At 53.0% G+C, this 141,266-nt stretch overlaps 4 protein-coding genes across 4 annotated transcripts in view; all 4 read left to right on the forward strand.

Moving 5' to 3' along the window:
* The window catches only part of CACNG2 (calcium voltage-gated channel auxiliary subunit gamma 2), a 124,538-nt gene extending 106,307 nt beyond the window's left edge, over positions 1 to 18,231 (forward strand). The window contains exons 2-4 of the mRNA XM_080705132.1: positions 3,348 to 3,431; positions 16,785 to 16,925; positions 17,431 to 18,231. Coding sequence (XP_080561258.1) covers positions 3,348 to 3,431; positions 16,785 to 16,925; positions 17,431 to 17,960 — 755 coding nt within the window. The 3' untranslated portion in view covers positions 17,961 to 18,231. The remainder of the gene's footprint in view (positions 1 to 3,347; positions 3,432 to 16,784; positions 16,926 to 17,430) is intronic.
* A 35,878-nt stretch (positions 18,232 to 54,109) lies between these two features.
* EIF3D (eukaryotic translation initiation factor 3 subunit D) lies at positions 54,110 to 69,348 on the forward strand (the record flags this gene model as incomplete). Its single annotated transcript, XM_080704798.1, has 16 exons — positions 54,110 to 54,232; positions 54,523 to 54,568; positions 55,397 to 55,533; positions 56,123 to 56,208; positions 56,744 to 56,816; positions 58,535 to 58,647; positions 59,617 to 59,749; positions 60,547 to 60,694; positions 61,861 to 61,991; positions 63,340 to 63,425; positions 63,537 to 63,666; positions 65,814 to 65,956; positions 66,109 to 66,392; positions 68,200 to 68,218; positions 68,637 to 68,873; positions 69,174 to 69,348. The coding sequence occupies 16 exons, from the start codon at positions 54,110 to 54,112 to the stop codon at positions 69,346 to 69,348; spliced, it is 2,064 nt and encodes a 687-aa protein (XP_080560924.1).
* A 109-nt stretch (positions 69,349 to 69,457) lies between these two features.
* FOXRED2 (FAD dependent oxidoreductase domain containing 2) lies at positions 69,458 to 88,119 on the forward strand (the record flags this gene model as incomplete). The annotated part of the gene is made up of 8 exons (XM_080706652.1): positions 69,458 to 69,993; positions 71,371 to 71,622; positions 72,359 to 72,628; positions 74,019 to 74,185; positions 78,049 to 78,214; positions 79,740 to 79,981; positions 82,180 to 82,350; positions 87,860 to 88,119. The coding sequence occupies exons 1-8, from the start codon at positions 69,470 to 69,472 to the stop codon at positions 88,117 to 88,119; spliced, it is 2,052 nt and encodes a 683-aa protein (XP_080562778.1). The 5' UTR covers positions 69,458 to 69,469.
* Positions 88,120 to 104,598: 16,479 nt separating this feature from the next.
* Positions 104,599 to 118,193, forward strand: TXN2 (thioredoxin 2; the record flags this gene model as incomplete). Its single annotated transcript, XM_080705297.1, has 3 exons — positions 104,599 to 104,861; positions 107,463 to 107,586; positions 118,080 to 118,193. 3 exons carry the CDS (start codon positions 104,599 to 104,601, stop codon positions 118,191 to 118,193), a joined length of 501 nt encoding a protein of 166 aa, XP_080561423.1.
* Between the last annotated feature and the right edge of the window lie 23,073 nt (positions 118,194 to 141,266).

Raw genomic sequence — 141,266 nt, forward strand, 5'->3', positions numbered from 1 at the left:
AGTTCTAATATTAAAGTTATATTTTGCTCTTCCTTTCTGTCTGTCTCCTTTCTCCCTACTTATTTCTTCTATCCTACATCATTTTGACCCCACAGCACTTCAGTAAAGTGACCATAAGCCCCGCGTGCCCTGATAAAATGTGTTTCTTGAAGAAGTCAGGAAAATTCATGAAGTTGAAGCCGGGCATGGTGGCGCACGCTTGTAATCCCAGTATTTGGGAAATTGAGACAGGAGGATCTTGGTTCGAGGACAACCTCAGCTACTTAGTGAGACCCTTTGCAACTCAGTGAAATCCTGTTTCAAAAAAAAGAATAAAAATATAGGGCTGGAGGCCGGGCGTGGTGGCGCACGCTTGTATTCCCCGCGCTTGGGAGGCAGAGACAGGAGGATCGCACAGGTTCGAAGCCAGCCGCCGCACGTGCTGGCTTAGGAGACCCTGTTTCCAAATAAAAATGTAAAAATAGGTCTGGGAGTGTAGCCCAGAGGTAGAAGGGCTTCCAGGAACCCCAGTACCACCAAAAAATAAAATAAATTAAATATATATATAGGGCTGGGATGTAGCTCAGAGGTAGAATGCCCCTGGGTTCCATCCCCAGTACTGCAAAAAAAAAAATTGTTAAGTTGATACAGGAACCAACTATGTGTGAATGGGGCAGGGGTCTTAGCATGTAAGCTAGAAATGTCTGCAACGCTTATATTCCTAAGTAGTAGCTTAGTATACCTAGTGCATATAAAGCACAGGTTGAGTATCCCTTACCTAAAATACTTGGTACAGGACGCATTTTGGAGTTCAGATTTCTTCTTCAGTCTGGGATGCCTGCATATACGTAATGCGTCATCTTGGGGATGGGACCCAAATATAAATGTAAGACCCACTTATGTGTCGTAGTCACCTTATACAAGTACCTGAAGGTAATCTTTTTAATGTGGTACTGGGGTGGAACCCAGGGGCTTTCTAGCTCCGGGCTACACTCCCAGACCTATTTTATATTTTATTTGGAAACAGGGTCTCACTAAGTTGCTGAGAGCCTCACTAAGTAGCTGAGGCTGGCTTCGAACCCGTGTGATCCTCCTTCCTCAGCCTCCCAAGCACTGGGATTACAAGAGTGCACCACCACGCCCGGCTTCCCTGACGGTAATTTTATGCAATATGCAATACTTTTAGTGCACTGCTGTTCTGACCTTGACTCTTCCCAAGGTCAGGTATGGAGTTTTCCACCTGTGGTGCTACATGGGTGCTCAAAAAGTCCTAGATTTTAGCCAGGCACGGTGGCACACACCTGTAATCATAATGACTCCGGAGACTGAGGCCAGAGGATCAAAAGCTTAAGACGAGACTCAGGGACTTGGTGTTGTCTCAAAATAAAAAACAAGAAGAGCCACAATGCAGCTCAGTGGTAGAAAGCCCCTGGGTTCCATCACCACTGCCACCCGGGACTGGGGAACCAAGGTTTTGGGTTTGGGATTTTCGGATTAGGGTGTTCAAACTATGCACAGGTCTAAACCAGGTGTGGTGCGCACGCTTGTAATCCCAGCATTTGGGAGGCTGAGACAGGAGGATCGCGGTTCGCGGACAGCCTCAGCTACTATTTAGTGAGGCCCTTGCAACTCAGTGAGACCCTGTTTCAAAATAAAGAATAAAAAAATAGGGCTGGGAGTGTAGCTCAGAGGTAGAATGCCCTGGGTTCCACCCCCAGTACCACAAAAAACAAAAATGAAACTATGCACAGGTCTATATAATAATGCCTCAAAATTCCTAAATGATCTATAATACATAATAAACCTACTCCTGCCTTATCATCTGAGCACATAGAATCCGAGCACTCTAAGAAATTAAATTGCAGCCGAGCATGGCAGTGCACACTTGTAATCCCAGCATTCGGGAGGCTGAGACAGGAGGATCGCGGTTCACGGACAGCCTCAGCTACTTAGTGAGGCCCTCTGCAACTCAGTGAGACCCTGTTTCAAAATAAAGAATAAGCCGGGCGTGGTGGCGCACGCTTGTAATCCCCGCACTTGGGAGGCTGAGACGGGAGGATCGTGCAGGTTCGAAGCCAGCCGCGTGCGCTGGCTTAAGAGACCCTGTTTCCAAATTTTAAAAATATATAAAATAGGTCTGGGAGTGTAGCCCGGAGGTAACAGGGCTTTCAGGAACCTCAGTACCACAAAAGAAAGAAAGAGAGAAAGAGAGAAAGGAAAGAAAGAAAGAAAGAAAGAAAGAAAGAAAGAAAGAAAGAGGAAAGAAAGGAAGGGAGAAAGAAAGAAAAAATAGGGCTGGTGGTGTCTCTCAGAGATAGAATGCCTATGGGTTCTATCCCCAGTACCGAGAAAAAAAAATTAAATTGCCAGCAGGCCCCAGGACTACACTAATTAGGTAATACTAGCGACTGTCTCAGAGAAGCTGGGAATGTCCATGGCTGAACAGAGTCAAAGGCCACTGCGCTCTCACCTCAGCGTCCCCGAGGATTGACCAAATACTCCAGACGCGGCCTAAGCGCCCGTGTGCAGCCTCAGTCAAGGGAACCTCGTCCACTCAAGGAAGTCGCCACCGAGCCCGCCCGGGCCCCGCCGCCCACCTGGCATGGGCTCCGTGCTGTTCCCATTCAGGGCAGTAGGACAGACATTAGCTGTGTCTCTGCTGGTGCTGGGAGACAAAGGTGAAGCCGGCCAGTGTCCCTGCCGTCCTGAGGCTGACACTCCAGTGACTGTACAGTAACACCCCTCTCACAGCCAGCGGCCCAGCCAAAATGAGCTATAGCTCACAACCACGGTGAAGGGCCCAGTCCCCCAGAGCGGCCCAGCCCGGGCTCCCGCAGAGCTGCTGAGGGCTGGGAAGGTGGTCCACACAACTGCAGATGGGGACATGTTTCTCAGACAGCCTCTTAAGGGCCGTGGGAATGTCTGTCGGCCTTTGTCTGGGGTCTGCCCGCTTTGGATTCTGCAATCTGCCACTTTCTCACATGCAAAACACAGGGCGACTCCCCGCCAGGCCGGGCCTGGAGCAGGGCTGTTGCGAATCCATCCATCAGCCTCCTTAGAGCAGTCTCCCCACAGTCCCCAGCCCAGAACCAACTCCACCACTGCCAAGCCGGGCTCATCCTCAGAAGCCGCGACCGAGACGCAGGGAGGGGAGGTGGGTTTGAAGTCCCGGCCTTAGATCCTCTCCGCAGTACTGCGGGTGTGCGTGTTTTGATCCACCAGGCAGATGTCCAAACAGACAAAGCAATGCTCTCCTTGGGGGCAAGGGAGAGGCCGGAGAGCTCCAGAAGAGAAAGAAGCCTGCAAGGGGCAGGTGGGCCCGAGTCGCGCACACCACTCTCACGTGCTCCTTCTCTCTCGTGTTACAGGGAACTTCAAAGGTCTGTGCAAACAAATCGATCACTTCCCAGAGGATGCAGACTACGAAGCTGACACGGCAGAATATTTCCTCCGTGAGTCACACGATTTTTTTAATTTCCTGCCAGGTGATGGGTCCTGCACTTTGATCCTTCAGAGAGGTAGAGATCAGGCCTATGTAGTCACAGCAAGGGCAGGAAAAAGCTGGACCTTGCTCCTTTACGGAGGGCAAACCTTCCTGCATGCTATTCCCTCTGCCTGCAACACCCTTCCCTCCCAGTCTCCTCCAGGTCTTGGCTGAAAGATCGCCTCCCCCAGGAAGTCCCCCCTGCCTTCCCCACGGGTCCCCAGAGCAAGCACTTTAGGGTGCCGTGGTGTCCTTTGTTTGAGTCCTGGGCCAGGGACAGGGTCTCCCTCCTCATTCACCATTATATTCCCAGCCCAGCAAAGCCCACCAAGTGCTGAGGTGTGCTTGGATGCCACTATCATTACGAACTGCATAGGGTGAGAAGCTATAATGCACCAATAAAAGTTAAAAAAAAAATCCCAGCCCAGTGCACGGCACATGATAAGAATTCAGTAAATATTTCTTGAACAGTTGAATGAAGAAACCCATCAGGCAGTGCCAGATTGGAACTTCTACTGGAGAAAGAAAAGAGAGAGAGAGAGAGAGAGAGAGAGAGAGAGAGAGAGAAAGAGAGAGAGAGATTTCTTTTTCTTCTCCCACAAGTCAAATCAAAGTTAAATCCCGATGTAACAGCTGTGATCTTAAATCCACCTGAGACATATTATCAAGAGAAAACATTTTGAGGCCCCAAGGGAATTTCTCAAGCATCGGCAAAAACTAACAAGCCTACCTGCTCCCTGAGAAAGGGATTTCCCGGAGAGGGGCTGAGAGTCCTTGAGGCCCGGGCCAGCGGAGCTGAAGGACCTCAGACAACCTCTTCCCCGCCCGGCCTGGCCGGGAGCATCCCCGCCTCTGCTCCCCGCCCGCGGCAGTGCGGGTAACATTACCCTTGCAAGGATCCCTTTTTATAAAAAATGTAGGAGGCATTTTATTATATGGATCGCCCCTGTCTCTTTCAATAATTACTCCTCACATCAAACCCGGCTCACAGGTCAGCCTGGGATCCAGTTTCCTTGAAAAGCCCACAGAACACGGAGCCAGCCAGGAAGCCGGCAGAGAGGGGAGGGGACAGGGTGCAATTTATAGATTGCTTTTAAGGGGGAAAGTATCATCCCACACTCGTCATTTCCTTTCATGAACCCCCTCAAGACATTGCGCTAAATGTAATTCCCGGGGGCCGCCGGCTTGTCCTCGTCTGTCCCCACGTTGCAGTCAGGACTCTGGCCCCATCTTATTAGCACAGATTCCCAGTCATAGGCAGCTATGCCCTGAGCACCTGCTGTAGGCGCAACCTTGTGCCAGGGAGACCAAGATGAACCAGGAGACAGTCCTCAGCCCCAACAAGAGTCTACCGGACAAGGAGGGCCCCCCAGAGACACAGTTTGACCTCAGAGATGCAGTCTGGCAGAGGTGAGGCCCCGACGAAGAGGTGAAATTTGACAAGCTGAGCCCCATGCCAGGAGCCATGCTCCTGGACCCTAAGCCTCTGGGTCCGGCACAGTGATGATGTGATACTCCACCAGCCAGGCCGTGAGCACCCTGGGGCAGGACCAACCACTACTGCCCCTCCCAGTAATAGCTCTCAGCCATTACTCTGCCCCTGGAATATATTGGGTGCTCAACTAATGTTTTTCGTTAAATAATGGAAACCCACAGGATTCTTCAGTGGCCATTTCTGCCAACATAATGCCTCGGTCTGCTAGTGTTGAAGAGAGAATCACTTAGGCGATTGGTTCGTGTGGTGTCCCTGGCAAAAGGTTGGCACTCACATTAGTGGCACAGAACTCCAAAGTTGGATTTGAGTTGATTTAGCCCAACAATATTTCTTGAGCATCTATACCAGCAAACTTTTTCTGCCAAGAACCAGGTACTAAATGTTTCTACCTTTTCAGGCTGTGCAGTCTCCATCTCAGTTCTGTACCAAAGTAGCCACAGACCACACCGGGGCAAATGAGTGTGGCTGCATTCTAGGGAACTATTCACGAATACAGGCAGAAGTCCACGTTGGACTGGCCCGCTGAGCTCTGATCTAGAGCATGCCAGTCCTGTGCTGCACAACAACGGGAATTGTTTTAAAGCCCAAAGACACTAGTTCCTGTCATTCCCTATGAAGCTCTAACCTGGTTGGCAAGAGAAACTGGAAGGCAGGGCTCATTCTTCTAGCAGGATCTCCTGCCCCTCCTCCTCACCAGCCCCTTTCTGATATGAAAGCCGGCTCTGGGCCTTCCCCACACCCTATACACTCTCCAGTGCGGCCCTTTTCACACTGGCCTGCCATTTTTCTGCCTCGTGCTGGTCAACCCCAAAAGACGGAGCTACTGGGGGGGGGGCAGAACGCAGCCCCATTCCTTCCTCCACCCCAAGAGCCACAAGCACCCCACAGGGAACTGAGCCCCATACAGCACTCTGCTGACTAAGGAAATGACTGGATGGGTGAATAAGTGAATAAATCCAGGTCAAACACATCAAAAAAAACAAAACAGGCATTCAGAGGAAGAGCTGCCCAGAGAGGGCGGGTGGAGCCTTTCCCAGAGGTGGGCGGGGCTTGGGTCTGGGGAGGGGCGGGACTGCGTCCTGCGGTGGGCGTGGCTTTGACCTAATGAAGTGGGTGTGTCTGGCCCCAAAGGTGGATGGAGCTCCTCCTAGAGTGGGCAGGCCTCACCAGGAGGCAGGTCGGGCCAGAGTAGGCCCTGCACTTGGGTCTGTCAAACCCACCTGCACAGCTAACCAGACACTCCGGAGGCGGTGAGGGCCAAAAGCAGCCCGTCTCTTAGAACTAGCCTCTGGAGACAGACCCATGAACCCTGTTTATGCCACACACAGTAGAAGGAAGCCTGTGGCTGAGGGAGCCAGTCCAGCCCTCTGGGGAGAGGTCTTTCCAAAAGGGTCCGGACCTTGGACTCAGGAGGTCCGTTTTTGGGGACAACTGAATAGGGCCAGGGTGCCTGGGTGAAGGTCACATTCAATGAAACAGCAATGAGTGTGTGTGCAGCCCACCTTGCCCTGCCCCTTCCCTGCTCCCGAGACCCGCTCAGAGTCCTGAGAGGGTTGGAGATGGGACAGGGACAAGAACAGCGCTGATGGAGGGGTGGCGGGCAAGGGCAGGGCAGGGACCCCGGGGGTATGACCTTCAGCACTGCAGGGTGGGTTCCCTAAAGGCCCTGGGAGTTGCCTGGCTCCCAAGGTCGGGGCACAGTCTAGGAGAAGGAAGGTAATCAATATCCAGTAAATGAATGAGAACTCTGCCCCCCCAGCCCCTGACTGTTGGAGTTCCGCAGCCCATCCTGAGTCACAGAGCCCAGGGCTCCCTGTGGCGGGGAGAGCAGCCTGGGAGGCCCTGCTCACAACTGGCCCCACCGCACCTGGCCTGGATAGAGGTGTGGCTGGTGGGGTCTCCCCCGCCTACCCAGCTTCCCCAGTAATGAACGGCGACCACCCAGGGCTGCGGGCACGTTGGAATTGCCTGTCACGGCAGCCTCTGTCTTCTCTCCTTCACCAAAGATGGAAGAACAGACAGGGAGGAAGGGAAGCCCTGGGGGACCCGGGCCTGCCCTCCTGTGGGCGAGGGGACCAGTCCACGCTGTGTCCTTCGGCACCTGCCTGCCCGCATGTCTGTCCGTGTTTGCACACCTGTATGTGTGTATGTGGATCCCAGCATGTGCGTGTGATGTGTCCAGGAGAGGAGGCTGGTATCTCTTAGCTGTTGAGTGAAGGGTAGAAGAGTCAGAGGAATTCGGTCCCTTTCCACTGTGGGCACGTATTAAGCGCCTTCCGTACACGAGAAGCCCAGCCCCGCTGCATCGTGACCATGTGTGTTGACTTCCTGTCTCTGTGACCTGAGAGAGCAACTTGCAGGCAGAAAGGTCAACTTTGGCTCTGGGCTTCAGAGGTTCGGTCCCTAATCCCCTGGCCCCTGGCTGTGGGCTTGTGCTTGAAGGGGAACATCACGGCAGGGAGCCTGTGGTGGACCGAGACTGTTCTCCTCATGATGGCGGGGAAGCTAGGAGCAGGAGGAGGCCCAGACCTTCAGAGTACAGCCGCCCACCTCTTCTGACCAGGCCCCACCTTGAAGTTCCCACTGCCTGCCAGCAGCGCCCCCCGCGGGGGACCAGGACTTTGGGGAACATTCCAGACGCTAAGCATCAGGCAGGGGAGGTTGGGTGAGGGGCCCAGGGCTGGCAGCTGTCTCTGCCACACTCCCTCCAGAGGGAGGGACTGGACACACACACACACACACACACACACACACACACACACACACACACACGTGTGCATGCATGTATGCACAGCAGAACTGCAGAATCAGGCCTCAGTGTGTGTATCACAAACTCAAGCCGCGTTTTCTCCAGTGAGAGTGAGCAGAAGGTGGGAGGGAGGGTTCAGGCACAGCCTGCCCCCCACCCCATAGGCACACCAGACAGGTGCACCTGTTTGCACCTGAAGCTGATGCCTTCCCCAGGACTCACAGACCACCTGAGACCAAAACAGGCAACCAAAGAAGTGGGTGCCCTGGGCGGGCAGCACCCAGGGCCAGGCAGCTCTGGGAGGGGCGGCCACTGGCCACGCAAGGATGACTGGGGCACACACTTACAGACGGGGCCGCGGGCAGGAGGCAGGACGACCCAGGCAGGTGAGCGAGGCACACACCGTGGGGGTTTGCGTCAGCTCGGCCACTTCCTGGCTCGCCCCGGCCTCAGTGTCCTTGCGGTGAAGGTGACAATTGCTGCGGTCTTCCCGGGGTTCTGGTGAAGATGGGGTGAGCTAGGGTCGAGCAGCGCTTCCTGCCAGTCCCGAGCAGAGCACGCAGGCACAAGCCATCCTGTTGCTTACTGTAGATCACCTGTAACACGGCCACAGCTGCAACGGATGGAGCAGGGGTAGGGCAGAGCGGGACTGGACACAAGGCCCCATGCTCCAGCAGAGTCAGTCTGGACCTGGGGCAGAAACACGTGACCCGAAGGCGGTGGGGAGCTGGGGGGCGCTGCAGATATGGTGTGTAAGAGCCCTCAGGTGGAGGGAAGGGCCAGGGCCAAGTGTCCAGGACTGCAGGCTCCCCCAGCCAGGAGGCCAGGTGGGCGGGGCTGTCCCTGCGATGGGAAGCCCCAGGGGAGGGCTCTGCACGTGGTCTGCTGGGGAATTGACCAGAGGGCCTGGGCAGCAGATAGAGACCAGCTGGGAGATGCCAGCCACAGTCCTGGCCAGGGCGGGATGGGGTGGGGATTTACTGCCTAGGAGCCGGCCAAGCACGGGGAGCAGGGTGCCCTTCTCTGAGGCTGATGCAGGGCGAGGCTGGCCCGCAGGAGGTGACTGCTGTGGCCCGTTTTATCTTGGTGTCTGTGGCGGATTCTTCTCCCCACTGGACCATGAACAGCGTGGGGACACGCTACACATAGAATGTTCCTGCAACACGAGCCCACACAGCGCCATCTCCAGGTCAGGCCCAGGGGATGTTTGCTGAGGATGAGCCGGCGCAGCCCTCCCACCTGGAAGGTTCACCTTCTTCCCAGAATGAGGCCAGCAGGGACATCAGGGCTCAAGCTGAGCCAGAGACCCCTCGGCCCTCCCCACCCCCACTCGCCTGGCCCTGCCTCTGCCAGTCCCGCCAGGGCATTTAGGGGCCTGAGCATGGTCATGGGGAGAGAACAAGTGCCCAGGTCCAAGCTTGGGACTTAAAATAGAAGGGCCTGAGCCGGACACTTGTAGTCCCAGCATTCAGGAGGCTGAGACAGGAGGATCGCCGTTCACAGACAGCCTCAGCTACTTATTGAGGTCCTTTACAACTCAGTGAGACCCTGTTTCAAAATAAAAGAATAAAAAATAGGGCTGGGGGTGTTGCTGGGAGGTAGAATGCCCCTGGGTTCCATCCCCAGTACTGCAATCAATCAATCAACCAATCAATAAAAGGGCCTGAGTCGGGTGTGGTGCCGCACGCTTGTAATTTCAGTACTTGGGAGGCTGAGACAGGAGGATCCCGCAGGTTCGAAGGCAGCCTCAACTGCTTAGTGAGGTTCTCAGCAACTCAGTGAGACCCTGTTTCCAAATAAAATACAAAATAGGTCTGAGAGTGCAGGCCAAAGGTAGAAAGCCTCCGGGTTCCATCCCCAGCACCATACATACATACATACATACATACATAAAAGAGCCTGGATTCCAGGTGTGCTGCGCTCTGTGGCCTTGGGCGAGGCGTACCACCTCTCTGAGCCTCCAGTGCCCAGTCCTTCTGTAGCTCTCCCCAGGGCAGCGGGAGGGAAGTCCCTGCAGCCTCTTCTGTCAGATGGCGCGTCATCCCAGCTCTGAATGTGGGCCTTAGAGGCACGCAGCCACCAGCCCCACGCTTCCATTTCACAGACAGAGAAAACTGAGACAGAATTGAGACAAACCAGAGAGGGCAATGGCCCACCCCAGCCCAGGGCACTCTGGGAGCCACTTGCTGCTACCTGTCTGCTGTCCCAGCCCTTCTGCCCCTTCTAGCAAAAGCTATAGTGCGGGGTGAGGGTGACAGCCCTCCTGAAGCTACAGACGTTGCCGTGGCCAGAATGACTGCCCCCATCCTCGCGAGGAGGCGCCTTGTGCCCCAGCAGCGGGTCGCTCCCCAGCCGGCCGGCCGCCCTCTCAGGCTGGCCGCTCCCACGCCATCCCTGCCCGCTGATCTAAGTGCTACTGGCTGCCACCGCACGGATGCCATGGCCCAGGGAGGAGCACATGGGCACTAACACGCGCCAACCTTGGGGGTACAGAGTTCACGGGACACGGCGGCACCATGCCCTCCCAGGCTCCGCGGGGACCAGCCCGGGACTGGAGGCTCAGCTCAGTTGCCTGTTCCTCCCACGGCAGCCCTGGGAGCCAGGCGTACTCGGGAGGGGGAAACTGAGGCACGGGAGCTAGATGGTGTGGCCGGGAAGGACACGCAGGCAGCTCTGTTGCAACTGGTCACCAGTCTCCATAGACAACAGGGACGGGGAGAGCATCCTGCCCGCTCCCAAAGCCACTGGGGTCCTGCAACACTTCCTATATGCATCTCGCCCCACAAAAGTGCACCCAGCCCGACGTCTCGTACCCAAATTCATCTTCACAACTATTTTTTTTTTTTTTTTTTTTTGCAATACTGGGGATGGACTCGGGACATTCTACCTCCAAGCGACAGCCCCAGCCCTATTTTTTTATTCTTCTTTTTTTGTTGTTGTTGTGGTACTGGGGTTCCTGAAAGCCCTTCTACCTCTGGGCTACACTCCCAGACCTATTTTAGGTTTTTTTATTTAGAAACAGGGTCTCCTAAGCCAGCGCACGCAGCTGGCTTTGAACCTGCGCGATCCTCCTGTCTCTGCCTCCCAAGCGCGGGGATTACAAGCGTGCGCCACCACACCCGGCTATTCTTTATTTTGAAACAGGGTCTCACTAAGTTGCAGAGGGCCTCACTAAGTAGGTGAGGCTGTCCACGAACCGTGATCCTCCTGTCTCAGCCTCCCGAGTGCTGGGATTACAAGCGTGCACTCCCACGCCCAGCTATGATGGGGATGGTCCATATCCCCATCATATAGATAGGAAAGGGGAGGCACAGAGGCCGCACAGCCCGTGGGAGGCCAGGAGGCCGCCCAAGCAGTCTGTTTCTGGAGCCCTCGTGCTAAACACTGCTGTGCAGGGCTGGGGATGGACCCCAGCCAGGGCCTCACACATGCTAGGCAAGCACTCGACCGCGGAGCGCATCCTCAGCCCCAAGGGCCCTGTTGACTTCTGTCTGTTCCTGTCCTCCACCAACATCTTTCTCCTCCTCCTCCTCCTCTTCCTCCTCCTTCTCCTCCTCCTTCTTTGAAGCCCTTCTCTCTCTCTCTCTCTCTCTCTCTCTCCACACACACACACACACACACACACACTTTTACTATTTTGCTATCCATCCATCCATTTTCACAGTCATCGGCTACACCATCCTGCACAGCGTGGAAGGAGAAGAGGGGGCGGGGTGCCTAAGAGCCTAGATAGAAGCCCCTCCCAACCCAGCACATCTGTGATTCTATCCCATTAGAATGGATCAAATCCCAAATGGGATAACATGCATAAAGAGCTTAGCACTGCGCCCAGAACACAGGGGCCTGCCTCCACGTGCTGGTGACAGGGCGCAGGGAAGGAAGATGCAGCCTGGCCCGCAGGCCTGGGCAAGGGAGAGGTCCTGGGGGCACAGGACCATCTTCAGAGATACACAGGGCCTCGGAGGTCTCTCACCCAACCCCACAGGATCAGAGCGGGGCACAGGCCCCAGGGAGAGGCAGAAACAGAGCCTGCCACAGCCCCAGGTCTCCGCCTTGCTGACCGCCAGCCACCTCCCCTGCCAGGCAGAGTGGAGGGCGCTGTGGGCTCTGAGGCAGCCGTCCCCCAGCTGTGCCCACCCTGAGGAGTGACCATCTGACAGCCTAGTGGCCATGGGGCTGGGACCTCAGGCACAAGATCACAACACGACCCATCAAGGGAGCCCGGCCAGAGGCCTCCCCCTCCCTTCCTGGGCACTTACGTTGCTCTTCATGGCAACTGAAGCCATGGTTCATACATGTTTACCAGTCACAGTGTTTACCAACACCCTGCACTTTCAAAAGCTCCTTGATCATTGCTACTGAATCACTGCAGCCCTGTAAGGAAAACCCAATTGAGATTTTCTCTGGGCATGCTAGCCCATGCCAAAATCCCAGTACTTGGGAGGCTGAGACAGGAGGATTGCAGACTCGAGGCTAACCTCAGCAAGACACTCGGCAAACTTAGCGAGACCCTGTTTCAAAATGAAAAATAAAATAAGTCTGGGGGTGGAGCTCAGAGTTAGAATGTCCCTGCGTTCAATTCCCATTAACAAAATATAGTATACAGATCTGTAATATCTATATATTGGTACAGAACTTGACCAGTCAGTTACCAAGCCCTGGGGCTCCCCAAGCCTCAGCCTGCACCTGCTACCTGTCCCTTGGCAAGCTCTTCTAGGCTTCATCCTCACCCAGTCTTTAGAGTAGTTTTTCTACCCAGCTTGGAAGTGTAAAACCCAAAAGTGGTCTCCAGTGGCCCCCCCTTCTGTTCCCGTGTCCATCCCTCAAGCCTTGACTCGCCTAAACACCTCTCAAACCCACCTGACTCTGTCCAGACACTAACACCCACCCCACCCCAGGGGACATCTTATCTTGCTTCGAAAAGGTTCCCAGCGGCCACCCCTAACTTTCAATTCTTGAGATGCAAATCAGGCCACAACAGCAAACTTCTTCTAATTCCTTAAAAGTTTCCCATTGCTTTAGGATAAAGGTTAGCTCTTTACCACCACCCAGAAGGCCCCTGGTGATCCCTGAGGCCACTCGCAGCCTGGCCTGCCTCCCCAAGGCCTCCTCCAGGGCCCTGTGAGCCAGCACTTCCTCTCCCTGAAGGCTGTTCAGGAGACCCCTAGACAGTCGCTCACTGAACAAACCAGATGTGGGAAGGTTGTGCGTGGTCTGAAGGGGGCAGAAACTCAGCACAATCAAAAACACTGCCTGGCCAGACGTGGTGGCGCACGCTTGTCATCCCCGCGCTTGGGAGGCGGAGACAGGAGGATCGCGCTGGTTCGGAGCCAGCCTCGCTGACTTAAGAGACCCTGTTTCCACATAAAAAAAAAAAAAGTAAAAAAATAGGTCTGGGAGTGTAGCCCATGGGAGTGTATCCCGGAGGTAGAAGGGCTTCCAGGAACACCAGTACCACACAAAAAAACCACTGCCTGTAACTGCACAGCATCCAGCAGCAGACATGGCACAGATGTTTCCCAGTTTAATCTTTACAACAGTACCTCTAAAACCTTCATATGCATGTGAAGAAATCTTGTAATGGGCATCTTTTTTTTCCCCTTGGGTTATTTTTCTCCCTTTTTTCCCCCTTCAACTAGGAGTTGAACCCAGGGGCTTTCTACCTCTGAGCTCTACCCACCTAGCCCTTTTTAATTTTATTCTGAAACAGGGTTCCACTAAATTGCTGAGGGCCTTGCTAAGTTGCTGAGGCTGGCCTCAAAACTGTGATCCTCCTGCCCTGTCTCAGCCTCCCAAGTACTGGGATTAACAGGTGTGCACCACCACCACACCTGGCTGTTATGGGCATCGTGTATGTGTGTGTGTGTGTGCGCACGCACACACGCGTGTGGTACTGAGGATGGAACCAGGGGCATTCTACATCCGAGTGACACCCACAACCCTATATTTTATTATTTCTTTTTGCGGTACTGGGGATGGACCCCAGAGGCAGTCTACTTCCGAGCAACACCCCCAGCCCTATTTTTTATTCTTTTTTATCAAAACAGGCTCTCACTGAGTTGCATAGGGCCTCCTAAGTAGCTGGGGCTGTCCATGAGCCACAATCCTCCTGTCTCAGCCTCCCATATGCTGAGATTACAAGCCTGGGCCACCCAGGCTTGTAAAAGGCAGATTCGCACTCTGAAGGCCCACCCAGGGCCCGAGGCTCTGCTCTTCCCACAAGCCCCCGGTGATGCCGATGGCACCATGCTGCTCACGGGCTGCGAGAGGCACCTAGGCTCTCCAATATCCTGAGAGCAAGAAGAGCATGATTATTACTGTTCCCATCCGACAGGATAGGAAGCCGAGGCTCAGACAAGTAAAACAAGGGCCACCCAGCAAGTGACAAGGCCGGGGTCTAAACTCAGCTGTGCCATTGCCCAACCAGAAAGACCCCGTCCAGGAGGCTCCTTCCCCTGCCCACCGCTTGCTCCTCTACCAGCTTGCTGCCCGGCCTCCCGGCCATGGTGCTGTGTGGCTCTCCTGACAACCTCTTTGCGGGCACAGGCCTCTTCCAAGAGAGGCAGGCAGGGCGGCTCTCCTGCTGAGGCGGCCTGGGCGGTGTTCCTGCATGGTGTCGCTGTTTCCTGCTTTCTAAAGCAGGTCTCTTCCCTCCACGCTGGTCTTTGCTGGCTGGCACATGGCTTTCCTCTCCCATCCGCCTCCCTCCATCTTGTCCACACACGGCTGAGCACTCATGGCACGCGCGCGCGAGCGCGCGCGCACACACACACACACACACACACACACACATATGCATGCATGCACACTCAGCCTTCCAGCTCCCTCCCTCTGCTGGCAGGAAAACTAAGCTGGGCCTCCAGGTTCCCACAGCAGGAGCTGAGCTGGAAACATCAGACCCGGTGGCCATGTGGCCCTCCGCTTTGAGGATGCAGGTGGGTCTGCCAGCGCAGGCGTACCACGACGGGGACAGCCCTGCCCCCAGAAGCCACCCCACACCCTCTTTCTGTCTTCCATGTCCACCTGGCCAGGGCATACCCCTGGGAAACCTCCTGCAGGTCACACAGCAGCTCACCTATGGGAAAACAGAGAGGGTGCGGTGCCTGCCTTGGCCACACGGAGAGCAGGTGCACAGCTGGGACCTAAATGCAGCTCTCCAGACCATTCCACGCTCTTCCCAGGCTCCTTCAATGCCACCTCTGCAGAGCACAGGGCTGGCTGCTCTGGATTAGAAGCTGGGTGGCCTTGGAAAAGCTCCTCCACCTCTCTGAACTTCGCTTCTCTTGTCTTTAAATCAGAGTAAAAATCGTATCCTGAGAGCTGCTACAGCATGGAAACATTCAGCCTCTGTTAGGGAGAAAACGGGACTTGTGCTAAGTCTGGAGACCCAACGGGACGGGTGTTCAGCAGACACCTGCTCTCCTCTCCTGGGTCTGCAGTCTGCTCCCGCCCTCCCCGTGCTCAGAGATCAGGAGCGAACGGCTGCCCGCTGAGCGTGGCTGTGCCCACCTAGGAGAGCGGGGTGCTTGGGCTGGGGATCAGGATAGGGGCAGAGCGCACTGTCTTAGAAACGACTTCCAGGCGTGGCGGCATGGGGGTAGGTTTGTTAATCCAGCACATGGGAGGCTGAAACTGGAGGATGGGGAAGGGGGTCAAGGTCAGCCTCAAAAGTTAGCAAAACCCTCAGCAACTCAGCAAGAGCCTGTTAGAAGGAAGGAAGGAAGGAAGGAAGGAAGGAAGGAAGGGGAAGGGAAGGGAAGGAGGGAGGGAGGAAGGGAGGAAGAAAGGAAGGGCAGGCAATAGCAATGGCAATGACTTACAGAGAGAGGACATCACACTAGGGAGGTCCCAGAGCAGGCATGTCCCCTCAGACCCTGAGGCTGCGAGTGAGGACACTGCACACACACACACGCATGCATGCACGCGACTGGCCCACTGTCCCCCGCCTGGTCCCGCTGCACCCTCTTCCCACACAGACGCCAGCCTCCCCCTCTGTGGTTTCTCCCTTTCCCTTAAAATATTCTTCTTGGGGTCGGAGGTTAGCGCAGTGGTGGAGTGCGTGCTTAGCATGCAAGAGCCCTGGCTTCAATCTCTAGCACTTGAGAAAGAAAGAGAAAGACAGAGAGTCAGAACTAAATATTCTTTCCTTCTCCTGCCCTGTTTTGCAGTCTTCTCGCCCTGAGGCTTGGCGGGTTTCGTGTTTACCTTCTCTTTTCTTTGGTGTCATGGTGGCGTGGGGCTGTTAACTCCGCGCTTGGGAGGCTGAGACGGAAGGGTTGGGGGCTCAAGGTTCATGTGCCGGTTTCCTCCTCTTTCTGGACCCATCACATTTAGTCACTCAGTGAACTTTTATGTGTCCTACTGTCTCCTCGAACAGAGAGACTAACGAGGGGAAAAACTACAGAAAAAGCCACAGTGCTCGTGTGCTGGGACCCGTGATTTATGGTGGGAATATACATCAAAGCAAGTATTTATTCTAATAACTGTCATTGACTGCCCCCAAGAACATTTTTTAAAATGAATTACCTGAACCAGCTCATTTAATCCTCACAACAACCTTAGGAGGCCGGTACTACTGCCACCCCTGTTTTACAGATGAGGAAACTGAGGCACGAAGAGGCCAGCCAACTCCCCAGCTCACGCGCCATCAGCCAGACTGCCATGCAAGCCTGCGGCTCCACCTGCCCGCAGTCACTGCCCCCCACGTGCCCCAAGTGCAGAGGGAAACGATGAATACCTTTGCCTAGGGAAGTCAGGGAAGGCTGTACAAAGGAAGGGACATTGAGCTGGGTTTTGATGGGTGAATAGAAGTTTGTAAAGTGAAGAAGACCAGGAAAGACATTTTAGTAAGAAAGCTCAGTGTGTCTGAAGTGAGCAGCCTGAAATGACACGCCCCAAGGAAATTGTTGTGACAAGAAAGAGGGGACCAAAGAGCCTCGGGCTGGAGGGGGCAGAGGCGGGGTACACCTGTGTGCTGGCAGTGGGGCGTCCCTGAGGCCTGTGTGCCGGGCTTTCCTCCCGCCCCGCTGCGGCTCGCTCCTCCCTCGGCCTCAGAGCCATGCCCCCTCTCTCCACAGGGGCCGTGCGGGCCTCCAGCATCTTCCCGATCCTGAGTGTGATCCTGCTCTTCATGGGCGGACTCTGCATCGCAGCCAGCGAGTTCTACAAGACTCGACACAACATTATCCTGAGCGCCGGCATCTTCTTCGTGTCTGCAGGTAAGGACACTGTGATGACTCGCTAGGCCTTGAGGGAAGGGAGGCCAAGGGATGGCTGCTGTGGCTTGCTGAGATGCCGGAAACCCCGGCATCCTCAGGGTGAGCCTGCTGGGGTCACCATCCCCAAGCTCCTGTCCAGCCAGGCAGGCTGGAGTCCAGCAGGGGAGCACCCAGGGCCTGACACAGGGGCAGGGAGGAGGTGGATCTGCCAACCGCCCTGCAGCACCAGAAGGCTGTGCCGGGCTCCTGCCTCGGCTCCTCCAGGAGCCGCTCCAGGCCCATCCCTCCCACCACTGGAAAAGAACCAGAGCCCCCGTCCCTCTGCGTGCTTGGCCTCTCCCTCTGCCCCTGGGAGCAAGCAGACAGAGGAGGAGGAGGAGGAGGAGGCTGGAGAGGGGCAACCGAAGGCCCATCCAGCCGTCCCTGCCCCGTCACTCTGCCCGGCCACCGGCATCCTCCTGGCCCGTAACCACCGCTCTCTGGCCCCACCCCCCCGCGCCCACAGGTCTTAGCAACATCATCGGCATCATCGTGTACATATCCGCCAACGCTGGGGACCCCTCCAAGAGCGATTCCAAAAAGAACAGCTACTCCTACGGCTGGTCCTTCTACTTCGGGGCCCTGTCCTTCATCATCGCCGAGATGGTCGGGGTGCTGGCGGTGCACATGTTCATCGACAGGCACAAACAGCTGCGGGCCACGGCCCGGAACACGGACTACCTCCAGACCTCCACCATCACCCGCATCCCCAGCTACCGCTACCGCTACCAGCGCCGCAGCCGCTCCAGCTCGCGTTCCACCGAGCCCTCGCACTCCAGGGACGCCTCGCCCGTGGGCGTTAAGGGCTTGACCCTGCCTTCCTCCGAGATCTCCATGTACACCCTCAGCAGGGACCCCCTGAAGGCCACCACCACGCCCACCGCCACCTACAACTCCGACAGGGATAACAGCTTCCTCCAGGTACACAACTGCATCCAGAAAGACAAGGACTCTCTCCACTCCAACACAGCCAACCGCCGGACCACCCCCGTATGAAGACCCGTGGGGAGGGCCCGAACCGGGAGCAGGAGGGCGGGAGGGCCGTCCCCGGGGAGACCTTCCCAAAAAGCAAAAAAAACACAAAAACACAAAAAACAAAAAAAGAGAAAAACATAGCAAGCCGATTAAAAATATAAAAAAAACACACACAGACACAGAGCAAAATACAAGCGGAATAAAGAAACCAAAACAACAGGCAAGGCTGGAAAATATACACAAAGAAAGATAAACTTTAAAACAAAGCAAGCGGGAATAAAACCATTAAAAATAGAAAATAAATCTAAAAGAAAATGCATGATTTCCCATGTACCATTATTTTAAACATTTAATAAAAACCAATTTAAATGAAAAAGTAAAAGGGAACCAAGATACATTAAAGCAAAAAAAAAAAGAAAAGAAAAGAAAAGGAAAGAAAGAGGAACGTCCTTAGTATTTATTAGGGTTTTATGTTACCTTTTTCTTTTCTTTTTCTTTCTTTCTTTTTTTTTTTAACTGCAGGCAGAGTTTAAAAATAAAAAGGATTCAGTTCCCTTTAACCCCCAGCGGGCCCTGCCTCCCTGGGAGCGTGGGGTGGAGACTCAGGGGCCCCAGGGCCAGGGGTCCTGTGGTCACTGCCAGGTCCCTGGAGCCCCCGGAGGAGCCCCTGGCCACCCAGCCCATGGGGCCATTGTAGGCCTCCAGGTGACCCCGTCCTTGGTCCCTCCTGTCCACCAGGTGCCTGGAGGGGGCGCGCCTGGGGCTTGCTCGGGCCCAGGTTCCTAGTCCTTAATGGTCCTTAACCCACTGTGATGATTCGCTAGGCCTTGAGGGAAGGGAGGCCAAGGGATGGCTGCCGTGGCTTGCTGAGATGCCGGAAACCCCGGCATCCTCAGGGTGAGCCTGCTGGGGTCACCATCCCCAAGCTCCTGTCCTTGGGGTCAGGAGACGCCCATCCCCCGGGATATGAAGCAGCTCTCCCTCCTCACCCCTCACCTCGGGGTCACCCAAGGACCCTGGGGCGATGGTGGACCCCAATTCAGAGGCCCTTTGACCCTTGGGGGGTCCTTGGACTCACCCCCCTCAGGGCCCAGGGGGGTCCAACAATGACATTGCAAAAAGGTTTCTTTTTACAAAAGAAAAAGGAAAAAACAAGTGGTGATTTTTTTAATAAAAAAACCACAAACTATACATAAATGTAAATATATAATAAGTGGATTTACTTGCAAGAAAACCAGATAGTATTTTTCTTTTAATTCTTTTCCAGCTTTAAACTGTGAAAACAAACAAACAAAAAAGTGGGGTGGGGTGGGGGACTTAAAATTTAGCAGGGAACTTGTAAAGACAAAACAGAAAACAATATACAAATCCATTAAAAAAAAAAAACAAAACCCTTTTGAGAGATGTGAGCTGGGCTTAAAGCCTGAGGGAGAGGAGCAAGGCCCCAGCGAGCGGCAGGGAGTCTTCTGGAAAGATCTCCTTCTACCAGGGAGGTGCTGCTAATACAGAGAGGAGACCCCGCGCCCCACCCCGTACCATGTTCACACAGGCACGCATCCACGTCCTCCAAGCCCAGGGCTCGGCCATCACAGGTACACACGCTCAGTCCAAACCCCCCACACACGAACACACACATAAACACACACAGCTGGGGGTGTGGCCAGAGAAAGCTGACTCCGCCCTCCAAAGCCAAGGACAACACAGGCCTCTATGCTCCAGCATGTCCTCCCACCACACCAAGTATACACACACACACACACACACACACACACACACGCACGCACGCACACACGTACGCACGCACCACCCCCGTGCATGGTAAAGGCACCAGTCTAGAAGCCAGACTCTGTTCTGGCCCTTGCAACGTGGCCTCTCTGGGCCTCCACGACCCCTCGTGTAAGCATGCGGACTGACCCAGATGAGCTCAGAGGCCCACCCGCACTGTGTGTATCTGTGACTTTTAAGAGCTGCCCCTGCCCAGAGGAAGATGCCAGGGATGACCAAAGCAGCTGGCATGGCGCTCCAGTGACCGTGAGAACACCCCAAACCCGCAGCCAGCCTCCCGCCTCCCTCTCTCTTCCCTCCCTCCCTCCCTCCCTCCCTCTCTCTCTCTCATACACACACACACACACACACACACACACACACACACACTTGCCTCCTCACTGTGCTCCCCAGCCCCTGCCCCACATCCAGTGTCAAAGCAAAAATCCACACCCGTGAGCCGACGTATCCCGCCCTGCAGAGAGAAAAGACAGAGGTCCCCAGAGTCCCTCTTAATCACGTGTCCCTTTTCTTTGGTGCCACCGCCCCCACCGCCCCACCGCAGAGAGCGGAGGAGGCTCCCTGAGAGAAGAGCTCAGCCACCAGGGTCCCCCACTGTCTCTGGGGTCAGCATGAGGAGGGTCCCCCCAGGTTCAGAGTGCAGGGGGGAAGCCCGGCTTTCTCCTCTTCCTTCCCCAGAGCCACCAGGGCCAGTTCAGCCTGAGCCAAGCCCAACAACTTTCCCACACTAGAACTTCTGACAGCCTACGGGCCAGGGGCTGCAGCACAGCCTTGGCTCTTGGTTGGCTGCTTTCCCTGTGGTCCGCCCTGAGGTGTCCCAATCCGGCTCTCTGGGGAGTTGAGGGATTGACCAGTGAGGCCTATGGAGCTGGCACAGTCCCTGCTGCCTTCCCGTCTTTTGTCTGGAAAAGGAAAGTTCTTTTCCAGGTCAGCTCAGAACCCCCCCATCCCCAGGCCCAGGCAGATGTTTGCCTGCCCAGCCCAGAGGAGCCAGGGGAGGCCTGGAGCCTGGGGCCCAGCAGTGGGGACTATTAAAGTTTGCTGGCCACCTAGCATCTCTCAGACTGGACAGAAATGGTGATCCATCCCTTCCCACCCCGACCTTGCCCACGCCCCACCAGATTCCAAAGCCTGGAAAGGAGGGAGAGGCCCGGGGCTAGCCGACAAGGGCACCATCTGGAGCAGCGAGCGGCCTGGCGGAGCGCTGGGCTGGGCATCACTTTCTGTCCAGGCTGCGCAGCCTGGACGAAGGCCATGGGCTGCGGGGTGGCACCAACGTGGCTGAGAAAGGGCTAGGGGGCCGGGAGGGAAGGAGCTGGGCCAGGGACCTCCGGGGCGCCGCTTCCCAGGGTGGACCACTGCTTTGCCCAGCTCCAGCCAGTTCAAGAAATCAACCTCTGTTTTATTTTCTTGGTGGGTCCCTCTTTTTTTTTTTTTTTCAGACTGTTAACAGAAAAAAAATTTTAAAAAGCAGAAAACTAAAAAAACAAAAACAAAAAATCCTGGTACATGAAATAAAGATTTTTTTATATATATATACAAAGCTTGGTCCTCACTTGGGTGGAGTTTCTGGGTGGCTTCCCCAGCTCCTGGCATCACACTTAGAGCTGGGCTCCAGTGATGGAGCCTCAGGACCGGGGAGGGAAGGGGAGATGCAGTGAGGGTGCGTGCACTCCCTAAGTCATGGGTCCCCTGTTAAGCATCCCTTTCTGCTCCTCGCATGACTGCAGTGGCGGGAAGCTCACCCCTCCAAAGGCAGCCCTCAGCGGCAGGCTGCCCTGCACAAGGTCCAGCCAGAGCTCTCCCACCCTCCAGCAATACTGAGCAGTCCCCTCCCCTCTGGTCCTCGGAGTTGGAGCAGGACACCTCCCTGAGCTTCCTCTTTTAGGATAAACCAGCCACGCTCACATCCCATTGTCACGTGGTTGTCCTTTTCCCCGGTAAAGCGTGCAGCCCGGAGCAAACACGGCCTGGCCACTTTACTCTGAGGCTCCCTGAAGATAGGGGCTCCTCAGAGGGGGCCGTGGAGTGGCAGAAGAGCCAAGAGGGTCCTGTAGGGGCCCCTGGGCTCCCTCAACTTGAAGATCTGGGAAGGGCACGGTGAGTTGATAATTGGGGGACTTGGCCCTTGGCACGGCACCTGTGGAAGGCAGCAGAAGACCTGAGCCGCCAGCATCAGGACCTAAGCAGCCCAGGCCAGCCACCTGAAAGAGGGCTGGGAACATCTCAAAGAATGCTTTGGGTGCATTTAATTTAGTTCTTTTTAACTTTAAGGATGGGAGGAAAGCAGGTGTTTCGACACCATGTCAAGACTCCAGGAGCAAACCCCAACCGCTCATCTGTTGACAAATTGTAAGATGCGTGCCCCCTCCTCGCAGCACGTCCCTCCGCGGCCCACCAACCTGCCCTCCCATCACCTTCTGAATGTATTATCCTTGACCCAGAAGGCCAGGCAGGCACAGGAAAACAGAAGGCCGAGCAAAGCTTGTTTACAAGGGAACCAGAAGGGTACTGTCACATACCAAAGGCACTGAGGTCTCTTTAGTTTAAACAGTGGGATTCGCTGGCCTGGTTACGTTTATATTTTCAAATGAAGAGCCACCTATGGGGGGCGGCTGCGTCAGCATCCGCCGCCCAGGCAGGGGCCAGGGGAGCGCCAGGCACAGGTGGCCCCGGTCCTGACCTGGACCAGATCTGCCTGGTGAACTCCATGAATTCCAGAGGCGGGGTCTCTGGGAGAGAAGCTGTTGTCTAAGACAAGGGGGAGGAAACGGCCACAGCCCTGCTGTCCTGGGACTCAAGAGAAAGGAGATGGCTTTGGATGAGACCTGACTCACACAGACCCAGAAGGAGGAACACCCTGTACCACGAGGCCCAGAAAGTCCCCCTACCACTTCTCAGTGCTCCCCGCGCCCTGCTCCATGCAGCCCCAGGCCCCCACACATCCCAACCGTCTCTCCTTCCAGGCTCACCCCTAACATTTGCAGGACCCGGGGAAGAGTACCAACAGAGGGTCCTAGATCATAAGCCCAAAGATTAGCAGCTACTAATCACACTAAGAGATTAACAGCATGTTCTCTCTGTCTGTCCAGACATCACAGCTGTGAGGAAGTGCTGGAGCAGGGCCCCCAAAGGCCCAGGGCCACCACAGGCCCCCTCCCTCTGCCTAATGGCAGCACAGCCTCTCTCGGGCTTTCAATGTAGATGTCAACACTCAGAGCCCAGCCTCAAGGCTCTGGCTGCCAGAGTGTAAGATAAGAGGCCCTGAGCTCGGAAGATCTGGACCTTTCTTGGAAGAAAGTCACAGCTGGAGGCCAGAAGGGACAAGTGAGGTGCACAGCAGATTGGCCTCGGGCAGGACCAGGGCCCCAGCCCCAGCGTCCAGCTCTGCTAGAGGTTGGAAACAGGCCCTCCTCCTCCTCCTCCTCCTCTTCCTCCTTTTCCTCCTCCCTTCTCCTCCCACAAATGCTAGGATCGTGGGCAGGCGCTGTCTCCCTGAGTAGCTAGACCTGCCTAACAAGAGGCGTCCTCTAGAACTGGCTTCCAAGTGCCGCTGAGGGCGCGGGCTCACGGCCACCGGCCGCCTCCTCCCCTGGTGCAGGGCTCCTCGCAACTGTGAACCAGCAGAGGGAACCTGCCCCACCACGCACCCGTCATCCGCCGCCACGGGCGCACACACGAACCACACGTGGCACACGGGAGCCGCCCCTATGGGCCGACTGTGGGCCTCTCTTCCCAGCTCTGGGTTTAGTGACAACACATCGGTGACATGAAGCAGCCGTGGCGTGAGTACACGCAGGAGGGGCAATGCTACGAATCGGGGCTTCTTTTTCTTTCTGAAGAGCCAATTGTTTATATGTGGTTTGCCAGCACACCACATATAAACCTTAGGGGTGGGTGTGCACACGAGCTCACTCACGCATACCTTGGAGACACAGCCACACCCCCACGCGCTGGGAGTGCACACACATCCTCATACTCCTATATGACACGTGTGTGTGTACACACACCTACTCCCCCACACACACACACTCTCACACACTTCTGGAATTAGCTCCACTCACACCAGGCACTCATGAAGTCCATCGCACTGATGACTGTGTCCCCGCACCAAGCCAGACCACGGGCTTTCCTGCAGGAATCTGAGACAGACACTCGGAAAGGAGACTTTCCAAGAAATGAGATGACACGGCAAGGGGAAGCGGGACGGCACAGGGTGGGGCTGCAGAGAGAAGGGCGCCGGGCCAGCCGGAATGCACCTGGCTCCCCACAGGCTCCCACATCCTTCGTCGACACATCCCTGGCCCGTCTGTGCACTGACCAGAACGGGCGAGCGCACCGGTGACACGGCCACGGATGCTCGAACCCTGTGTCCAGGGCGTGCAGACACGCACCTCTGTCGGAACGGGCATCGCGCCAGGCCACGCAGCCACAAGTTGTCACCGCGTGCACCCAGCCCTGAAGAATGAGCCAGCCCCTCCCTGCATCCTTCTCTCTCTCCCTCTCTCTCTCTCCCTCCCTCTCTCTCTCCCTTTCTTTTTTAGCCTCCCTCTCTCCTGCTCTGCCTTGCTCTCCCTCCTCCGCCTCCCTAGGAGCCCTGTCCCCCGAGTCTGCCTCACCCACACCCCGTGGAAAGGGTTCCAAGGGCCAAGGAGCCGGGCGACAACCCCGCACCTCCTCCGTCGCTAGTGCTCCTAGTGCAAGGAAGAGACCCCGAGGCAGCCCCCTCCCAGAAAGACCAAGAGGCTGTGGGGGCGAAGGAGAGCCTCCGTTCCATCCCCTATATCTCAGGGAGCCTGGGTGACCTGCCACCTCCCCCAGAGTCCAATCTCAGGTCCTTGTGGGGAGACAGGAGTAGGGATACACGGCTCAGACACCAGTGGCAAGCAGGCTGGAGCTGGCTGGTGGGCACGGGGAGCAGACGGGAAGGGCAGGACTTGAGCTAACCGTGTCACTCCCCGGCTCAGGAACCTTCAGTGGCTCCCCAGTGCCCTCAGAGTAGAGCCTTCAGAGCCCTCTCCACTCAGGCACCTGTTTATCTATCTTGCCACAGCAGACTGGGATTTGCTGGGAACCTACAATGTGCCCGCACTGCCAAATCATAGATTATCACGGCTCCATTAAGCGTCAACGCGGTCCCCTCTACAGAAATGGAGTCTGAGACTTGGAGAGGCAGGATTATATGTGAAGCCTCAGCGCCAGGGTTCAAATCCTGGCACCAGCCACTTAGCAACCGCACAAGCTTGGGCGAGTAGTCTAAGCATCAGCTGCCTCATCTGTAAAAGGCAGAAATAAGACAGTAACCATCGGGTCAGGCTGGGCGGTGTAAAGGAATTAGAAATGTCAGGGCTGTGCCTGGCTTGCACTCCTGGGGTCTCCTCCTGTCTAAGTGCATGAGAGAAATCGTGGAATCAAAATGTGCTGCACTTGTGTGGACCCGGCTCCAGGGTGGCGTCTCTGAGGCCCCACTGCTCACGGGTCCAGCCCCATCATCTGAAGGCACACACACAGGGCCCTCCCAGGTCCCCTAACGCAGGCACAGGGGGTGACGAGGTCAGGGGTGTTCTCCCTGGCAGGGGCCTGAAGGCCTGGGGGGCAGAGGTGGTGCCAGGTCCCAGTCCTAAGCTGCAATGCCCCACCCCTGAGGCTCTGGGCTCGCCCGCCTCCCGGTGCTGGCCCTGCCTGGGCTCTGGCCGCAGAGACTCCCACCAAGTGCACTGCAGAGCCAAGCGGCCAGCACTGCGCATCCATCCATTCAGCTCCTATGCCCAGCCGTCCACCTTGCTCAGGCCCGCTGGCAGTGAGGATGGACTCCTGTCCTGGAAGGGAAGAACAAAAAGCGGCCAAGTCAAGACTCAGATAACTCACCAGGCGTGGTGGCGCATCCCTGTAATCCCAGCTACTTGGGAGGCTGAGACAGAAAAATCGCAGGTTCGAGGCCAGCCTCGGCAACTTAGATTCTCAGCAACTTAGCGAGACCCTGTTTCTGAATAAGAAGAGCTTGAATGAGGTTCAGAGACAGAATGCCCCTGGGGTCAATCCCCAGTACTGAGAGAAGGAGGAGGAAGAAGAGGAGGAGGAGGAAGAAGAGGAAAGAGAATCGAAAGAGAAAGAGGAGAAGGAAGAGGAGGCATAAAGAAATTTAAAAATCTGGGGCTGTCGGGCATGGTGGCGCACGCTTGTAATCCCAGCATGCAGGAGGCTGAGACCAGAGGATCTCAGTTCGCAGACAGCATCAGCTACTTAGTGAGGCCCTCTGCAAATTAGTGAGACCCTGTTTCAAATAAAGAATAAAAAAATAGGGCAGGGGGTGTAGCTCAGAGGTAGAATGCTCCATCCCCAGACCCGCAAAAAAAAAATTTAAAAATTTAAAAATTAATCATTAAAAAGTCTAGCCGGGCGTGGTGGCGCACGCTTGTAATCCCCGCGCTTGGGAGGCGGAGACAGGAGGATCGCGCCGGTTCAGAGCCAGCCTCGCTGACTTAAGAGACCCTGTTTCCAAATAAAAAAATAGAAAATAGGTCTGGGAGTGTAGCCCAGAGGGAGAAGGGCTTCCAGGAACCCCAGTACCACCAAAAAAAAAAAAAAAAAAAAAGAACTGGGGCTAAAAAAAAAAATTAAAAAGTCTGAGTTTGTAGCTCAGTGGTAGAACACCCCTGGGTTCAGTCCCCAGTATTCCAAATAATAATAATAATAATAGTAATAGTAATAACATAATTACAGAGCATCATGAATGTATGAAGTGCATGCATTGGGCCAACTGTTTTCAAACCCAGCAGGGCGGCCGTCTCCCTTGATTATCTGAAGCTCGGTGCCTCTCACAGCTCCAGGCCCAGCGGGGCTGCTCTGTGCACACCACAGTGGCCAGGGCTGCGGGCCTCCAGGGCTCCACGGGGCAGGGACAGCTGAGCTGGCTCACGCGCACAGCCGGCACAGGCTGGGAGCTCACGGGCTGCTGACGGGGCGTGGTGGCCTTGCTGTGGGTCACGCTCCTCTCAGCATGCCACCCTGTCCCAAGAAGCTACTGGCATCTGCAGAGTTAGCTTCAGATGCCTCTGCAGGTCAATTCTTTTTTTTTTTTTTTTCCCCCATTACTGAGGCGGAAACCCTACCTCCGGGCTATAGCTCCAGCCCTATTTTTTTATTCTTTATTTTGTTTTTGTTTCTTTTGTGGTACTGGGGGTGGAACCCAGGGGCTTCTCTACCTCTGGGCTATACTGCCAGACCTATTTTATACTTTATTTGGAAACAGGGTCTCACTAAGTTGCAGAGGGCCTCACTAAGTAGCTGAAGCTGGTCATGAACCCACGATCCTCCTGTCTCAGCCTCCCAAGCGCTGGGATTACAAGCGTGTGCCACCACGCCCGGCTTATTCTTTATTTTGAGACAGGGTCTCACTAAGTTGCAGAGGGCCTCACTAAGTAGCTGAAGCTGGCCACGAACCCACGGTCCTCCTTTCTCAACCTCCCAAGCACTGGGATTACAAGCGTGCCCACCTCGCCCACCCGGCTCCCGCAGGTCTATTCTACCGCACTTTCATTGGTCAAAGCCAATCCAAGGCCCAGCGCAGTTCAGGGGTGGGAACTGGAGCCCAGGAGAGGCACACACCCCTGAGAGTTGAGGGCACCCTGGGAGGCAGCGCTGAACTGCAGCTGCAGATGGACACCAGGGGCCTCCCTGAGATGCCAAGGTCATGAGGTCACGTGCAATCCTAAGGGTCAGGAAGGCGAGCCAGGGAAGAGCGAGGAAGGGAAAGAGCAGAGCTTCCAGGTGAAGGTGAAATGAAGGGCCTCCTGCACAGCCCTGTCCCCAGTCCTGGGAGACCTGGGCTTGGGAGCAGTTCGAAAGACTGACCCAGCCTGGCCTGTGATCCCCGCTCTGGGGAGGTTGAGATAGGAGGACTGCACATGTGAGGCCAGCGTCAGCAGCTCAGCAAAACCCTCATCAACTGAGTGAGGCCCTGCTTCAAACGAACCGTTCAATTCCCAGAACCATAAATAAACATATAAACAAATAAATAAATAAATAAATAAATAAATAAATAAATGCAGAATGGCCCCAAATCATAAATAAATAATAAATACAGAATGGCCCAAGTGGCCATTCTGGTCAAAGGGACAGTAGCAGGGGGTGAGGTGGAAGAGGTGGACAGGGCTGAGTCCTATAAGCCAAAGGGTAGCCTAATCCCTTCGGATTATGTGCCAGGTGTATTGACCCGACATGACAGAAAAATATCACCACCGAGTTTTGTTTTTTTTTTTTTTTTTGTGGTGGTACTGGGGTTCCTGGAAGCCCTTCTACCTCCGGGCTACACTCTCATACCTATTTTTACATTTTTACTTGGAAACAGGGTCTCCTAAGCCAGCGCACGCGGCTGGCTTCGAACCTGCGCGATCCTCCTGTCTCTGCCTCCCAAGCGCGGGGATTACAAGCGTGCGCCACCACGCCCGGCATCACCACCGGGTTTTCCATGCAAAATTCAGCAAGCCAGAGCCCGGGCTTGGCGGCAGGGGCAGGTATGAAAAGGGCTCCCAGGATGCCCTCAACTCTCAGGGGTGTGCGCCTCTCCAAGGCTCCAGTTCCCACTGCGCTGGGCCTTGGATTGGCTTTGACCAATGAAATTGTGGTAGAATAGACCTGCGGGAGCTGGGTGGACGTGGTGGGCATGCTTGTAATCCCGGTGCTTGGGAGGCTGAGACAGGAGGATCGCGGGTTCGTGGCCAGCCTCAGCTACTTAGTGAGGCGCTTTGAAACTAAGGCTCGGAGCTTGAATGACATGCTTGCAATTGGCAGCCTTCCGTCTTCCACACAGTTCAGACTGTTTATTCCATCCCTTCTATGAGTGGAACAGCTCACACGTAGAAAAGGGAAAGGCTGTTAAAAGTAGGAAGCCTAAGTCATGAAAAGAGGAAGGAAGCAATATGGCATGGGTTTCCTGGCAAGCAAGGCGAAAAGGGAAACACCAAATCTTTCTTTTCATTGTCAGAGTCAACCTTCATGGGGTCTGCCGAAGAAAATATTTGTCTTGTTCTCAGGGGAGGAGAGAGAATGTACAGAAAACAATTGATAACAAGAGAAGAACAAGAGAGCTGCAGGCAGACACCGGGACGGAAGTCTTAGAGATGTTGGCATGTCAGAGCTCACAGTCTTGAGAGGCAGCAAGAAAAGTGAGGCGGGAGAGCCCGGGCGGTGGACGCAGAGGTCTGCGGGGGCTCAGCTCTGTGACACTCAGGCGACAGACAGGCTCCTCCCGCCTTCAGCTCCTCATCGGGAACGCGGGTCCATAGTCCCTGCCGGGAATTAGTAGCTGAGGCGCACAGAGGAGACGCTGAAAGCCAAAACGCCCGACGTGGCGCGTGGATGCGGCTGGCGCTCAGGGAAGAGCACTTATACTCAGAGCGAGGAGCCGCTGAGCGCCCCGGAGCCAGCCGGAAATCCAGCCACTGCACCTGTTAATCCTAGCAGCAACATCCCGACAGAGATCTTACACACACACACACACACACACACACACACACACACACACACTGAGGATTGAGCTGGGGGCATTCTACCTTGGAGCCACATTCCCAGCCCCATTTATTTATTTATTTATTTATTCATTCATTCATTCATTCATTTAAAATTCATTCATTCATATTAAAATAGAGCCTCCCTAAGCTGCCGAGGCTCTCACTAAATCACCGAAGCTGGCCTCTGACCCCTCTGCCTCAGCCTCCCAAGTACTGAGAATTCAGGTCTGCACCACCACCTCCAGCTTTATTGCTATTTTATAAATTAAGAGATTGAGGAAGTGTTCGGGAGACTGGAGGATCCCGGTTTGTGGGCAGTCTCAGCTACTTAGTGAGGCCCTTTGCAACTCAGTGAGAACTTGTTTCAAAATTAAAGAATAAAAAATCGGGCTGGGGGTGTAGCTTGGAGGTAAAATGCCCCTGGGTTCCATCCCCAGTACCGCAAAGATGGATGGGTGGGTGGGTGGATGGGTGGGTGGTAAGATGGGTGGACAGTTGGCTGCAGAGACTGGAAAATGGATAGTATTGGGTGACCGGATGGATGGATGGGGGAGTGGACGGACAGATGGACAGGAGCAGGTTTGGTGACCACACCTGTAGGTAATTCTGGTAACTGGATGCACAGGGCTGCAGAGGGATGCCAATCGGTGTGCCAGGCCGAGGGCTCAACAGGGGGGAGGCGAGGGGCACATGCGCCCCCGAGAGGGAGAGAGGGTGCACAGGGACTCGCGGATGGCGGCCAGGAAGGCAGGAGTTAACAGCAGGATGGCTCCCCGGCCAGCTGCGACCAGGGTGACACTGACAGATTACAGCGTGTCCTCCGCACTAATAACACTGCGGCGGCCTCCGCCTGCCGCTCCCGCCAGCTCCGACCCGGCAGATCAATACCAAAGGCATGCACTGAAAATCCTCCACCGGCCCCCTCCAAAGCTGGACGCGGAGCAGAAGAGACCCAGAGACCAGCTCTGCCTCCACCCTGTGCTCCGGGGGCAGGGACGGTGCCCGGTCACCTCTCGCCCCTGCCCGGCACAGGGCCAGACAAGGATGGCCCTCTCCAAAAGTTTGCTGGACCAAAGAACCAAGCTCCTGGCCAATGCACCGTCCTTACAGAAGTGCCCGTGTGGGCCTGCTCCCCCAGCCTCCCTGCACATCACCAGCAACAGGAGCATCCCGGCCTCCCCCAGGGAGCCAGCTCCCCACTGCCTGGCTTTAAAACCCTTGGCCCTGTCTTGAGTTCATCTTGCCTGTCTCTTCTGTCCTCCGCCTTCTGTTTCCCAATTCCTTCCTCCTCCCTGGACACCTCTCTTCGCCTGTCCCAAACGACTCAGTAATTCAGTCCTCACCTGAAGCCAGATGCCTCTGAAGGGGAAGAGAGGAGCCCTGCTCTAGGTGGAACACGTCGGCGATCCGTGTGTTGTCTGGTGAGATCCTCGTGAGCATCCTGCAAGGGGATTCTGTTCTCCTCGTCTCCTAGGTGAGGACCCAAGGCTCAGAGAGGCGAAGTAACATGCCCTGAGTCACACAGCCACACCGTGGCTGAGCTGAGGTTTGAACCCAGGTCTGTGGGCTCCTGTCTGCTCTTCCAGCTGTCAGGCACATAACACCAGTGTTTCTCCTTGGCCTCGGATGGGTCCAGAGACCGAATTCGTCCTCTAATGTCCCACACCAGGAGAGGCAGAGGGACGTGCTCAAGGTCACCAGAGCCAAAGAGGCCCTGTGGGCCGGGGCTCTCCATTCTCCCCCATCCTGATGCAGCAACCCAGCTGCATTTCTCAGGCCAGGAACCCAGAGCTCCCTGCAAAACCAGCCGGTTCCAGGCAGGCCCGGACCGCAGAAAAGACCACAAGAGGCCAGAGCCTCTTGTCCTCTGGGAAGCCAGAGGCAATCAATGACTCTGAGGGCCAGTTGCAGGGTCAGGATGCAACTGGAAGGGGCCATCCCTGTTAGAAAGAACAGAGAACAGCCAAGCATGATGGCGCACGCTTGTAATCCCAGCATTTGGGAGGCTGAGACAGGAGGTTCGCAGTTCAAGGACAGCCTCAGCTACTTAGTGAGGCCCTTTGCAACTCAGTGAGACCCTTTTTTCAAAAATAAGGAATAAAAAATAGGCCTGGGGCCGGCCGTGGTGGCGCACGCTTGTAATCCCCGCGCTTGGGAGGCAGAGACAGGAGGATCGCACAGGTTTGAAGTCTGCCATGCTGGCTTAAGAGACCCTGTTTCCAAATAAAAAGTATAAAATAGGTCTGAGAGTGTAGCCTGGAGACAGAAGAGCTTCCAAGAACCCCAGTACCACCAAAAAATATAGGGCTGGGGATGTAGCTCGGAGGTAGAATCCCCCTGAGTTCCATCCCCAGTACCGCGAGAAGAAGGAAGGAAGGAAGGAAGGAAGGAAGGAAGGAAGGAAGGAAGGAAGGAAGGACGAACCAGAAAGCCAACTCCTTTTTTTTATTGCAGTAATAGGGGATGGAGCCCAGGGATATTCCACCTCCAAGCTACACCCCCAGCTCTATTTTTTATTCTTTATTTTGAAACAGGGTCTCACTGAGTTGCAAAGGGCTCACTCACTAGCTAAGTCTGGCTGCGAACCGCAATCCTCCTGTCTCAGCCTCCTGAATCCTGGGATTACAAGCATGTACCACCACAACCAGCTTCGACTCCCTATCTTAAAAACTGGCTTCGAAAAGGAAAAGTGAGGCCAGGCATGGTGGCGCACGTTTGTAATCCCAGCGTTTGGAAGCTGGAGACAGGAGGATTGTGCAGGTTCAAAGCCAGCCGCGCTGGCTTAAGAAACCCTATTTCCAAATTTAAAAAAAAAAAGGTATAAAATAGGTCTGGGAGTATAGCCCAGAGGTAGAAGGGTTTCCAGAAACCCCAGTACCACAAAAAAAAAAAAAAAAGGAAAGGTGAGGCCGGGTGTTCTGTCACACGCCTATAATCCCTACTTGGGATGCTGAGACAGGAGGATCAAGGGTTTGAGAACAGCCTCAGCAAAGTAGGGAGACTCAGCAAACTAGAGAGATTCTACACACATACACACACACACTCAGAGCAGGGTATTGAGGCGCATGCCTGTCATCCCAGTACTTTGGAGGCTAAGACAGGAGGATTTGGGGTTCAAGGTCAACATCAGCAATTTAGTGAGGCCAACTGCAATAAAAAAATAAATAAAACGGAGCTGGAGGTGTCGCTCAGAGGCAGCATGCCCCTGGGTTCAACCCTCAGTATTAAAAAAAAAAAGGAGGTGAGATTGAAGCTGGATAATATATCTATCACATTTCACCAGGTATGCTATAGACCACAGGGGTGGCATAGATACTAGGCTTCCCCTCCTGCCTGGAAAGCCCTGTACACTACAGATGCAAGTTCAGGCGCAGCCCAGAACAGCTCTGGGGAAGTCCAGACCCCAGTCCACTCCAGCCCACGCATCTGGCTCCTAGCATGGCTCAGGACAGGGGTGATGGCCCTCGTGTGGACCTGCCCTGCACAGAAACCTGCAGAGGACCTGACTGGTCCAGGATCTCCCCACTGCCACTCAGGCTGGACCTGCAGGCTCCAGAGCCCAGAGCCACCCTCTAGCCCAGCCCCAGCAGCCTGGCTGGCTCAGTGTGTGGGACCCCAGGGGTCAATGTGGGGCTCAGGCAGGTACCCACCTGGACCTGTCTCCAGTGCATCTCCAGCCCCCAAATGCCTGAGTGTCCTGGCAACCTGCAGAGGCCTCTTTTCCCTGCCTCATCCCCACTCAGTCTCTCTCCAGGCCCCACTGGTCCCTGGTTCCCGTCTCCAACCCAACACCCCGGGGTTAGCCTGCACCATTATCCACATGCACAGGGACCTCCGGGCCTCCGCAGCTCCTCCAGGCCCTCCCATCTCTTGCTCACACTATAGATTATACTGTGTAACATGGTGGTAACACTGTGTGTGTGTGTGTGTGTGTGTGTGTGTTTACTGGGGATTGAACCCAATGGACATTCTACCCCTGTGCTACGTCCCCAGCCCTATTTTATTTATTATTTTGAAATAAGTTCACACTAAGCTGCTAAGAATCTCACTACGTTGTTGAGGCTGGCCTTGAACCTGTGCTCCTCCCATCCCGCTTTCTGAGTACTAAGATTACTGGCCTGCACCACCATGCCGGGCTAAGTAGGTGACGCTCTTGAATCCACCCAAAAGTCAGGGTGGAAACTCCCGAAACTCCCGCCTGTGACGAGCTCGTGCACGTCTCTTCTTATCTATTGTGCTTGTGTCTAGATAAAACACCAGCAGAAGAAAATACAAGAATCGTCATATCTGTTACCTCCAGAGAGGGGCTCAGAAGAGAGCTACCACCCCGGGAACTCAGAGCCTTGAATTTTGTACCACGTTCATGAAAATCGCTATGAAGTTAATAAACTTGCTTCAGGAAAGGTGACCACTAAAAACCAAAAAAAAAAAAAAAAAAAAAGGTGGGGTGTGTGGCCCAGAGGCAGAGAGCCTGCTAGTGTGAGAGTCCCCTAGCCCTCACCAAAACAAGGAAGCAGTGCTGGAGGCGGGGCTTGTTGCTAGGGAGCCCCTGGTGGGTGTGGCCTTGGGGTCTACAGCTTCCTCCTCCTGCAGCTAGCTCCCTTCTTGCTCTTGGCCTCAGGGATGAAGTAGCAGAGGCCCTGTGCTCTCTCCATGCCTCCCCACCCGGGAAATCCAAAGACCCCAGACTCACATGGACTGAACCCTGAAATCCAAAAACTGCACACAAATAAACCTTCCTCTAAGTTGTGTGGTCAGGTCTTTTGGGTTGTAACAGTGAGACGCTGGCCAAGACACCTCGTATGTGCGAGGCCCTGGGCTCCGTTCCCAGCACAGTCCTGACTCTGGGGGGCCAGCTTCCCGCCCTTGGCCAGCTTACTTCTGGGCTCCAGGCCTCCGTTCACTCCTCTATACATGGGGACGGTCACTACCTGCCCGGTGAGATGGATAATAGCCAACACCCAGGAGGCGCCCAGCACCTGAGCAGCCGGCAGCCAGGGCCGGGCACACGGGAACAATGGTCATCTCTTCATCCTCCTTCTCCATGGCACTCTGAGCCCTTGGACAATAAGAGCCACAAGGTCAGCTGGGCGTGGTGGTGCACACTTGTGATCCGAGCATCTGGGAGGCTGAGACAGGAGGATCGCGGTTCGCGGACAGCCTCAGCTTCTTAGTGAGGCCCTTTCCAACTCAGTGAGACCCTGCTTCAAAATAAAGAATAAAAATTAGGGCTGTGGGTGTAGCTGGGAGGTACAATTCCCCTGGGTTCCAACCCCAGCACCCCAAAAAGAAAAAACAATTTCCAGCTTTGGACCCCGAGAGCTTGCTTGGCACAGGGTCCCCTGATGTCTATGGGGTGCAGCTCATAACTCCCAGTACAGATTTCCAGGCCCCTCCCTGGCCAGCCCTGCTCTCTTCCTGCAGTGCCCCTTGCTCACCCTTTGACAGCTCAGGCCTGGGCACGCACCAGGGGCTCCCACGCTTCCCTGCCCTCCACCAGCTGGCACCTTTCCTTGCCCGCTTATCTGCAAACTCATCTCACCCCCAGACCCCCTCCTGTGGGTGGCCTTGCCCCCAGACCGTGTGGCCAGCTACCTGCTCCATCCCCCACACACACTGCCCCAGAAGCTCCAGTAGGACCAGGCTGTGTTTTGCATGCCTGTATTCCTAGTGCTTAGCAAGGTGCAGGCACTCGGAGAATGTCTACTGAATGAATGAATGAATGAATGAATGAACGAATTAGTGAATGAATCATTCCTGACCACCCGGCCACCGGCAATCTTCAGGGACCAAATTATGGTGAGTCACCGTGCCCTACAAATACCACGCACTGGGAGGAGGAGTGACTCCTCTCTCTGCGGTCTCCTCCACCAGCTGCAGCCCAGGAGCTGCGTCTCTCGGCCTGAGTGCACCCGGACAGCCTGCCAGGCCTGGCGGGGGCTGCGGTGCGGCTCCACGCTGCAGCCCAGGGAGCCCTGCCTCCCCTGCCTGCCGCAGAGGTCTGCCTGAGCCAGGGCCGGAGCGAGCGGGCCAGGAGAGGGGACAAGTAAGATACCGCCCCGGCCCGCAGGGACAGGCAGCGGTGTGGACAACCCGCCACCTATCATCCTTGTGTGCCTACCACGCGCACTCTCTGTGCAAACCCCAGCGCCTCTTTATGCCTCAGTTTCCCCCTCCAAGGGGGTGGGAAGACCAGCCCCATCTAAGACACGGGGCTTGTCTGGCAGATGGAACCAAGTAATTATGTTAATTGCTCGGTTGTCTACAAAGCCCTGTGCCAGTGTTGCTGCTGCTGTTATTTATATATCTTAGCATAACTGCAATGAATAAATAATGCCCTCCGCGGCCACAGCAACTCGCACACAGTAGGAACTTAATTGCTCTTTGATGCATTGAAATGCGGCCCTGACGCCAGGCAGGCGTTTTCATGACTTGGGGCGCAGCGCCATCCAGTGGCCAGGATGCAGAACACAGGGACCTTCTGATAAACAGTCCCCTTTGGGGGGGGGGGGTGTGGGGAAGGGGCGGCTGGGATCCTCACAGAACAGAGGCTAGGAAAAGTCAGTCCACAGAGCAAGGAGAGGCTGCGTCACCTCTAGAGGTGGTGCCGGCTCAGGAAATGAGCAGGAGCCACCAAAGCTTGTAGAAACATCCTGACCATTCCTCGGCCGAGTTCTGGGGAGACACAGCGCTCCAGAGTGGAGGGCACCGCCCGCCGCGGGCCTCGCCTGAGAAGACTTGGACGAGTGCCTCCCTCTTGCTGTGTGACCTTGAGCGGGCTGTGGCCCTCTCTGGGCTCCTACCATCTCACCCCGGCAATGAGGTCGCTAGCCCTGCGCTGGCCACCTCAGAGTCGCAAAGATCAAGGGGACTTTTAAAAGACAGCGCAACCCGTTTGTAAGTGGCAGAGTGTGGTGCAAACATGACGGCGGATGGTGATTATGACGATTTCCAAGAACAGAGGCTGAAACGCATCCGCACTGCACGAAACCCTTTTGTATGTAACTGCACCCAGTGCTCACCAAACCCTACAAATAGGTACTTTGAAGAAGCCCATTTCGTAGATGGGAAGAGTGAGGTTTAGAGAAATTTGGACTTTTGCCCAAATCACACTCTACTGATTAGGAGGAAAGCCAGGATTTGAACTCGGGACAGTGGGACGCTCACAGTGGGGTAGTCAACCAGAGTACTATATTGATTCAATAATTTCATCCCACAGGAAGAATAAATTTTTTTTAAATGTCTAGCCACTGCCAGGTGCAGCGGCACACACCCGCAATTCCAACTACCTGGGAGGCGAAGGCAGGAAGATTGCAAATTTGAGGCCAGCCTGGACAAATCAATGAGACCAAAAAATAAATAAATAAATAAATAAATATGAATAAATAATAAAATAATAAATAAATAATAAATAAAATAAATAATAAATAATAAAATAATAAATAATAATGATAAATAATAATATAAATAAATAAATAAAAATAAATAAATAAGTAAATGAAAAGGGCTGGAATTGAGCCGGGCCTGGTGGCACACACAGCATTCGGGAGGCAGAGACCCGAGGATCACAGTTCACAGACAGCCTCAGCTACTAAGCAAGGCCCCTCCCAACTCAGTGAGACTCTGTTTCAAAAAATAAAGGACTAGCCAGGCATGGCAGCACATGCTTGTAATCCCAGCATGTGGGAGGCTGAGACAGGAGGATCGTGGTTCAAAGATAGTGAGGTCCTTTGCAACTCAGTGAGACCCTGTTTCAAAATAAAAAGAATAAAAAATAGGGCTGGGAGTGTAGATCAGAGGTAGAATGACCCTGGGTTCCATCTCTGGTACTGCAAAAAATAAATAAATAAGACTAAATATATAAAAGATAAAAGACTAAAAAATAGGTCTGGGAGTATAGCTCAGAGGCAGAATGTCCCCTGGGTTCCATTCCTAGTATAAAAATTAAAAAAAAAAAAAAAAAAAAGTTGTAGAGCACTCCTGAGTTTAATTCTCAGGACCAGCCCAGGCATGGTGGCGCACACTTGTAATCCCCGTGCTTGGGAGGCGGAGACAGGAGGATTGCACAGGTTCGAAGCCAGCCTCGCTGGCTTAAGAGACCCTGTTTCCAAATAAAATATAAAATAGGTCTGAGAGTATAGGCTGGAGGTAGAAGGGTTTCCAGGAACCCCAGTAGCACCATAATAATTCTCAGGACCAAAAATTAAAATAATTAGAAAAACAACAGTTCTCACTACAGAATGGATATTTAAAAGAAACGCCTCACACGGTGGTGGTGCCCTATAGAAAATGAAAGAATTACGCCATTTCTGTCCTTTTGCCAATGAAATCCCCCTTCCTCCCCTCACGTCTCATCACTGCCTTTGACTTGGAGCCTCCTGGACGTGGGGAGCCCTGGGGCCCTGCACTCGGGGTCCCGCTCACAGCCAAGGTCAGAGAATCCCACCTGTCCCCCTCCAGGCTCCAAGCACGTGCGCTCCTGAGGGACTGGCGCCGGCAGATGCGGGTTCAGGTCCCCGTCAAGGTTTCTGTCAAACAGATGTTACCAAAGTCTGCTGGAGAAGGCAGCTGTTTTCCGACACCTCGGCGCCCCTCACGTGTCCAGCGTCCTCTCAAGCTGCCCGTTTTCTTAACATTCAGCCCTCCAAACTTTGAGTTTGGTGTTAGTCTTACTTTACAGTGAGGACTCAGGCTCAAGGAGTTGAAGTGACTTATCGTGGGTCACACTGCAAAGAAACAGCAGAGATGGGACTTGAGTCCAAGACCCCCAAAGTCCAAAGCCCTCTCATCGCTAAGGATCTGGAGGCAGGGAGGCCCAGGACCGCTCGGGTGCCCCCGGCACTACTTCAGCCATCCGCAGGCTGAGTGACCTCGACGGGCCACTGAGCCCTGGTTGCTTAGTGGCAGCGATCCTGCCAGCTCCGACTTCGTGTCCTTTTTTCCCCCGTCCTTGAGCCGTAAAGAGGAGGGTGTTCCGCAGCAGCTGCAGGTCTAATGGAGGAGCAGCTGTGGCTGGGCTCCCTTGGGAAGCTTTCCCGACTGCCCGGGGCTGAGTTATCACCCTCACTGTGCTCTCCCAACACCCACAGCGTGGCATCAAGACTTCTGTGCCATCCCCAGGGGCCAGGCGGCTAACATGCATGAATATGAAATGAAGAAGGTTGGGTGTGGTGAGCAGGGTGTAGTGGAGACTGTGGCAGAACAGAGAGCCCCAGCCAGGGGGAGAGTACTCAGCTCTGGCTGTTTATCATGCGGGATGGAAGGTCAGCCCAGTGTGGCTAGATCTTAAGAGAAATCCCCAAACTGGATTTTTATGCTCACTCCAAATGGATCTCATTAGCCAGGCGTAGTGGAGCACACTTGTAATCCCAGCATTCGGGAAGCTGAGACAGGAGGATCGTGGTTCACAGACAGCCTCCGCTACTGTCTGAGTGACAGTGAGACCCTGTTTCAAAAGAAAAAAGAAAAAATAGGACTGGGGGTGTAGCTCAGAGTTAGAATGCTCCTGGGTTCCATCCCAGGTACTGAAAAAAAAAAAAAATCTCACTAATACCTCACAGCTGTAACAGCCCCGGATTAGCCAGGTCTAGTTTCCCTGCTAGCCCCTCGGCTGCTCAAGAGCCTGCCTGGGTCTCTGTGAACTAGTGAGCGTGTTGATCCACCGACACTGGGCGAGGGCCTGCCACTGGCCAGGCATGTGGCGCAAGCTGTGAGTCCATCCATTTTATAGAGGAGGAAGCCAGGGTCCCAGGACTTGCCCAAGGTCACAGAGCCAGTGGTACCCCGGGAGTCAAACTCAGGCAGTCTGGCCCCACGGCCCTCTGCCTGCACTGGGCTAATGCAATACTGTCCCATGTGCGTCCTGGAAATGTCACCTTGCAGTCACCTGGTCCTGTAACAAGGCTCTCCAGCCCCCTCCCAGGACGGTAGGAGAACAGAGTAGAGAGCGGTGCTGTGCTACAGAAACAGAGCCGAGGCTCAGAGGGGGCCACTACCGGCCCACAACCGCGCGGGGAGATCAAACCAAAGTCAGCGCTTCTCTGGCCCCAATCTCCAAATCCCAGCTTCCAGCAGAAAAAAGCGGGGGGCCGGGAGGAGCCAGGGAGGCCTGGCTATTGCTCATCCCGCTGAAACAGGCACACACCACTCTGTAAACTAGCTAAATGGTTCTGAAGGAAATGGGAATCTATTTTGTCTCCTGTCGCCAGGGCTGCAAGTCCTGATATATCTCGGGCGCGGCGGCGAAGCGGATGGCTCAGCACTTGGAGAGCTGCCTGCGTGGCAGGAAGTGGGGTGGATCGTTCAACAGGTACCTCTATTCTGAGAGCCGGTCCTGTGATGGGTGAGTGTACAGCCAGCTGAAAGAAAAAATAGCTTCGAACGCCAAGCACTGGAACGTGCAGCCAGCCTCCCTTTCTTGGGGGGGGGGGGATTAGAGCACTCTTGGGGGCTTTGATACCTCCATCTTTTCTTTTCCTGGGTGCGGGGGATTGAACCCTGGGGCATTCTACCTCTGAGATACTCCCCAAGATCGATTTTTTTTTTTTTGTGGTACTGGGATTTCTGGAAGCCCTTCTACCTCCGGGCTACACTCCCAGACCTATTTTATATTATTTTTTATTTGGAAACAGGGTATCTTAAGCCAGCACGGCTGGCTTCGAACCTGCATGATCCTCCTGTCTCCGCCTCCCGAGTGCGGGGATTACAAGCGTGCGCCACCACGCCCGGCAGGGTCTTTGGATTTTAAGTGGGTCTACCGTATGTTAGGCAATATGCCAGCAAACGCCGGGGCAGCGCCCATACCCCCTTAAATCTGTCTGCACCAAAATGTATAAATATTCACACTAAGTGAGATAAGATAAAGATGTTAGCTAACCTCAGAGCCAGGTCACATCAGGTTTGCCACAGAGTACTTGTCGCAGCCTCATGAGAAAGCTCCTGGTTCTGAGGCTGCAACGTCAGCAGTGTGGCTGGAAGCCCCGCACCCACCTGCCTCTCCTGTCGCACCCAACCAGCCGGCTGACCTGGGGTAAGACGTCCTTCCTCTCGGAATCTGTTTTCTCATCTACAAAATGGGATGATGGTTCCTACGGTGATTCTCAAAAGCACACAGGAGGTGCAGGTCACCATGCTGGAAGCATGGCCAGCCACCAGCTGCTCCAGCTCTAGCCACATCGAGTCACCGCAGCACCAGAGACCCAAGGCCAGAACTACCCAGCAGCCTTTGCCCAATGTCCAACACACAGAAGCCAAAGACACAGTGTTGTTGTTGTTGTAGCTGCTAAATGTTGGAGTGACTTGTCACACAGCAACAGATACCCAAGCAGAGGGCCATTTTATTGCCGAGGGTGACCACACCTGCCGGTTTACATGGGACGTCCCGGCTGGCCCCTTTTTCTGGAGTAATTGTTGATAATGACCCCTTCTCTCTCCCAGAGTGACCCAACTGTGATGGGAAATTATACGGTCACCACCTACATTTGGCCGTGTTCTCAGAGGCCGTTTAGGTCCTGGCAAGTCTCCCTTCACGGGCTCAGAGGGTAGGGATGCACAAGGTGCCTCGCATGCAGAGAGAGCTCAAGGAATCCACGCTCCTCCTCCTGCCCGCCGCCTCCTCCTTAGTTTGTTCTGTCTCGCGGCTCAGCAATAGTTTTGCCAAGAGACGTCTTCAGTGGCAGGTTCGGCCCCAGAATGCCTTGCCCCAGTGAGCATGCAACCTCAATAAGAGCAGGACACCTGTTGTGCAGATGTGGCCCCACAAAAGCCCCATGCTACCCTTTAACCCATTTGCAGTCGCTGAGCCCCTCCCAGGGGAAGATTCTGGAGCTGCCGCTAATGCTCAGGCAGGGAAAGGTGTGAGTCCACTAGGAAGGGAGGCGGAGATAGAAGGGAAGGACAGCCGCAGTCACCCAGGGAAGGGGCGAGCTGACCACACAGCACGGCTCTCTAGCTCCAGCTCGGCTGCTTGCTCAGCCGGCCAACTACCCAGCTGCGCCAGCCTCCTCCTCCCCGCATTAACCAGGGGCTGATCCCCGTCCAGGGAACGCTCAGGAAGAACCCAAAATGATTACTGATGTAAGGCACCTAACACTGCCCCCGGTTTACAGTCGGCACTCAATACATGCTATTTCTCTTTTTAAGGTACTGCAGATTCCTATTAAAAATGCACTTATCTGGGCCAATGTCTTATGAGGACAGGACAGGACAGTATAGCATAAAAAGCAAACCAGAAAACAGTGACAAGGACGCCTCTCTCTTGGATGCACACACAGGGGAGTAGATGAGGCCCGCATACACTCACGGGTCTCCTTCTGCAGCTGAGAAAACACTTCAGCAGTCACTCCTTTAGATCGGGAGCTCTGTGAAGTCAAGAATCTCGCTTTATCCATTGTTGTTTGTTTGGGCTCTGGCGACTGAACCCAGAGGCATTCTACCTCCAAGTAAAACCTCCAGCCCTATTTTCTTTTCTTTTCTTTGAGATAGGGTCTCGCTACGTTGCTGGGCATCTTGCTAGGTTACTGAGGCTAGTCTCAAACCTGCAATCCTCCTGTCTCTGCCTCCTAAGTACTAGAATTACAGCTGTGCACCATCACACCCAGCTGCTTTATCCATTCCTATATACACGGGGTCTCTGTGATGCCAACTGAATTGACCATCACGTACCAACTTCTACCCTTTCACTCATTAACTTAGTCAACACATATTGAGCACTTGGTCTATGTCAACTGGACACACAGGCCCATCCCTACCCCATGGGGCGCTCTGTGTGATGAGAGAGACACTGTGATAGTCAGCTTTCCATCACCGTGACAAACGCCTGGGACAGACAACTTATGGGGAAGAAAGGTTTATTGTGGCTCATGGGTTTGGAGGTTTCGGTCCCTGGTCGCTTGGTTCTGTTGCTTTGGGCCTGTGGCGACACCGTCCATCATGGCGGGAGTGCACAGAGGCGGAGGCTGCTCACCTTAAGGTGCCCAGGAAGTGAAAGAACAGAGGCAGGAAGGAGCTGGGGTCCAGTGGCCCTGACAAGAGCACATCCTTCTCTGGGCACCACCACTCTACAGCACCCTGGGTTGGGGAGCGAGCCTTCGATGCTGGGCCTCTGGGGAGCGCTCCAGATCCAAACAACAGCAGACATGCCAGAATCACCAAGTGAACAAGTAATGCTTTCATTATCAATGCAGCGCAGCCAGGCAGGTGCAGGGGGGGAAGGGAGGTGCCCCCAGGAAGTGACCTTTGACTAAGAGCTGAAAACCAGGCAAAGACAAAGGTGCCTTCACAGGAGAGACCAGTGTGTGTCACCGGCCCTGGGGGAAGGAAAGGCAAATCCAGGTCCTGAGAAGAAGGCAGGTAAGCCAGCACCCAGCAGACACCAGCCAGCTCCCAGGAGTAGCTCAAGTTCCCGTGCAGAGTAGCTCTGTCGGATGGAGCTGTGGGCAGGGGCAGGGGCAGAGAAACTGCTGCTGAGGGTAAGGAGAGGCCTGGGGACTACCGCTCTGCGCCCCAGAGCCCCAGAGGAAGGGAGAAGGGCAAGTCCACCGGGTCCCTGTGGGAGGGTCTGACAGAGCAGAAGGCACAGGGAAAACGACGACTGAGTGGGCCTCCAGTGGCAAGGACCAGACAAAGGACCTGGGACTGCTCACCAAAGGAAGCACCCAGGAGCGCGGCAGCCCCAGCGGGAGGGAGCTGCCAGCACCAGGCACGGCTAAGGAGAGCCACAGCAACCGGGCAGTGAAGGGTGGACCAGATGGACCCTGGGAGGATCCCTCCATCCCAGCAGAAGGCCACATCTTCCCTCTGCCAGGGCGCTGCCCTGAGCCCGCCATCATGCCCATCGCCCAGGTCTCAGCCCGACTGACACCTCCTCACAGCGGCCTCCTGCATTGCCACCCCAAGAGCCGCACCGATGGTCCTCTGAAGCCCGCGTGGCCTCTTGTGTCTTTGGGCCTTTTCTCCCCCCACCCCCGAGAGGCCTGTGGAGAGCCAGGCACCTGCTAGGGTGCGGTGACACCACTGCAATCCAGCTGCAAGGGAGGCTGAGGCCAGAGGACCACAAGTTTAAGGGCAGCCCGGACAACTTAATGAGACTCTACATCATATATATATATATATATATATATATATATATATATATATAATTTTTTTTTTGGTGGTACTGGGGGTGGAACCCAGGGGCTTTCTACCTCCAGGCTATACTCCCAGACCTTTTTTTATATTTTATTTAGAAACAGGGTCTCACTAAGTTGCTGAGAACCTAAGTAGCTGAGGCTGGCTTCGAACCCGTGCGATCCTCCTGTCTGAGTCTCCCAAGTATTGGGATTACAAGCGTGCGCCACTGCGCCTGGCTTCTACATCATATTTTTAAAAAGGGCTGGGAATGTGGCTCGATGGTAGAACGCCCCTGGGTTCAATCCCCAATATGGAAAAAAAAAATATGTGTGTTAAACGAGCAAATAAATTAAGTCTCACCTCTGTCTCTCACTAGCTGTGGGAACTTGAGTTAGTTAACGTGCCTCTCTGAGACCATTTGGCCACCTATAAAATTGGTTTTAAAAATAATAGTCATAGCCGGGCATGGTGGCGCACGGTTGTAATCCCAGTTTTGGGAGGCTGAGACAGGAGAATCGCGGTTCGCAGACAGCCTCAGCTACTTAGTGAGGCCCTCTGCAACTTAGTGAGACCCTGTTTCAAAATAAAAATAAAAAATAGGGCTGGGGGTGTCGCTTGGAGATAGAGTGCCCCTGGGTTCCATCCCCGGTACCAAAAAAAAAAAAATGATAGTCATGAAACGCAAATAAATAGCAGGACTCTGTCACATGAAGTGCTGTGCTAGTGTTAGCCATTATGGGCAGTAATGAAACGTGATTTAATTGCCAGGAGACCGTGCCTCTCCACACTAGAAAGACGCTGTGAACGATCCTCCAGAGAAGGGGCGCGGGCCCCCGGCAGCTCTACGCCTTTCCAGCCAGGGCGTCAAGTTACTTCCCATCTTTAAGAGCAGGACCAGTGGGCATTTCTTGGGCAGACTCTGAGCCAGCATAACCTCCCACCAATAAGCCTGCCCGCAGAGGCTACAGGGAGCCCCGAGCATGGGCAGGGAGAGGGGCACCAGTGAGGAGGGGGAGGAGCGGCAAGCTGGCGGCAGGGCTCCAGCGGCGCTGTGGACACAGAAGGGGCTGGAAAGTCCTCTGAGGACTGACTCCGGTACAGGAGTGAATGAGACATAGAGATGCCATCTCCAATGAGGAGAGGGTAAGCAAATCGTCATTCATTCTAAATGGAGATGAATGCACCCGGTAGGTGGTACAGGCCTGCAGTCCCAGTACTTGGGAGGCTGAGACAGGAGGATCACAGCTTCAGTGTCAGCCTCAGCAACTTAGCAAGATCCTGTTTCAAAATAAAAAGGGCTGGGATGTAGCTCAGAGGTAATATGCTCTTGGGGGGGGGGGAGAGAAAGAGAACAAACCCAATAAAACACTAATGGATTGTACACTGCTCAGGCGCCAGGCGACCTTCTGCATTAGAAACCCCTACAGCATCCCTGCATGCCTCCAGCTCCACGTCTGTGGAATGGACATAACAGGCCCGACCTCACAGGCTGTGCTGAGAATCAGAGGAAGGGTGGCCTGGGGCAGGGCTCCGTGGAAGAGCACGTGCCTAGCATGCCGAGCCCCTGGGTTCTACCCCAGCACTGCAAGAAGACAGAGACTTCAGTGGGGCAACGAAGCCCTTGGAATAGTACCAGGCACGCGGCGAGCTCTGTCGAAGCAGGTGAGAGTGACTGAGGCAGGCGAGGCCACTCGGGGGGAGGTCAGGAAATCCTGCCTGAGGACACAGGCCCATGAGGAGCGGAGGGCACGCGCTCAAGCACCAGAGACCTCAGGGCAGGGTTGCAGGCAGGAACCTGGAGTGCAGGTGTGGAAGCTACTGATGGGGCCTGGCAGGCGGTGGTGAGGGCGGGGCAGTATCCTCAGGGGAGAGGGAAGCCACTGGAGGATTTGGGGGTCTGATGTGAAGGAGGGTCACTCAGCTGCCCCGAGGAGAACAAAGACGGGAGTGGGCAGGAAGAGAGGCTGGGTGTCAGCCGGGAGGAGGCAAGATCTCCCACCCAAGCCCAGGGCCCCACAGCTCACACTGAGACAGGACACGCCAAATCCTTCTCCATCTGGGCTGGGCAGAGACATCTGGGCCAAGACAGAGACAGCAGCAGATGGCCTGTGCCCCACACAAACACAAAGGCAAAAAAAAAAGACGTGAGCCAAGCAAAAATACATCACCCTTGTCTTTTAGAACACATTACAATTTATTTATTTATTTTTGTGGTACTGGGGGTAGAATTCAGGGGCTTTCCACCTCCGAGCTATACTCCCAGACTAATTTTATATTTTATTTGGGAACAGGGTCTCACTAAGTTGCTGAGAGCCTCACTAAGTAGCTGAGGCTGGCTTCGAACCTGTGCGAGCCTCCTGTCTCAGCCTCCCAAGCGCGGGGATTACAAGTGTGCGTCACCACGCCCAGCTTAACACAACACAATTTAGTATCGATCCTAGTTACTCTAACATTCATTGATTGCTTATTTATGTGCCCAGGGTAATGTGCTAAATCTGTTTTCTCATTTACTTCTCAAAAAACTCCTTTCTGATCTTTCCACAGTTCAGCGGATACGTACTGCCAGGCATTGTTGAGGGTAAAAGAGCAAATCTCCTGCCGCAAGCTTCTGTTCTAACGGGAAAGCTAAAGCCAACCAAACAACAAGTGATACTCAGAGAGAAACGAGAACTGCGAAGAAAGCAAATCAGAGTCGAGGAGTAAAGACAGGCAGCTCTTTTAGACATGGTGGCTTGGGCGTGCTGGCGCACGCTTGTAATCCCAGTACATGGGAGGCTGAGACGGGAGGATCACTGTTCATGGCCAGCCTCCACTACTTAGTGAGGCCCTCCGCAACTTAGTGAGACCCTGTTTCAAAATAAAGAATAAAAAATAGGGGTGGGGTGTAGCTCAGAGGTAGAATGCCCCTGGGTTCCATTCCCAACACCACAAAAAAAAAAAAAAAAAAAAAAAAAAGTCCAGGCATGGTGGCGCACGCTTGTAATCCCAGCATTGAGGAGGCGGAGACCGGAGGATCACAGTTCGCAGACAGCCTCAGCTACTTAGTGAGACCCTCTGCAACTTAGTGAGACGCTGTTTCAAAATAAAGAATAAAGTGGGGGGAAGGGGGTGTAGCTCAGTGGTCGAATGCCCCCTGGGTTCCATCCCCAGACCAGCAAAAAAAAAAAAAAAAAAAAAAAAAAGAATAAAAAATAGGGCTGGGGGTATAGCTTGGAGGTAGAATGCCCTTGGGTTCAATACCCAGTACCAAGAAAGAAAGAAAGAAAGAAAGAAAGAAAGAAAGAAAGAAAGAAAGAAAGAAAGGGAGGGAGGGAGGGAGGGAGGGAGGGAGGGAGGGGGAGGGGAAGAAATAAAAGACTTACAGGCGCAAACCTGTAATCCCAGTACTTGAGAGGCTGAGACAGGACTGCAGGGTCAAGGACAGCCTCAGGAATTTAGCGAGACCCTTAGCGATTCAGCTGAGATGCAGTTTCAAAATAAAAACTAAAAAATGGCTGGGATATAGCACAGAGGTAGAATGCCTCTGGGTTTAATCCTCAGTATTGAAAGAAAGAAGAAGGGAAGGAGGGAGAGGGAGGAAGAAAGGAAGAAAAAAGGAAAGGCTTGAAAAGACCTTCCTGAGTAGTTATTTGTTTGGGGTTTTGTTTTTTTTTGTTTTGTTTGTTTTGTTTTTTGGTGCCTTGGCTCAAACCCAGGGCTTCACAATGCTAGGCAAGCGTTCTACCTCTGAGCTGCAGCCCCAGTTCCAAAGTCAACTCTAGAACACAGACACAGGTAACCAGAGCAAGTCAAACAAGGGTAAACCAGGAGGAGAGTGTCCAGCAGGGAGGAGGACACATGCTGAGCACAAATGGGGAATTCAAAAATCTTACAACCAGGCGTGGTGTTTGTAATCCCCATGCTTGGGAGGCTGAGACAGGAGGATCACGCAGGTTCGAAGCCAGCCTCAGCTACTTAGTGAGGCTCTCAGCAACTTAGTGAAACCCTGTTTCCAAATAAAATATAAAATAAGTCTGGAAGTATAGCCTGGAGGTAGAAAGCCCCTGGGTTACAATCCCAGTACCACCAAAAAAAAAAAAAAAAAAACTTACAGTTCCTGGAAAGTGGCCCACATAAGAAAAGTACCTTGTTCATTGTTAACTAGCTCAAGTGATACATAGATTAAGCAAAGAGAGAACATTTTCAGGAACCCATCATTTAAGGGACTTTCCAACATCATCTATCCATCAGATGATGGAGAACAGTCAGTCTAAGGTTTTTTTGTTTGTTTTGGGGTTTGTTTTGGCCCAGGGGCATTCTACCTCCAAGCTACATCCATAGCCCTATTTTTCATTATTTATTTTGAAACAGAGTCTCACTGAGTTGCAGAGGGCCTCACTAAGTAGCTGAGGCTGTCCATGAACCACGATCCTCCTGTCTCAGCCTCCCAAGTTACTGTGATTACAAGTGTGTACAACCAAGCCCAGCTCAGCCTAAGGATTTGAGAATGACTGACCACTGTAAACCGTCTTGTAATCACCAGATTGCTATCATCCCTACATACCTCCCATACCCACCCTTCACCAAGTTTACTTTGAAAGAGCCTGAGTAGTGGGGCATAGTAGCATATGCCTATAATCCCAGCATTTAGGAGTCTGAGACAGGAGGACTACAAATTCAAGGCTAGCCTTAGCAATTTACAGGCCCTCACCAACTTAGAGAGACCCTGTTTCAAAACAAAATAAGCCAGGCATGGTGGCAGACACTTGTAATCCCAGCATTCGGAAGGCAGAGACCAGACTGGGGTTCACCGACAGCCTCAGCTTCTTGGCAAGGCCCTTCACAAATCAGTGAGACCCTGTTTCAAATATAAAAAGACTAAAAACTAGTGTTGGGGGTGTAGCTCGGAGGTACAGTGCCCCTGGGTTCCATCCCCGGTACCGCAAAAATTAAACAAAATAAAATAAAATAAAAGCCAGGTGTGATCGTGCACGCTTGTAATCCCAGCATTTGGGAGGCTGAGACAGGAGGATCGTGGTTCGCAGACAGTCTCAGCTACTTAGTGAGGCCCTTTGCAACTCAGTGAGACCGTTTCAAAATAAAAGAATAAAAAATAGTGCTGGGGGTATAGCTCGGAGGTAGAATGCCCCTGGGTTCCATCACAAATAAACAGATAAAACAAAACAAAATAAGATAGGGCTGAGGATGTAGCTCAGAGGTAGAATGCCCTGGGTTCAATCACTAGTATTAGAAGGAAGGAAAGGAAGGATTAGTTGAACCTGAGAACATTCAAAAAATCTCTCACTCTGGAGATGGCCCACATTCTCACAATGTGTATCTGCTTTCCTAAATAAACCTCTGCCAGCCAGGCATGGTGGCACACGCTTATAATCCCAGTACTTGGGGGATTGAAAAGGGAGGATGTTCTCGGACAGCCTCAGATACTTAGGCCCTCTGCAACTTAGTTAGTCCCTGGTTCAAAATAAAGAGAATAAAAAATAAGGCTGGAGTTGTAACTCCGAGGTAGAATACCTCTGGGTTCCATCCCCAGTACCGCAAGGGAAAAAAAAAATCTCTGCCTGGTCTCTGACACATGCTGAAATTCTTTATCTCTGGTGTACAGAGAAGGAAACTGAGGCCCAGAAATGTGAAGGCCACACAGCTTCACAGTGGCAATGCCTAAGCATCAGATCTAATAACATGCATTTTTCAATAAAGGTGTCCAGCTAGGAACTGATAAAGGAAATCTAGGGGCCAGGGAGTAAAGATCAGGGATTTAAATAAAATCCCTCCAAGTTGCTTTGTATATTTTGAAATTCCCCAAGACTCCAGGGGAACTCAGGGCAGGGAAGGAGTCGGAAGGGGCGGCACTGTTGTCCACTGTAGCACCCTGGCTCCTGAGTTGCCATCTCAGAACCACCAATGCTAGTTAAAATGCAGATTCTTAGCCGGGCGTGGTGGCGCACGCTTGTAATCTCAGCGCTTGGGAGGCTGAGACAAGAGGATCGCACAGGTTCGAAGCCAGCCTCAGCTACTTGGTGAGGCTCTCAGCAACTTAGTGAGACCCTGTTTCCAAATAAAATATAAAGTAGGTCTGGGAGTGTAGCCCGGAGGTAGAAGAGCTTCCAGAAACCCCAGTACCACCCAAAAAAAAAAAAAAAAAAAAATGCAGATTCTTGGGCGAGTGCGGTGGCACACTTCTGTAATTCTAATTTAGACAGCTGAGAAAGAAGGATCACAGCAACCTCAGCAATTTGGCGAGACCCCTTTCAAAATTATTAAAACGTGTAAGGGCCGGGGATGTATCTCGGAGGTAGAATGTCCCTGATTCAACCCCCAGTACCAAAAAATAAAGTATGATGTAGACTCTTGGGCTCCCATTTAGATAGACCGTGCTCGAAAACCAATCTACCGGAAACCCGGAATCTGTACTTTCTAAATTGTCGATCCAGAAATCTCAGTCGGGGCCGGGCGTGGTGGGGCTCGCTTGTAATCCCAGCATTCGGGAGGCGGAGACTGGAGGCTGCGGTGCGCGGACAGCCTGGGCTACTTAGCGAGGCCCTTCGCAACTCAGTGAGAAAAATAAAGGACTAAAAATATAGGGCTGGGGGTGTAGCTCGGAGGTACCGCAGGGGGGGGGGGGGAGAAAGAAAAAGAAAAGAAAAAGAAAAGAAAAAAATTTGTTGGATAGCTAAGTCTGACCACTGTGGAGGTAAAGACTTAACTCTGGCGGCCACTCCTAAAACTTGCAGCCTGAACTAGCCGGGCGACTGTCCACCTCTGAGCCTCCTGCGCTCCTATCACTGGCCACCGGAGGCCATCTAAAGCCCCCGCGTCCCTTGGCAGGAGGGTCAAACCTCGTAAGGGTCCGTAAAGGAGGGAGAGAGCCGCGGGGCAGTGTGGGAAACAAGGGAGCCGAGGCGGCCGCGGGGCATTGTGGGAAACAAGGGGGCCGAGGCGGCCGCGGGGCATCGTGGGAAACAATGAGGGGCGAGGCGGCCGCGGGGCATCGTGGGAAACAAGGGGGCCGAGGCGGCCGCAGGGTATTGTGGGACACAGCGGGGCTGTCAGCGGCTCCCCGCCTCCGGCTTCGCTTGCACCTAGCGCCCACGCGCCGCCACGTTTCCATTCTAAACACCCACTCCGGGCGTCCCCGGATGCCGCCTGACGTCATCACCTCCTCGCTTCTTGGGGCTTCAGAGGCTAACGAGGACGCCTAGCGAAGAGCAGAACGGATTTCCGGGTGCGTCTTCGCTTTACGGCTCGTGCGTTCTTCCGCCGAATCCGGAAGAAGCAGCCAGGCGTTTACGACAGCACCGGCCGTGTTTACGGCGCCGGCCTCGGCGCGCGCAAGTTTCCTCCTCGCCGGGTTTGTCGGATCCCAGTCTCCGGCCCGGACCATCTGTTGCCATCCGGGCCGGCCCAAGCCGTTTCAGGTGAGCCACGTGTTTCGTAGGGTTCCGCGGACCTGTGGAACCAGTTCAGACTGTGGGGCCCTCCGGAAGAGACCCCTCTTACGTCCCCTCCTGCCGTCGCTGTCCCTGTGCTGGGCGGGGCCGGAGTCAGCCTCCCGCGGCCCCTGGCCCGCCACGCCGCGGGTTGCGGGATCCGGCCTCGAGTGCCAGGCCCCTCGCCCGGGGCTCAGCTCAGCGCCGTGGGCTGGGCGAATTTGATCATGGCATTTAACAGCCGGGTTACAAGATCTTTCTAAAGGGCGAAGGCTTCCTGAATTTCTCTGGGGTATAAGGGATGCCAAGTTCACAGTCCAAAGGATTCCGTCCGTGTTCCGTGGCTTAGACGGCCAAGGTGGAGGGGTGCGTCCCCCTCTGAGCTGCAGTCTAGCCCGAGTGATGGCGTTCGGCCTGTCGTGGCCACAGTGAGTCCACAGCTGCCAGCCACAGCGCTCCTCTGACGTCCCTGTGGGCGCCGTCCTGTCCTGTGAGCTGTCACTTCGGTTTCTTCGCGCCGCTGAGTTCCTTTTACTGGTTCGGTTCTGCTCACCCTTTTTAACTCGTGCTGAAGCCAGAGGCCCCTGTTCTCCAGGGAGGAGATAGATGTCAAGCCCTGGGCCTGCTTCCATCTTGACTTCTCACAAGTAGATTTTTTTAATTTGTCTTCTTTTAAGACATAATGTTATGTCCTTGGGTATGGTCTAAAACCTCAGGTTTTCCAGCCTCCTGCCTAACTACAATATAATGGAAAGAAATCCGCACTTGTGCAGACAACTCTAGAAATCAAATCTATTTTGACATGATGGGTAGATCAACTGCTCCATTTGGCTGGGCTTCAAGTTTGTGCCTCTGAAATGGGAATGTGGTGGGATTGGTTGATGGTGTTAAAGTCTAAGACCTGCAGTGCCCGCCATATGGTAGGAGCTCTGTAAATATTTAATGTGAATTGTTTGAAGACAACCGCCCTTGCCCTCTATACTCTTCCTGTAGCATAGGTCCAGCTCAGATTTGTAGGATGAAGTCCCCGGATGTATTCCCCCTTTGTGCCGCCCAAGTTGGAGGCCTCGTCTCCCCAGCAAGGAGCGATGGAGGCGGGGATACCAAGTTGACTAGACTGATGCTGAGCACTCTTAGCCTCCAGGAGATGTTTGTGATGGACTGAGAACTCAGCCTGAGCGCTTTCAGAGGGAGACCTCTGGTAATAAATGTATAGGGTTTTTTTGTTGTTGTTGTTGTTGTTGTTGTTTTGGTGGTACTGGAGGTGGAACCCAGAGGCTTTCTACCTCCAGGCTATACTCCCAGACCTATTTTATGTTTTATTTAGAAACAGGGTCTCGCTAAGTTGCTAAGAGCCTCACTAAGTAGCTGAGGCTGGCTTTGAACCTGTGTGATCCTCCTGTCTCAGCCTCCCAAGCCCGGGGATTACAAGGGTGCGCCACCACGCCCGCCTAAATGCATAGGGTTTTAACAGGAAGTTTCAAGCAAATATCTGCTGTACGGGGTGATTCTACAGTGCATTATACAGTGTGGACTCAAACCAGGCTGCCTGGCTTCCACTTGTTCAGCAACTAGCATTTCAACTTTGGGCAGTGTCTTCATTTTGTTATACTTTGGCTTGTTTGGGTTGGGTTGGGTTGGGTTTTTGATACTAGAAATTGAACTCATGGATATTCTATCTTCAAGCCACAACCTTAGCCCTGTCTTATTTTATTTTAATTTTTGTGGTACTAGGGGTGGAACTCAGGAGCTTTCCAGGCTATACTCCCAGACCTATTTTATATTTTCTTTGGAAACAAGGTCTAACTAAGTTTCTGAGAGCCTCACTAAGTAGCTGAAGCTGGTTTCGAACCTGTGCCATCCTCCTGTCTCAGCCTCCCAAGCGCGGGGATTACAAGTGTGCACCACCACGCCTGGCTTGTTTTTATTTTGAAGCGGGGTTTTACTAAGTTGCTGAGGGTGCCTCACTAAATAGCTGAGGCTGTCCTTGAACCTGCTATCCTCCTGTCTCAGGCTTCCAAGTACTGGGATAATAGGCATGGACCATTGCACCTGGCCATATGCCTTGGATTTCTTATGTGGAAAGTGGGGCTAATACTGGCCCCTCCCTCACAGGCTTGTTGGGAGAATTTAATACATTAATTTCTAGCAAACACCAAGAAAAATGCCTGGTACTCCTTTTTAAGTATTGGACTTATGGCCGCCTTGGGCTGAACATTTACTTGTCTTTCTGGCAGGCTTTTTGCCTGGCTTTGTTCGCTCGTTCAGTGCATAGGATTTCCATTGAAAACAGAAAATTGCAAGAAAAAAAATCAAATTTCAGAGCTTTTTTTTTTTTTTTTAAGCATACTAACAAGCCTTTTTAGTCATGTGCATTAACTAACAGTGACCCTATGATGTAGAACTGACCTAACACTAAGAAGAAAAAACAAGCCAGGCGTGGTGGTGCACGCTTGTAATTCCAGTATTGGGAGGCTGAAATAGGAGCATCGCAAGTTCACAGCCAGCCCCAGCTACGTAAGCCCTCTGCAACTTACACCCTATTTCAAAATAAAGAATAAAAAATGGGGCTAGAGTGTAGCTCAGATAGAATGCCCCTGGGTTCAATCCCCAGTACCGCAAAAAAAAGGTTGGGGTGTACTACTGATTAGGATGTATCATCTGCCAGGTGTGATGCACAGGCCTGCAATCTTGGTACTTGGAAGGCTGAAACAGGAGGATTCCAGGTTCACCACAAGCTTCAGCAGCTTAGTGAGACCATTATTTCAGAATATAAAAAAAAAATTAAAGGGAGTAAGTTAGCCGGGCGTGGTGATACACGCTTGTAATCCCAGCAATGGGGAGGCAGAGACCGGAAGATGGGTTCACAGACAGCCTCCGCTACTTAGGGAAGCCTTCACAACTCAGACCCCGCTTCAAAAAATAAAAAGACTAAAAAATTAGGATTGGGGGTGTAGCTCGGAGGTGGAATGCCGCAAAATAAATAGATAAATAAATGGAGTGGATTGAAGCTTGGAGGTAGAATGCTTTAGGGTTCAGTCTCTAGTACCAAAAAAAAGTGCCTCCCCCATCAAGTGTTAAGGTGTAGCTTCATTTCAGAGTTGTTGCAGTGGAAAGGGCACTGTCTTAGAATTAATGAAACATCAGTGTTTATTTTGTTTTAAGTATTCAGAGGATTATTTACAAAAATAATTAGGTTAGTAGTCGGAGGTTCTGTTTGGGGCACTGCTTTTGTAATTTAGCGTTTATGTCTTTACCCCAGATGAAGTATGTCTTGTCCTCTGAGGCTCATCCTCATGCAGCTACTCACATGGTTTGTTTTTTAAGGTTTTAGAAGATGGCGAAGTTTATGACACCTGTGATCCAGGACAACCCCTCGGGCTGGGGTCCCTGTGCAGTTCCTGAGCAGTTCCGGGATATGCCCTACCAGCCGTTCAGCAAAGGAGATCGGCTGGGAAAGGTACTTGCCGGCCACAGGACTCTGGGTCTTTGAAGCTGTGGCTGCTATGCTCCCATCAGTCCCTGTTGCAGTCTATTCTCTCAAAAGCTCAGTCCCGTGTTCTTCCAGGGATACCAGCTGAGGAAGGGCACTGCCTGCGGAAGTAGTCCTGTAAGGGCTGGCACTTACAGAGGCATGCGGGCTGCTTCCGGGGCTTTCCACATAGGCCCCTCACTTCTGGGGGTTTCTGGGTCCACAGAACCTTGCCTGGCTGACCTGTGTGTTCTGTCTTTATTCATTGTTCTTAACAGGTTGCAGACTGGACGGGTGCCACATACCAAGATAAGAGATACACAAGTACGTTTCCTCCAGCTGGCTGCCCTCATCGGGGCTTTGGGGGAATTGGGACTTTTCTTCTAATAACCCCCATTTGAAAACATTTTAGAAGTTGAAGGAAAATGATACCGATAATTGATGGTTTTTAGGGATGTGTTCTGGACTGTCAGCACCAACCACATTCTTAAAGATGGCCCCAGAACTTAAATGTTCATTAAAGACGTGTGGACGGTTATGGGGGTTGCCCCCAGTTTGGGCCACAGACCAGACTTGTAAATCGCCATTTTGCATTCCATTGCTTGGGACCCTCTAAACTTCTGAAGCCAATCAGTGGAGTCCAGGCTTAAAGCCACTGGGTTTTAAGATCCTGTGGGGGTAAAAGCCTTTTTCTCTGCGCCAGTTGAGATAGCCGAAAGTGGCCACCTATTCAGCAGAAATCTGTTCACCTGGGGTGCTAAGTTGAGGTGGCTCGGGCTATGGTTACAGGAAGGCATGTTGTGATCCTTAGATACATCTACCCAGGGCACCTGACACTGAGACGGTGGCGTGCATTGAGTCTCAGCTCAGATTCTTACTAGATAAGGTAGAGTGAAGTGGGTTAGCATGAGCCCCTCAGACTCTTCCAAAGTTCTTTAGACCAGAGCCTTTCAAACTTGAATGTGCATATGAATCACCAGGAGCTCCCATTAAAATGCCAGTTCTGATGAGGTAGGTCTGGGGTGGGGCTGCGAGTCTGCACAGCTAACAAGCGCCCAGCCAGTCACAAGACCACACTTCAAAGAGCGAGGCTTCGGGCTGGTGCGTTTTGTAGTCTGTAGGTGGTCATTCCACAGTCACCTTTGTCTCCAGATAAGTACTCCTCTCAGTTTGGCGGTGGAAGTCAGTATGCCTATTTCCACGAGGAGGATGAAACAAGCTTCCAGCTGGTGGATACCGCGCGCACACAGAAGACCGCCTACCAGCGGAACCGGATGAGATTTGCACAGGTAGGCCAGGCGCCAGCAGCCTGACCGTCCTGGGCTGTTGGTGTTGGGTGTCACCTGCTGCTAAACATTGCTACCGTGGGAATGCTAACGGGAGGGAGCGCATGTCAGTCGTCTAGGGAATATCAGGTCCCTGCTCAGTGACAAATTGTGCCAAAGTAAACGCCTAGGTCCAGGGGTGCATTTAAGTAGTTTAGATTTCTGTTCACCAGCAGCTCAGATATCATACCCCCGTACTCAGAGCAGGTGTTTGTGCTTGGCAAAAAGGTAGTGTACCTGTTGCCTCTCTTAATTGCTGTATGCAGACTTTATTAGTAGATGGTCTTATGTAGTCAAGCAAACGTAGTCCTATCTTAATTGCATGTAAAAGGCAAACTCAGCAGTTTGGCCAAGACCAGTAAGCCTACTTCCTAAGTCCAAGCCAAGTCCAGTACTTTCCCCAGTAAACTTCCAGACTGTTGGTGCTGTGGAGTGAAAGCAGAGTAAGATGTGAAGCTTGGGTTTTACCTACTAGACTTCACTCTGGAGCGCTCCCATTAGCCCTACCAAATCTGCTAAGGTTTTAACATGGGTGTTTCTTCCCGGCTCCCAGCGGAACCTCCGCAGAGACAAGGATCGACGGAACATGTTGCAGTTCAACCTGCAGACCTTGCCTAAGAGCGCCAAGCAGAAAGAAAGGTGACGTTCCCGTCCTGCCAGAACACAGCGTCCTTCCCAGGCCAGCTCTCTTTCCCACTCTCCCCCCGCCCCCCGAAAAAAAACAGGAGCCAGTTACACCACCTTTTAGCCTGTCGTTCTTGGTGGTCTGTTCACAGCAAATAGCGTGGGCAGGGAACTAACCAGCTGTGGTAGACACGCACACGGGAGGGAAACAGCAGAGGAGGTGGCTCTGGGGCTGGCCGGAGCCCGGCCCCCCGGGACACAGGTCTGAGAAGCCCCATGTACACTGCATTCTGCAGCAGCCACTACGCCAGGCGGGGACTGCCGTGGACAGTCCTGCAGGCCGAGTATCTGACAGGAGTCTCCATTAGTATTGGGCAGCGGGGGTCTCTAGTGTGCACCCCTGATGTCTTCCATCTGAAAGCCCCTGTTCTCCGTAGCTCAGAGAAGTCGAGTGGCATAGAGGCGCGGATGAAAAGAAGGGCAGCTTCTGCCTTCTGAAAAAGACTGACATAAAGATTGGCCCCAGCGTCACAACATTCTCTCTTTTTAGAGAACGCATACGACTGCAGAAAAAATTCCAGAAGCAGTTTGGAGTGAGGCAGAAATGGGACCAGAAATCACAGGTAGTGTATGCATCCCAGAAATCTGGGTTTTGTTTGTTTATGTCACATCTTTGCGATACCGTTCAAGTCAGTGGTTTTTAGTGCACTTGGAGTGCGCAGCCACGACTGGTTGGTTTCCCTCCATTTTCATCACCCTAAGAAGAAGACAGCCCATTCTTTAGTGGTCACTCCCTATTCCTCCCAGCCTGGGCAATCAGTAATCTGTTTTCTGTCTCTGGATTTTCCAATTCTGGACGTTTTGTGTAAGTGAAAATAGTATGTGCTCTTTTGTGTCAGGACTGCTCCTTTTTAGCATAATATTTTCAAGGTCTGCACATCTTACAGTACATATCAGTAAATTCTTGCCTTGGTGTCTATGGAGAATACGTTCCAAAATCCCCAAAGATACCAAAACTAGCAAGGACTCTGCTTCTCTTCTATAACGTGGTGTTTTTGCACGTGACCTGTGCACATCCTCTCGTGCTTTTGTTCTGTCTGTGGTACCGAGGGCTGAACCCAGGGCCCATGCGCGCTAGGCAAGCACCCTACCCGAGCTACACTACCAGCCCTCGAGTACTTTGACCACCTCTAGATGTCTCTGTAGGTTGAGTGTCCCTTACCTGAAACATTGGGACCAGAAGTGTTTCCGATTTGGGGCTTGTTTTATTTTGTCTTTTCAGCTTTTGGACTAGACTACTGGTTGCGCATCCCTAATCCCAAACCAGAAACCATTTCAGTTTCATGTCAGCACTTAAACATGTTTTTAGGCTTGGAGCATTTCAGATAAAAAGTAGATTTTATGTAATAGGTCTTGCACTGCATTGTTTAGGGAATAATGACAAGAAAAAAGTCTGCGTGTTTACTATAGATGAGATTTCTCCCCAGAATCTTTTCTTTTTTTGTTTGTTTGTTTCGAGACAGGCTGGTCTCAAATTCTTGGGCTCAGGTCATCTTCCCATCTCAGCCTACTGAGTAGCTGAAACTACAGGTTCCCCCCTGCTTCCCCAGGTAGTTTCAGTTCAGGGTTGTTGAGTCGTCAGAGGTAGTGCCCAAAGATGTGGAACCTGCAAATATAGAGGGCCAATGCCACTTTGGTTTTTTTGGTTTTGTTTTTGTTTTGCAGTAGTGGGGATGGAGCCCAGGGGCATTTGACCTCCGAGCTACACCCCCTGCCCTATTTTTTATTCTTTATTTTGAAACTGGGTCTCACTGAGTTGCGGAGGGCCTCACTAAGCAGCTGAGACTGTCCCCGAACCACGATCCTCCTGTCTCAGCCTCCCGAATGCTGGAATTACAAGTGTGCGCCACCACGCCCGGCTCTTGTTATTTTTTATTGCCAAATAATATTCCTGTGTGTGGATATACCACAGTTTGTTTAGCCGTTCACCAGTTGTTGGAGATGTCTACTTTGTGGCTTTAGGAATAATTCTGCTGCAGAGTTTGGGTGTTGTAAGAGCAGTGTTCGCAAGTAACATCATGTTAAGTTACACTTCACTAGCTGTGCTGCTTGCTCTATCAAGAATAAGTAGTTAGTGCCTGAGGGAATTACAAAAGCATTCTACAAGTTCCCTGCCTGATCTCAGCGGCCTGTCTAGGTAAGAAGCTACAAGTTCAGGATTCTGTCTTAGAAAGCAGCCAGCCCCGTATTACTGAAGGAAAGCCCTTCATGGTGTCACCTGTCTTTTGCTTGTATTTTACATGGACTGACACTTTCTTACTCCAATGGTTTTCTTCTACAGAAACCACGAGACTCTTCAGTCGAAGTTCGCAGTGACTGGGAGGTGAAAGAAGAAATGGATTTTCCTCAGTTGATGAAGATGCGCTACCTGGAGGTTTCGGAGCCGCAGGACATGTGAGTGGCATCTTTGCCTGCTTTCCACAGTGTGCTTTGGAGTGAACCAGCTGGTGGGAGATGTTTCCTGAAGCCTGGTAAAGTGTTTTGGTTTTGGTTTGTGGTACTAGGGATGGAACTGAGGGGCCTTCTACCTCTGGGCTATCCTCCCAGACCTGTTTTTTATATTTTTTTAATTTGGAAATGGGGTCTCACTAAGTTGCTGAGAGCCTCACTAAAGTAGCTGAGGCTGACTTCTAACCTGCACGATCCTCCTGTCTCAGCTTCCCAAGTGCTGGGATTACAAGTGTGCGCCACCACGCCCAGTTTAATGGGTATATTTTTAAAAATCAAGACCAATGGGGAAAGCAAAAAGAAGTTCATTAAGACTGAACTTCACGTTTCTTGCAACTTCCTGGCGTTCCTGAGCCAAGGAGAAGTAAAATTAAGCAACATAGCTCTTTTGGCAGAAAGGGAAAAGGAAGAAAGCAAAGAGAATTTGCTAACATTAAAATCTGGATTCCTCTAAGCTTCCTGGGATCTTGAGCAGGAGCTCGTTGAGATTAAATCATAAACCGCAATGGTGGTGCACCGTTGTAATCCCAGTACTGGGGAGGCAAAGAAAAGAGCATTGCAGGTTTAAGGACAGTCTCAGCAACATAGACTCAACAACCTAGTGAGACCCTGTTTCAAAATAAAAAAGGGCTGCGGTATAGCTCGGGTAGAATACCCTTGGGTTCAAGTCTCAGTACCACCAAAAAAAAAAGTAAGCCATTGGATTCTAGGCGAGAGAGACACACAGTTCTTCAGCCAACTTTCTCCCCACACCTGGAAGAGCTGCTCGTGCAGAGGGTGGGGAGTGGGCTCGGGCGGCAGGAGCCGGAGCACGCCCAGAAGTCCTTCGTGTGTTAGACTTCTGGTAAGACCTGACCCAAAAAGTGGGGCTCATCTTCTCTTTCTCCTTGTGTGTCTTGCCTGCTCCCCCGTCAGTGAATGCTGCGGGGCCCTGGAGTACTACGACAAAGCCTTCGACCGCATCACCACGAGGAGCGAGAAACCTCTGCGGAGCATCAAGCGCATCTTCCACACCGTCACCACCACGGACGACCCCGTCATCCGCAAGGTGCGCCCCGGCTGAGGCCCCGGGACGGAGCACGGGGGGTGTGCACAGGCCCTGCCCACGGGGCTGGCTAGGGTCCCGTGGGTATTGAAATCACAGGTGCGATACCCCTTGTGTAAAATGGCGTGGAGTTTGTACTTAATGTACTACGCATATTCTCAGCACTTTTAGGTCACCTCTAGATAATATAACAGTTCTAAGACTGTGCACCTGCTACATGAATGGGTGTTTTGCTCCACCATTTAGTATCAGGGAATACTACACGAGCGATGCAGACACAATTTTTTTTGTCTGTATATTTGGTTTTATCTAAGGGTTCGGAACCCACAGAGAGAGCCAGCCACATGTGTATGATTTGAGCACTTAGATCAGATTCTGCTAATATGAACTTAGAGTTAGATGAAAAGCAAGGCGCTTAGTGGGTTCGCCCTTGGGCGCTGGTGGGAAGTATGGCTAGACTTGAACCCCAGCTTTGCTGTCACTCTGGAGCCTTCGCGCTCCTCTCTGCAGAGAGGTAGGTGTGCCGAGCACATGCCACTGTGGTGGGAGGAACGCACTGAGGAGCACTGGCTGGCAGCCAGTGGGTGCTGTGTGCCTGGAGGGTCTACCATACCCCGGGGTGGTGGCCACGAGCTGCGGCCCTAGCTGAGGCCTTCTCATGTGGCTGGGGAGCTGTGGGTATGTGAACGGCCTCTATTCCTAGAGGTGTGTGGAGCAAGCGAAGAGCCCTCCCATCCTCGTGGAGGGACAGTTGGACCTAGGAACAGCCTCACATCTTCCTGTTTCTGTCCTCCTTGCAGCTGGCAAAAACCCAGGGGAATGTGTTTGCCACTGATGCCATCCTGGCCACGCTGATGAGCTGCACCCGCTCTGTGTATTCCTGGGACATCGTTGTCCAGAGAGTTGGGTCCAAGCTCTTCTTTGACAAGAGGGACAACTCGGACTTTGGTAAGAAACTTGTTTGGGGAGCGACTGGGGCTTCAGGTATTTCTGTTCAGAACATTCCCTGGTACTCCAGAAGGGGCAGGACATGGCAGGTGTCTGAACCACGCCTGCAGCCTCAGAGACAGGGAGGAGGGGCTCACTGCAGGACCTCAGGCTTCAGTGTCCAGCTCTGCTCCTCTGCATAGCATTCTCCTGGCTTCGGCTGTCTCTCACTGTTTTGTTTTTGTTGTTGTTGTTGTTGTTGTGGGTTTTTTGTTTTGTTTTGGTTTTTTGCGGTACTGGGATGGAACCCAAGGGCATTCTACCTCTGAGCTGTACCCTGAGCCCTATTTTTTATTCTTTATTTTGAAACAGGGTCTAAATGAGTTGCAGAGGACCTCACTAAGTAGCTGAGGTTGTCTGCGAACCGCAATCCTCCGTTCTCAGCCCCCAAACGCTGGGATTACAAGTGTGCACCACCATGCCCGACTCTCACCATCTTTAATGTGTAGCCATATTTTTGTTTAAATTGATGCCATTTGGGGTTTCTCTCTATTAATAAGAAAGAAATTCCGGTGTGTATTTTATTCCATGCACATGTGCATGCACACACCATGCGTGAATACTAACTCACTCGGTAAAGCTAAGTCATGCTTAGCTTGGGTGGTGGCGCACGCTTGTGATCGCAGTTCTTGGGAGACTGATACAGGAGGGTCGCAGGTTCATGGCCAGCCTCAGCTACTTAGTGAGGCCCTCCACAACTTGTGAGACCCTGTTTCAAAGTAAAAGGATAAAAGCCAAGGACAGGGGGTGTAGCTTGGAGATAAATGCCCCTGGGTTTCATCCCTAGACCCGCAAAATAAAAATAAAGGATAAAAAATAGGGCTAGGGGTGTAGCTCAGAGGTAGAATGCTCCTGGGTTCCATCCCCAGAATGGGAGGGGAAGAGAAAGCCAAGTCATTCTCTTGAGGAATCCAAAAACCCTGGGAAGGGTGGCTTCGCGGCGGTGCTCGGGTTTGTCGTTGTGCAGTTCCCCAGGTGGTCTGGGGGCGTCCGCGCAGCCCACGCTGAGGGACGCTGGCTTCAGGGTCCTTCAAGGGAGGGCCTCTGGTTTGGGTCTCGTCGTCTCCTGTGTTGCGCGCTGTTGGTGGTGCTGGGTTTCGGGGCTGAGCGACTGTGCCCCGTTTCAGACCTCTTGACCGTGAGTGAGACCGCCAACGAGCCCCCTCAGGACGAAGGCAACTCTTTCAACTCACCCCGCAACCTGGCCATGGAGGCGACCTACATCAACCACAACTTCTCCCAGCAGTGCCTGCGGATGGTGAGGCGGCGCGAGGGTGGTGGGACTGGCCCCGGGTTGTTCTCGCTGCTGCTCTTTACTGGGTGCGGGCTTTGTGCTAGGCCGTGGGCTTGAGCTGGACAGGCCCCATCCCGCCCTGTAGCACGGCGGCTACGGCTCGGCTGTGAAGTGACACTGTGTGACTTTGAATCCCATCACTGCTTACTACCTGGAGGTCTCAGCATGGTGTCTCCCTGTGAAGTTACTAATAGACCTGGCTTGCCTTGACAGGTTATAAAGATATTTTTCAGTTATTGAACGAACACAATCGTACAAATGCAGCTGTTTACACATCCTAGGGATGGTGTAAGCCAGGAACGAGCCCCTGGCCTTGTCAGCGGAGCTTTGCTGTGGGAGAAGAGGGAATGTGATGAGGATGGGCATGGTGGCACACACCTGGAGGCCTGTATGTGGGAGGCTGAGACAGGAGGACCACGGGTTTGAGGCTGTCCTCAGCAACTTAGGGGGCTCTCCACTCCTTAGCAAGACCTGTTTCCAAATAAAAAATAAAATAGGGCTCAGTCTCCAGTACCAAAAATAAAAATGAGCCAGGTACGTGGGGGTCTGAGATGGGAGGATCACAGGTTTGCAGCCAGCCTGTTTGTGAGGTTCTCTGCAACTTGGTGAGACCTTGTTTCAAAATAAAGAATAAAAAAGACGGGCATGGTGGCGCACGCTTGTAATCCCTACGCTTGGGAGGCTGAGACAGGAGGCTCGCACAGGTTCAAATCCAGCCTCAGCTGGCTTAAGAGACCCTGTTTCCAAATAAAATATTTTTAAAAAATTAGGGCTGGGAGTATAGCCCAGAGGTAGAAGACCCCTGGATCCATCCCCAGTACCACCAAATAAATAAATAAATAAATGAATGAATGAATGAATGAATGAATGAATGAATAATAGGTCTGGGAGCCAGGTGTGGTGGTACACGCTTGTAATCCCAGCATTTGGGACGCTGAGGCAGGAGGATCATGGTTTGTGGATAACCTCAGCTACTTAATGAGGCCCTTTGCAACTCAATGAGACCCTGTTTCAAAGTAAAGAATAAAAAATTGGGCTGGGAGTGTAGCTCAGAAGTAGAATCCCCCTGGGTTCCATCCCTGGTACCATTAAAAAAAGAAAGGAAGATAACAGACTTCATGTTAATCACTTGGCCGCCTGTGCCGTGGCAGAGCGAGGCAGGGAAATCGCGGTGGCTGATCAATGGGTGATTCTAGTCGGGAATGAAACCGGCATAAGACAAGGGCCAAGGACCTGGCCGGGCTGTAAGTGGACAGTGCAGGGTTTGGCTGAGTGGTTTGGGGACAAGGTGACAGCTCTGTCATTCTCACAGGGGAAGGAAAGATATAACTTCCCGAATCCCAACCCCTTTGTGGAGGATGACATGGACAAGAATGAAATCGCCTCTGTGGCTTACCGGTACGTCGGCGCTCAGGGATGCTGTGGGCAGTGGGGGCCCAGCCAGAGCCCGCTGGGGTGACATGCCTGACACGGGAACCGAGTGACCGCCCGGCTCTGCCTGTGCCGCAGGTACCGCCGGTGGAAGCTTGGAGAGGACATTGACCTCATCGTGCGGTGCGAGCATGACGGCGTCATGACCGGCGCCAACGGGGAAGTGTCCTTCATCAACATCAAGACGCTCAACGAGTGGGATTCCAGGGTGAGCTGTGCCCCATTCATGACCCGCACAGCTGGCGGGGACCGGGGGTGTCTTGTGAGTTTTGTCTCCCAAATAGTTCCTCACAGAGGGAGAGAGGAAGGACTTAAGCCTTGAGAATGTGCTTATTTTGCACACAGGACTCAGCACTCTCTCCTTCCAGTACTTTCTTCCTCTGTTCAGTTCCGACCTCCCATTGGCTTCTGCTCTCTGCACCTCTGATTAGATGGCTCTGTACTCTGGGTGAGCGAGTCCTGTGAGCCCAGCTCTCTGGCCTCTTTCTCCACTCCAGCCACTGCCTGCCTCCACCTCAGTCCTTTACCAGCCCCTTCAAAGGGGCCGAGCGCAAAGGCTCTAAGCTCCAGCTCAGAGTTGACCCATGAGGTGCACCTTGAAAGCCGGGCCCCGCGCTGCTCTTTCTGCCCTCCCTCCCGCCGGTGCTGCAAGACGCTGGGCTTTCACCCGCAGATTGCCGGGCATGTGCCACACGAGAGTCGAGGTGGGCAGCGGTGTTCTGCTGCCCCTGGAGGGGGTCAGGGATCCAGGAATGGAGACAGCTGAGGCCCACCCTGTGTCACCTGGGTCCCTGAGGAGGTGCCTTGGCGCTGGGGCCACTAGCCTTTGCTTGGACCTTCCCGGAGCGCCTGATCCCGCACTGCGTCTGAGCGCCATCTTCACTGGCTCCCTGCGTCTCTCCCGTCCTCTGGGGTCAGTTCCCACTCTCCACCCTGTGTGCTTCGTTATGTCCTTGCCTTGGCCCAGCTGCAGTCCTTGTGCTTGGTAATGTGAATGAGGACACACAACACAGTGGCTAGAAGCAGTGCCCCGCCAGCTGGTTCTGCAGGATGGCAGCCAGCACAGGAGGCGGGCCCTGTCCAGGGTCTCCCAAGACTGCAGCCAGCATGTCGGTAGAACTGAGTTCGCATCTGGAAGCTCTTGAAGTTCATTCTAGTTGTTGGCAGCGTTCTGTGCCTTGCAGTTGCGCAGCTGAGGTCCCTGTCCCTCGCCAGCTGGTGCCTCTCGGCTCTCAGCAGCCTTCACATTGCGGTTCCACCATCCCCTCCATCTCCAAGCCAGCAGCAGCAACACAGGTCCTTGGGCTTCAACACCCGGACCTCCTTGCCTCTGACCTCACCCCAAGCTGAAGAGGCTCCTGTGGTTGGGCACGACCCACCCACAGTGTCTCCCTGTCCTACATTAGTTGGTTTGGGACCTTACATCCCTTTTGACATAAAAGGAAGGGAATTGGTGGGTGGGAGATGGCCCTCAGGGAAGGGGGGTCCTCTGCAAACACAAGGGTGTTTCCTTGAAAGCTCCTAAGCCAGCGCCAACTGAACCACAGATACACTTCCTCGCTGCGCACTCTTCCTGCCGAGACGCCTTCCCCTTCGGGCCTCCTGCCCTCCTTGCTCTGGCTTCGCCGATCATCAGCTGTATCTTTTCTCCTCGCACTGAAGCTCAGGGGCCTGGGCATCTCCGATCTTCCTCTTCCGTCTTCTCCCCGAGCCGGGCTTGCTGACATCACCTAAGTTTGGGACTGTATTTGCCTCTTGCTTTGCACCTATCACACATCATACCACCACCAGTGCGCTACGGGGCTGAGTGCTGGAGGGACACAGGCCGGGTGAGAATGCCACTCCTGGTGGTTTGGACCAACTGCTTACTAAACGGAACTCAGATATTTTGAAATGAATCAAGAAAGTTCAGGAACTTCGTCACGAGGCCTCTGGCACAGTCCAGCTTCCCACTGCTAAAAGGAGGTGCCTAGAGGTCTCCCTGGGCTCCCGCGTCTGCGTGTGTGTGCACCGTGCATACGTGAATCATCGGGCTCCGCAACCCGTCCACCTCCGCCCACCCACAGCTGGTCCACCTGTCCTTTCCACCACTGCGCCCCTTGGGGGACCCTGGGGGACCCAGCATCCCCATGGGAAGCCCGCCTCCCCGCCCCACCCCCGCCACCACGTCATCAATCTGTGCCCTGTCCACTTATATGGCGACGGTTTAACTTGGTGTCCACCATCTGTCCCAGTCCACATGGGCTCCTGGAAGAGGGCAGCCGTACTTGTTGAGGCCTGCTCTGCGGCGGGCCATCTCGTGATGGCAGTTTTATCTGGGCTGCAGGAGCCTAAAACTGGGCCTTCCTTTCACAGCACTGCAATGGCGTTGACTGGCGTCAGAAGCTGGACTCTCAGCGCGGGGCCGTCATCGCCACCGAGCTGAAGAACAACAGCTACAAGCTGGCCCGCTGGACCTGCTGTGCTTTGCTGGCTGGCTCGGAGTACCTGAAGCTTGGGTGAGGTTCCTGGCCAGGAGTGGGGGGCGGACTGGTCTTTCCCCTTCTCCCCTGGGGAAAGCAGCAGAGAGTCTCCTTTTTATTGACCTTTGCTCCCAAGTGTTGCTGTCTTTGTGCCACCGGGCTTCGCCACTAACATCCCTCCCTCGCAGGTACGTGTCTCGGTACCACGTGAAGGACTCCTCGCGCCACGTCATCCTGGGCACCCAGCAGTTCAAGCCCAATGAGTTCGCCAGCCAGATCAACCTGAGCGTAGAGAACGCCTGGGGCATCCTGCGCTGCGTCATCGACATCTGCATGAAGCTGGAGGAGGGCAAGTACCTCATCCTCAAGGACCCCAACAAGCAGGTCATCCGTGTCTACAGCCTGCCCGACGGCACCTTCAGCTCCGATGAAGATGATGAGGATGAAGAGGAGGAGGAGGAGGAAGAAGAAGGTGTGTGGCAAGCCTCTCTCGAGTCTAGAGGCCTCTGCGAGCTGGCGAGGGCCCTTGTCCCCTGTGACCCGGAGAAAACCTTGGAGTAGAGGAACTCTCGCTCTGCTCCCAGCCCTTCCTCCAGAGGCTTGCATCACCTGAGGGGCTGGGGTCCCCCAGAGAAGCTGCAGAGCGAGGGGGCCTTTGGGAAGGGGCGTGGAGGTCCCCGTGGGCTAGACGAGAGGTGTACCTGTTAGTGGCGCTGCCTGAGGCTGCCCCGGCCCTCTCACTGGTGACCGAGGGCGGCATCTTCACCCCACAGGGACCTGAAACTCCGGGGCCATTCACCAGAGGACAGAGGGAGCGCGGGCACCACGTTACACGTGGCTCATCTCTCTGTTTCATCTTTCAGAGGAAGAAACTTAAACCAGGCAGCAACTTGGAACTGGAGTTGATTCTGCTGAGCCTGGAAGGCCCTTGGATGCAGCCTAGTAGGACGTGTCTGGCTCTTGGTCTCTGCCATTTGGCAGGTGGAATAAAGCATGCGTGCTCCGTCTCTTCATCATTCGTGACTCACCGCACTTCCTTTTCCCAGCAAATCTCAGGCTAGGGAGGGTGAGAGTCCGGGGTTTCTGAGACTCCGAGGTCCCGTCACTTTTCTTGAGCATTGCTCGAATTTTACTCCCGTTAGAGGCTGCATTCCCTAGGGTGTTTTCTTCTTGGAACCCCTTGGAATGATCTTTTCATGGGTAGTGTTATGGAGGGCCCCACAAGAAATCCACTTGCACAAGTGCAAAAGTGTAGCTGTTGTGTGCAGGACTCACCCTTTGCTGTCTTTTTTTGTGAGCGTGGTGTTTGAGGTTAGACCAAGAGGCATTGCACCTCTAAGCTACAACACAGCCCTATTTTGTTTTGGGTTTTCAGGGGATTTTATTTTTCTTTTTTTGGTGCTAGGGATTGAACCCAGGGGCTTCTACCTCTGAGCTACACCCCAGGCCCTGTTTTATTTTGCAACTGGGTCTCACTAAGTTGTGGAGGTCTTCATGAGGTTGTTGAGGTTGGCCACAAACCTGAGAACCTCCTGTCTCAGCCTCCCAAGTACTGGGATTACAGGTGTGCAACACCATACCCTGTTTATTTATTTTGCAACAGAGTCTCTATAGATTGCTAAGAGTCTCAACTAAGTTGCCAGGGTTGGCCTTGAACCTGCAATCAGCCTACTAAACCTCCTAAGTACTGGGATTACAGGCGTGGGTGACACTGTCTTTGACAAAACCTGGCAGGGATCTCAGGAAATGAAGCGGTGCTGGTGGAGGTGGCACTATAAAGAAGACTGCCTGGCAGGTTGTTCCAGCTGTTCTGCAGGGTGGTGATTACAAACGTTTGTACCTTGTTTTCAAGCTTGGCTTGGAGCTGGTGACAAAATCTCAAGCCAGTGCCCACAAAACAGTATCAAACAAGAGCCCTGGCTCCAGTGCCCACCCAACAAATTGCTTACTCTGGAGCCGCTGTGTGCCAGATACTGGAGAGGGCAGCAGGGTCACCAGAGCCACTACAAAAGGCAGTTTATGCTCTAGTGGGCCTTTTCTCTGATGTTGACCCAGGCTGAGAGGGAGATGGACAGAGCATTCTTTAATGGGTACTTTGGCCTTAGGGGCCAAGGAAGTTTTTTCTAGACAGGCCCAGGCTGTGCCTTTTAAATGAGAAGCAGCTCATTCGTGCAAAGCTGAAAGACCAAAAAGTTCTTTCCACGAGGCCCCTTAAAAATCCTCAGCTTTGCTCCCGGGGAGCACGCAGTGCCTCACAGGTCCCCGTTCCTCCCTCCTAGGGTGCACCATGTTCCCCGTGTGAGTCTCCAGAGCCACGTGCCACCTCTGGGCCTCGATGTGGTCCACACCTTCCTCCTGTGTTCATGCTGCCTGTGCAAGCTACAATTCCAGAACCCACTTCTAAAAAAGTAACACCCCCTAAACCTCACATTTGGCCACAGCCAGCCGCCTGTTACTAGAAACTACACTTGACTCAAGAAACAAACACTTGTTAATTGCTTTTTTCTATTTTGGCTTCCCCACCCTGGTTCTCACTTCCACAAAACCAAACATGGCAATTAGTTTTATTTATTTAGTCTTTGGATACATTAACGGGAAACATAAAAACTGGGATTTTCTCCAAAAATCTGCTCCCGTCCCTCCCTCACAAGTGAATAAGTACAGCTTAAAAACAACGGCGTGCCTATCCTGGACGGCTCTCCGGCCCCTTGCCAAGACGGGAGCACACGCGAGCGGCTCCGCGTCCGCGGGGGCTGCCTGCCACTCCCGGCGTGCCGCGCGCGGAGCACGTGATCCCGCCCCCTGCCATTGGCTGGGGGGGCGGGCCGCCCTCCATCGGCCCCCTGCCATTGGCCGATGGGCGGGGTGGGGCGGGGCCGCCCCTCGGCGGGCGCAGCGAGCAACCTGGAGCCCCTGGACCGGGCCTGCGCCGCGATCGCGGAGCGGCCGCGAGGTAGGAGCTCGCCTGGGGCGGCGGCCGGCGGCGGGAGCGCGGCCCGGGCACCGGGCACCGCGCACGCGCCAGCAGGAGGGCGGCCTCGCGCAGGGCGGCGCAGGTGTGCGGGGCGGCGCTGTCACGTGGCCGGCCGGGCGGGGCGGCGGCCGGCCACACCTCCTTCCGGCGCCTACCCCAGGGAGGGGGCGTGCCCGGCGGGAGTTGTGCCTGCCGAGGGAGCGCTGGGGAGGGCCCAGGGGTGTGGGACAACCCTTAAAGGAGGTGGAAGTCGAGGGACACCCTCTTTCCCCGACGTAGAGGTTATCATGACAGTAAGGAGGGGGCCGGCACCCCTGGGAAAGGAGACCCTGAAAGGGATGACCTGGAGGGTGCCAGGACCTATGCCGGCCCCAGGTCCCATCGGGAAAAGGCAGTGCCGGGGCCGATGAGCCCCCCGGCCCCGGGGTCCTGGGCCTGGCTGTGCGCCCCCTAGCCTCGAGGGCTCGGGCGAGCCCCTGCCTCCCCCTGGGCCTCCAGCCCTCGGTCCTCCAGGGAGGCAGAGCTGCACCTGCAGGGCCGCGAGGTGCGAGGCCGGGCCTCCGCTCTGCCGCAGCATGGGCCTCTGGGCCGCCCGGCTCTGGGGCCCCCCGGGGCTGCTCCTGGCGCTCGCCCTGCACCCCGCCCTGTGCGTGCGCCCCCACCGGGACTACTGCGTGCTGGGCGCGGGGCCCGCGGGCCTGCAGATGGCCGCCTTCCTGCAGCGGGCCGGCCGGGACTACGCCGTGTTCGAGCGCGCGTCGGCGCCGGGCAGCTTCTTCACGCGCTACCCGCGGCACCGCAAGCTCATCAGCATCAACAAGCGGTTCACGGGCAAGACCAACGCCGAGTTCAACCTGCGCCACGACTGGAACTCGCTGCTCAGCCACGACCCGCGGCTGCTCTTCCGCCACTACTCCCGCGACTACTTCCCCGACGCCCGCGACATGGTGCGCTACCTGGGCGACTTCGCGGGCCGGCTGGGGCTCCGCGTGCTGTACAACACCACCATCGTCCACGTCGCGCTGGACAAGGCGCAGCAGGCCTGGAACGGCCACTACTTCATCCTGACTGACCAGAAGGGCCAGGCATACCAGTGCAGGTAAGAGACCCGCGCCAGGGGTCCCCAGGCCGGCCTGCCCAGGAGGACGCCCAACACACCGGGGAATGGGAGAAAGGCATTTCTACCCCGCTTGGCCCCCGCCGAGGTTTAGTGCCTAGACAGCCTACTCGCCCGCCTTTTCTCAACTGTGTCCTTTAAAAGTCGTGGCCAGATGTTTGGAAAACACTAATTTCTCTTCCTCTAGGATCTGCCAGTCCTTGGTATCTTCATATTCACTGTGGTGCCCGGTGCATGAGATCCTGTACCCATAAAACTCTCCTTGTAGAACGTCTCCTGGAAGTGTTCCCCAAAATACTAGCTGGGAAATGCAGGCGCAAGTGTCCAGGGGTCTCAGAACTGAACTGGAGTGGGAGGCCCCACAGCCAGTGCTTGCAGCCAGTTTAGCTTGCTCTGGGTTGAAAGCTTGATACTGCACAAGCACCCCAAACCTGTTGAATCTTCCCAGGGAGCCTGGGAGGGGGCGTTCACTGACCCCCACTGAACAGGTGAAGGCCGGACCCAGGCTCAGAGTTCCTGGTCCTGTGCCACTGCTGACAGGCAGTGGAGCCGAGGTGAGCTCAGGTTTCCAGAGCAGCGCTGCCCCTTGCTGGTTGCCCCGAGGTAAAGAAAGGCTGCACGGCTTCAGAGTCCCGCATTTGAGGCAGCTTTGCTACAGTGGGGAGAGTCAGATAGGAGCGAAGCCTACGAGTGCCCCTTCTGAGGCCATCCCGCTCTGTTTTGAAACCACCCTGTGGACAAACCATTTGCAGACTAGAGGGATGCACCTGCCCGGCCACCCACGCACTACCAGATCTTAATCCCTTCTGACTAAAGAGCAGGACTGTGGAACCAGGCCCATCTGTGCTCAGAGCCCGGCTCTGATGCTCTCGGGAGCTCTGAGGCCGTGGGCCCCGGGGCCCGTGCCTCTTCACCTGTAAAGCAGGCCACGGACGCCAGCTCAGCTGTGAGCAATGAGCTGATGACCCGTGCACAAGTACAGGGCCTGCGTTGGACGGACTGCTGGGCAGGTGAACAGAAAGACGAGGTCCAGGCTCCATTCTCACCACGAGGCGGCACTTGTGCCAACTGCTCTGTTCTTGGGTTAGTTTTTTAGCTCACCATACTGTCACCTTCTCAGAGAGCAAAATCGGTCAGCCCTCATGTGTGGTATAATTCCAGCACACTGTAAAGAAAAATGTACGCCCTGGACTGCGGGCTGGGCAGGAGGCAGGGCAGCCCTTCAGGGGCACTGGGCAGGTCAGTGTTGTGCTTTCTTATAGGAGCCAGCAGTCAGGGCGAGGCAGGCAGGTCCAGAGAGTGATTTTCACGTCTTACCGCTAAGACACTGAGCTTTCTTTCCTCCGTCCCAACCTGCAGCGTCCTTCTCGTGGCCACTGGTCTGTCAGTCCCCAACCTGGTCGACTTCCCCGGCTCTGAATATGCGGAGGGCTATGAGTCCGTGTCCGTGGACCCCGAGGACTTTGTGGGTCAGAATGTGCTGATCCTGGGCCGCGGGAATTCAGCCTTTGAAACAGCAGAGAACATCTTGGGTGTCACCAACTTTATCCACATGCTGAGCCGCTCCCGGGTGCGGCTCTCCTGGGCCACCCACTACGTGGGAGACCTCAGGTATGCTGTGTCCTTGTACAAAGCCCTGAATCCATCTGTGTTTTTTATTTTGTTTCTTATCACTGTAACGAAATATCTGAGGCTGGGTCACTTAAAGAAATTTAAGTGGGGCATGGTGGTATAGTCTTGTAATCCCAGCATTCAGGAGGCAGAGACAGTAAGATCATGGTTTGCAGACAGCCTCAGCTACTTAGTGAGGCCCTTTGCAACTCAGCGAGACCCTGTCTCAAAAAGAATAAAAAATGGGGCAGGGGGTGTCACACGGAGGTAGAAAGCCCCTGGGTTCTATCCTAGTACCGCAAAAACAAAGAAAGAAATGTGTTTAGCTCAGAGTTTCAGGAACTGAAAGTATAAATGGCCCAGTGCTGGCTCTGGCCAGGCCCTCTGCCCGCAGCACCCAGTGGCGGATGGCGTCACAATGACAGGGACACGGGCAAGAGCGAGAAGTCACATGGTGAGACCCGAACCCAGATCAAGGGAGGGGCCAGGCTGCCTTTTCTATAACTACCCTCTTGCTAGAACTCCTGGAGTCCCAAGAAGCACCTCAAGCTCTTCCAAGAGCAGGGCCCCAGGGACTCTCCACCAGGCCTGTCCCTCGTCACGTCTCCGCCCTGGGGACCAAGTGTCCAGCACATGCGTCCTTGGGGACAAGCCACATCCAAACTGTAGCGAGCCCCAGATGAGGGGACTTCCGCTCAAGTCTCCCCCCTCCCCCCGCCTTCTCTTGGAACCCCAGAGCCATCAACAACGGCCTGCTAGACACCTACCAGCTCAAGTCCCTGGACGGGCTTCTTGAATCAGACCTGACAGATCTGGCCATCGTGAAGGACCACAAGGGCAAGTTCCACATCACCCTGAAGTTCTTCCTGGAGGAGACCAACGCCAGCCAGAGTACCGACTCCATCACCCTCCCCCAGGACGACAATGACAACTTCGCCATGCGTGTGGCCTACGACCGGGTCATCCGCTGCTTGGGCTGGAAATTCGACTTCTCCATTTTCAACCAGTGAGTCCAGGTGGGGGAGGAGGCAGGGCCTCCTGGCAAGCCACCGTGACCCTCCAGGGGACAGCGGCTGCACAGGGGTCCAGTGACAGAGGTAGGCGCCTCTGTCCTGGAGTGGCGGGTCCCTGGGTTATGAGCCTCCACCTGCGAGGTGGGTGGGGAGCTCAGCAGGTGCGGCGTGGGACCTGCCCTAAGGCAGGTGAGCGCGGGCTCAGTCAGGCTGAGACTCTGCGGGCAGATCTGGGCGCTCTGGGAGAGTTGTTTGACCACAGTAGGGCCTCCATTTGTTCAACTCTATGGTGGGGTTAATAGTGTGGGTTTTTTTTACATGGTTACAGTGAAGATTAATGTAAGAAAGTTCTTCACACATACTCTATGCTCAATACAACATTAGCTGCTAATATGATTTATAATTATATTTCAAAGAGCTGCTTTATGGAGCCTAGTTTATTTTTATATATACGTATACATATATATGTTTTTTATGGTACTGGGGATGGGACCCAGGGGCATTCTACCTCTGAGCTATGCCCCTAGCCCTATTTTTTATTCTTTTATTTTGAAACAGGGTTTCACTGAGTTGCAAAGGGCCTCCTCACTAAGTAGCTGAGGCTATCTATGAACCTGGATCCTCCTGTTTCAGCCTCCCAAATGCTGGAATTACAAGCATGTGCTACCATGCTCAGCATATATTTACTTATTTCTGTGGTACTGAAGATTGATCTCAGAGACATTCTACCTTTGAGCTATACTACCAGCCCTATTTTTATTCTTTATTTTGAAACAGGGTCTCACTAAGTTGCAGAGGGCCTCACTAAGTAGCTGAGGCTGGCCGTGAACCTGCGATCCTCTGGTTTCAGCCTCCCATGTACAAGTATGCACATGCCCAGCTTCTATTTTTTGTCTTATTTTATTTATCTGCCCACAGAATCTCACTAATTAAGGAGGGCCTCACAAGGTTGCTACAGCTGTCTGGGAACCTGCAATCCTCCTGTCTCAGCCTCCCAAGTACTAGAATTGCAAGCGTGTGCCACCAAGCCCGGCCGTGGAGCCTGGTTTCGGATGTGGCTGCCCAGTGCGTGTGTGAGGCTCCAATCTCTCACTTGCCTTCTAGACAGGGCACAGGACAAGGGCCTGCCCAGCCTCCTTTCCATCAGTGGACAGGTGTCCAGTTTTGGTCAAGCTGGAGTGCTGGCTGTGCCCCTGCCCCATCATGTCCTCATCCTAAGCCACAGTTATGTCTTTGGTGAGGTGGAGATACCTGTCCCCCTCCAGGTCCCGGGGAGGCTCGATGAGATCAGGACCGTGAAGCCCACTCACTCCGTGCGCCAGGCCCGGAGACAGGGCTTCCTCCGCAGCAGCTGTGGTCACTCACCACCCTTCCCACTCCCAGGTCCCTCAGACTCCACTCTGGGAGCGAGTTCAGCAAGAAGTACCCGCTGATCAAAGCCAGCTACGAGTCCAAAGGGAGCCGGGGTCTCTTTATCCTGGGTACCGCCAGCCACTCGGTGGACTATAGGAAATCCGCTGGGGGCTTCATCCACGGATTCCGATACACAGGTGAGCTTGCCGAGCGCGCCGCTGTCCCGGACAGAACCAGTCGACTCCAGGGCTTATAAACACCTGAGCTCCAGAAGCGTTAAAGGGCTGGCTTACCAGCAGTGGGTCGTCCTAACTTCCCTGTCTGGAGCAAGGACCACGGATTCTCATGGTCTGAGGATGTCTAGAAAAGTACCCGGTGAAGTGTAAAAGTTAGGCACATCAGGGGCTGACCCTGGAGGTGTTTAAGCCCCATCTGTGAAGGTCAGAGGTGCGAGCATAGATGGCTGGTCAAGAGATGGAGCTTTATTTATTTTTTGGGGGGGGGGGATTTTTGGCTTATACTTTATGGATGGTGCTGCAGTTCCAACCTTATAGAGCTGTCCGCTTTTCAAATCCCCAAATTAAAATGCCCCCCCCAATCTTACCATCCTAACCAGTGTCCTTTGGTTTCTTCAGAACAAGGGTTAAAGGATTGTTGTTTACAGCTGTACCATTTTGATTTGGGGACGTTATTATATAGAAAATGGCCAGATACTTATTCTACATAAGCTTAAAATATAGAGATGGAGCCGGGCGTGGTGGCGCACGCTTGTAATCCCCGCGCTTGGGAGGCGGAGACAGGAGGATCGCGCAGGTTCAAAGCCAGCCGCGCTGGGTAAGAGACCCTGTTTCAAAAATATAAAATAGGTCTGGGAGTGTAGCCCGGAGGAAGAAGGGCTTCCAGGAACCCCAGTACCACCAAAAAAAAAATATATATATATATAGAGATGGAGCTTTAGCCTGGCCAAGCCCTGGGCGGACAGCTCTGACATCAGAGCTGTAAATGGGGTGTCCTCACAGGGCCACCGGCAGACTAGATAAGCTGATGCCTGAGCACCAGGCAGCTGTGGAGCAGCGGGTGCCCACAGGCCCTTGGGTGCTGATAAAGCTCAGTGAAAAATAGAATCCGATTATATCAGTTTTCAAAACTCTCAGTATCAAGGATATAAATTTCTTGCCAGTATGAGAGGTTTTTTATGTAAAATACTGAAACATTTTTTAAAAATGTCTTAATTGTACAAGAATAATGTCCAACCAGAAATTGATGCTTTGTGATTTTTAAGGATAAAGGACTAAGGAGGATCGCAGGTTCAAGACTAGCCTCAGCAACTTAGCAAGACGCTCAGGAACCTAGCAAGAACCTGTTTCAAAACAGGAAGAAGAAGACTTAAGGAAAGCCGGGCACAGTGGCACATGCACGTAATCCAGGAAGTAATGCGTGTAATCCAGGAAGTAATGCCTGTAATCCAGGAAGTAATGCATGTCATCAAGGAAGTAATGTGTGTAATCCAGGAAGTAATGCCTGTAATCTAGGAAGTAATGCGTGTCATCCAGGAAGTAATGCGTGTAATCCAGGAAGTAATGCCTGTAATCCAGGAAGTAATGCATGTCATCAAGGAAGTAATGTGTGTAATCCAGGAAGTAATGCCTGTAATCTAGGAAGTAATGCGTGTCATCCAGGAAGTAATGCGTATAATCCAGGAAGGTGGAGGCAGGAGGATCAACGGCACAGGTTGACTCTCAGCAACCTAGGGTCAGCCTGTTTCAAAACAAAAACGGGGCCAGGAGTGTAGCTCAGAAGTAGAACACCCTGGGTTCAATCCCCAGTACCGCACCAAAAAAAAAAAACGACTCAAGGCCCTGCCCACTCTCTGGCTCAAGCTCCTCGGGCCCCAGAAAGGAGCTGTAAGTGCTGATGTCTTTGTGACTGGAGACTGGTCAGCACTGCCGAGCACGGAGACAAGGGTCAGATGGCTGAGCAGGCATTGGACTGTGAAGCTAAAGACAGGTTGGATCTTGTCACCGCATCCCAAGGTGAATATTCATAACGTATTGCAAATTCAAAGGAGCACCTCTAGTTGTGCTGGGGCTTCTCCGCCGTTCTTAACCCCCGGGAGGGAGTAGGGTAAAGCCAGTTGACAGGGTATGTATTTCCTAACTTAATTTTCCTGGGGTTGGACCTCACTCGTCTAGTAAGGATTTAGCTTGAAGTGTTTGATTTGCATCCAACAGATGTAGGATAAAGTCACCTAATCCGTGTTCTCAGGCGTCAAGCTCAAAGTACTCACTCGAGTTCTGAAGGCTTTCTCTGTATGTAACCTAAATTCCTAGTCCATGGCTGGCAGTGTTGGTGCCAGACGGAGAAAAACCTGATAGTGTAACAAGCGATGATGGGAGGAATGTTTGATTCTGGGCTGGGAACGCAGCCAGAGCTGCTGAGCACACATGATGCTGTGAGCTAGCTGTGCCCTTAACGTGGACCGGACCCACTGTGTCTGTCCACAGTGTCAGAATTTGTTGAATAACAGTAAGTTCACAAACTACATCACTTTTTTTTTGGCAGTTACTGGAGGTGGAACCCAGGGGCCATTCTACCTCTGAGCTACACCCCAGCCCTATTTTTTAGTCTTTTTATTTTTTGAAACAGGGTCTCACTGAGTTGCGGAGGGCCTCGCTAAGTCGCTGAGGCTGGCCGCGAACCGCGATCCTCCTGTCTCTGGAAGGCTGGGGTTACAAGCGTGGCCACCACGCCCAGCTGCTCCGTCCCTTTCATTGGCTTCAATTCACTGAATACTCATGGTCCACTCGGTAGCCATGAATAGGGAGCAGTGGTAGGTTCTTTTACTCCATTCCAATCTTAAGTACCAATATTTATACTACTAGAGTCACTTTCCACAGTGCTGTATAGGTTATAGAATGGCAACAGAGTCAAGCTGGCCACGGTTCCACAGGCCATGCCAAGAGCAAGGCAGACAGCAAGTTCACATTAAAAATAAGTGGTGGTGCATTCCTGTAATCCCACTCTGTGGGAGGCCGAGACAGGAGGATCGCAGGTTTGAGGCCAGCCTCAGCAACTTAGTGAGGCCCTGTTTAAAAAATTAAAAAATAAAATAGAACTGGGGGTATAGCTTAGAGGTAGAACACTGCTGGGTTCCATCCCCAGTACCACAAAGAAAAAACAGTCTATGCAGGTGGTCCGCCGGCAGAGGAGCCAGTTAAGAACTGTTCTGGGCACAGAGCTGCCCAGGGGCAGGACGGTGGGCTCCCAGTGGTCAGGAGCTGGTCGCCTGTCAGCTCCGTAGTACTTCCCTGGCCTGATAAGGGAGGTCGGCGTGCAGGGCTATACTGCTGTGAGGGGCCTTGCCTTTTATGCGTCAGGTAAGAGGGTTTCGTCACTCGGGGGCCTGCTGTGCCGATCCACTGGCGGGCCTGGAGTCCCGGTTGTGGGTTTGATACACCCAGGCATCCACGTGCCTCTGATTGCATTTGATAAGTTCCTGGGTGGTCATGTTTTCTTAGCGCAGCCTGTGGTCAGTTTGTGCAGCTGGCGGGGAGGAGGGTCTTTTCAGTGGAGTCCGGGTGCCCAGCCTCCATGGTTATCTGACTGCCCACATTAGTTACTAAGTCACTCCACTGTACTTGCCCTCAGATGGACTGACTGAGGCAAACTGCAGCTGTAAAGAGTGAAGGGGCTCAGGGCGATGCGCTGCTCTTGTGGGCACCGTGGAGTCTGCTAGACGTGGGGCTGGGAGAAGGGAGCCGGCTCCGGGCTCCTGTTGGACGCAACACAGCGGGGATGAGGGTGGGACGTCCATGTGCAGGTGGCTCGCGCCGGGTGCAGACTCAGCAGATCAGCCTTAGCCCCTTGCCTGCGGCTGCCTACGCCCAAGAGATGGGAGCAAACAGTGTCTCTGGTGGTGTATGGCCGGGAGCAGAGGACATGGGCCACGTCATCCTACAGGCCAACCTCTGCTGACCAGCGGGCCCCAAAGGCCTCCGCCTCCGCCCGGTGGGAAAGACAAGATCTCAAATGCCTCAGGCCTTCCCTCTGGCCATTTCAGTGCGTGCTGTCCACCGGCTCCTGGAGCATCGCCACCACGGCCTGGCCTGGCCCGCCACCGAGCACCCCATCACACAGCTGACCAGCTCCATCGTCCGCCGCGTGAACGAGGCTTCTGGGCTCTACCAGATGTTCGGCGTGCTGGCCGACATCGTCCTGTTGAAGGAGTGAGTGGCTCGTCCCTTCCCGCTGCCCTCCATTCAGCTTCACCATCCCCTGCAGCGCGCTTCTCTTCCTGCCCCACGCACACGGGCCAGTGGCTCCTTCTAAAATGAGGCCTGCGGGGTGGCGGTCATTCTAGGGGATAGCAGTGACATCAGTGTCACGAGTTCTGTAGACAGGCAGGCCTGGGTCTGAGCCCTGGGTCTACTGTTTCCTACTGTGTGTCCTTGGGTAAGGTGCTTCACCTCTCTGAGCCTTTCTCATCTTGTCTGCAAAATGGGATAATAGCCTTGCAGTGTTGAAGGAAGGCGCGAAGGTCTGGTGCATCTGGTACCAGGTTGGTGCGCTGGGAGGAGAGGACCGTGGCAGTGGCTCAGCCCCAGCCGTGGGGAGTGCCATTCCCGCAGGCAGAACCAGCTTGCCCCCGTCCTTGCCAGGCAACAAACAGAAGACGTGCGGCACCTGGCGTGAAGGCTAGAGGGGCCCGGGGCAGGAAGCGGAGCCAGGGCTTCCGGTCAGAGCCAGGGATGCACAGGGCTGCAGGGCTCAGCGCTGACCTCCTGTCCTGAGCCCTGGCTCCCATCGGTGCCCACACTGTGGCAGCCCCGAGGAGCGCCGCCTTCAGTGGCGTCCAGAACCCGCCCAGTCTGCTCGTTCCCACCCGTCCAGCCCCGGGTCTCAGCGCGCTGACCGGCGCCTCTGCCGGGCGAGGTCCGTTCTCAGCGTGCAGGCAGAGTCGTCTCCACGCCACGCTCGGCCCTCAGCCCCTCAGTCCAGGGAAGCTCCGAGTTCTCATGGTGGTGCACACCTCCCCGGCCGCCGTGCGCAGCCCTCCGGGCCCCCTCTGCTCTGGCCACCCCGGCCACTTCCTGGCCTTAACACCAGGGGCTCGCTCCTCCCTGGCGCCTCTCCACTGCTGTCTCCTCGGCCTGGAGCACTCTCTTCCCCAGGCATCCCTTTCAGGTTGCAGAGATTTCTAGAAACTCTAAAGATAGAATAATGCAGCTGTCCCCGTGATCTGAACGTGATGTGGCTCAGCGTGGTGGCGCATTTGTCATCCCAGAACGTGGGAGGCTGAGACAGGAGGATCGCAGGTTCGCGGCCAGCCTCAGCTACTTAGTGAGGCCCTCCGCAACTTAGAGAGACCCTATTTGAAATTAAAGAATAAAACAGGGCTGGGAGTGCAGCTTAGAAGCAAAATGCCCCTGGGTTCAATCCCAGTACTGACCAAAAAAAAAAAAAACCCAGCTCTGAAGCCTGGCATGGTGGCACACACCTGAGACAGGAGATCACAGATTCGCGGACAGCCTCAGCTCCTTAGTGAGGCCCTCTGCAACTTAGACCTTGTTTCAAAATAAAGAATAAAAAATAGGGCTGGGGGTGTAGCTTGGAGGTAGAATGCTCCTGGGTTCCGTTGCTGGTGCCACAGAAAAAGTGACATGCGTGGAGCCGGTGAGAGTATTGACTCAGGGACAGACGCGGCCTCACCCTCCCCTCGGCCACGACTGAGGCCCGGTGTTGCCGCTGCAGGAACGCCACCGCCTTCACGTACCTGGAGGAGTTCCCCATGCAGATGCTGGCGCAGCTGGAGACGCTCACGGGCAGGGCGGCACGGCACGGGCTCTTCGTCATCAACATGGAGTACGGCAAGAACTTCTCTGGGCCCGACAAGGACGTCTTCTTCTATGACCGCTCCGTGGGGCACACAGAAGACGCCTGGCTGTCCAACTTCCTCCACCCCGTCATCTACTACTACAGACACCTCCCCACCGGTGAGCTGCTCTCTGTCCCAGAGTGTCACCGCTTGGCCCTGTGCGCCTCCGGCCGGCAGAAAGAGCCCCTGGGAGAGCCAGCCCAGGGAGCAGACACGCAGGCCCAAGACCGATGGGTGACACTTCCCAGTTGTGGCACACACCACAGCCCGCGAAGGCCACGCTGCAGTCACGATGTCCTCCAAGGGTCTACGTGACCTTGGGCCATTGCTCAGCCTCTCTGAGCCTCACCTCCTCATCTAGGAAATGAGGATTACGATAGTCCCTTCCTTGTAGGATTGCATGGAAGAGAAATCTGACAATACACACACATCAGCCAGCGGTGCTGGCACAGTGCCGCTCTCGATAAAGCGCCCCAGAGAGCGTGAGCTCTGCTTCAGAGCTTGAAGGGCCCCCGGTGGAAGGGGAGGGTGGGCAGCTAGGGTGCCCCTAAGGGCCGAGGTAGTGTCAGCAGGCAGGAGGGACAGGGGTCAGCAGTGGAATGGTTCACCCTCGGAGTCAGGTTCCCAGTACAGGGAGGGCCTGGCCTTGGCTCAGTGACCATCTGTCTGGATGTGGCAGAAGGGACCCCACAGTGGACAGGAGCCAGAGTTGCTGAGCCCCAGAACCTTTCCAGTGTGGAGCCTCTGAGCCACTCATGGAATGACCACTTTTGCTTTTGTGATACTGGGATTGAACCCAGGAATATTCTACCTCTAAGCTACACCCCCAGCCCTATTTTTTTTTTTTTTTTTTTTTTTTTTGTGGTACTGGGGATGGAACCCAGGGGCATCCTACCTCTGAGCTACACCCCCAGCCCTATTTTTTATTTTTTTAATTTTTGAAACGGGGTCTCACTGAGTTGCAAGGGCCTCACTAAATAGCTGACGCTGTCTGTGAACCACAATCCTCCGGTCTCTTGCCTCCTGAATGCTGGGATTACAAGCATGTGCCACCCCAATGCCCAGGTCCTGTTTTACTTTTTTTTTTTTTTTTTTTTTTTTTTGGTGGTGGTGGTACTGGGGTTGGAACTCAGGGACTTTCCAGGCTATACTCCCAAACCTATTTTATACTTTATTTGGAAACAGGGTCTCACTAAGTTGCTGAGAGCCTCACTAAGTAGCTGAGGCTGGCTTCAAACCTGTACGATCCTCCTGTCTCAGCCTCCCAAGCGCGGGGATTACAAGTGTGCGCCACCACGCCCGCCTTTTACTTATTATTTTGAAATAGCATCTCATTAAGTTATGAAGGCCTCACAAGGTTGCTGAGGCTGGCCACGAACCTGCGATTTTCCTGCCTCAGCCTCCCAAGTATGTGATTACAGGTGTACACCACCACACCCAGCTAACACAGAGCTGGGCATGGTAGTACATGCCTGTAATCCTAGTACTTAGGAGACAGAAGGATGGCAGGTTCAAGACAAGCCTCAGCAATGTAACAACGCCCTGTTTCAAAATAAGGGATGGGGGTTGTCAGGTATGGCGGCACGTGCCTATAATCGCAGTTCTTGGGATGCTAAGACAGAAGGATCACAGGTTTGAAGACAGCCTCAGTAAAATTAGATCCTCAGCAAGCTAGTGAGACCTTGTTTCAAAATAAAAAATATAATAGGGCTGGGGGTGTAGCTCAGGGTTAGAATGTCCCTGAATTCCTTTCCCAGTACCACCAAAAAAACACAAAGCGCTAGGAATATAGCTTAGAGGTAGAATGCCTCTGGGTTCCCTTCCCGGTACTAAAAATAAATCACACGTGAAAAGAAAGATGCCAGTGTGGACCTCAGTCCACGCAAGTCTTAGAGAAGCACCAGCCTCACACTGTTGGTCTTGGTGCTGTCCTCTAAAACCAAGAGTAGGAGCCGGGCGTGGTGGCGCACACTTGTAATCCCAGTACTTGGGAGGCTGGGACAGGAGGATTGTGCCAGTTCGAAGCCAGCCTCAGCTACTTAGTGAGGCTCTCAGCAACTTAGTGAGACCCTGTTTCCAAATAAAATATAAAATGGGTCTGGGAGTATAGCCCGGAGGTAGAAAGCCCCTGGGTTCCACCCCCAGTACCACCAAAAAAAATAATAATAAAACCAAAAGTGGCAGGTCTAGTTCCTCTTGTCAGCTGTCCAGATAGCGAACATGGCTACTCAACGAGCCGGCCACAGCCCTTGCAGATGCGGGTCAGGAGCACGGAGAGGAGGGGGACCTTGCCTCTGACCAGTCCCTCCCCCACAGAGCAGGAGGTGAGGTTCCGCCCTGCACACTGGCCCCTGCCCCGGCCCGCGGCCATCCACCACATCGTGGAAGACTTCCTGACCGACTGGACCGCCCCCGTGGGCCACATCCTCCCCCTCAGGCGCTTCCTGGAGAACTGTCTGGACACTGATCTGCGGAGCTTCTATGCAGGTAATGTGAGTTCCTGAAAAGGGGGAGGGGGGGATCGAGCTTGAGGTGGAGGGAAGGCCAGGGACACCCACACCCTAGAACCTGCAGGTTGGGATCTAGAAGTCAGACCCAGGCACCTGCTGCCAACAGCGTGGTGGACTGGGCTCCCTGAGCCCCTCCAGAACAGTGCCCTGCAAGCACCAAGTAGTTAGAACCTGCAGGGGAATAAGGGATACTCCGGAGCCCAGATACAACATAAAGCACAGACCACTGCTGGACCCTGGACACCTGCCGACCGTCGTAGCCCAGACCTTTAGCTGACCAGCCCCAGGATGAGAATGTGAAGCAGAGCGGGATGGAGGAAGACTGTTTAGAGACCCTCACTAAGCCTCAGGGCTCTGGGTAGGCAGAGGCAAGATGCACTCCCGGGAGGGAGATGGAGGATGCTTTGGGGACCCGGGGGGAGTGGGACAAGATTCTCCCTGAGAAATTCCAACCAGGCTTAATGCTGTTATTGTGGTGCAGAAATCACGGAAACAAATGCATTTATGCCCTTCAGAAAGTGCTTTTTAAAACCAGGCCTCACCGGGCGTGGTGGCGCACGCTTGTAATCCCAGCATTCGGGAGGCTGAGACCTGGAGGATCGCGGTTCGCGGACAGCCTCAGCTACTTAGTGAGGCCCTCTGCAACTCAGTGAGACCCGGTTTCAAAAATAAAGAATAAAAAATAGGGCAGGGGGTGTAGCTTGGAGGTCAAATGCCCCTGGGTTCCATCCCCAGACCCGCAAAAAATAAATAAATAAAACAGGCCTCAGCTTGATATTCCGGTGCACCTGTAATCCTAGTACTTGGAAGGCTGAGACAGGAGGATCGTGGGTTTGAGGACATCCTCAACAACCTAGTAAGACCCTATTTCAAAACAAAAATGAGCTGAGTGTGGTGGCACACATTTGTAATCCCAGTACTTGGGAGGCTGAGATGGGAGGATCACAGGTTCACAGCCAGCCTCACCTACTTAGTGAGGCCCTCCACAACATAGTGAGACCCTGTTTCAAAATAAATAATAAGGAGCCAGGTGTGGTGGCACACGCTTGTAATCCCAGCGCATGGGAGGCGGAGACAGGAGGATCCCAGTTCGTAGACAGCCTTAGCTACTTAGGATCTTTGCAACCCAGTGAGACCCTGTTTCAAAAATAAAGAATAAAAAAAATAAGGCTGGGGGTGTAACTTAGAGGTAAAATGCCCCTGGATTCCATCCGCAGTACCTAAAAAAATTTAATAATTAATTACTTATTTATTTATTTTTTTGGTGGCACTGGGGTTCCTGGAAGCCCTTCTATCTCCGGGCTACACTCCCAGACCTATTTTTACATTTTTATTTGGAAACAGGGTCTCCTAAGCCAGCGCGGCGGCTAGCTTCGAACCTGCGTGATCCTCCTGTCTCTGCCTCCCAAGTGCGGGGATTACAAGCGTGCGCCACCACGCCCGGCTTAATAATTAATTAAAAATAGGGCTGGGGGTGGAGCTTGGAGGTAGAATGCCCCTGGGTCAATACCCAGTACTACCAAAAAAAAAAAAAACTGCTGGTGTATCTCAGAGGTAGAATGCCCCTGGATTCAATTCTTAGTACCCCCTCCAAAAAAAAGAAAAGAAAACTAGGCCTCAAAAGAGTTCCCACAAAAGAACATCCAAGGAACAGGACTCCTGATCAAAAATCGCTTAACTTTTTTTTTTTTTTTTTGCGGGTTTGGGGATGGAACCCAGGGGCATCCGACCTCCGAGCTACACCCCCCTGCCCTATTTTTTTTTTTTATTCTTTATTTTGAAACCGGGTCTCACTAAGTTGCAAAGAGCCTCACTAAGTAGCTGAGGCTGTCCATGAAGCACGATCCTCAGGTCTCAGCCTCCCAGATGCTGGGATTACAAGTGTGCGCCACCACGCCCGGCAAAAATCGCTTAACACTTAAGGACAGTTGGGAGGCTAACAGGAGGATCACAGGTTCAAGAATAGCCTCAGTAACTTAGACCTTGTTTCCAAGTAAAAAAGAATAAAAGGAAAATAAGGCTGGGGTAGACCAGAGGTAGAAATCCCCAGGATTCCATCCCTAATACTACACAAAAAGGAAAAAGAAAATGAGAAAATATAATGAAGGGATAGAGATAACCAAACCAAAATTAAATAGGCAGTTTGGAAAATGATCCAAATACAGCTTTTAGAAATAAAAATTAAACTAGAAGTGAGAGGCTCAGTGTAAGTGTTTTGTGATGCATTAGAGGTGAAGGGAGACTTGATGAACTGGAAGAGAAATTTGACGGCTAAACCTAGAGAGACTGGGAGAAGTTAAGAGCCCAGAAGCAGAGTCGATGAGACAAGCCCAACATTGGTCTTTGAACCCCAGAACACCTAGCGTATCCGTCCACTCCTCGTGCTGAGCACCGGGTGCGCAGCCGTCAGTATTCACGTGGAGTCCTTCAGGTCAGAGACCAGCTCTAGCCTTGTTGGAGAAGTAAGTACCCTTGTTCCATCTGGGGTCTGTGGAGATGGCGTGAAACAATAGCCTAATAACATGAACTATATTTAGATCCGTTTGATAATCTAAATATATGCAAATGCATAAATGCATAGGCAGTTAATTCAGAGAGCCAGAAGTAAATAACTCTGAACTACCTGCGGTCTGCGAGTCCTCGGCAGGACTTGCCTGTTCCTGGAAGTCTCGAGTTCACAAAAGTGCCGGTGCCGGTTAGGGGTCATGTTCCACCCTGAGTTGTGGGTCCCAATGCAGCCTCCCAGGCCTCAGCCTCCTGTCTCCCCTTTCTAGACAGTGGGACAGCGTAAGCCCCTGAGTGTGGCTGCCTTGACCTGGGAAGACCCCCAAGGTGAGCCCAGCAGGCAGAGCAGCGCCCCCTCGCTGCGGTGCAGCTGCCGGTTCTGGCCTTGGACTGCGGGGTGGGCACGCCGGGGCCCTGCAGACAGGGCAGCATCCCTGGGGGCCCTGGGCCTGGCAGCCCCTCGCTGCCCTTCAGCTGTCCTCCTGGACATCTGCCCTTCCCTGCTCAGAATATGGGTGTGGCCTGTGCTGCCGCGAGCCCCCTGTTCAAGAAGTCGGGTAAAGTTGGAAGGGACATTAGCAGAGCCCCTTTTAGCCATTCACCACATCAGCCTCAGATCCTTCATCATGTGCCCAGGTTCCGCGCAGAGTGAAGAGGCGGGGAGGTAAAACAGTTTCTCCAAAGCTGTAGGAGGCCTTGAGGCAGGTTCTGACCCTCCACCCCAGCCCGTCTCCATCCTCCTCAGGAGACTCAGCCTATATCTGTTTCATCTCTTCTGTTCTTTGAAAGCCATGTAAGTAGCAAGGCTAGGTGGCACACGGCTGTAATCTCAGTTCTTGGGAGGCAAAGACAGAAGGATTGCAGAATTGAGGCCAACCTCAGAAACTTAGCAAGACCTGTTTCAAAATAAAAAAATAATAAGAAGCCGGGCATGGTGGCGCACACTTGTAATCCCAGCATTCAGGAGGCTGAGACCAGAGGACAGCCTTAGCTACTAAGTGAGGCCTACGCAACTTAGTGAGACCCTGATTCAAAATAAAGAATAAAAAATAGGGAAGGGGGTGTAGCTCAGAGGTCGATTACCCCTGAGTTCCATCCCCAGACCCGCAAAAAAAAAAAGAAGTTTAGAGATGTAGCTCAGTGGTAGAATGCCCTTGGGTTTAATCCCTAGCACCTCAAAAAGAAAACATAATATACATACAGTAGTCCCCCGTTATCTGCAAGGGGTACATTCCAGACCCCAATGGATGCCTGCAACCACAGAGAGAATGAAGCCCTATACTCTCGGGATTCCTCACTGACTTCTTTTCTTTTTCTTTTTCTTTTTTTTTTTTTTTGTACTGGGGATTAAAGCCAGAGGCACTCTACCTCCAAGCTATACCGCAGCTCTAATTTATTTTTATTTTGAAACAGGGTCTTGCTAAGTTAATGAGAGTTCCCAAGTAGTGGGATTATAGGTGTATGCCACCACGCCTGGCTTGCTAAAATCTTTATACAAGCTCAGCCACTTCTGGCTCAACATGTTGATGTCAGTCAGAACACATTTTCTGTCTAGATATTTCACCTGTTAATTTAATGCCCTCCTGTCTTAGCTAAGCACTTACCATGCACTGTAGCCATAATTTTTGTAACTTGTACGTAACGCATAAAGCTTGAGGTGCAACAAAAAACTGGCATCAATTGTTTTCCTTCAGAATTTCATGAACAGAATAAGTGTTCTTAGCATAAGTATTAGCAACCTCAGCATGTGATGTTTTTCCATCTTTATTGTCTAGAATCCTCACCTTTTCACTTAAAGGAAGTTCTTTAGAGCTGCTTTTCAACATATCCAAATTGCCAGCATGACTGTCCCTGGGATTTGGGCCACTCTTAAGTTAAAGAAGGGTTACCTGGACACAAACACTGAGATACTGCAAAGCCATCTGCTAAGACGGCTACTAAGTAGCTGGCAGGCAGGCAGCATATACACCGTATACACTGGAAGAAGGGATGGTTCCAATGCAAAACCAAACACAGCTGAAGACCTACTTCTGGAGTTTCCCGTTTAATATGTTTAGACAGTAGTTAACAGCAAACAAAAGCACAGATAAGGGGGGGACTACTGTACTGAGAGACTCGTCCAGCACCCCCATTGTCAGCCCCCAGAAGGAACCGCTTACAGCCCTGCGGTTGCTCCTTCATGGCTTCTTTTTGGTGGTACTGGGGGTGGAACCCAGAGGCTTTCTACCTCCTGGCTATACTCCCAGACCTTTTTTTTATTTGGAAACAAGGTCTCACTGAGTTGCTGAAAGCCTAGTAGCTGAGGCTGGCTTCGAACCCGTGCGATCCTCCTGTCTCAGCCTCCCAAGCGCGGGGATTACAAGCGTGCGCCACCACGCCCGGCATCATGGCTTCTTTTGGTCGTTCCTTCGTATTTCTAAAAAACATGTATCCACAGCTACTTTGGCATTGGTCGGATATCCCATGTGCACCAACTTTCTGCTGTGGACTAGATAAGGATTTGCCTATTTTAGCTCTTTTGTGACCACAGTGTTTAGAACAAAACTTTGCATGCAATATTTACAACTCAAATATTACCGCAGATGACTCTGAGCCCAAAACAGGGCTGACCACGCCCAGGTCTGAAGAGAAGTTTCTGCCATACCTGGGCCAGAAGGGCAAGAGGCTGTGCTCGGGAGGGACTGAGCTCCCGCCCAGGTGCCTCCACACCCTGACCTCGGGCACCAGCCATGTCTGTAGTTGGCTCTCATTTTTGGATCTCGATCTTCCAAAATGTCAAGGCAGCCTCCTGATTGGCCGCCCTCTTGAAGGGCTGTGACCCATGACTACTCTGGTCTACCAGAAACACCCGGGACAGCCGGCTCCCAGTCTCAAGGGGCGGCTCCTGGCTGAGGCCCTGGTGAGCCCCCGCGGCTCCAGCTTGCTGGCTCTTCCTGCCTCCCCCTCATTCCCAGCCTGACTCCTCCTTTTGCTTTTGGTAGAGTCCTGCTTCCTGTTCACCCTGACACGTCAGAAGCTGCCACCCTTTTGCCAGCAGGGGTACCTGCGAAGGCAGGGGCTCGTGAGCACCGAGAGCCTCCGGCAGCACGGAGTGGAGAGCCGGCTCCTGCGAGACTATGCCGCCATAGGCCAGCACCCAGAGGACGGCAGCCGGCGACCTGGTGACCACACGCCTGCAGGTCACCTTCTGGCTCCAGAGCCTCTGCTCCCGTCCCTTGACAGCAACAAGGAGGAGCTTTGACTGTCCCCGCCTGGCTGTGGGCATGGTGGCCAGGCTTCTTCTGCCTACAGATGGCCCTTCTCTCCTGCAGACTCACCCTGCCACCGTGTGTGACTGCCACAGGCCACTTGGGTCTTCCCTGTGCCTGTGCCAAACCACCCGCAGGGCAGGGTGCAGCAGTGCAGCAGGCTGCCCTCCTGACCTGGTCCCTGGTTGCCAGGAGGCGGGATCAAAAGAAGGGCATCCTCTGCCCGCCATGAGCTGCTTCCACAGCTGGACCGTCACTGAGCGCCAGGCTGGCCCTTCTGTCCCCCTAAGGGCCTATTGGCTTCTTTTCCCTCCACCCCCACTCTTCAGGTGGGCCTGGGTCCCCCTGGGGACTTTCACAGGGGAAGCCCACCCTTATCGTCCTCGTCGGCACTTTAAACAGAAGCTGGATGTCCTCACGATGTCACGAGCAGCTGAGATTGCTGCCCAGACTACTGCAAAAGCCCCCTCATGGACTGCTGCGACCTGCAGGGTTGCAGGTCAGGAACGCCTGCCTCGCCTTTCCTGGCTCTGCTCTCAGCAGGGTTTGTACCTAGCAACGGAACCCAGGCGCCCAGCCTGGCTTATCATCACAGCCCAGAGGGCCGCGTCGGGTGGCTCCCTGCAAGGCCATCTGATCTAAGCAGACTCAGAGCCGCGCTCTACCCTGGGTCACACCCAAAACCAGTCAGCAGCCTGTCTTGGATCCTCCCCGGATCCCTCCTGCCCCCTGCCCTCTAGTATCCTGAGCCCTGCCTCGCTTGGACCCTGCCCCGTCAAGTTTAGTGAGGCTGTCCTCCTGCCACCGTGGACTCAGCTCATGCTCCCCTTAGCTCTCAGCTCCTTCCCGGTCCTCTCGGGCCAGGATGCTCACCTCCCCTCGGGCGTCAGAGTCTCAAGAGGGACCAGAGCACAGGCCCTGGGCGACTGATTCTTAACTGGTTCTCACTAGTTCTTCACTCCAGGGACACAGGCTTTTGGACCCAAAGCCCCTCCCTGGGAGCGTCCCATCCCCTCTTGGCAGGTCCAGACCCCTTTAGCCACCCAGCCTGCCTGTCTGCTGGCCAACGCTCCCAGGGCTCCTGCAGCAACTCCAGCAGTGTCATCCTGCAGGGAAGGAACTGATCTGACTTGGGACACTTGCACAGAGCGAAACTTCTAAGTTGAGGGTTTTTTCCCAGTCCTAGGATGTAGGATTCACTATATTTCACACAGATTATACATAAACCTAAATTGGACCCTTTTATCTACCCTGTCTTTCCAAAACTTTTTTTTTTTTTCAGTACTGGGGGTGGAATCAAAAGGCATTCTACCTCTGAGCAACACCCCAGCCCTATTTTTTATGCTTTTATTTTGAAACAGGTCTCAACCAGTTTCAAAGGGCCTAAGTCGCTGAGTCTGCCAACTGCAATCCTCCTGTCTCAGCCTCCCAAATGCTGGGATTATAAGTGTGCACCACCACGCCCAGCTAACAAGGCATTTTTTAATGAATCTTAATTAGAACTGTACCCGAGAACCCAAGTCCTGTTCCCACATCTCGCCCGCCCGCCCCGGTGCTGAGGCCGGTGAGCACTCGCTCCAGTTCCAGTTAGGGGCACAGAAACGAGTATTTGACGCCTAAGTAAGTGACATCTGCTGCTTCCCCTCAGCTGCCACGTCCCTCCTGCCAGCAGAGTACCAACCAGCCTGGTTGGTTTGTAATAGGCAGAATTTCGCTCTTGCTCGGTTGATGGGAGATTCTTTCTCTGGGTTTCTAAATTAGGAGCTGGTTCAAGCATGAAGAGCGGCACTGCCTTTGCAGCTCCCAGGGGCCCCTCAGCGCTCCCTGGCCTTCCCGGCTGGGTACAACTGCTTTAGGGCTGCCCCTCTGGATGGTGCCACCTTCTGTGTTGGACTCTCATTTTTATTTCAGTGCCATGGTTCGTTCTTGAAGTGTGCACAGCCCAGCAGCACAGCTCATCTTCTTGCAGAGGCCTGGCTCCAGTAATTACTTCCATCTCTGATATAAAATTACTGGTGCAGCCGGGCATGGTGGTGCACACTTGTAATCCCAGCATTCAGGAGGCTGAGACTGGAGGATCTCGGTTCGCGGACAGCCTCAGCTACTTAGTGAGGCTCTCTGCAACTTAGTGAGACCCTGTTTCAAAATAAAGAATAAAAAATAAGGCAGAGGATGTAGCTTGGAGGTCAAATGCCTCTGGATTCCATCCCCAGACCTGCAAAAAAAAAAATTAATTAAATAAATAAAATTACTGGTGCAAATAGACAAGTCCATGTAACACTGATCAGTCAGAAGTAGACCCAATTTTAAGTAAGGTGATTTTTGTTTTCTGATTTTTGAAAACCAGTAACTGAACCCAAGGGTATTCTGTCCTCTACCTCTGAGCTAAACCCCAGCCCTTTTTATTTTTTCATTTTGAAATGGGGTTGCGCTAAATTGCTAAGGCTGGCCTCAAACCCGCAACCCTCCCGTCTTAGCCTCCCAAGTACTGAGAGTACATGCGTGTGCCGCTGTGCTCAGCTAAGGTGTCAGTGGTAGAGCACAGACGGCACGCTCAGGTCCTGGGCTCCATCCCTGGCAGGTGGGGCACAAGCCAGTGGAGAGACTGCAGGCCCATGCCAGAGTAATCATTTGAGAAAACCCGTTGTAGTCATTTGTACTGAGACATGCCTGTAATCTCAGCTCTTGGGAGGCTGAGACAGTGGGCTGTAGGTTCGAGACTAGCCTCAGCAACTTGGCAAGACCTTGTTTCAAAATAAAAAAGGGCTGGGGGTCTAGCTCAGAGGTAGAATGCCCCCTGAGTCTGCCAATCCCCAGCACAAGAAATAATTTTAGACCCTATTTTATGTTAAACTTCACAGTTAATTCTAGTTGAACTTTTGAAGCTACACACAACTGGATTTGAGGACAGGCTACTGTAATCAAAAGAGGGACTTGAAAGTTTAGGATTGCGAGAAATAGTCCTCCAAAGAAAATGGTTTTATACTTCCAGGTACACCCATTCAGGTCCTACTAAAAAATGGAACTATTTTCAAGAAAATGATAAAAATCAAAAGACAAAAGAGCATGGGCAAAATAATTTTAATGGAATACCACACACCAAATATATTTCCTTCACTATCACCCAGTGGACTGTTACGCAGCTCTTACAATGCTGTGGGAAATGGCGAGCAGCACAGATGCACAGTGATGAAATGGCGAGCAGCACAGATGCACAGTGATGAAGTGACGAGATCTAGGAAATGAAGGCGGAGCTGCGGCGGCGTGAACCGCCTGTCCCTCCGTGTACACAGGAGCGCACACCGAGACCGGAGGTAGCACGTCGGGGATGCGCAGTGCTGCTGCTGGGTTGTGGAAGTCAGTTTGTTTTGTGCGTGTTTTACCCTTTTGTCTGAATTTTTTATTATACTCTACAGTGAAATAAATTCATTAATTTTTAAGAAATAATCTGTCTTTGAAATTTAGAATTTCTGAGCTGAATGGACATGGCAGCCCTTCCCAGAGGACATACTCTGCTTCCTTGGCCTGGGCGGTGCCCCTTAGAGGGAACCGCTTCCTTCTCTGCAGGTGGGAGGAGAGCGCACCAGGAGTCCAGGCGAAGCCGGCCAGCTGCAGAAGGGAACCGTAGGCAACGTGCGCTCCTCTCAGAGTACTTGGACTGAGCGACCCAGCACGGCAGCGATCTCTAGAACCTTCCCTCCCAAGAGGTAGAAAACAAGAGAGAAAAATCTTCATATTGTGGGGAATTGCTGGACTTAGTCTCCAGTACATTGTAGAACCCAAAATACCTTTTGCCTGATGAAAGTGAGGGCGTCCCTAAAGTCTACTCAGACATTGATTCATCAAGAACTAAATTTGTCTGCTAGATAATCATAGTACCTAATCATTTACTGAGTACCCACTGTGTGTCAAGACAGTGCTGTGGATGTTTTAAAGATGTGCCCGCAGCCACGCATGGCGGCACACACATCTGTCATACCAGTACTTGGGGAGCTAAGATAAGAAGATGGCGGGTTTGAGGACAGCCTTAGCGATTTAGCCAGACCCTGAACAACTAAGTGATATCCTGTTTCAAAACAAAACATAAAAATGGCTGGGAGTATAGATTAGAGGTAGAATAACCCTGAGTTAGATCCCCTGGACCAAAAATAAAACCATATCTATCTTCCACTGTACAGTCCATTTTCCATTGCCATAACAAAATACCTGGTATTGGATATTTTATAAACAAAAGAGGTTAATTTAGCACATAGTTTTGGAGGCTCAAGAGGATGTGCTAAGCTGGGCATAGGGGCACAGGCCTGTAGTCCCAAACGCTTGAGAAGCTGAAGCAGGAGGGTTATTTGAATCCAGAAGTTCAAGGCCAGTCTGGGCAACATAGCAGGACCGTGTGTGTGTGTGTGTGTGTGTGTGTGTGTGTGTGTGTGTGTTACTGGGGATGGAGCCCAGGCACATTCTACCTTGGAGCTGCACCATCAGCCCTATTTTTTATTCTTTATTTTGAAACAGGGTCTCACTGAGTTCCAAAGGGCCTCACTAAGTAGTAGCTGAAGCCGTCCTCGAACCGCAATCCTCCCATCTCAGCCTCCCAAATGCTGAGATTACAAGCACGCGCCACCACGCCCAGCTACAAGACCCCATCTTAAAAAAAAAGCATGGTGCCATATACACTGAGCACTGGTGCGGCCCACAGCTGCACCACTAGAGGATGGCATCGTGGTGGAGTACACTGAACAGGAAGAGGTCACAGGACCAGACAGGATGCCAGAGAGAGGGGAGGGGCTGTCTCACGCTCTTAGAACAACTCACGAGTACAACCAGGGTCCCAGGAGACTACTTAACCTCATCCAAGGGCAGCACCCCGTGTACCTCTCACAGATAACCACCAACTCCCAACATCACACTAAGGATCCTCAGAGAACACACCACACCCAAGCTATGTACCCTCAGAGAGGGGTTCAGCCCACCTTGCCCATGCCAAGTGGGCGGCTCCCTGACTCACTCCTAGCAAATGAAGAGCCCAAGTGAAAGTCGCCACTCCAAAATGCAGTCATTAAAAGATGTTTTAGCTGGGCATGATGACACACGCTTGTAATCCCCGTGCTTGGGAGGCTGAGACAGGAGGATCGCACAGATTCGAAGCCAACCTCAGCTACTTAGTGAGGCTCTCGGTAACTTAGTGAGACCCTGTTTCCAAATAAAGTATAAAATAGGTCTGGGAGTATAGCCTGGAGGTAGAAAATCCCCTGGGTTCTACCCCCACTACCACAAAAAAAAAAAAAAAAGATGTTTCCAAGCCAAGCAAGGTGGCACACACTTGTAATCCCAATACTTGGAAAGCTGAGACAGGAGGATCGAGGTTCGAGGACAGCCTCAGCTACTTAGGCCCTTTGCAACTCACTGAGGCCCTTTTTCAAAATAAAGAATAAAAATTAGGGCTGGGGGGTGTCGCTCGGAGGTAGAATGCCACTGGGTTCCATTCCCAATACCGCAAAAAAAAAAAAAAAAGATGGCATTCCCACACACATAACACCCACCCCCAGTTCTCCTCACTCCCTCTGGGGAGGCCCCACCATGTCACAAGGACACACAGGCAGCCTGGGGGGCACCCACGGTGCAGGGATTGAGACTGTCCACAGCCTCGTGAGTGACGTTGGAGCCAAACCGATGATGCAGCCCCAGCCAGCCAGTCAGCCTCATGAGAGGCCCTGAGCCGGGCCACTGCGGGTTCCTGGGCTACAGAGACCTGGAGATAATAAACATTTGCTGTGAGAAGGGGCTGTTAGGAAGGGAGGCTTGTTACACAGCCATGGATAACTAATACACACACTGAATAATGTACCTGCACTAATCTCCTACCGCAACCACATGAGATAGATGCAGCCATGCCCACTCTACAGATAAGGAACAGAGGCTGAGAATAACTGCACAGGAAGACAGAGACGGGGTCCACGGAGACCCCGAGTCACCCGAGCAGCCCGCTCTGTGGACAGCAGCCTCCGCTCATTAACAGCAACCTGCGCATTGCCCTCCCCAGGGCTCCCTTCCTGGGACACGGGGTGGCGAGAAGTTAGGAGACCAACAAGAGTTAGCTTAGGGGACTTAGCGATACCCCATCTCAAAATAAACGCTAAAATGGGCTAGGAGCGCCTGGCACGGTGGTGCACGGGTGTAATCCCAGTACTCGGAAGGCTGCGATAGGAGGGTCACGGGTTCCAGCCTCAGCAATTCGGCAAGACTATCAGCAAACTAGGGAGGCTTCTTTGAAAATAAAAAAAATAAAGCAGTTCTGAGGGAGTAGCTCAGAGGTAGAATGCCTTTGAGTGCATCCCCAGTACAACACACACACACATACACACACATACACACACACACATACACACACATACACACACATACACATACACATACACACACATACACACACATACACACACACATACACACACATACACATACACACACATACACACACATACACATACACATACACACATACACACACACACATACACACACACATACACACACATACACACATACACACACATACACACACATACACACATACACACACATACACACACATACACATACACATACACACACATACACACACATACACACATACACACACACATACACACACATACACACACATACACACACATACACATACACACACATACACATACACACACACATACACACACATACACACATACACACACACATACACACATACACACACATACACACACACACATACACACACACACACACTCTCTCTCTGTGAAGCCGGAGGACCCCACTAGGCAGGGTGAGTGGCCCGAGCTGGGAGGAGGACCCCGCGTCTGGGTACCAGCCCTCTGCGGGCTTCAGCCTCAGGCCCCTCAGCTCTGTGGCCAACTCCAACATCAGCCCCGAAGCCAAACTGGATCCTTCCCTGGAAAGTAAAGCAGAGGCCGCATCATTTCACTGCAGATGCTTGTTTTTAAAAGATGAGGAAAATGCTGACTGGATGAAGATTCTTGTCAGGCTGCAGGCTTAAAAAAAGCATTTAATTCAATCTGGCATCCCAGACGGAATGTAAATCTGCTCCAAAGTGAAGTTGATGGGCAAATATGAGATGCTTCAGCCCAAGCATTGAATCTAAGTGCATCTCACAAGCAATCCATCAACCCTGAAATGAAAAATAGCATGCAACAGATGTACTGACGCGGGGGGAGGAACAGCGGGCGGCCTGTCTCGCTCCTTCTCAGTTCTGCATAAATAAGACGGATGTTGCTGCTCTTCTGGAGAAGCCCCAAGCCTAATGCTCATCGCGAAATCTTCCAAAGGTCTGTCACCTGCTTGCCATTCTCTCCGAGATGTTAGCATCTCAGACCCAGTATCTCCAGTCACCGCAAATCATCAGAAGCTAATGAGATGCAGAAACGCCCTACCGACAGGAAAAGATGACAGTGGAATATCGCCAAGCATTTGGCATTGCGATCCATCATTGTAGTTTAGAAATAAAGCAACTCGCCGGGCGTGGTGGCGCACGCTTGTCATCCCCGCGCTTGGGAGGCAGAGACAGGAGCATCGCGCAGGTTCGAAGCCAGACGCGCTGGCTTAAGAGACCCTGTTTCCAAATAAATATAAAATAGGTCTGGGAGTGTAGCCCGGAGGTAGAAGGGCTTCCAGGAACCCCAGTACCACCGAAAAAAAAAAAAAGAAAAAAGAAAAAAGAAAATAAATAAAGCAACTACAAAGTTGTGTGTGATGGATGGGCACGGTGGTGCATACCTGTATTCCCAGAAACCTGGGAGCCTGAGGCAGAAGGACTGCAAGTTGGGGCTCAGCCTGAGCAATTTAGTGAGACTCTGTCTCAAAAAAAATTTTTTCTTTTTATTTTTTTGTGGTACTAGGTATTGAACCTGGGGCATTCTATCTCCAAGCTATACCCCCAGCCTTATTTTTTATTCTTTATTTTGAAAGAGGGTCTCACTAAGTTGCAGAGGGCCTCACTAAGTAGCTGAGGCTGGCCATGAACCTGCAATCTTCCTGTCTCAGCCTCCCAAATAATGGGATTACAAGCGTGCGCCAACACGCCCAGCCAAAAAAAAAATTTTTTTTAGTGCTAGGGATGTAGGTCAGTTGTAGAGTGCTTGCCTCCCATGAGCACAGGCCTGGGCTTGATTGCCAGTAGCACACGAAGTGGGGGAAATATGTAATAATCTCAATACTAGACAGGTTTAAGTTTGTTTATTTATTTATTTTGTGGTGCTTGGGGTGGAACTCAGGGCTTTCTACCTCCGGGCTATATTTCCAGACCTTTTTTATACTTTATTTGGAAACAGGGTCTCACTAAGTTGCTGATAGCCTCACTAAGTAGCTGAGGCTGGCTTCGAACCTGTGCGATCCTCCTGTCTCAGCCTCCTAAATGCTGGGATTATGAGCCTGCACCACCCCGCCCAGCCTATTTATTTATTTTATTTATTTATTTATTTTTGTAGTACGGGAAATTGAACCCAGGGGCATTCTACCTCTGAGCTACACCACCACTTTTTATTCTTACTTTAAAATAGGACCTCACTAAATTGAGGAGGGCCTCACTACGTAGATGAGGCTGGCTGCGAGCCTGTGATCCTCCTGTCTCAGCCTCCCAAGTACTGGGATTATGGTCGAGTGCCACCGCTCTTGGCTCTACTACCTGTCTTAAAACCCAGGCATCACTGGGCATGGTGGCACATACTTGTAATCCCAATACTTGGGAGGCTGAGACAGGATGATCATGGATTCAAAGCCAGCTTCAGTATCATAGCAAGACTCTCAGCAACCCAGTGAGACCCTGTTCCAAAATAAAGAATAAATAAAGGGCTGTGGGTATAACCCAGAGGCTCAGTCCCCAGTACTACCAAAAAAAAAAAAAAAAAAAAAAAAACAGCCACCATATTGTGAGGAAGCCCCATGGAGAGGCCCACAGACAATGGAACTGAGGCACGCTGCTGAACCTCCAGCCACCAGGTGGAAACTCATCTCCACTGCAGCCCTGGAAGCGAGCCATCTTGGAAGCTGTTCCACCTCCAGCCCACGTGCCCCTCCCACATAGAGTAGAGAAGAGCTGTAATTATCAAGCACACGGCAGACATGTGGGTAAAATACATGAGCGCTGCTATTCTAATAAGCTAGGTTGCGATCGTTTGCTATATAGCCAGAGATAATTAGCACAGAACAGATATTATTTCGGGTGCACAAGATACACCTAATAAGCCGTGTTCTGAGCCAGTAAGCAAATCTCAATAAATTCCAAGACTGAACTCAGGGCACTTATCACGAGCTCCTCACCGGCATTACCCCACTTAGCCTACAAAAGCCCTGACTCTGGTATTATTATGAGACCAGTTTTACAATAGGCTCAGGAAGCCAAAAGCCACTTTTACTCCCTGGATTTCATTGTTGCTTCTGCTAGTGGGGGTGTGTGTGTGTGTGTGTGTGTGTGTGTGTGTGTGTGTGTGTGTGACTGAACCCAGGGGCATTCTTTTTTGTGTGTGTGTGTGGTACTGGGGGTGGAACCCAGAGGCTTTCTACCTTCGGGCTATACTCCCAGACCCATTTTATACTTTATTTTGAAACAGGCTCTCACTAAGTTGCTGAGAGCCTCACTAAGTAGCTGAGGCTGGCTTCGAACCTGCGCGATCCTCCTGTCTCAGCCTCCCAAGCGCAGGTATTACAAGCGTGCACCACCACGCCCGGCCTGAACCCAGGGGCATTCTACCTCCAAGCTACATTCCAGCCTGATTTTTTATTCTTTATTTTGAAACAGGGTCTCAGTAAGTTGCCCAGGGCCTCACTAAATAGCTGAGGCTGGCAACGAACCTGTGATCCTCCTGTCTCAGCCTCCCAAGCGCGGGGATTATAAGTGTGTGCCACTATACCCAGCTTGCCAGTGATGCTTCATCAAACTAAACAGCAAAAGTACTCATCCTCAGGCCTCCCTCCACCATGTCCTTGCAGGTTAGCAAGAGAAACCCTGGACTTAGGGCCAGATCTGGGTGCCAGCCTGCCTTTACCTCTAACTGGCTGTGTGCCCTTGGTAAGCCACCCAGACCTCTCTGAGTCAGTTTGCCCATGTGTAAACACAATATGAGGCCCACACTGCCATTCCCACCTCACCAACCAGAAAATTAAGCCTTAGGTGACATATGCTTGTGTCAGAGGCATGATTCTGATCTGGGTCCATCTGGCTCTGAAGGCCATGTGTTCACCAACCTGAGCTTCAACACGCCTGAAACCCGTCTTCCCAGCCTCAGTCTTAGATGAGCACCCAGACAGGGCCTACAGTAAGACCTCGCACAGTAGCCGGGCGTGGTGGTGCATGCTTGTGATCCCAGCATTCGGGAGGCAGAGACAGGAAGACTGTGGTTCGTAGACAGCCTCAGCTACTTAGGCCCTTTGCATCTCAGTGAGATCCTGTTTCAAAATAAAGAAAAAAAAAAATAGAGCTGGGGGTGTAGCTCGTAGTGAGAATGCCCCTGGGTTCCATCCCCAGTACCACACACACACATACACACACACACACACACACACACACACACACACACACACACACAAGACCTCACACAGTAAAGTGCACTTTTTCAAAGAGTTTTGAACATGTGAACGCTTACTTACAGATAAAGATGCATGCAGCGGAGCTGGTAAGCACATCCTTTTTTTTTTTTTTTTTTTTTTTTTTTTTTTTTTTTTGCTGGTCTGGGGATGGAACCCAGGGGCATTCGACCTCTGAGCTACATCCCCTGCCCTATTTTTTATTCTTTATTTTGAAACCGGGTCTCACTGAGTTGCAGAGGGCCTCACTAAGTAGCTGAGGCTGTCCGCAAACCACGATCCTCCAGGTCTCAGCCTCCCGAATGCTGGGATTACAAGCGTGCGCCACCACGCCCAGCAAGCACATCCTTTTTGGAGTCAGTCAGCCTGGGTTCAGCCCCAGTTCTGTTGCTTGTTTGGCTAGACACCTAGGGCCTCAGACCCTCATCTACAGAATGAACCTGGTAATAGAGTAGAAGGTGTTAAACACATCTAGAGCTGTGACAGAGGAGCCCCTGCTGAGCAGCACAGAGACGCTGGCCTATTTCATTATTCTGAAGGTCCCTAACCTTTCTGTAGTCAACACTGCCAAAGCCTCCTACAGATACGGAACAATGGCAGGGAGGTCGCAGGCCCTGGCCAGGGTCACTCAGACGGGAGGGACGACGCCTGGTAAGCGAGCCGTTGCGGGGTGGGCGCCTCCTGTCCAAGGACAGAGCACAGGGCCAGCATGGGGGGGTCCCTGCCTCCTTTCCTGGACCTTGTAGCTGCTGGGCGCCCCAGCCTGAGGTGTCCACTGAGGGCAGGGAGGGCAGCGGCATTTGTCCACTTACATCACAGCCACGACTGAGGGGACGCTGTGTCACAACTGCAAACATGACAGAATGTGAAACACGGTCAAATACAAAACCGATTTCCTGGACTGGGAAACGTAAGTCACAGTTCTGCTTTGCAACCGCATCAAAAAATCCCAAATTACCATCGAGATGGAAACTGGAGACAGAGGTCCTCTAGGACCCACCACCCTGTGTCACGGTTTTCTTAGGGTACCTCCCTGAGGCCGCGATCTCCTTGATACTGAGCTGATACTGAGCACCCTGCAGCTTGGTCCCCTAAGATCCAGCCCTGAGGGGGGCGGAGCCCAGCTTCCCACAGAAGTGGCTGGCAAGCACCACATCGCCACCATGTGGGCGCCTCTGCGTACAGCCACTGCTGCGGACCACGGCTGCCCACCCTGCCGACCAGCAGCACAGCGCTCTTCCCGGGGAGCCTTGAAACTGTCCCTGGGCGGCTACACTGGGGCCCACGCTGGCTGGCTGGTCTCTGGGGCTGGGAGGGAAGGCAGCAGTCTACAGCCTAGACAGATCCTTCGGGTGCACCTTTAAGAGTCTACCTTCTATCTCTGGATGGCCTGGACAAGCCACTTCACCTCTGTGCCTCGGTTTCCCCACCTGTGAGGCGGAGGCTATAACACTTCCTGCTTCCCCGGGTTAGGATTCAATGGGTGCTTAGAATAGTTTCAGGTTTGTGATAATTCTTTAATATATCAAGAACTTTCAAACCTTTTGACCATGACTCACATAAGAAAAACATTTTTATTACAACCTTAGGTCATGCAGACATATATCTACACAGATACAAATGTCTCACACAGCAATACCTGTAACATTATTTATTTATTCCTGTGGTACTGGGATGGAACCTAGGGGCATTTTACCTCCCAGCTACACCCCCTGAGTGCAAAGGGCCTCACCTAAGTAGCTGAGGCTGTGAACCTCAATCCTCCTGTCTCAGCCTCCCAAATGCTGGGATTATAACTGTGCACCACACCTGGCCACTCTGATATTTTTAATTGTCTCTTCTTTTAAGATGTCACCAACTTGAAAAAAATAACAAAACAATTAAAAACTGATTCCACAAACTCAGGGATGGCTCCTACCTCCCAATCTTAAAGGCGCTGCAGTAAGCTCACTCCGGGCTGCCAGGCCTGGCTCCCTCCCCCTTCTTCATGCCTGTGCCCTGGGCCTGAGGCAGACCCAAGCCAAGTCAGCTCCGGGCTCACAGGAGCCACGGGATATAGAGAAGAGCCCTTGGGAGGCTGCTGAGAGCTCCGCCTACCTGCCGTGCCTCACAGTCCTCTCTCCCTGCAGGAGGACGGGGACTCCAGCAGGCACTGCCAACACGCCGGCCCCCACTGTCCTTCCCATGACAGACCCTCTCTGAGGAAGACGTTATTTATCCCATTTCACAGAGGAGAAGCTCGAGGCCAACAAGGGAGACAGTGACTATGGAATACAGATAAACAGGTCTGCCCTGCTTTGCAATTCAGAATGTGAGTTAAACAAGAAAATTGGCTCTCTAGAAACTGCTGTGAAAACACTGAACAGGATTAATAGGTGGCTGTGGAAGAGGAAGTGCTGAAGATATAGAAAGGCAGATATGAAAGTGGGCAGGTGGAACCCCTGCCAGATGGCAGTGGGCACGGTCAGGAGCAGCTGCAGCCAGGGAGGCCAGGCTCAGGAGGAGCCGGGGAGCGCCAGGCCCCACCAGGACTCGCTTCCTGGGTGAGGGCAGAGCCCAAGGCAAGCGGTGACACAAGTCTGGGCACGGTGGCACATGCCTGTAATCCCAGGGGAATCACAGGTTGGAGGCCAGCCTCAGAAATCTAACAAGACCCTCAGCAACTCAGTAAGACTCTTTTTCAAAATAAAAATTAAAAAGGGGTGGGGTGTAGCTTGGAGGTAAAATGTCTCTGGGTTTAATCCTCAGTACCAAAATAAATAAATAAAATAAAGGTGACCCAGGGTAGAGAGGCCACGCTGCTCAGACCTGATGCAGTCTTCGGCCTTCAGTGCACAGGGGCTATTAAGTAGAAGGTGACATGGCAGCTGGCAGCCAGGGCAGATGGACCAGTTCCAAGAATGTCCTCACCCCGGCCTGGAGAAAGAGCCCTGCACAGTACTGCAGACCTGCCAATGGACAGAGGACAAATAACATCACGATGTGGCCAAACTGAGCTGGAAGAAGACATAGCAGTGATTCTGGAAAGGCACCAGGGGCCATGTAACGTGTCTGGGGAAATGGGATTTGGAGACAAAAGATCTGATTCGGGTCACTGCTATCTATTCACGGTGAGGAGTAATTCCTAAGTACCTCCTATGATGTGTCAAGCCCCGAGGTAAGCCATGGAGGGGCGGACAGACCCTCCAGGCTGGCAGCAGAGTGAGAGATAGACAATAACAATGGAGAGTGCAGGGAGACACTTCCGGTCACAGGCAGCAGCAATGGAGAGTACAGGGAGAAGCTTCCGGTCACAGGCAGCAGCAACTGCAAACAGGAGAGACGTTTCAGCAGACGCTGGAGCTAAGGGACTGATGCACGTTGGGTTGAAACAGAGGTGGCAGAGGGGGTCCTGCCAATTTAACTCGACTTGGACAAGTCACATAGCTTCTCTGACTGTCATCCACTCCCTGCGATGTCCTGAAATACCCGGCCTAGTAACAGTCTATTGAACATCCTCTGTGAGCCAGACACTGTACCGGGTCAGCCATATGGAAATGAATAACAGCCCAAATTTCCTACTTTCAGGAAGCATAGACTTTTACAGAAGGGACGGTAACTTCAATGCGCTATGGCGTTACCAAGAGTAGAGCAAAGGAAGCCATGCTGCTTGGGGAAGAGGTGATGATGAGTTTAAGATATTCAAATTAAGGGAAGGTGTGGAGGAGGAAGTGGGCATCACTGTGTCCATGGGACTGTAAGAGGCCATGAATTCTGCTTCTGCTATGGCCTGCAGAAGGAGAAGTAGCCATGATGCCAGCCAGGGACCGCAGGTGCCTAGACCTCTGTTGCTCATGACAACAGCAATGGGTGTGAAAGGAAGGCAGCCTGGCCCAAGCAGGCTCCCAGGTCATTTTACCTGGGGCCTAAAGGCAGGCCCTGACCAGGACCTGCTTCCTCAACAGCTCGGAAGAGGCAACCTTGAAGGGCCTGGAGGCACAAGCCCAGCCCTTCATATCACATACTGGCCTTGCCCGCCACCTTGAGGTCATACATCTGTGTCTGGCAGATAAGGATCACGGGTGGTTTCTTGAATCCAAGGTACGGAGCTTGAATTAATTTTTTTTTCTTTCTTTTTGGTGGTACTGGGGTTCCTGGAAACCCTTCTACCTCCGGGCTACACTCCCAGACCTATTTTTTTATATTTTTATTTGGAAACAGGGTCTCTTAAGCCAGCGAGGCTGGCTTCGGACCTGCGCAATCCTCCTGTCTCGCCTCCCAAGTGCGGGGATTACAAGCCTGCACCACCACGCCCGGCTCCGTGTGCTCCTTAGAATTCAAGCTCCGTGCTGGGCTCAGTGGCGCACGCTTGTAATCCCCGCGCTTGGATCGCGCAGGTCCGAAGCCAGCCTCAGCTACTTAGGCTTTCAGCAACTTAGTGAGACCCTGTTTCCAAATAAAATATAAAAAAAGGTCTGGGAGTATAGCCCGGAGGTAGAAAGCCTCGGGTTCCACCCCCAGTACCACCAAAAAAAAAGAAAGAAAACCATAAAGCAGCAAGCTTGCCGCATCCAGAGCCACGCCTTCCGCCCGCCCTTTTCTCTCGTAACAGACTCTCCTTCGCCGGCCCCGCCCCTTCCACTCTGCTTCCGGTCCCCACAGCCCGCCCACCCCTTCCGGTTTCTAACCGAAGCTCCACCCCTTCCGTGGGGCCTTCTTCCGTCCCATTGGTGGAAAACCCAAGTCGCCTTTCAGATTGCGGGGAGACGCTTTCTTGGTGCTTGTTTCCGGAAGTGACGATGAGGCCCGCCCCAAGGAAGTGACGTCAAGAGTGCCCTTGACGGGCGGGGAGGGCCGGGCTCTGCATCCCTTCGTTCGCCCGCAGGGAGGTAGGAGGCTCTTGGGGGTGGCTGGAGTAGGTGTGGGGAGTGAGGGAGTCCCGGCGCGCCTAGCGCGGGTGGGCGGCGAGCGGACTGAGGCCCGGAGCAGGGGACCTGGCCCCGGAGAGCCGCGGCCCCAGGCGGCGTCCTACTTCCCGAGTTTCCTCCGCGCACGTGTCTCCCCTTCTGGGTTCCCTCCACACACACGCTTCTTCTCTTTTGGTTCCCTTTGCACTTCTGTACTTGTGCGTCTTAGTTCCTTCTTTGAATAGTTGCTAGCCCAATCCTTTTCTCGCCCAATAGCAGAAGGACTTTGCAGACTGCCTTAGATCCCAGTGTTGACTATAATTTAATCGTTGAGTTGCTTGGGGCTTGTCATTTAATCTACCCGAGCCTTGGATTGCTTATCTGTAATAGGGACGGTATTATAGCGACTTCCTCAAAGTTCACCTGGGAGAATCAGTAACGCGTGATACACTTGGCCCTAAGCAGGTGTTCCGTGCAAATCTTGGTTCCTCATTTCTGTCTTGTTGTAATTCCACCAAATCTTGATTTCTCTTTTGGTTGACAGCTCACTCTTCCTGCCTTTCTGGTTTGCCGACTGCTTTAGTTGCTAGTGTGTTGTGGCACTGGGGATTGACCCAAAGGCATTTTAATTCTGAGTTACAACCCCAGCCCTATTTTATTCCTTGTTTTGAAACAGTGTCTAGGTAGGTTGCTGGGAGTCTTGCTCAATTGCTGAGGCTGTTCTTGAACCTGTGATCCTCCTGTCTTAACCCTCCCAAACACTAGGATTACAGGTGTGCACCACCATGCCCAGCCCTTCTCCATTTTGATTCTGATTTCTTAACCTCTACCCCAGAAATCTTACATATTACAGTATTTCCTTGCATTATTGCTTCCAGCTCTCTATCTTCCTAAGCCGCCCCAACCTGCTTTGTACTCCCAGATCCCCCCTTTTCCCCTAATGTGTTGATTTCCTATTTTGTGCCCCAGCTCTTTCTGCTTCTTTGCTCACAGATGGCTCAGCGACTTCTCCTGAGGAGGTTCCTGGCCTCCACCATCTCCCGGAAGCTCCCTCAGGGTCGGTGGGCACCCCTCACCTCCAGGGTCCTGCAGACCCCACAGTGCAGGCCTGGTGGCCTGACAGTAACACCCAGCCCAGCCCGGACAGTATACACCACCAGAGTCCGTTCAACAACCTTTAACATCCAGGATGGGCCTGACTTTCAAGACAGAGTTGTTAACAGTGAGACACCAGTAGTTGTGGATTTCCATGCACAGTGAGTATGGGGGTCAGTGGAAGAGGAAGGTCGCACCTGTTCAGGTGTCTTTTGAGCACCTCGTATGCCCCAGTTCCATGTTCAGTGCCTCTCATCCGTAGACTCACTACAAAGGCTGGTGGAACCCAGTCCCTGATGTTAAGGCAAGGGCCGTCTGGTGACTAGTAAGCAGTCTTCAGAGGTGACCGTGATGAGTGCTGGGAAACACTGAAATTCTGTATTCCACTGCCCAAAAAGCTCAGAGTCATTTTCAGCTAGGACCAAAGTTAAGAAAATGTGTCAGTAGTATCACCTGGCTTCCTGTGTTTACCAATTCCTGGCTCTGCACATAAAGTGGGTTTGTTTTGTTGTTGTTTGGTACTAGGGATTGAACCTAGAGGCCACACATGCCCCATCCCGATTTTATTTCTTTATTTGGAAACAGAGTCTAATTAAGATTTCTGAGAGCCTCACTAAGTTGCCAAAGCTGGCTATGAACCCATAATCCTCCTGTCCCTCAAGTACTGGGATTACAAATATGTGCCACCATGCCTGCCCAGCTAAAGTGTCTTTTAATATATATTTATTTTTGCAGTAATAGGAATTGAACCCAGGGGTGTTCTATTTCTGAGCTATACCCCCAGCCCTATTTTATTATTTTATTTGGAAAGAGGGTCTAACTAAGTGATGAGGGTCTTGCTATGTTGCAGAGGCTGGCCTGGAACCTGTGATCCTCCTGTCTCAGCCTCCCAAGTACTGGGATTACGGCATGTACCACTGAGCCCAGGAGTCGATTTTTTTTTAACATCTTAGCATTAAAACCATGAGAAGGGCCACAAACAGCTATCATGGCCACCATTGCGGGCCCAAGCATGCACAGCATGAGCAGGCGAATTTCGTCTCAGTGCCATAGGAGTTTATTTTAAAGACACAGGAATGCCCATGACCTGAATTTTAGCCTGGGCCTCTCCCTTCATTTCCAGATCTTTGGGGCCTAGCTAGATCCTAATACAAAAAAGCCTGGCAGACCCCCAGAATGAGCCACCTTGGGAAGAGCCGGTGTGCCAGTGTTGCCTGGGTTAGAAATTGAGTTTTCTGTACAAGTGTCTGACAGATTATTTTTCTTTCTTTCTGATTTTTTCCTCTGACTCACTGTCTTGCCTTGGGCAGGTTGCTTGATATCCTTGGAGATAAGGTCTTCCAGACTGGGTCCTTTGGGGAGAGGGTTGTTTTTGGGTTTTTTTGTTTTTTGCAGTTCTAGAGTTTGAACCCGGAGCAGTCTACAGTGAGCTACACCAGCCCTTTTTAATTTTGAGGCAGGGTGTTATTCAGTTGCCCAAACTGGCCTTAACTTGTGGCCCTCTTGCCTCAGCCTCAGGAGCCACTGGGTTTATGGGTGTGTGCCATCAGTCCTGCTAGACTGAGTCTTTAGGTGTTGTGGATTCATTGACTGAGTTAAGTCTATGAATGTAAAGGGTTTTTGGGGTTCTAGCCTTGAATCCAGGGGCCTTCTGCCTCTGAGCAATGCTCCCAGTTCTGTTTGGTTTTTGTTTCAAAACAGTCTTAAGTTGCTGAGGGCCTCACTAAGTTGTTGAGGCTGGCCTTGAACCTGTTGAGCCCGCCATCCTCCTGTTCAGCCTCTCAAGAACCTGGATTACAGGTGTGCATCACCGTGCTGGGCTTCCGAATGGAAGGTGTTTTTTTTTTGGGGGGGGGGGTTGTTTTGTTTTTTGTTTTTGCAGTACTGGGGATGGAACCCAGGGGCATTTGACCTCTGAGCTACACTCCCTGCCCTATTTTTTATTCTTTATTTTGAAACCTGGTCTCACTGAGTTGCAGAGGGCCTCGCTAAGTAGTTGAGGCTGCCCGCAAACTGCAATCCTCCGGTCTCAGCCTCCCGAATACTGGGATTACAAGTGTGCGCCACCACGCCCAGCTGGCTTTTTGTCTTTTTGAAACAGGATCTCACTGAGTTGCGAAGGGCCTCACTAAGTAGCTGAGGCTATCCGCGAACTGAGATCCTCCTGTCTCAGCCTCCCAGATGCCGGGATCATAAGTGTGTGCCACCACGCCCGGCGGCTAAATGGAAGGAGTTTTGAAGGCTGATAATATGTTGGGAGTTGTTGGCGGGGGTTTGTGGAAGGCAAGGTCATTCTGTCCCTGGGCTAGTGAGAGGGCTTCTGAAATGGAATATCAACAGGTAATGCCCCACTTTCTTCAGCCAAGAAGTGGACGTGATCGTGTTCATTCGGTTCCAGGCACTGCCTTACTGCCACAGGACAGCTTCTGTCCTGGAAGAGCTGCCCCCTCCCCTCGAGGGTGTCCGTGCAGTCCGATCAGGACAGTGAGGGCAGCAGACACGGGCTGAGAGCTCAGGGTGACCCGGGCAAGAGGAAGCACTCTGTACCCACCTGGTCCCCGTCCCCCTGGCCTGCCCTAGCTCTGTCATCGCACGCGCTCCTTGACTGGTGCGGGCCTCGGCTTCTTTGGAGGATGGGGAGCTGAGGTACCAGCGCGGCGGCTGGCCCGTTCCGCATCCACTGTGTCCATTTGGGCCAGCGGGAGGTGGAGGGGTAGGTGGCGCTCCTGTAACTGACTGGGTGCCCCCTCTCGCCTCCCAAGGTGGTGTGGCCCCTGTAAGATCCTGGGGCCACGGCTAGAGAAGATGGTGGCCAAGCAGCGCGGGAAGGTGGTGATGGCCAAGGTGGACATTGATGACCACACCGACCTCGCCATCGAGTATGAGGTACAGTTGGTGGGGTTGCCACGGGCAGCCAGTGCGGGACTGTTGGGCCCAGGGGCAGCTGGCATGTGAAATGTCTGGTGACCGCCATGTGGCCAGTCGGGTGTGCGGGGCTTTGCTAGAGTTCTGGAGCTTAGAGAGCTTTGCCCGTGTGGCCATGGGTCCTCTGAGCCGCTGGTCTCACTTCAGCGTCAGGGGACAGGTCGAGTGGTCCAGTGCGCCACGCTGTCGTCTGAGCATCAGGACAGTGCAGCGTCACTCCTCCATCCGCACTGGGTCGGCAGTCCCTTAGGAGCTCTGCCATGTGCACAGATGGGGGGACCCTTGTCCCCAAGTAGCTCTAGTCTCCCAGCAGAGAACAGAGCATTTCAGCGTAGGGCAAGAAGTGCTAGGAGCAGGGACTGGCTGTTCCTGGGGGAATGGGACAGGGACGGCACGTTAGGCCCTCTGAGCACAAGCACGCAGGAGGTGCTGAGAGGGAAGAGCTGCCAGAGCAGCGCGCACAGGCGCCAAGCGTCGTGCGCAGTCTCCTGAGCAACTCTCCTGCCAGGCGTGGTGACCAGGTGCAGAGAGACGGCAGTGAGCAAACTAGCTTTCGCGGGGCCTCCGTTGTAGTGGTTTTCATTTTATTTTTTAATTTAATTTAATTTTTTAATTTTTTTTTTTATTTTTTCGCGGGTCTGGGGATAGAACCCGGGAGCATTCAACTTTTGAGCTACCTATTTTTTTTTTTTTTTTTTTTGGTGGGGTTCCTGGAAACCCTTCTACCTCCGGGCTACACTCCCAGACCTATTTTTTTATATTTTTATTTGGAAACAGGGTCTCTTAAGCCAGAGGAGCTGGCTTCAAACCTGCACGATCCTCCTATCTCCGCCTCCCAAGCGCGGGGATTACGAGTGTGCGCCACCACGCCCGGCCCTTGCCCAATTTTTTTATTCTTTAATTTGAAACCCGGTCTCACTGAGTTGCAGAGGGCCTCACTAAGTAGCTGGGGCTGTCCTCAAACCACGATCCTCCCGTCTCAGCCTCCCGAATGCTGGTATGACAAGCCTGCGCCACCACGCCCGGCTTGTTGTAGTGTTTTAAGTCAGGAACTGGCAGCCCTTTCTCCCTGAGCCAGGTCATAAATCTTTGAGCCTCTACTGCGATCGCACAACTGTCCTTGTAGCAGTGAGAGTCACGGTGTTCAAATGAAAGGGCATGGCCACGTTCCAATAAAACTATTTACAAAAACAGGCGGCAGGCTGCATTCAGCCCATGACCATAGTCCACTGACCCTGCTGTAGGTACAGGTTGAGCGTCACATCAGTACTCCCAAAGTTTTGGATTTTGGAGCGTTTCAGATTTTTGGCTAGGGATACTCAGCTGGCAAAGTCTGTGTCAATATTCTAAAGCCCAGAAAAATCTGAAATCCAAAACACTTCTGATTCCAAGCATTTCAGTTAAGGAGCACTCAATTTGAGTTAGGCATGGTGGCCCACACCTGTAATCCCAGTACTTAGGAAGCTGAGACCGGAGGATCGCAGGTTTGAGGCCAGCCTCGGCTACTTAGCAAGACCCCCTTTCAAATTTTTTAAAAAAGGCATGGGTTGTAGCTCAGAGGTAGACTATCCCTGGGTTCAATCTCTAGTAGCCAAAAAAAAGGGAATATTCAGCCTTTAACAAGTGCGATGGGGAAAAGTAAATCTAAATCTGGGAGTGCTGCAGGTGCGTTGGGGGACAACTTGCCGAGAAGCTGACATATTGTCTTTGGAAGAACTGCGAGGCAGAGCAGACAGCAAACGCAAAGACCCTAAGTTGGGCGGGTTCCGAGGCCAGCGGACCACCGTGTGCTCAAAGCAGGACAGACCCAGAGAGGTAGAGCGTCCTGGGCCTCGGAGACCCCCACAGCTTCAGAAAGGGGGAGGGGCCTCTGTGGCTGGCCATGTGGCCTCAGTGAGAACAGGCAGCTGGGGACGCACATCGGACTGGGGGAGGGCGGTCGGTGGACAGCCGGCCGAGGAGGGCCAACTCTGGTTCACAGGCACAAGTGGTCTGGACTCCAGGTGTTCTGAAGAAATGGGAAAAACCAGATGCTGAAACTTAAAGCTGAGACGGGTTCACATGAAAATCCACATTTCCGCTTTCCTTGATCCTGATCTGGCCAGATCAGGATCGGGCTTCTTTCTTCTGCAGAGTCGAAGCCCAGGCTAACTCCCAGAGGACAGCCAAAGTGGAGGTGCCCATCCTCCAGCAGTGTCCCCGGGCTGGGCATGGGGAGGGGTAGGCAGGCTGAGGACCGCAGGCTGCCTGTGGGGCTGGGCAAGGAGGTAGTGGTCGCCAAAGGAGGAGGTGAGGTGCAGAGAGGCCCTGGGGGCCCTGGGACTGATAACCAGGGCAACCAGGGTGTGATAAGGCCTCATGCAGGGATGGCTGGTTTTTTTGGTTTTTGTGGGGGTTTTTTTGTTGTTGTTCTTGTTTTGTTTTTTGCAGTACTGGGGGGTTTATTCTTTCTTTTGTTTCTGATTCCCCCCCCCCCCCCCCCGTACTGGGGATGGAACCCATTCTACTACCAGCTACACCCCAGTCCTTTTTTTTTTTTTTTTTTTTGCGGGTCTGGGGATGGAACCCAGGGGACATTCAACCTCCAAGCTATACCCCCTTCCCTATTTTTTATTCTTTATTTTGAAACAGGGTCTCACTGTTTCAAAGGGTTGAGGCTGTCCGCGAACCCTGATCCTCCGGTTTCAGCCTCCCGAATGCTGGGATTACAGGCATGCACTACCATGCCCAGCTTTATTCTTTATTTTGAAACAGAGTCTCACTAAATTGCTTAGGCCCTCACTAAATAGCTGAAGCTGGCCATGAACCTGTGGCCTCCCAAGGTTGGGATACAGCTTAATTTTTTATTTGAAACAATGACATTCTACCTCCAAGCTACATCCCCAGCTCGATTCTTTATTCTTTATTTTGAAACAGGGTCTCACTAAATTAAGGAGGGCCTCACTGAGTAGCTGAAGCTGGCTGCAAACCTGCGACCCTCCTGTCTCAGCCTCCCAAGTATTGCTATTACAAGCATGCATCCCCACGCCCGGCTGGCTGGCTACTTTTTAAAAAGCCCCTCTCTGTTGCCCAGTGAGATGGGACTCTTAACTTTTCCACGGCCCTGGCTCTCCTCTACTTGTCTGTCCTGCGCCCTGGACCAAAGCAGCTACAAGAGCAAGGGTCTGACCTCGCAGCACAAGGCCGAGGCTCCTGGGGCCCCTCCAGTGCTGTGGACAGTCTAAGATGGCTGCGTCCTCCTGGCACTGCTGGACACACAGCCTCAGCCTCAGCAGCCTTCCAAGGACCACCCCACCTGCCTCCAGAGAGCCTGGTGACTGGGCCAGCCTGGAAGGCGAGGAGGGCTCTTGGGTGGGACCTCGCTCCCTCTGCAGCTGTCCAGGTGATGTGCATGTGGTCACAGAAAGGCCTCAGCCTGGCCACATCACCTGCTGTGCTCAGCCTGGGCTGGCGTGGCTGCAAGGGTCAGGAGCTCCAGCGGGATTCTTCCTGTCCCCTCCCACCCCGCCCTTCCGTCCTTCCCTCATACCATTCCTTCTGAAGAGTGTCCAGAAGGGAAGTTGGCACCAAGATCCACAGTACTTCCGGGGACAGCATCCTCCAGGGCCGCGAGACCTTCTCGATGTTAGATGAATTTGTTGGAGAGGCTGCTTTAAATGCTGCTGAAACGGGGGTTTCTTGAGAGAAAACCCGGCGAGTTCTTGTCTACGGAGAGCGAAGAATGACACCCACAGACCTCAGGAAGGGGAGTAAAAGGTTTATTGGAAGCAGCAGGGAATGGGGCAAGGGTGGCTGAGCACCCCCAAAGGGGCTGGAACTCTGGGTCCAGCAGCTGCCTTCAGGACAATACTTGAGAGTAGCCCAAGCCGAATTGCCTTCAGGTGCAGGCTGCTTTCTTCCGGAGTCCACGCGATCTGCCAGAAGGGAATAGAGAAAAGTGGCCGAACACCCCAAAGGGGCGGTCAGAACTCCGGGGTCCAGTAGCTGCCTTCAGGGTCACTACCCGAGTGTCGCCCGAGCCGAGTGCCCATCAGTTGCAAACTACTTTCTCCCAGAGTCCACGCGATCTGCCAGAAAAGAGGTACAGGTCACCCCTAGGGGCCTGGCCAGCCATGATGTCCAGCAGAGGCCTTCAGGTCACTACTCGAGAGTTTCCCGAGCCACGTGCTCTCAGATGCACTCTGCCTTCTCTCAGGGCCAACACGACCTGAGAAGGGGGGGGGGGTTCCGAGCGGGGAAAGTCCCCCTTTGCCATCCGACTGGCCTTGCCTGACTGCTTGAAAGTCCGTTTTGGTTAGGGTGACTTTTGGGATTCCAAGGAGAATTTGCATAGGGCATTTGCAAGTCCTTTGAAGGGTCTCCTTTCAGGAATGCCAGACTTGCTGGGTGGGTTTGTTGATTAGGAAACTCAGGATGGCTTTGTGAAGCTCTGGCCTTCTTATCTCTGAGCCTTTAGAGTTTCAGGCATTTGTTGCCCCTCAGGAAACTCAGGAAATTAACTTTTTTCTACCAAGGCCTTTTCCCTATCTGCCTGTTTCCTTTCTATCTCCTCACTATCAGGGTGGCACGATTGCCCAGCATGAAAAACCAAGCAACAGCGGGATCAGTGATTATCCAGGAATTAGGCCCTTCTCCCCAGCTCCCCGACTCCGCCCCAGCACAAGCCCTCTGCTGAGTCTCCTTCCTCAGGAGTCTCCCCTACACCCACCCTCCCATGCTCCCAGCACCCGCCCATGCTAGAGGGCCAGGTGGAGCTCAGGCAGGCTACCAGCAGGCCTCCCTGCCACCCCCACTTGGAAGTGCGACCTTTTATCTCTTTGTCTACACACCCCTTTTATCTCTTTGTCTACACACCGAGGGCTGGGGCCCTTTAAGAAGCACTTTAAGCCGGGCGTGGTGGCGCATGCCTGTAATCCCCGTGCTTGGGAGGCGGAGACAGGAGGATCGAGCAGGTTCGAAGCTGGCTTAGGAGACCCTGTTTCCAAATAAATAAAAAAAAAGTAAAAATAGGTCTGGGAGTGTAGCCCGGAGGTAGAGGTGCTTCCAGGAACCCCAGTACCACCAAAAAAAAAAAAAAAAGAAGCACTTTAAGAGTGCAGCCAGGTGAGAGCAAGGGCATCCCTGCCACCTGCACCCCTCGGCTCACTTGAGGCTACTGTTTTCCTCCTGCCCCTCCTTCTTTCTGTTCTTTTGGTGGGGCACTGGGGATCAAACCTAGAACTGTACGCGCTAGGTCAGTGCTCTGCCTCTGAGCTATTCCCCAGCCCTTTCTTATTTGGGGACAGGTCTTGCCCAGGCTAGCCTCAGACTCAGTTCTCCTGCCTCAGCCTCCCGCTTAGCTAGGACCGCAGGTGTCCACGAGTGCACCCAGCACCATTTCCCCTTTGAAAGAATTGTCAGACATGAATACAACCTGGAATATTGTTAAAAAGCGGAGTATGTGGCTCATGCCTGTAATCCCAGGACTTGGGAAACTAAGACAGGCGGATTGCAGGTTAAGGATAGTGTCAGCAAGTAGTGAGGCTCAACCTAGTGAGACCTTGTTTCCAAATAAAAAGAAAATGGGGCTGGGGGTGTTGCTTGGAAATAGAATGCCCCGGGTTAGACCCCAGTGCCACACACACAGAGAGCAGAGTGTGGTTCTGAGGGTGTAACTTGGTAGAACGCGGACCTCGTGTACCCCAGGCCCTAGGTCCAGCCTAGCACGGTGGGAACAGATGAACAGAGTCTGATTCTGTGGTCCAGGAGGCCCGAGATCCTGCATCTCCGACAAGCTCTCAAGTCGTGCAGTGTGGGCTCCCGGGCCACACGTGGAGAAGCAGAAGTTGTAAAAGGCCCGTGTTGACCTAGGGAGGCCTGTTCTTTTAAGTCCTCCATCCCAGCCAGTTCCGGTGACACCTGTAATCTAGTACTTGGGAGGCTGAAACAGGAGGTTTAAGGCCAGCACAATCATTTTCTAAAATAAAAAGGGCTGGAGGTATAGCCCAGAGGACGCCCCCCACCCCACCCCGAGTTCCATCTTCAGTACCACAAAGAAGCTTCCCTGGGAGGAAGTCCACTCCGCAGGTGTGTGATGACGTGTGTGCTGTAGAATTGCCGTATGGTACGGTAGACTCCGCGCTCCTGTTTATCCCCAGCGCCCACCCCCTTGAGCTCGCGGCAACCACTGATCTTTCCTTCTGACCCCGTAATGGGAAGGGAGCCTCATAGTTTAGCTCTGAGCTAAACCCCCAGTCCTTTTTCTGGTGTTTGTTTGTTTGTTTGTTGTATTTGTTTTTGTTTTGGGGTGTTGTTTTTTACACTGGGATTTGAACCCAGGGGCATTTTACCTCCAAGCTAACAATCCCAGCTCTATTTTTTTTTTTTCTTTATTTTGAAACAGGATCTCACTAGGTTGATGAGTGTCTCACTACTTACTGAGGCTGTCCTCAAACCTGTGATCCTCCTAGCTCAGCCTCCCAAGTACTGGGATTCCAGGTGTGCCCCACCACAACCAACTTTTTTTTTTTTTTTAATACAGGGTTTCACAAAGTTACCAAGGCTGTCCTTGAACTTCTAGTCCTCCTGATCCATCTGATCCATTGCCACCAGGCCTGGCAAAAATATTGTATTTATTTGTATAGACTTTTGTAGTCTCACACCATAATGTAGTTCATAGTGATGGTGACAGGCATGCACACAGCACTCGGGGCTTCCCCCAGAGCCTTTTTAAAAAGCAAGGCATGCCCCATTATAGTGCACCCACCTGTAGTGAGGCCCTCGCAGTTTAATGAATGGATCCCCAGTACTGCAAAAATGTGTGTGTGTGTGTGTGTTGTGTGTGTGGTTCTGGGGGTGGAACCCAGGGGCTTTTCTACCTTCGGGCTTCACTCCTAGTCCTATTTTATACTTTATTTGGAAACAGGGTCTCATTAAGTTGCTGAGAGCCGCACTAAGTAGCCGAGGGTGGCTTTGAACCTGTGCGATCCTCCTGTCTCAGCCTCCCAAGGGCTGGAATTACAAGTGTGCACCACCACACCTGTCCCAAGATTATATATATATATATATATATATATGGGGGGGGGCGTGCACGAGCAATTTTAGGTTTGTGTAAAATCAAACGGATCTTTCTATGTGTCCCCTACTCCCAACACACGGCCTCCCCACTCCACTCCCATCGTCCTCCCCGGAGGGTTAAACCTGCTGACTTCTTGCTATTACCCAGAGTTCATAATAGACATTAGGCAGGGGGACTCTTGGTATTTGATGAAAAATATCCACTATTGTGGTATCGTACACAGAATTCTCCTTACCCTAAAAATCTCTGTTCTACCTGTTGATTCCTCCTGCCTTCAGCCCCTGGCAGCCACTCATCTTTTTACCCTCTCCATAGTTTTGCCTTATCTAGAATTATAAAATTGGATTTGCTTTTATCAATGACAACGCTTTTAAAGAATTTTCTTACATTCAAAAGCTTTTTATTATTTCTTTTTTTCACTTATTTGCAGTACTGGCAGTTTAACCCAGGGGCATTTTACCTCTGAGCTACATTCCCTAGTCCTGTTCTTTATTTTGAAACAGGGTCTCACTAAATTGTGAGGTCCTGAGCCAGGCGTCGTGGTGCACGCTTGTAATTCCCGCGCTTGGGAGGCTGAGACAGGAGGATCACGCAGATTCGAAGCCAGCCTCAGCTACTTAGTGAGGCTCTCAGCAACTTAGTGAGACCCTGTTTCCAAATAAAGTATAAAATAGGTCTGGGAGTGTAGCCCAGAGGTAGGAAGCCTCTGGGTTTCACCCTTAGTACCACAAAAAATAAAATAGGGCCTCACTACGGAGGTGCAGCTGGCCGCGAATCCACCTGTCTCAGCCTCCCAAATACAGGGATCACAAGCGCATGCCACCACCACGCCCGGCTTATCCAAAATCTTTTGCAAAACATTTTGCTGTTTCCCGTGTGGAGCATGAAGCCCTTTTGCTGCCTCTTCGCGTGTTCTTCGCCCTGCTGGGACTTGGTATTTGTCTCTTTGCTCTTGGGCAGAAGCAGAGCAGTGTACGGTTACGGAGCAGAGCCAAGCAGATCTTGATCCACCTCCCAGCTCCACCACTTGGCCCGCGGGCACCTTGGCACAGTCACGCAGCCTGTGAGCCCCGGTGCCTTCGTCTCTAAAATGACCCTACTTGGGGCTTGGAGGTGCAGTTCTGGGGTAAAGTGCCTACCTAACCTGTCCCTGGCTTCCACCCCCAGCACTGCGAAAAATAAAACAAACTGGCCCTACCTGGAGGCAGAACTTAAAAGCCAGCACGTGTAATGCCTAGCATTGCCGCTGGCGCTCTCGGTGGCAGTGACCTTTTCCTTTGGTGTCCCTCTGCGGTTAGCCAAGGAGGAGGTCACCGGCACCGAGTGCTGTGGCCGTGCTTTGACGGGCCAGGCCTTGAGCTCTGCGGCCTTGCAGGCGTGCTGGGGTCACACATGTGCATCCGCACTCCTGCCGAGTTCTCCAGGCACATGTGGCCCCAACCCCTCCAGAACTGAGGAGGAAGCACATCCTTGCCTCCTGGCTGCCTCTCACATGCCTGTCACCCCTCAGGTGTGCCCCTCCGTTGGTGGCCGTGTTCCCAGGGACCAGCCCCTCCTGATTCACAGGCCAGACTCCAGAGCAGCAAAGCCGTGTCCTCCTACTCCAGCCCAGAGACCCCTGCAGAGTCCTGGAAGCCCAGCTTTGTACATGCGTGTGCACACAGGCATGGAGAATCCCCGTGATCAGGAGTGACTAGATTTACCAGGAGAGCACATTCACAGCCTGTCTGCCACACGCCGGCCGCAGCGTGGTCTGCGCATGCGCCAGCACACAGCGCTCGCCCGCACAAAGGCGGGCAACACAACTTTCCTTGAGTGCTGCAGGAAAACTTGGCGCACCCTCCCTGCTGCCTGGAGACCTGTGGGAAGTTAGAGGGATCCCCATCTCCCGCAGGGCTTGAGGTCACAGCTGGGCCTCTCACATGCTAGGCAAGCGCTCTACCACTGAGCCCAGAGAGGACAGGGCGGTAGGTATCTACCTGTGCAAAGTTGAAAGCCAGTTTTTTGTGGGTTTTTTTTTTTTTTTTTTTTTTTTTTGTACTGGGGTTCCTGGAAACCCTTCTACCTCTGGGTTACACTCCCAGACTTATTACCGAAAGCCGGTATTTGAGTTTTGTGCCTCTTTTGAGTGTTGCCAGCTTTGAGGCGCCCCACTCCATGGCCACTAGAGGGCGCAGGTCTCCTGGTGGTGTGCCCGAGGCTCGCTTTCCTGAGCGGGGTGCCATGCACTGGCGTCTGGCTCTGATGCCTGCAGTCATGCAGAATCCTTGACAGTACAGGAGGCGGCAGGGAGGCCGTGAACAGCCCCAGAGGTACTAAGATGAGGGCCTGTGCTGCTGAGTCTGCTGTGCTGGTTTTCAGTGTCCATGGTGGGTGGGTGTGGGGCCTGCCATAGCTAGCAATGGAGACTGAGGCTGGCAGGCATGGCCCGCAGTTTCCTTTGTATTCGATCCATGCGTAGGCTTTGAACCCCGACTCTTCAGCCTCCCAGGGTGAGTCACAGCCAGGTCAGCACTCAGATTAGCGAGGACCCGGCGGGTTTGTGTAAATCACTCGTGTTACTTCGTAGTTAACTCATGTGTAGGAAAGTACGTTTATCTTGTTCTGTTTATGTAGCTTTTCTAGGTGCCCTCAATGCCAGGCAGGGTGCCCAAGCAGCAGGGAACAAGGATGCCAGCAGGCCTGGCTACATCTCCATCCATGTAATCCATGCCCGTCCCCATGGGAGCCGGCGCCAGTGCCTCACACACCAGGAATGTCGCCGTTTCCATCTGCCTCCAGCCCGGTACACGAGCCTGGGATCCTGCTGACTGCGCCCTTGTGCACTGTGAATCTCTGGGCCCTGTTGCCCATTCTGCAGCGGCACTAGAGTGGCTCTCGGCCTGGCACGTCCTCTGTCACCACGTCCATTAAGCGCCCGCTGTGTACCGGGCACGGCAGCTCCTACGCTTGCAGCCTGGCTGAGGCAGGCTGGCAGTAGTCCCTGGCCACTCGGCTTTATACGAGTAGATGCTCAGTCATTGGCGCAGCCCTCCAGGTAGACGTGGTCGCCCAGGTCACGGAGCAGGGCTGTGAGGCCCACAGGCAGCGCGGCTAGCCAGCAGCAGCGCTGTGCAGCAGGCTGCCCGGCTCCTCCGCCCAGCCCTCCTGCAGCTGCGCGGGTTATTTCCATCTCTTGTCATTCCAGCCAAACCACCGGGCCAGTGAGTCAGGCGTGTGGTGGGGGAGAAAAGGCACTGCTGAGAGTGCACAAGGGAGACGTCTCCCCGGCCAGTGGGCCCTGCAGCGGGGCAGGCCACTGTCCTGGGCAGTCCCCTGGCCAGGCCCCGCCTTTCCGCGAAGGTGGTTGAGGCACTCGGCTCCCGGTGACTTGGGTCCCTCTGTCCCCTCCACCCAGGTGTCAGCTGTGCCGACCGTGCTGGCCATCAAGAATGGGGACGTGGTGGACAAGTTTGTGGGCATCAAAGATGAGGACCAGCTGGAGGCCTTCCTCAAGAAGCTGATTGGCTGACAGGCAGGGAAGAGCCCGATGGCCCTCGCCCGCCCAGGACCCTGTCCCGGGGAGGAGCCCAGTAGCACTCGCCCCTCCACGCCGGCCCCGCCCACCCCGTCTGGCCCTGGGGGGCCGCGCTGTGGAGACTGGCCTCCAAATGTGGGCTCCACTGTGCTTCCGGCTGCCAGGGTGGCCCCAGGGGAGTGGTGCTGCCGCCGGCCTAGGACGTCGTCTTCCCGCCCATCTTGTCTGCACCCTCCAGGACCTGCCGCAGTCCTGACACCAGAGCGAGCCCAAGCCGGCAGTCGGTCCCGTCACCCCGACCCTTCCGATCTGCACACCCAGCACAGCTCGTCCGCCTCCTGCATATTTTTTTCCTGCTGCTGTTTTGTAAACAAATAGAAGGAAACAAGCCAAACAAGTGGGAATAATATATCATTCTCTCGTTTTTTGTAGGTCTGTAATAAAGAAATTTATGTGATCCCTTCTACCTCCTGCTGTGAAGAACAGACCCTGGGCCCCCCCCCCTAAAATCTCTGGATTCACTCTGTCCCCCCACCCTAGGAGCTGCCACCCATCCCCCCCGGCGCGGGGGTGGGGTACAGTGCTGGGCTGCAGGTGCCCCGTGGGCTTTGACTCTGGCGGGCTCCAGGCACTGCCTTCACCACCACTTCCCCTTGCCAGAGGTGCAGCTGTGAACAAGTCCCACTAATAAAGCTAGGGTTTGCACTGTCCGCAGCTCCCGTTCTGTCTGGGCTCTGAGCACTCGGGACCCTGCGACCCCCTGACTGGACATTCCTAATAGTATCACTTCAGTGGCTGCGGGTCTGAAGACCCCTTCACATGTATCTCTAGGCCCCGTGAGGACTGGAGTCTACCCCGACACGATGGCCTCTGAAACCGGCCTGCAGCTTCCTTCACCAGTGGCTCCAAGACCCTCGCAGTGCCTGGCACCCAAGGGTCCGCCATCCTTCCTGCGCGTGCTCCCGGTACATCCCAGGCCTTGGGCCAGGCTCACCAGCAAGGCCTGGCTGCCAGATCCCCGCAGGTCTTGAGTGCTGGGTGGCCATGGCAGGAGTGTCCTGACATCCTGCTCTGGCCCAGGGATGCTGTGTTCCCTTGTGCGCTATTAGTGGCTCACCCTTCCCCTATCAGGACTTGAAGCCAGTATGCTCCTGTGATCCCTGCGACAGGAGGATGAGGCTGGAAGATCCCAAGTCAAGGCCAGCTGGGAAACTTAGGCCCTGGCCATAACCTAAAAAACAAAACTGCCTGAGACTTAGAGGGGACCACCTTGGGAAGGCCCCACAACAGGTGCAGAAGGGCATTGGCTCACAGGCCTCTAGAGGATCCACAGGCCAGGAACTGTCAGGGTGCACAGAGACAGCCAGCAGGTGGCGCTAGTGCAGAAGCAAGCTCCTCTAGTGACTTGGGGCAAAAGCCCTGAGCTGTGAGCAGAAAGGATGCTTCCCGCTAAGCACGTGCTGAGTGGCCCTGCAGCAGCTCCACGGGGAAGCTCGGGTCCTCAATCCTGTGTTCCAGGCGAGACCTTTCAGCTCACAGCGTTGCAGGGTCTCCAAGCACTGCCCTGGCAGCTTCTCCCAGGCATGATCCTAGCCAGGGCTGGTGGCACAAGCCTATAATGCCAGTACTTGGGAGGCTGAGACAGAGGATTGCAAGTTCAAGGCCAGCCTTAGCAGTTTAGCAGGGACTTCAGCAACTTATCGAGATCCTGTTTCAAAATAAAAGTTCTGGGGGGTAAGCCAGGGATAGTGGTGCACACATGTAATCCCAGCATTTGGAAGGCTGAGACGGAAGGATCACGGTTCATGGACAGCCTTAGCTATTTAGGCCCATTGCAACTTAGTGAGACTCTGTTTCAAAATTTTAAAAAAATAGGGCTGGGGCTGTAGTTCAGAGATAGACTGCCCCTGGGTTCCATCCTCAGTACTGCAAAAAAAAAAAAAAAAAAAAAGGTCTGAGGGTGTAGCTTGGAGGTAGAATTCCCCTAGGTTTGATCCCCAGTTTCACAAAAAAGTTCTGGGGGTGTAGCTTGGAGTTAAAGGTAAAATTCCCCTGAGTTCAATCCCTAGTCTCCCCCCCAAAAAAAGCATGATCCTGCCCTCAGCAAGCCCAAGGCAGGCACAGAAGAGCAACCGACCCTGGGTTGAGGAACTTCAGTGACAGGCCGGGGGAGGGGCCGGTCAGCCCGCCCTTCACCTACCCACGGCCATTCCTTAAAAGGTACCTTCACCCAGCTCATTCTGCACACATGACCTCATTTAATTCCACTCTGGTGAGGCAAGTGGTGTTTCCGTGTCATCTATTAAGAAACCAGCTCAAATACATCGACTTGCCCAAGGTCACATCTAAACAGTGACCTTGCCAGATACCTAGGTGAAGGGCTGACCTCTTCCCAGGCACAGGAGCCTCTGTGCCTCCCCTCCTTCCCTCCTTAAAAGGCACTTGTCCAGGTGAGGGGAGCCCCTCATGGGGGCTGGTCCAAGCTGGCAGCCTCTGCAGCGGCCGCCCATGGCTGAGTCACTGGCTGTGAGCACAGAACCTGCGGCTGAGCCTGTCTGACTAATTCCAGGACTCTGACCTCAACAGAGATGTCGCTGGCCCTGCACAGGCGGCACCACAGTGGCCTCTGGGGTGTTGGTGGACTCTAGGGCTATGGGTGGGGGCAGTACAGCCGCTAGAAGCCTATAGTCACCAGGCTAGGAAGCCTGCCAGGGCCCCCTGCACTTCAGGATTCCCTGAGATGTGGTTTCCTACCTCCTCTCCCCATGCTGAGTTCATCCAGCTGGCTTGGAGGCTAGAGGTGGAGTTTCCAGTTTTTGGAGGGGGGTTTTATTTATTTATTTATTTATTTTGGTACTGGGGATTGAATCCAGGGGCATTCAACCTCTGAGCTACACCCCCAGCCCTGTAGCCCTATTTTTTATTTTATTTTTTTTAATGTGTGTGTGGTACTGGGGGTGGAACCCAGGGGCATTCTACCTCCAAGATACACCCCCAGCCCTATTTTTTATTTTGAAACAGGGTCTCACTAAGTTGCAAAGGGCCTCACTAAGTAGCTGAGGCTGGCCACAAGCCACCATTCTCCTATCTCAGCCTCCCAAATGCTGGAATTACAGGCGTGCACCACCACGCTGGCTTGGAAGTAAGCTCCTTAGCCTCTGCTATCATCTCTGCCCTGCCAGGCAGCACGACACCTCTCCTAGAGGGACCGCACGGAGTAACCAACGTCGTTCCAGAGGGGAAGGGCTGGCCATCAGGAGAGTTAGCACATCCTGGAAGCCTTTGCAATGAATGGTGATCACTAACATGGGCTCTTACTACATATGCAGAACACGCGAGGGGGATAGACCACCAAGACCCCAGAGTGAAGGAGTCACAGGTGGTCCCTGAGCTGCCGGCGGGCAATACAAAGGGACCTCTGCCACCAACGGCCTCCCTCCCGACGGAACTGGGAAGGGAGAACTTGCACCTTCTCAGAACTTTCATTCGGGGATAGGATTGTAGTTTTTTGTTTGTTTTGCTTTGCTTTTTGCAATACTGGGGATGGATCCTAGGGGCATTCTACCTCTGAGCTACACCCGCTGCCCTATTTTTTATATTTATTTTGAAACAGGGTCTCACTGAGTTGCAAAGGGCCTCACTAAGTAGCTGAGGCTGTCCGTGAACCGTGATCCTCCTGTCTCAGCCTCCCAAATGCTGGGATTACAGGCGTGTGCCACCACGCCCGGCTTGGGGATGGGATTTGAATCCTCTGACCTCCTAAACCCACATGGAGGCAGGCCCTCCCTTCCCTCTGCTGCAAGAGGTGAGTACAGAGGGCCTGTGTTGGGGAGCGTGAACTCTGGGCCCAGAACCTGTCAGGTCAGGAGGATATTGACAGCACTGTTGCCTCTGCCCTTCCCAGCAGTCCCTGCCCCGCAGGGGCCCGGGCCAGCTCAGCCCCCACCCTGCCACCTGGGAAGGCTTTTCCAGAAAGTGAGGGCAGCTCTGGCCAGCCTCCGGAAACCCCTCAGTGTGGGTCCTGGGCTGCAAAGGGCCCAGAAAACAATGTTGGGGCCTTATCCTCGTGGGCAGGCTGCCTGGCGGCAAGCGAGGCTTCCAGGCATGCCTCCGCGCTTCCTCCCTGCTGCCTGGAAGGAACACCAGCTGCAGGCGTGACCCGTGACCCTGAGCCCCGCAGGCGCAGGCCTGGGGCTCCGCAGGAAATCTAGGCCGCCAGTTGTTCCAAGGAGCCTCACCGCTCCTGGCACCTCCGAGGCCAGAGCCACCGCCGGCTAGTGGCGTAAGAAGGGCAGGAAGAATCGGCTCTGGGTTCAGTTCCTGCTCTTGGCACTGGCCGTTGTGTGACATAAACCGGGGGTGACAATGGCTAGCACCTCGCTGAGCACATGTCACCTGTACTGTCCACTGAGACCACAGTAAGCCCCTTCGGCAGGGACTAGAAGCATCACCGTGGTACAGGTGTGGAAAGCCAGGGCTCAGCCTAGGTAACTTGGTAGGAAAGGGTGTCAGCTCAGATTCAAACTCAGATGTGTTTGGCCTAAAAGGACATGTTCTTACCCACTAGCTAGACTGCCTTCCCGCTGGTGCCAGGACTTCTACCATCCAGAGCCCCAACCAGGCTAGTGACAGTCGGTGCCCACTAAGCCCCTGGGAGGACTGAGTGTCCAGTATTGGGGTGACACCTGGCAGGAGCTCCCCTGCTCCCCCACCAGCTCTCCTCCTCCCAGCCGCATCTCAAACGGGAACCACCAGAGCTGGGCTCGGGGGCACACTGAGACAGGAGGATTGTGGTTCGAGGACAGCCTCAGCTACTACTTAGTGAGGCCCTTTGCAACTCAGTGAGACCCTGTTTCAAAATAAAGGATAAAAAAAAGAAATAGGGCTGGGGATATAGCTCGGAGGTAGAATGCCCCTGGGTTCCATCCCCAGTATCCCCAATAAACAAATAAAAGGTTGGGGGTGTAGATCAGAAGTAGCATCCCTCAGGGTTTTGTGCCTAGTGCCACACACACAAAAAAAGGGCCGGGCGTGGTGACACACACTTGTAATCCCAGCACTTGGGAGGCTGAGACAGGAGGATTGCACAGGTTCCAAGCCAGCCTCAGCTACTTAATGAGGCTCTCAGCAACTTAGTGAGACCCTGTTTCCAAATAAAATATAAAAAAGGTCTGGGAGTATAGCCCAGGAGTAAGAAAACCTCTGGGTTCCACGCTCAATACCACCAAAAATAAATAAATAATAAATAAAAATAAAATAGGTCTGGAAGTGTAGCCCAGAAGTAGAAAGCCCCTGGGTTCCATCCCCAGTACCACAAAAAAAAAAGGAGGAGGAGGAGGAAGAGGAGGAGGAGGAGGAGAAGGAGAAGGAGAAAAACAACAACAACAACAACAACACCCTATTCACTTTAAGAGTCTCACACTCTACCGACTGAGCTGCCCGGGCACTGACACTGTCCACTCTAGAAAGGAAGAGATCAGAGGCCCAGCAGGTTCGAGTCCAACCTCAGCAACTTAGTGAGGCCCTTCGCAGCTTAGTGAGATGTATTTCAAAATAAAAATAAATAGGGCCAGGGATGTAGCCCAGAGGTAAAACACCCCTGGGTTTAATCCCCAGAACCACTAAAATACATACACACGGATGTACACACGAATGGTGCATGGTGGTTACTGGGTTACGTGGTCTAATCATGGCTGTCAGGCAGAGGTGCCGGCCTGTTCCACACACTCTGCACACAGCAGCTCATTTAAAGCCCACGTAGGCTGAGGGGCTGGGCCTTGCAGGTGAGTTCCAGTTTATGGAGATGATGTGGAGACCCAGGGGGCTTTTGCTTATGGACACAGGACACAGAGCCGGGAAGGGCGGGGCGCGATTTAAACCCAGCAGTCTGACACCCCGATGCTCTGGGGTCTGCACTCCTCCTGCCTCTGCCCCCACACCCTTCAGTGTGTCAGCCTCCCAGCAGGGTGGGGCTACTGTGCCAGGGTCACGCGGTTAACCTTGGCCCCACTGCTGGGTATTTGGGTATTTTTCAGTTAATTACTTTTCCATTATAAATGAAGTTGGAACAAACACGACTGGGCACAGAGCTTATTTCTCCTTTTCAGTTTTATAGACACGGGCTTTCCAGGGCAAAGGGAGCCTGGTATTGTCCTTAGAGCAAGAAGGAGTGTCCCCAGGACTGAAACCCCAGCTGGGCTCCACCTGCGCCTCCCACCTGCCGGTTTACTTTGGGGGCGGAGAGGCTGAGCAGCTGGAATGTCCTGAGACCAGGCTCGGCTCTGCCCCACCGCCAGCCACATCTTTGTCCAGTCCACACCTTAGAAAGTTCCAGACCCAGCCGGGTATGGTGGTGCACGCTTGTAATCCCAACACTCTGGAGGCTGAGACGGGAGGATCGTGGTTCGCAGGCAGCCTCAGCTACTTAGGCCCTCCACAACTGAGTGAGACACGGTTTCAAATTAAAGAATAAAAAATAGGGCTGGGGATGTAGCTTGGAGGTCAAATGCCCCTGGGTTCCATCCCCAGACCTGCAAAAAAAAAAAAAAAAAAAAAAAAAGAAAGAAAGAAAGAAAAAGAAAGAAAGAAAGAAAGAAAGTTCCAGACCCCAAATTCCAGTGTTCCTGGGACCCCAAGTGCAAAGTAACAGTTCACGTAAGGAGCTGGTTCAGGTCCTGGGTCTGGGGAGGAGCCTGAGGCTATGCACTCTCTGGGCCCTGGACCGCACCCTGGGGAAGCCCAGCAGCAGCCCTGAGCTCCTTCCAGGTCTCTACCCAGCCCCAAGGAGGGGCGCAGCAATCTGCAAGACAGTGAAGGTGCTAGCCTGTACCCCGACCAAGGAGCAGACGGTATGCCAGGCCCACGACTCCCTCCTCACCAACGAGGCCTGGCTGGGCCCCAGCACCTTTCCACTCCACTGTGACCTTGAGTACCACAGTGTGCCTGAGCAGCTGGGGCCCCGCACCCATGAAACAGACATACTAGTGGTTTCCATAGCCTTCCCCACATCAGCAGCTCACAGCATCCCTACATCGCTGAGACAGGGAAGGAAGCCACGTCTGGCGATGGGAGTCCAGAGCGGGCAGGCACCTTGCCTGTGGCCACCCAGCAAGTGAGAGAGAGTCTAGGTGGCTCTGAGTTCCCACTGCCAGCCTTGGGGTTGCTCTTGAACCCAAGAAAGGGTTCAGTTTCAGTCCAGGGGAGAAGTTATTCCTACAGAGCAGAAAGCCAGGTGTGGTGGCACTTGCTTATAATCCCAGTACTTGGGAGGCTGAGACAAGAGGATCACAGGTTCAAGGACAGCCTTGGCAACTTAGTGAGCCTCTCAGCAATCTAGAGAGACTCTTGTTTCAAAAAAAAAAAAAAATAGGGTTGAGGGTGTAGCTCAAAAGTAGAATGTCCCTGGGTTCAATTCCCAGTAAAACACACACACACACACACACACACACTACATATATATGTATGCATATGTATATATATTCACATATGAATATATTCACACAGATAGATAAAATGTAGACAGATGGACAGACAGACAGCAGGGTACTAGTATCTTAGGGGTTCCCTTTCCCAGTCAAACCCCCAAAGCAGCTAAAAGGCTCTGAGTTCCGTGCCCGCGCTGGCTGGGTATGCCAGCTGGCTGCTCCGTGTGACCCGGGGAAGACGCTAGAATGGCTGCAGGTGGGGACCAGACGCCCAGTAGCTACCGTGTAAACACTTGGCCCTGATCACTAAGCCAATGCTGGACCAGCTTCAGGGGTGCAGCTTTCAGGCCCCCAAAACAGGGCCTCCCCCTCAGGGTGGTGGCGGTGCCCCAGCTGCGGCCCCTGAGGGCTGTGGGAGCAGGCAGAGCGATTAGCTTCCTGGACAGTGCCTGGGAGGAGCGGCAGGCGGCAGCTGTGTGGCTCATGCTGGGCAGCCTGGGAAAAGGAGGCTGTTGTTTGTGAAGCGGCCCGGCCACCCACCCGCTCAGGCAGGCCTGGCCTCCAGGATCCTCTCCAGAGGCTGCGTTTCCCAGAACTCTGCTCTCCGGGTCGTGAACCACAGGGCAGCAAGGCCCTCAGAGACCAGCTCCCGCTCCATAGTGGACTGAAGAAGCCTGGGCCCAGTGAGGCCAGCGGGTGAGCGGCTGGGTCAGGAGGGGGCTCCTCAAAATACCCAGTCAGCCCCTCCCTGCTCCTGCACCCCATGAAGCAGACCACGGGCACGGCGTCCACCCGCCTGGCACCCCTCTGACTGCAGACTGGGCCCGGATGGTGGAGAAGGGCCATCCTTCTAAACCCAGCATTGCAGGGGCACAGGGCCTGGCAGAGGGCTGCCTGGGTCTTTCCTGGTGAATGGAGCTTGACCCCAGGCCTGCCCCTTCCCATGTGCTTGACCCCACCCCTTGGTGCTGACCCCGCCCCTTGGTTAGGCTGTCAGAGACAATGTGATTCCCCTTTGAGTCTCCTAGGCTTTTTTTTTTTTTTTTTTTTTTTTTTTTTTTTGAGGTACTTGGGATGGAACCCAGGGGTATTCTACCTCTGAGCTGCACTCCCAGCCCTATTTTTTATTCGTTATTTTATTTATTTATTTTGTGTGTGTGTGGTACTGGGGATGGAACCCAGGGGCATTCTACCTCCAAGCAACACCCCAGCCCAATTTTTTATTTTTATTCTTTATTTTGTAACAAGGTCTCACTAAGTTGCAGAGGGCCTCACTAAGTAGCTGAAGCTGACCACAAACCCGGAATCCTCCAGTCTCAGCCTCCCAAAGGCTGGGATTACAAGTGTGCGCCACCACGCCCAGCTGGGTCTCCTAGGCTTTCAAGGGGACAGCATGGCCGCCCCTTTAGGAGACATAGTAAAGAGCTTGGGAATAATGGGGTGGAGAGAGGAGGCAAGGCAGACCCCTATTCAACGCTTCAGTTTTGTGACCAGCCATTCCCAGTCGGCCTGAAACTAGGGGGATTCCTGAGACATTGGACTGTCCATGCTAAGAGGTACATGGGCTGGGCTGCAGCTCAATGGTGGAGTGCTGGCCCAGCATGTAGTAGGCGCTGGGTTCAATCCACCACCGCAAAAACAAAAGAAAGAGGCCAGCCAGGTGTGGTGGCCTATGCTTGTAATCCCAGTACTTGGGAGGCTGTGACAGGAGAATTAAAGGTTCAAGCCCAGCCTCAGCAATTTAGCAAGATCCTCAGATAAGCAAGACCCCTTAGTGAGACCCTATCCCCTCCGAAAAAAAGGTGGTGTATGGTGGTACTTGCTTATAATCCTAGTACTTGGGAGGCTGAGACAGAAGGATCACAGGTTTGCAGCCAGCCTCAGCAAATTAGTGAGGCCCTCTGTAACTTAATGAGACCCTGTTTCAAAATCAAAGAATAAAATTGGGCTGAGAGTAAAGATCAGGTAAAATGCCCCTGGGTTCCATCTCCAGTACCACTAAATAAATAAATAAACGAAAAAGGGCTGGGGGTGTAACTCAGTGGTAGGGTGCCCCGGGGTGCAATCCTATTCCTGCAAAAAACAATGCACTAATCAGAAAGGTTAAATCATCAGTAGAAGTCGACTACAGTGGCGCACGCACACTTGTAATCTCAGTACTTGGGAGACTGAGACAGGAGGATTCCAGGTTTGTGGCCAGCTTCAACTACTTAGTGAGGCCCTCTGCAACTTAGTGAGACCCTGTTTCAAACTAAAGAATAAAAAATAGGGCAGGGGGTGTAGCTCAGAGGTAGAATGGCCCTGGGTTCTATTCCCAGTACTGCAAAATTAATAAATAAACAGTGGAAAAGCCAGGGGGAGGTCACTAAGAAGGACCGTTGGGAGACTGAGCATGTATCTGAGAGCAAGCGAGGGCTCTCAAGGCAGGAGCAGCAGCTCAGTGGTCGGGAAGGGTGGAGGAGTATGAGCTGCCAGCCAACGGTCAGTTAGTCAGTCGATGCCTGTGGACTGGGCTGAGGGACTCATCCTGGAGGCGGCAGGGAGGCTGTGAGGGGCTTAAGGCGCAGTGGACGTAGCAGAGGAGCCGTGGACAGAAGGGGTTTGTAGGGACCCAGGCTACAGGAGAGCTTGGAGGGAGAAGACAGTAAAGACAATAGGGCAAGGTGGGCGGTGGGTTGCCACGTGGACTTTTTTTTTTTTTTGGTACTGGGGATGGAACCCAGGAGCATTCTACCTCCAAGCTACGCCCACAGCCCTATTTTTTTTTTAATTCTTTATTTTGAAACAGGGTCTCACTAAGTTGCAGAGGGCCTCATTAAGTAGCTGAGGCTGGTTTTGAACCTGCAATCCTCCTGTCTCAGACTCCCAAGTACTGGGATTACAAGCGTGCGCCACCACACCTAGCACACATGGGTGTGTGTGTGTGTGTGTGTGTGTGTGTGTGTGTGTGTGTTGCTGGGGATGAAACCCAGGGATATATTTTTTATTTTATTTTATTTTATTTTTTTGTTTGGAAACAGGGTCGCGCTAAATTGCTGAGGCTGGCTTCGAACATGTGATCCTCTTGTCTCAACCTCTCAAGTACTGGGATAACAGCCACATGGGCTCCTCCTGGACTTCTTAATCAAGCACTTTGTGGGGGAGGGGGGTACTGGGGATTAAACTCAGGGGCATTCTACTTCCAAGCTACACTCCCAGCCCTATTTTTTTTTCCTTTTTCTTTTTTTTTTTTTTTTGCGGGTCTGGGGATGGAACCCAGAGGCATTTGACCTCTGAGCTACACACACCGTGCCCGATTTTTTTATTCCTTATTTTGAAACAGGGTCTCACTGAGTTGCAGAGGGCCTCACTAAGAAACTGAGGCTGTCCGCGAACCGCGATCCTCAGGTCTCATCCTCCCATATACTGGGATTACAAGCGTGCGCCACCACGCCCGGCTTCCTTTTTTTTTTTTTTTTTTTTTTTGAAACAGGGTCTCTCTCGATTGATGAGAGTCAATTACTTGCTGCTGAGGCTGTACTCGAATCTGTGATCCTCCTGTGTCAGTCTCCGAAGTACTGGGATTACAGGATTACAGGTGTGCGCCACCAAACACTTCTGACAGGTCAAGGTTCTGACGGTTCAGCGAGGTCCTGGGCTCAGCCTGGACTTCTTTTGTGCCAGTTATCCCTGGGGCAGGCTTGGCTGGGACAGACTCACGGTCTGACCACCAAGCTCCCAGGCAGGGCCCCTCCAAATTCCCTCCTCCCACTACCCGGGGAGGACCTGCCGCAGGGTGAGGGCGAAGGACAAACGCGCGTGGTCGCGAGACCAGGGAAATGCAAGGAGCAGGTTTCTGCAAGTTGAGCCCTTTTTTAGGGCCTGGCAGGCAAGGGACTCCGCCTGGGTACGGGCGCCCCAAGAACCTGCGAAAGTCGCAGGAGAGGCCCTGCCCCTGCAGATTAGTCTCCCCCAGGCTTTGGGCGGGGCCGGGGCGGGGCCTGCAGGATGGGACGCCCCGCCCCGGCCCCGCCCCTCCGCGCCGCGCCTGTCCAAATAAGGCGAGCGCTGTGCCGTCCGCTCCCGGCCCAGCGGCTGTCGTCACAGGGGTCCGCCCCGCGGTCCGCGGCGCCTTTCCAAGGCCGCCCCGCCACCTTCCTGCCGGGAAGTGCGGGGCTTCCAGCCCACCGCCCGCTTTGAGGCTGCGGGGACGCCGGGCTCGCCCACCTGCCCGCGTCGGGCCCCAGTGCACAGGAATCAGCCCGCGGCGCGAGCAGGGTGGCTCGTTGGACCAGAAAGGGGAAGATGGGGAGGGTGCCGGGCTCCCCCAAAGCCAGCGTGGGGGATGGGGAGGAAGACCAGCCTTCTTTCTGGACGGTCCACCCACCGGGCTCTGATGAGCCCCCGCCTGCCATGGAACTACCTTTAAAAAAGTCAATCTCGGCCTGGCGTGGTGGCGCACGCTTGTAATCCCCGCGCCTGGGAGGCTGAGACAGGAGGATCGCACAGGTTCGAAGCCAGCCTCAGCTACTGAGTGAGGCTCTCAGCAACTTAGTGAGACCCTGTTTCCAAATAAAGTATAAAATAGGTTTGGGAGTATAGCCCGGAGGTAGAAAATTCCCTGGGTTCCACCCCCACTACCACAAAAAAAAAAAAAAAAAAAAATCAATCTGCCGAGCCTTGAAGCAGAAGGCTTGGGGTCCAGTGTCCCTGGGCTGGGCACTGACTTCCCGAACTGCCAGCAGCTCGTGAAGTGTCTGTGCCACCGTTTCCTGGTATGTAAACTGGACAGTGTAAAGTTCATTTCTCCAGGCGGCGGTGAGCATGAAATGTGTTCATATAAGAACTTTCCACTCGTCTTTAGTGATGGTTACCAGCCCTGAGAAATAGTTGAAATAGTTGTTCCCTGCAGGGGCGAGTCCTGAAGAGGCAAAAAGATCGCAAGGCCTGATACTAGGAGCCCAGCCTGGTTCTGTGGTCCCCGCTGGTAAAGACAGCGAGATATTTCACATGTTTCAGTAAAAGGTGACTGATTAGGGTCAAAGAAGGACTTGGGGCTAGGCTGTCTAACAGTATTTTAGCAATCTCTTTCTTTTATTATCATCATCATTATTGTACTGAGGGTTGAACCAGGTGTGCTCTACTACTGAGCTTCATTCCCAGCCTTTTAAAATTTCAAGTGGAGACAGGTTTTCCCTAAGTGAGCCAGGCTCGCCTTCGATTTGTGACCCTCCTGCCTCAGCCTGCTGCGTAACTAGGATCCTCAGACTGAGAGCCTTGGGCAGGAAATAGGTAAGTTTAACAAAACCATTTCTGATGATTTAGTTTTCATCTAGAGTTTAGAATGATGTGTGCCCAGTAATGACATCGTCTTCACTTAATTTTTTCTCCTCAGTACTGGGGATTAAAACCAAGGAAATTCTACCTTTCAAGCCACACCCCAGTCCTATGTTTTATTCTGTTTTTCTTTTTTTTTTTTTTTTTTTTTTGTGGGTCTGAAAATGGAACCCAGGAGCATTCAACCTCCAAGCCATTTTTTGTTAAATAAATAAATTTCCCCTGCCCTATATTTTATTCTTTATTTTGGAACAGAGTCTCACCAAGTTGCAGAGGGCCTCACTAAGTAGCTGAGGCTGGCCGCAAACTGTGGTCCTCAGGTCTCAGCCTCCCAAATACTGGGATTACAAGGGTGTGCCACCACTTCCAAGCTTTATTCTTTTTACTTTGAAACAATGCCTTAAGTTGAGGAAGGCCTCACTAAGTAGCTGAGGCTGGCCTAGAACCTGCCATCCTCCCGTCTCAGCCTCCCAAGTACTGGGATTTACAAGCGTGTGCCACCACGACCTGCTTCACTTAAAAATTTTAGTATGAAAATGTTTGAATGAACACACAAGGGCACAGAGAACTGTGTAATGGAGAGGGATGTGGTGGTGCTTGCTTGGGGGGCAGAGGCGGGAGGATCACAGGTTCATGGCCAGTCTCAGCAACACAAGTTTATCTGTTTCAAGATAAACAATAAAATTGGTCTGGGGGTGTGTAGCTTCGAACACCCTTGAGTCACCATTATCACACACACACACACACACACACACACACACACACACACACAATCATATAATGACTCCCCAGTGTTTAACTTTTAAATATACAGATAAGGTGAACCAGGTGTGGTGGCGCATGCTTCTAATCTCAGTACTTGGGAGGCTGAGACAGGAGCATCTCAGGTCTGAGGACAGCCTCATCAAGTAGTGAGACTTTCATCAACCCAGTGAGACCCTGTTTCAAAGTAAGAATAAAATAGGGCTGGAGCTGTAGTTCAAAGGTAAATAAATAGATATGTTAAAATAGGAGCTGATGGAAAAGAAGAGGAAAATGGAGAGCAAGTGTGTAGAAGCATGAATCTCCCTGCCTGCTAGTAACAGCGGCAGGTTTGGCTGCGCCCCACCCCCCAGCTACAGCTGCAAAGGGGGGGGGGAGTGAAAGAGGAGACGCACCCCCTCCACCTGTCTCCTTCAGTTCTATGGTTGGGCCAGGGAGACAGGCAGGTGATCAAGGGGCCTTCTGGGACCCTGGCCAAATGCCTAGGTGCCGGAGTGCCCCATCCCGCTGCCTCTGGACTGGAGGCTGCTCCCCCGGTTATCACAACATCCCTTCTTGCTGCCCACCTGGCCCCGGGCATCCACCCGGAACACCAGAGCCTGAGACGTTCTACACCTGAACCTGACTTCCTGTCTCTGGTTTAATCTAAAGGTTTCTCCTCCACACCCCCTCCCCACCCGCTAAAGAAAGGGTCTTCTGGGAGCCACAGACCTCCCAGACTCAGTCCCCCTTCCGCCTTAGGCTTTCCTCCCAGGCTACCCTCAATCATTTGCAATTTCCTGAATGCTCAGTTGGTAAATATTTAATGCCCAAGGATGCACCATAACTGTCAGGCTCTGCAATGATAAACATTCCTGCAGGCTCTTCCCTGCCCTCTCTCAGCGGAGTTTCCGGTCCAGTGGGGGAGTTAATACGGGCCTATAAAGTTGAAGAAAGGAGCCCAGCGTGGTGGCCAGTACTTGGGAGAATGAGACAAGAGGATCACAAGTGCAAGGCAAAAACTTAGCAAGGCTATTTCAAAATAAAAAGTAAGAAGGGGAGCCGGGCGTGGTGGCGCACGCTTGTCATCCCCACGCTTGGGAGGCTGAGACGGGAGGATCGCACGGGTTCGAAGCCAGCCTCAGCTACTGAGTGAGGCTCTCAGCAACTTAGTGAGACCCTGTTTCCAAATAAAATATAAAATAGGTCTGGGAGTATAGCCCGGAGGTAGAAAAGCCCCTGGGTTCCACCCCCCAGTACCACAAAAATAAATAAACAAATAAAAGTAAAAAGTAAGAAGGGGTGGGGGTATAGCTTAGAGGTAGGATGCCCCTGGGTCCAATTCCCAGTACTAAGTAAATAAATAAAAGGAAAAGTAGCATGTGTGGTACAGGACCTACATTAGCTCGGTGGGTTTTACCTTGTGCCTGGAAGACTCCACCTCCCCCGTCACTACTCTTTCTCTGCCTCGTGACGCTTGTCATCCTTAGATACCCACAGTGTCACCAGCTCCACTGGTACCTGGCACAGACCTTTATTGGGGCTCTTATCGCAGGGGATGCCGATCAAATGCCTGTCTCCCACATTTGACCATGAGTCCTCAAGGATAGAGGCTTATTCTGGTAGTCTGGTGTCCCTGGAGCTGTGAGGTCCTTGGCACACAGAGGTGATCAGTCATCACTGGCTGACTTGTTATTGTTTGGTACTGGTGATAGAACCCAGGGCATTCTACCTCTGTGCTACACCCTCGGCCCTATTTTTTTATTACTTTTTATTGAAACAAGGTCTCATTAAATTGCTGAGGTCCTCACCAAGTGGCCGAGACTGGTTTCGAACTTGTGATCCTCCTGTCTTAACCTCCCAAGGGGATGACAGGCATGTGCCACCATCCCCAGCTTTATTGGCTCTTTGTGTGTTGGGGGTACTGGGGATCTGAACCCAGAAGTGTTCTACCTTCAAGCTACACCCCCAGCCCTTTTTATTTTTATTTTATTTTATTTATTTTTATTTTACATTTTTTATTGGTGCATTGTAATCATATATCACAGTGGAATACAAGACTTGAGAGGATATACAAGCACACATCATCCAATTAGCCCTCATCCAGTCCCCATCGCATTCCCTCCCCCTCCCTCGATCCCATGCTTGTTTGGTGATTAACTTTGATACATATGTTTATGTACCTCCTGCATTTTAAAGAGGCTCCATCCTCCCCTATTCCATACCCTCTGATTGGTCACCTTAGTTGCTTCACTATAGGGCCCTTTCTATAGCTCGACCTCTTCCTGTTGCCCCTTTCCTCCTAGTTTTTGCTGATTAGAGGAAGCATCTGGTTTTTATTTTCTGCGATATTTCTCTGTGCATGCCGCGTTGCAAGTACCGATCCCACTTTTTTTTTTTTCTTTTTTTTTATTGTTTTTGTTGTTTTTAGTTTTTATTAAATAAAAGGTTTTTAATTTTATTTTATTGGTGCACTGTATTCATACATCATAGTGGGATACAAACTTTTGTAGACATACGATGCACACATCGCCCAGTCAGCCCCCACCCGATCCCCACCCCATTCTCTCCCCATCCCTCCCTCCCATGCTTGGCTTAGTGGTTGACATCTAGTATTATAGCAATTTATCCAAAATTAAAAATGATAATCTCACATAACAGTTTCATTTGTCTGATACCAAGCTTTTGATGACTTAAAGATAACATTTCAATATTTCTTTTTGCTTTCTTTCTTACCAGAGAATATTTTTTTCTTTTTTTTTAGGTGAAACTATCATATATTTATTTTTCAGAAAAAAATCTATCCTGATATGGAATATGGACTCTAGATACCCAAAACAATCTCGAAGCAAAAACAAAGCTAGAAGATGTATATTTTCTGATTTCAAACCATATAAAGCTACAATAATTGAAACAGTGTAGTACTGTTCTAAAGGCAGATATATAGACCATTGGAGTTAAATACAAGCCTAGAGCTAACTTCTTCCCTATATTGTCAAGTTATTTTTGACAAGGTTTCCACGAAGATTTGGTGGTGGAAATAATAATCTTTTAACTAAATATTGTTGAAAAATAATAATTACATGGAAAAGAATAAAATTGGACCCTTACCTAATCCCACATACAAGTATTAACTCAAACTAGATAAAAGACCTAAATATAAATCTTAAGACTATAAACTTTTAGGAGAAAATCTGGGTCATAAAACCTCACAACATTGAAATTGGCAGTGATTTCTTGGATATGATTTCAATGGCACAGAAAACAGAAGAATATACAAACTCCCTAAAAAATAAAAGAAAATATTGTATATCCAAAGACAATGTAAACAGAGATAAAAGTTACTAATAGAATTGGATAAAATATTTCCAAATGCTATATCTGAAGGTATATTAATATTCCAACTAGAAATCCTAAAAATTAACAACAATAAAGGCAAACAATACAATTTAGAGATAGGTAAAAGACTAACATAAATAATGAATCTCCACAGATAACCAATCTTAGTTGTCTGTTGGATGGAAACTCTTGTTTCTCTGGTTCTGGTGAGTGTTACCTATTTCTTCTTTGTAGTTAATCTCTTTGAGTATTTTCTCTAGCGCTGGTTTTGAAGACATAAATTCCTTCAGTTTCTGTTTGTCATGGAAGCTTCTTATTTCTCCATCTAATTTGATAGAAAGTTTTGCTGGATAGGAAATTTTTGGCTGGAAGTTGTTTTCTTTCAGAGTTTGGAATATGTTACTCCAAGCCCTTCTGGCTCTCATGACTTGGTTTGGGAAGTCTGGAGTGATTCTAATTGGTTTGCCTCTGAATGTCACTTGGCCCTTTGCTTTTGTTGCCTTTAAGATTCTCTGCTTGGCTTCCACATTGGTCATTTTGACAATTATATGGCGTGGGGATCCTCTTCTCGGATCCTGTCTAAAGGGAGTTCTATAAGTTTCCTGGATCTGTGTATCAACCTCTTGCTCTATATTTGGAAAATTTTCTGCTATTACTTCCTTGAAGAGATTGTTGATCCCTTTGGTTTCACCTTCTTTTCCCTCCTCTATTCCAATTATTCTTAGGTTAGCTCTCTTAAGATGGGCCCATATTTCTTCAATGTCAGATTCCTGCTGTTGGATATCTTTTTCTAGATTAGAAACTATGCATTCATTTTTGGATTGCTCATCTTCTAAGAGCGAGATTCTGTTCTCCATGTGTTCTAATCGGTTGTTTGTGCTTTGAATTGAGGCCTTTACTTCATTAATTGCATCCTTTATCTCTTTTTGGCTCTCTCTGAGTTCTTTTCGAAGCACCTCTATTATTTCTACAGTTATTTTCCTGATTTGATCTTCTAGAAATCTCTGATTTTCTGTTTTATCAGGTTCTGATGTTGTGGGGTTGTGAGCATTCATTGCTCCAGTATTATTCCTCTTTCCCATGATTTCGGAGGTTTGTGCCTTCTCTGGGTTCTTCCCTTAGGTCACTATGGCTTCACTTAAGGTGCTCTGGATCTCGAGTCTGTATTATCTCAGACCCTACTACTCCTTTACTGGGTTGTATCACAGAGTCTCCGACCCAGGGAGTCGATAGAGGCTGCTTTAAACTATGGGGGGTGCCAGGTTGCACGCTCTCCTATGGTGTGATATCTCTGCCACCACCACTCCCTCACTGGGTCAAGTCCCAGGAGGCACAATACTGGGATTTCTCCTCTGTGGCCCGCAATTTGACTCACTGTTCTTGAGTACGTAGATGTAGCTGTACTGGACTCGATGAATTCACTGCTGCTGCCGCCGCCGGTGGCAATATGGCGCCTCTGCCACGCCCTCGGCCATGAGGCTGGCGTATTTTTTCTTCTCTGGTTTTGATTTCCACTCTGAATCGCTGCAGCGTGTGCTGAGCTCAGCCACTGGGAGCTTTAAATGCTGTCTGCGCCGAAAGATCCCGCCTGGCTGTTCCGCATCGGCTCACCTCGGCTTGCTGTAGCCGTCCGCTGAGTTCGCCGCTGCCGCCGGCAGTATGGCGCTGCTGCCGCGTCCTCGGGCGCGTGTGTCTCCTCTGTGGCCCTGAGCTCTATTCTCAGTCCGCTTTCTCTCTGGAGCCTGGTGGTTTTTTTGTTTTTCTGGTGATGGTGTTTTCTGGCTATGAAAGGCGCTCTTTTTGTGGTAATGGAGATTGGTTGTTAGCGGGACTCTTAAGCCCCGCTTTTCTCGGTCGCCATCTTCCCGGAAGTCCTCCCGATCCCACTCTTGACAGCCCCAGTAGTGGCCTGGCTACCCGGTGGACTGATCCAGACCTCGCTGGCTCAAGCAGCGGCTTTGCCTCATGGGAGGCCCTGATTCTGGTCTCGATGGCTCCGACACTGGCCTAACCCCTCAGCTGGCTCTGATCCCAGCCTCGGAGGCCCCAGCACCGTCCTTCCTCACGGCAGGCTCCAATGACGGCCTCGCTGGCCCCAGCACTGGTCTAACCCCTCGGCAGGCTCCGATCTGGCCTCGGAGGCCTCAGTAGTGGCCTTGCCTCACGGAAGGCTCCGATGCCGGCTGCTGGCCCCAGCACCAGCCCAACCCCTTGGCTGGCTCCGATCCTGGCCTTGGAGACCCCAGCACCGGCCTTGCCTCGCGGCAGGTTCCAATGCTGGCCATTGGCCCCGGCACCGGCCTAACCGCTCGGCAGGCTCTTATCCCGACCTCGGAGGCCCCAGCACCGGCCTTGCCTCATGGCAGGCTTCGATGCCGGCCTTGCTGGCCCCAGCACTGGCCTAACTCCTTGGCAGGCTCTGATCACGGCCTCGGAGGCCTCAGTAGCGGCCTTGCCTTACGGAAGGCTCCGATGCTGGCCGCTGGCCCCGGCACCGGCCTAACCCCTTGGCAGGCTCCGATCCTGGCCTCGGAGGCCCCAGCACCGGCCTTGCCTCACAGCAGGCTCTGTAACTGGCCACGCTGGCCCTGGCACTGGCCTAACCCTCGGCAGGCTCCGATCCTGGCCTCAGAGGCCCCAGTACCGGCCTTGCCTCACGGCAGGCTCCAATGCTGGCCTCGCTGCCCCCAGCACCAGTCTAACCCCTCGGCAGGCTCCAATCCTGGCCTCGGACGCCTCACTAGCAGCCTTGCCTCACAGAAGGCTCCGATGCTGGCCGCTGGCCCCGGCACCGGCCTAACCGCCCTTTTTTATTTTTTTTTTTTGAAATGGTTTCATTAGTTGCTGAGGCTGGCCTCGAACTTGCAATGCCACTGTCTCAGCCTCTCAAGTACTGGAATTACAGGCCTGGGCTGCTGCTCCTGGCTCATTGGCTGACTCTTAAAGCAGCAGCCAGTTCCCTGCCCCAGAGCAATCAGCCCTGGATCCATTGCTCACCTGCTGCCTTTCTTTCTTTCTTTCTTTCTTTTTTTTTTTTTTTTTTTTTTGGTGGTACTGGGGATGGAACCCAGGGGCTTTCTACCTCCAGGATATACTCCCCAGACCTATTTTATTTTTTACTTGAAAATAGGGTCTCATTAAGTTGCAGAGAGCCTCAGCACACTGCTAAGGCTGGCCTTGAACCTGCAATCCTCCTGTCTCAGTCTCCAGAGTACTGGGATCTCTAGCATGCACCACCTCGCCTGGCTCCTGCTCATTTCTTAATTCATCTGTAAATCAGAGCTGGCCCACTTGGTTTCCATCTGCCAGACCCCTAGCTGGGCCAGTTGATTTAGGGGCGAGTGCTATACTGCAGCTCATCCTGGGACTGCTGACAAGCAGGGATCATGGTTCCTGGCCCCGCTGGGGACAGTCGTCACATTTGGACAGGCCTCCTGGGGTGAAGGAAAGGTTGGTGTCAGGCTGGGAGGAGAAGGCGTGTGAAGGAAACTGGCACCGGCTTTGGAGCTCCTGGGGCTGGGGCTGGGCGCCTGACCTGCGGCCAGGTGTGGGCCAGAGCTGAGGAAGGGAGGCTGGGCCAGAAGGGGAGGGCCTCGCACGCCAGCTTCCTTGGTCCTGCTGGAGAACAAAGGGCCTACATGCAGGATCTAAGGCAGCAGCTTTTCAAGGTTCTGTGACTGCAACCAGGACTAAGAAATACATTACATCACAGCCTGGCACAAGACAGAAAACCAAAACAAGAGTTTCATGAGACAGCTTCTACTTACTACCCAGCGTGCATTCGTGTTTTCTGTTTCACCACCACATTATTAAGTTCTGATTTATTCAACTAAAATAGTGGCTGAATTAGTCTCAAGACCCGCCAGTGGGCCGTGACCTGCTTTCATCTAAGCCGGGCATGGTGGCCATGCCTGTAATCCTAGTAGTCGGGAGGCTGAGACTGGAGGATTGCAGGTTGGAGACTAGCTTCAGCAAGACCCTCGGCAGTTTGGCAAGACTCTGTTTCAAAATAAAAAATAAAAAGCAATGGGGGTCTAACTTGGAGGTAAAATGCTCCTGGGTTCAATCCGTAGTCCAACAAAACAAAACAAAACAAAACAACAAGAGTATTGATCTAAGCATCAGTCCAACCCCGAGCCCAGCAACCTAGTAGGCGCTCTGTAAAAGGGCCTACCAGGACGGCTCAGGCCCACCAGCCTCCCCCACACTCCCCATTTCCCACCAGGAGACTCCGTGGCTGCAGGTTGGCTCCCAGGCGGGTCTGAGATCCAAACCAAGGGGAAGCTGGGTACATTTCCTCCACCCTGTTTCTGCCCCGCCCTCCATCCCCAGCTCTGAGAAGTCTCCAGTTTGCAATCCGTCTCTTCTCTGGCCAGGGCTGTCTTTAGATGCCACTGGCCCGGGAGTGGGATGACATGGGTGGAGGAGCACCGTGGCCGAAGGCCCAGCTGGCCTCTGGCTCCTGTCCCATCCCCAGGGGCCACTCCTTCCGTGGCTTAGCAGAAAATCAAATACAGGGGTATCTATCCAAGCCTCTGCCCAAAGCCTTTGAGGCTTCTGGAGAGTTTGGGGAAACCTGGGGCAATGGGGTGGCACCACCTCGTAACCCTTGGCTTCTAAAACTTTAGAAATGGAAGACAGACGCTCATTTTAATTCACCCAGAATACACAGGACTTACTCCAGGTACGGGAGAGCCAGGTCTCCTGGCTGCAAACCCAGCGCCCTTTCTTTGCAATGCTCCATGCTGGTGGTGTTTGGGAGGGCTTGGGTGGAGCTAGGGAAGGGGGCTCAAGAGAAATGTCCTGTCTGGGAAGCAGCGGGTGGTGGACTTGGCCTGGGAGGCCCACATCCCCGCTGGGCTTCTGCCACCTCTTTCTATAGACTCTGCCGGGGTCCCCGCCTGTGTGGGAGGCGCGGGGCAGTGCCGTCCTGCATAGCCCTGGCTCTGAGTTGGTGCCACCTGGCCGCTCTCTGCGTGGGGTGTCCCTCCCCACCCGGAAGACTGACAGGAGGAAGATAAAACCTGTGGGAACGTGCTTTCTCCCAGGAACTTGTGCTTCCCTGGGGCCTGGGGATTAGGAGAGCGGCTGCTGGGCCATTCTCTCTAGAGATACTGGATATGGCCTGAAATCCAGGCAGAGGTACCCTCCGCCTCCCCAGAGCCAGCCGGGGCCTCGGTCCGCGCAGCACGGCGCCTGCTCAGTGCCATTTCCTCCTCCAGGCAGGGTCTCCTCTCCACTGGCACCCACAGCTTCGGGCGTAGGGGCTGAGACCCTGTGACAGCCTTCCAGTGGGGTGGGGATTCGGACTTCTCACCAGATGTGAGTCCTGGTTCGGATCTGGGGGTGTGCATGGAGGGGCCTGCGCTGGGGTCCCCACTGCTGGCTGAGTGGCGGTCACCGAGTAACTTACTTGCCTTCCTGTGCTCAGAGCTGTCATGGTGCACCAGGGCAATCACTTTAAAGTTAAGTGAGATGCCCAAGCTAGGTTTAGTGGCACAGTCCTGTTATCCTAACACTTGGGAGGCTGAGGGAGGAGGATCAAAGGTTCCAGAACAGTCTCAGCAAGTAGCAAGGTTCTCAGCAACCTAGATCCTGTTTCAAAACAAAAAGTGCTGGGGGTAAAACTTGAAGGTAAATGCTCCGGGTTCAATCCTTAGTACCCCCCACACACACACAAAAAAAAAAGATGTGCAATGTGTGGCACACGACTCTCTTCCCAACACTTGGAGGCTGAGACAGGAGAAACACAAGTTTGAGGCTAGGCCAGCAACTTACTTTATTATTTTATTTTATTTTTGGTATTTAGGCATTCTACCTCCAAACCACACCCCAAGCCCTATTTTTTATTCTTTATTCTGAAACAGGGTCTCACTGAGTTGCAAAGGGCCTCACTAAGTAGCTGAGGCTGTCTGCAAATCGTGATCCTCCTGTCTCAGCCTCCCCAATGCTGGGATTATAGGCATGTAGCACCATGCCCGTCCAACCCTGTATTTATTTATTTATTTATTTATTTATTTATTTATTTATTTATTTTTCCAGTACTGAGGATGGAACCCAGGGGCATTCTACCTCTGAGCTACACGCCCAGCCCTATTTTTTATTCTTTATTTTGAAACAGGGTCTCACTGACTTGCAAAGGGCCTCACTAAGTAGCTGAGGCTGGCCGCGAACCACGATCCTCCTGTCTCAGCCTCCCGAATGCTGGGATGACAAGTGTGCGGCATCACGCCCGGCTGACCCTGTT

This window comes from Muscardinus avellanarius, assembly GCF_963383645.1.
Source record: "Muscardinus avellanarius genome assembly, chromosome: 11".
NCBI lineage: Eukaryota > Metazoa > Chordata > Mammalia > Rodentia > Gliridae > Muscardinus > Muscardinus avellanarius.